General features: G+C 43.2%; 1 protein-coding gene across 2 annotated transcripts; it reads right to left on the bottom strand.

Annotated features, from left to right (window-relative positions):
* Positions 1-23569: 23569 nt before the first annotated feature.
* XPO6 (exportin 6) lies at positions 23570-120543 on the bottom strand. Of its 2 annotated transcripts, XM_073636559.1 has the most exons (25): positions 120295-120541; positions 119485-119662; positions 111457-111547; positions 104830-104942; positions 88819-89016; positions 88512-88671; positions 83764-83841; positions 59170-59668; positions 54482-54608; positions 52998-53107; positions 51135-51243; positions 50433-50525; positions 48762-48831; positions 46974-47133; positions 46782-46874; positions 44929-45073; positions 43514-43660; positions 40929-41115; positions 38987-39142; positions 37671-37785; positions 33892-34063; positions 31740-31901; positions 30620-30718; positions 29640-29870; positions 23570-24170 (listed from the first exon to the last, which is right to left on the bottom strand). In XM_073636559.1, the coding sequence occupies exons 2-25, from the start codon at positions 119485-119487 to the stop codon at positions 24069-24071; spliced, it is 3420 nt and encodes a 1139-aa protein (XP_073492660.1). In that variant the 5' UTR covers positions 119488-119662; positions 120295-120541; the 3' UTR covers positions 23570-24068. The 2 variants fall into 2 exon arrangements, with proteins under 2 accessions (XP_073492660.1, XP_073492661.1); XM_073636560.1 differs by having other exon boundaries at positions 50433-50522; positions 119485-120543.
* Between the last annotated feature and the right edge of the window lie 1353 nt (positions 120544-121896).

The raw sequence follows: 121896 nt of genomic DNA on the forward strand, positions 1-121896 counted from the left end.
TAGCCTAAACTGATGAAATGTGTTGTTTTTTTTGTTTTTTTTGGATATTTATTAAGGCAAAAAGTAAAAAATATTGTTTTTTTTTTCAAAATTTTCACTATTTTTTTATTTATAGATCAAAACATAAAAACCACAGAGGCGATCAAATACCACTAAAAGAAAGCTCTATTTGTGGGGAAAAAAGAACATCAATTTTGTTTGGGTACAGCGCAATTGACAATTAAAGCAACACAGTGCCGCATCACAAAAAATGGCCTGGTCATTAAGGAGGAAAATCTTCCGGTCCTTAAGTGGTTAATGGAGTGGTGGCCAGTGTGACCCGGAGGAGAGGGGGGTCGGGCTGATTCTGGTGCGGCTCGGGACTCACAGTCTCTGTCCTACACCAACAGCATCCACTCTTAAAGTGGAGTTTCAACCACATAGCGAAATTTTTTTTTCAATTCATATATTTACATAATAAGATACAATAATGGCAACCATTATTCCTAAGCATTACGCTGCTAAAATTAATATTTTATAAGAAAAAACACCTCATAATTTTTGTTCTTGGCATTTCCCATTTTGCTTGTGGGCATGTGAAGCATGTGGTGTGACATCCAGACTGATATATCTGAGAGTAAATTAGTGATACGTGAGGAGACAGAGGGAGTGAGCTGAGGGGTAGAGAAATAGATTTGGGTGTCTTCAGCGTAGAGGTGGTATTGGAAGCCATGGGATGCTATCAGCTGACCCAGGGAGGAGGTGTAGATTGAAAATAGGAGAGGTCCAAGAACAGAACCTTGGGGGACCCCAAATGAGAAAGGAAGAAGAGAAGAGGTAGTAGAGTTGTAGGAAACACTAAGACCCCATTCACACAGGGGCAACACGACTTGCCGGTCGCCTCAGCGAGGCGACCTGCAAACGAATGGCCGGGCGACTTGCAAAACGACTTCTGCATAGAAGTCTATGCAAGTCGCCCGAAGTCGCCCCCGAAGTCGTACAGGAACCTTTTTCTAAGTCGGAGCGACTTGCGTCGCTCCCCTTGGAACGGCTCCATAGTACAGAACGGGAGGCGACTTGTCAGGCGACTAGGTCGCCTGACAAGTCGTCCCTGTGTGAATGGGGTCTAAAGGTGCGGTTGGATAAGTAGGAAGAGAACCAGCGAAGAGTACAGTCACGGAGACCAAAGTTGTGGAGTTATTTGAGGAGTAGGGGGTGGTCAACCGTATCAAAGGCAGCAGAGAGGTCCAGGAGTAGGAGTAGAGAATAGTGTCGATTGGCTTTGGCCATTAGTAGATCGTTTGTTATTTTTAGGAGAGCAGTTTCTGTGGAGTGTTGAGGACGAAATCCAAACTGAAGGTGATCAAGAAGGCTATTATCAGCGAGGTGGACGCTCAGTTGGTTGTAGAACAGACGTTCGAGGAGTTTGGATAAGAAGGGGAGCAAGGAGATGGGGCATAGGTTGTTAAGATTGGATGGGTCCAGTGAGGGATTTTTAAGTATGGGTCTGACAAGTGCATGTTTTAGAGAGTTAGGGAAGATGCCAGAAGAGAGGGAGAGATTGAAGATGTGGGTTAGAGAGTGTAGCACAGAGCCAGAGGGTGAACGTAGCATTTGTGAGGGAACAGGATCCAGAGGGCAGGTAGTAAGGTGGACATTAGCAAGTAGTTTAACAACCTTGTCTATAGTGGTGGGGTTGAAAGAGGGAAGTAATTATTGTGCCTGTGGGCATGAAGTGTGAAGCGTGGAGGGTATCGGAACAGTAGATCTCCTCAAGTCAGAAGTTATTCAACCACTATGCCTTGTGAGTAGGCACTGCTGTGTCACACATTTCACAGAGCCTACCATCTGAACTACAGAGGTGCTGAGAGGAGGAGTTTCAGGAGGCGGAGTCAGTACAGGAATCACAGGTTGCCGTTAGCAAGGTACCATGGGATATGTAGTCCTTAGAAATTAGAGAATAAACAGCAGAGGAGACGTTGGAAAGCATTCAGGGAATCCAAAAAGTTGTGGAAATAGACAGTCAGCAGACAGGGAGAACTCACAATATAAAAGGAGGTGAGCTTACATTGGATTGTCAAATGAAAGTGTCTGCTGTGACCATGGATTTCTTTTATAAGAGAAGTATGGCCAAAGCTTATTCGGTCATTCTTCTCTTGTGGGTCAAGAGCAAGCTGCTCCTCCTCCCTTCTTTTGTTTGGTGCTCCAGTGAGCGCTGAAGGGGCAGAGCAGAGAGCTGGTGACTGACTGTCACCAGCTCTCTGCGCAGATTTGACAGGGCTTAGAGCTAGTAGGGGACAGCTGCTGCATCAGACCGATGCTGCAGCATGGAGGTGAGTACGTATGTTTGTTTTTTTGCATTGCCACTCTTCTTCTACCTTAGTCCCCATTGCCACAGCCTGTTTTGACTATTACAAAAATACCCCTAAATGTGCTGCCAAATACCCCTGGGGGTACTTGTACCCCAGGTTGGGAACTGATTTACCCTATCCTCCACTCCCTTAGAAGTCGGCGCTCCATTTTACTGGGGCTGTGGACTGACCTGTTGCTGTCCACAGGCCCTTCAACAATCTTGAAGTTATTCAACCACCAGAGCGAAGGGGAGAGGGGGCTGCAGGGACTGGGCTAAAAGCATAGAGGAGCCTGCGAGTGGATTCGCACACTAAGGCCGGGTTCACATATGCTATGGCTGTGGCTCACAGCATGGGGTCCGGCGCGTCCCTGTTTACCGATTCAGGTGCGAATCAGGTCCCAATTTTTGCCTGAATTTGCTCGTGAACCGGAACCAACAATGCACAGGACCCTTTTTAAATGTGGGCCGCGGCCACCCCGGAGCTGTGTAAACTGGCCCCATTGATAGCCAGTCACAATCTCCTGTCATGCAAATTTCCCTGCATCTAATTCGCATATGTGTGAAATCGGTCTTAGGTGCTTTGCGCTTAGCACAGGCCATTAATTTCACACGTTTGGCACTTTAACAGGGAATTCCACAAATGATCTATAGAAAATACTGTTGGAGGTAAGTCTACAGTAATTTTTGCCTCCATGCTGTCCTTTCCCAGACACAGATCTCCAAAAACTGTGCAGAGTGCGGCAGTGCTGTTTGCTCAATGCTTTCTTGCCATGATTTAAATTAATTTTGTCTCCGCAATGGTGGCCCCATAGGCTTCGACTGACTAGTTCAGTGGTTGTAAACCCCATGACACCTTTGCCTTATTTAGTGGCACTGTCTGCCCCTCCTTCTGCCCTGAGGACACTTTCTCCTGTCAGGTGGCAAAGCAGTGCCCTTTAGGCCTTGTTAAGATGAATTTTATTCCTTGCTGCCCCTCTGGAAAGCGATTCATGGTGGATTACACTGGTACTGAGTCTGACCACTCAACATGACAAGAAATTTTTGCACAATCGCAAAGCAAAGGATTGTGTTCGCAGCACGTGTACAGCTCTAAACTGCTGCATACCCTACCTTAGGTAGGCGGTTGGGTGGTGGTAAAACTGCAGCTCAATCATTTGTACAGCCCTTGGCTGCCCATACGAATGAGCCCATATTATCATGGCTCTGGCTGAGCACTGGGCCTTATGCAAGCATGCTGCTGGGCATCATCACTATTGCAACCAGAAAGCAGCTTTAGGGGTGTGGAAGTGCAGAGCAGAAAAGAGAGGAGTGTTTTTGGTGCAGGGGGAGCACTGTGATGATACAGAGGATACAGGCAGGTGTTAGTGATGTCCCTCATTTATCCAATCTGAGATAGAATAATTATTATATCACAGTACAAAATTATCATTATATTCTCTATAGAGCTGCTTATAGCAGCCAACCAGATTGTAGATGTCATTATCCTAAGACAGGGATGAGATCAAATGTCTGGTTGCCATTGTCCAACATTCCACATCTCACCTGATGTGTGGGAAGGAAATACCTACCACTGGTCCCTTTTTAAAAATAATATTAGTAGATGTAATGTGTAGATGTGCTTCTTGGCTCCTGAAAATATATACATTGACAGTTCACTAGGCTGTCAGTTACAAAGGCCCCACCCAATGACTCCCTGATGTCATTGGAGGTGATTTCCAAATGGTGGCTAAGGGCATTAGTGTGAGGGGGAAGACATTCTTCCTCATCTTGTTTAAAATTAAACCCTGCATCAGGCATGTAAAACCCCTGTGTTTCTGAGGGTGCAGGCCTGGGGCTGATCTAAGGTATGATGGTGCAGAAATTGGGGCTAAATCGAGGAGTGAAGGTGCAGGGTTGGGGGCTGATCCGAGGTGTGAAGGTACAGGAATTGGGGCTGATCTGAGAGCCCTTGCACACTGGGGCGGGGGCGGCGTCGGCGGTAAAACGCCGCTATTATTAGCGGCGTTTTACCGTCGGTATGCGGCCGCTAGCGGGGCGGTTTTACCCCCCACTAGCGGCCGAGAAAGGGTTAAATACCACCGCAAAGCGCCTCTGCAGAGGCGCATTGCCGGCGGTATAGCCGCGCCGTCCCATTGATTTCAATGGGCAGGAGCGGTATACACACCGCTCCTTCACCGCTCCGAAGATGCTGCTGGCAGGACTTTTTTTACCGTCCTGCCAGCGCATTGCTCCAGTGTGCAAGCCCTCGGGGCTTGCACACTGGGATGACAGCAGCGGCACTTTTGGGGCGGTTTGCAGGCGCTATTATTAGCGCAATAGCGCCTGCAAACCGCCCCAGTGTGCAAGGGCTCTGAGGTATTATAAAACAGGAATTGTGGCTGATCTGAGGTCTCATGAAGCAGGAATTGGGCTGATCTGAGGTCTGAAATTGCCTGCACTGGGGATGATCTGAGGTCTGAAGGTGCAGGAATTGGGGCTTTTCTGAGGTCTGAAGGTGCAGGAATTGGGGCTTTTCTGAGGTCTGAAGGTGCAGGAATTGGGGCTGATCCGAGATATCATGAAGCAGAAATAGGGTTGATCTGAGGTCTGAAGATACAGGGTTTTGGGCTGACCTGTGGTCTTAAAGCAAAACTACACTGTATCTGAGCACACAAACCAACAAATGCTATTTAATTAATTTTTAACATTCAAAGCAAACTCCTCATCCATGTCTAAATGCTTTATTATGCTGAGAAATCACTTTGAAAAACACCCCCTAGCAATTCTGGCAGTGGCCATCTTATATAAGGGCAGATGATCCATGTAGCATTTACTTCCTGGAATCCATCTACCCTTAGCTTGTGTAAGCAGGCTGGAGGGTGTTCATAGCTGAGACAACGCCTCCTAAGGATGGACCTTGTTTTCAGATCAAGGATGATGTTTTCTTTCCTATTTTTTTATGAAAAAACAAAAATCTTCAGAAAAACTAAAACTAAAATCCAGTGTGGAGTAGTTTTACAAATTGAAAGTCATTTTGTTACACTGGGAAGTTGAAATGCAGTGTAATAAGAGTATATACGAGAATTTTGCTAAATTTCAGCTTATTCAATGAATAAACTAAACTTGCTTTTTAATTTTTTTTTATCACAAATGGATTAACAAGGACTGTATATGTTAAGAAAATTTCAACTATACATGAGAACAGGTAGTCCCGCCCCCCTTTTCCTTGTAATATTTTTAAAGCTTCCTGTCAATATTTCAGTTATTGACAATGCTGATCCAGAAGCATATACAGTCATGGCCGAAATTTTTGGCACCCCAGAAATTTTTCCAGAAAATCAAGTATTTCTCACAGAAAAGTATTGCAGTAACACATGTTTTGCTATACACATGTTTACTCCCTTTGTGTGTATTGGAACAAAACAAAAAAAGGGAGGAAAAAAGCAAATTGGACATAATGTCACACAAAATTCCAAAAACGGGCTGGTCAAAATTCTTGGCACCCTTTCAAAATTGTGGATAAATAAGATTGTTTCAAGCATGTAATACTCCTTTAAACTCACCTGGGGCAAGTAACAGGTGTGGGCAATATAAAAATCACACCTGAAAGCAGATAAAAAGGAGAGAAGAGGAGAAGAGAACTGTCTGAGGACTTGAGAACCAAAATTGTGGAAAAATATCAACAATCTCAAGGTTACAAGTCCATCTCCAGAGATCTAGATTTGCCTTTGTCCACAGTGCGCAACATTATCAAGAAGTATACAACCCATGGCACTGTAGCTAATCTCTCTGGGTGTGGACGGAAGAGAAAAATTGATGAAAGGTTGCAATGCAGAATAGTCCAGATGGTGGGTAAGCAGCCCCAAACAAGTTCCAAAGAAATTCAAGCTGTCCTGCAGGCTCAGGGAGCATCAGTGTCAGCACAATTTATCCGTCGACATTTAAATGAAATGAAACGCTAAGGCAGGAGACCCAGGAAGACCCCACTGCTGACACAGAGACATAAAAAAACAAGACTACAGTTTGCCAAAATGTACTTGAGTAAGCCGAAATCCTTCTGGGAAAACGTCTTGTGGACAGATGAGACCAAGATAGAGCTTTTTGGTAAAGCACATCATTCTACTGTTTACCAAAAACGGAATGAGGCCTACAAAGAAAAGAACACAGTAACTACAGTGAAATATGGTGGAGGTTCAATGATGTTTTGGGGTTGTTTTGCTGCCTCTGGCACTGGGTGCCTTGAATGTGTGCAAGGCATCATGAAATCAAAGGATTACCAAAGGATTTTGGGTCGCACTGTAGAGCCCAGTGTCAGAAATCTGGGTTTGTGTCCAAGATCTTATGTCTTCCAGCAGGACAGTGACCCCAAACATACGTCAAAAAGCACCAAGAAATGTATGGCAACAAAGCGCTGGAGAGTTCTAAAGTGGCCAGCAATGTGTCCAGATCTAAATCCCATTGAACACCTGTGGAGAGATCTTAAAATTGCTGTTGGGAAAAGGCGCCCTTCCAATAAGAGAGACCTGGAGCAGTTTGCAAAGGAAGAGTGGTCCAAAATTCCGGGTGAGAGGTGTAAGAAGCTTATTGATGGTTATAGGAAGCGACTGATTTCATTTATTTTTTCCAAAGGGTGTGCAACCAAATATTAAGTTAAGGGTGCCAAGAATTTTGACCAGCTCATTTTTGGAGTTTTGTGTGACGTTACGTCAAATTTGCTTTTTTTCCTCCCTTTTTTGTTTTGTTCCAATACACACAAAGGGAATAAACATGTGTATAGCAAAACATGTGCTACTGCAATACTTTTCAGTTGACATTTTCTCTGTAAATAAAGGGATTGTGTATATTTTGGGAGGCCATGGAACACGGTCACCCTCTTATTCTATCTTATGCTCCCTCACACACATCTTCGATCACTCCCTCTCTAGTGGCACCTTCCCCTCCCCTCTAAAACATGCGCAGGTCACTCCCATACTTAAAAAGCCCTCACTGGATCCCACCAACCTGAACAACTTAAGACCCATCTCATTATTCCCATTCACCTCTAAACTTGTAGAACGCTTGGTCTATAACTGTCTTAGCTCCTACCTCAGTGAAAATAACCTTCTTGACCCGTTACAGTCTGGCTTTCGCTCGCAGCACTCCACAGAAACTGCCTTACTAAAACTCACTAACGATTTACTAACTGCGAAAAGCAATGGCCACTACTCCATACTCCTCCTACTTGACCTCTCTGCGGCCTTTGATACTGTTGACCACCAGCTCCTTCTCAATAAACTCCATTCCCTTGGCCTCCAAAATTCTGCTCTATCCTGGTTCTCTGCCTACTATCACAGCGCTCCTTCAATGTCACCTACAACTCTGTCTCCTCCTCTCCATTGCCCCTTTCTGTGGGGGCCCCCCAGGGCTCTGTTCTTGGACCCCTTCTCTTCTCTATCTACACCTCCTCCCTTGGTCATTTGATAACCACACACAGCTTCCAATACCACTTATACGCCAATGATTCCCAAATCTATCTGTCGACTCCTCAACTCACTCCTTCAGTCTCCTCTTGCATTACTAACTTACTAACTGACATATCAGCATGGATGTCGGACCACTTCCTTAAACTAAATCTCTCTAAAACTGAGTTATCAATATTCCCCCCTGGCCGTGCCCCCCTCCATGACTTTTCCATCAAAATCAACAATGCAACTATCAGTCCCTCCCCCCACGCCAGGGTACTAAGTGTAATCCTAGACTCTGACTTGTCATTTCAGCCCCAAATCCAATCGTTGTCAAAGAATTCACCTCTGTAACATTTCTAAAATTCGCCCCTTTTTAACAACTGAAACCACCAAGCTCCTCATTCACTCCCTTGTTATCTCTCACCTTGACTATTGGAATACTTCTCATTGGCCTGCCTCTCCATAGGCTATCCCCTCTTCAGTCTATCATGAATGCTGCTGCCAGGCTTATTATACACCTTACCAACCGCTCAGTGTCTGCCAACCCTCTCCTCCAATCCCTACACTGGCTCCCAATCACCCAGCGAATTACATTCAAAATACTAACCACAACATACAAAGCCATTCACAACTCTGCCCCGAGCTACATCACTAATCTTGTCTCCAAATATCACCCAAATCGTCCTCTCCGCTCTTCTCAAGACCTCCTACTCTCAAGCTCCCTTGTCTCCTCCTCCCATGCTCATCTCCAGGATTTCTCCAGAGCATCTCCCATCCTCTGGAACTCGCTACCTCAACCTGTCCGGCTATCCCCTACTCTTGCTACCTTGAGGCGATCTCTGAAAACTCATCTCTTCAGGGAAGCCTATCACGCATCCAACTAATCTTTTACCACTTCCATCAGCTCATTCCCCACAGTTACAACCTTTCGTACCACCTGCCCCACCCTATTAGATTGCAAGCCCTTCTGAGCAGGGCCCTCTTAATCTTATTGTATTTTATTGTATTATAACTGTATTGTCTCCCTTTTATATTGTAAAGCGCTGCGTAAACTGTTGGCACTATATAAATCCTGTATAATAATAATAATATTTGGGAATCAAGGTCCCAGAGTCTGGAGGAAGAGTGGAAAGGCACAGAATCCAAGTTGCATGAGGTCCAGTATGAACTTTCCACAGTCAGTGCTGATTTGGGGAGCCATGTCATCTGCTGGTGTTGGTCCACTGTGTTTTATCAAGTCCAAAGTCATGCTTCCCTCTGCTGACCAGCTTTATGGAGATGCCGATTTCATTTTCCAACTTGGCACCAGCTCACACTGCCAAAAGTAAAAACAGGCAGCTGAGCCTGACAGGGCTGTACACATGTTGCAGCTGCAATGCTTTGAAATCAATGGAGCTGCACCACAACCCAAATGCTTGCCTCACAGTTGTTGTGTGGTTCTCATAGGTGTGTGCAGCCTATTGCACTAGGGTGTGCACCCAAAAGTTTACATACATAAACACGCAGACACACGATATTATAAATAACTGCAAACAAACATTTTAAAATGTATTAAAACATGGACAATGTCAGTAGAGCAGTAGATGGTATCCGTAGGGCAGTGGATAGTGTCAGTAGTTTTTTATTATTATTTTTTACAATTTTTTCAATATTTTTTATAATAATATTATTATTATTGTATTTTTTTATTTTGTTAGGAGCCCTGTTGGGGGAATTTAATGAAACAGAGAAATCTACTGAGGACAGAAATTCCCCAGTCCCTTTCTCTGCTGGTGCTGTGTGCTAAGCAGCTTCCTGTGCCTTTACAAACACAGTTTACTATGCTTCAGTTATGAATGAACAAACGAGCGATCGGAACCAATCACTCGCTGTATTCATTGAGAAAATGAAGGGGCTGCCCGGGCAGCAGTAGGAATTGGCGCTGCACAAGGTGATTAGGGTGTGCCCAGGTAAACCCAGCACGCCACCTGAGCATGCCTATGGTGGTTCTGCATTATAAAATTGCCATTTGGCAATTAAAAAAAATGAATAAAAAATGGCTTTAGGAGGAAGAAGTAGCACCTCCTGAATGCCTGCTTGCCATTGGTATACCGTCATCTGAAAAGCAATCCACCGCAGACCGCGTTTCACAAACATCACAATTGAGTCCCTCTAACCACACTCTTCTCCTTGATTTAGTAATCCATTCCAATAGTTCTTAATCTGGCTACAGAGCAGAGCATTCGATAGCACCACGATGGACACAACAAATTTCCTATGACAACCTTGAACATTTTCATTCGACTGCCATGCCAATGTTTTGAAGTCTACATTTAATTTTGGGATGCACATGTGCGTTACAATAAGTACGATTTTCCCCAAATGAACACCACATTCACAGAGTTTTGTTCCTTCGAGAAAAAATTTCAATCCTGCAATTTTCTTCATTTTCATTCTACTGATCACTGTTTTATACAACCAACACACCAATATAGGTGAAAGCTCACTTCATACACTGGATGCAAGTGACCCACTGCCACTTTGTCTACCCTTCACTTAGTCACTACCATACAGGTACACAGACTGACGTGTTTCAAGGGCAACTCCTCTTGCTGCCAGTATGCTCTTTTAATTTTATTGATGGTAAAACTCCACACTGACCACTACCAGTGCTGCGCTCTAGGTGCCAGAATGTGCCACCTTGGAACTTTTCACAATGTGGGTATCTATGACAGGGCATTCAGTTAGATTTCAACAATCATGAAATCCTGAACACAATTTCCTGTGTTTTCACTTCCCAGCAAGAGCCTGTACTCATTTAACTTCATTATAGGAATATAAAGGAATTTTAACTACAAAGCAGTCATTGTGAAAAATTTGGAATGGTGTAACGTGATCATTGTACTGTCACTCATTATTAGTGGGTCATTGGCTATTTGCTGGCATGGTTCTTGATTTTGTTGTGCAGTGCCATAAAAAGTACATAGTATGGAGAAACCCGAGTGATCTGCACAGAGACTCGACCTCAACCCCACTGCAAGCCAGGTCTTCTCATCCAATATCAGCACCTGACCTCAGATGCTTTTTTTGGCTGAAAAACCTTGTGGCTGTATCGAAAAAAGGGGGGGGGGGGTGTTCAGTAACTCATTGTTAATGCCCATGGTTTTTGAACCAGATGTTCACCAAGCTCATGTAGACGTAATAGTCAGATCTGTACAAACATTTGACTGTATAGTTTGTTTTTGGCTTCTTTGATAAAACTCTTAATGGTCTGTGGGGTGTTTAAAGTGGACATAAAATCAAAATCTACTCTTGGATGGAAGTAGAAGCCCAGGGTCTCCAAGGATGTCTTCAAACAACCTCATGGATCTCGACCAAACTGGAAAAGCAACTAATCCAAAAGGAACACCACAACAGCTCTCATTCAGGTACAATATGTATGAAGACATCCTTGGAGACCCTGAGCTTCTACTTCCATCCGGGAGAGCCACTGACTTGATTGTCCAAGCTTTTATGATTTGGTGTCGCTGACATCTGGGTCCATCTGCTCCGGTAAGAGTATCCAATCTCATTCACCTTTAGGATTCACCATTGTTGATGTTTCACATTGCATCTTGCACGGTAGAAGATCAACACTTCATTGTTTGCAGACTTTCATATATTTTTTCATTTTTTGGGATTTGTGTCATGAGACTCACATAAATATTTTTTCACCTTTTTACACCCATTAATTTCACTATGCTGGACTTGGAATATTCATTCATATGATCTGATCATTGCACTTTTCATTTGTGCATATACCTTGTTAGTGCTACATTTTTTTGAACCTCTTGATCACCAAGTGGCTCGGGGAACAAAACATCAACATTTTGGGTCCATGGCCAGGAAACTCCTCAAGACCTTAATCCCATTGAGAACTTGTGGTCAATCTACAAGAGGCAGGTGAACAACCCCCCCCCCCCCACCCCCCACAAATTCTGATAAACTCCTAGTATTGATTATGCAAGAATGGGCTGCCATCAATCAGGATGTGGCCCAGAAGTGGACTGACAGCATGCCAGGGCAAATTGCAGAGGTCTTGAAATGAAGGCTCAACACTGCAAATATTGACTTGTTGCATAAACTTAATGTAATTGTCAAGAAAAGCCTTTGACACTTATGGAATGCTTGTAATTTTATTGTAATTTTACTTCAGTATACCATAGTAACATCTGACAAAATATCTAAAAACACTGAAGCAGCAGACTTTGTGAAAATTAATATTTGTGTCATTCTAAAAACTTTTGGACACTGCTGTACACTAAACATAAAATGATCAAAGGGAAATTACAATTTACAGTGTGTCACCTACCTGTAAGCAGTTTGCCCCGATCTTTCACCCTGGCCCATTACCTCTGCGTATGTGTCCTTAACATTTCTAGCATTTATAAATGGCTGGAGTGAAGTTTTGTTGTGGTGGTGTTATGGTGCGTGTGCTGTGCTCAGTAGAGTCCTGGAATGGTAAATCATAGGTTTACATGGAATCTGGCTCTAGGTGATTTCAAACCATCCCAAAAATAGGACATCCCAGCATCCCAGCTATAAGACTTTGTACAACTGGACCTCAGCTTGTATATGTGCATTGTGTACATCAAGCTTTGCAAAACTTCAAGTAGCTTTGATGAAGCATACAGATACAGATTGTATGGCTGAATTTGCATTGCATTCGGACCAAACTCGTACCGGACCCTTTTTTTGGTCCGCACCAGAATCGGATCGCATAGGTGTTCACACCCATGTGATTTGATTCATTTCCGAACTGTCAGTTTGCAGTGCGACATGCGAGCTGAAATGGGGGTGTCATTAACATTGTATTGACACTCCCAGCAGTTCGCATAGCAGTGCGAACTGCCCTGCGAGTCGTGTGCGATGCAGAAACCCGCAGTGGACTTGCAGTGTTTTGGCATCGCATCTATGTGAACCAGCACTTAAAGCTGTTCTTAAGCCTGCCATAGAGAGTTACCTGCTGAACCGGCTGAGATGCAAACCATCTACAGTATGGGCAGGCTGATTGTACCCAAGTCGATCCATCGACCATAGCCGCTAGCAATAATCACTGTGTTCTCCTGGCAGGGATGGCTCCCGCAAACACAAAAGCTCAGCGGGAGGGATTCTTGTGGTTGCAGGAAAGAAAATCGCTCCATCTAGGTCTGGCTTAAGGGTGACTCTACTAATGGAAAACGTTATATTTGGTTGGAATTTTCAGGTGATAGCCTATTGTTCACCCAGTGTCATTCTACAGGAAATATATTGCTGTGAGTCCTTGTGTAATCACTTCTAAGACATGATTGTGCAGATCTGTGAGCCCATTTACACCACCGTGTTGCAGTAACGTGTTACCACAATGCATCCCAACACACCAAGCGCACTGCAGTTTGTTGCAGTGCCATTCTTTGTGAATGGATGGAACCCCAACGTGTCAACAATGCACCCGTGCTGCAGCAGTGTGCTGCAATTAAATAAAAGTTGCTTCCCCTGTGGTGGGGCAATGCAATGCACTACCTAAACAAATTTGGGTGTAAATGGACCCTGAGAAGGTAAAACATTTGTTGTCCGACACGTCTGCAGCCAGCCTTATATGGTAAATTAATTATTTTATTTTCCTTTGATATGATTAGCATCATGTTCTTTCCTAAGACAGGAAGCTGCATAGACTGATACATGTGACTTCTAATGAGGATATGGATAAATGGAAAGCAGCTCTGGGCAAACTGGACCATTTAGACCACAACAAGGCAGGTCATCCATCCATATGGCTTTGTTTATGTCGAAACTAATCAAGATCTGCTGGCTAGAGGGCTTTCCCATACTTTGCCAGCTTATGAATGATTCTGCTAACATTACTGATTATTAATACAACTTAAATAAAAAAAAATTCCAATTTTTTATTTATAATCTTCAATACAACTTTTAGCATCAAAATACTTAAAACGTATTAACGTAGACTAGTGCTAGCTGTGTAGCCCTATAGCATCCACATTCAGGCATATTTATGGAGTATACTAGACCATGACAAATTGTAAGTGGAACATCACTATTTCCTTGTACTTAGGACAATTTTCTGTGTGTACACTAAATATTCAAGAGCATTTACAGTATAAACACTTTTGGAAGCAGCCTACCTTTACAGATCTGTACATATGATATTAAAGTGGGCAATTAAGGGAAGAAAAGGTGAGAAATGATTTGGGTCTACAAGAGGGACAGACTGGAGGTTTGATTTAAAAAGTCCTTACCAATCAATCACATTTGTTCTCCATTGAGGAACTGCACTAACAATCCAAGTTATATCAAAATTGGCCCAACCACCAGTGAGAATATATATAAAGGTTTTTAAACATTTTATAGACACATCTGCATCTTCAGTTTATATTCACAAAATCTGGACATTTCCAGAGAGAACCTGAGCCAGCGTCATAAAACTACACAGGGATCCAATCCAACTACAAGACTCAGGATATCAATGCTCTGTCCTACAATACGGAATAAGTTGGTAGAGGGCTTTATATGTCTATGGGGAAACATTTGAAGTTATTTTAGACTGCACTGACTTGTGTTACCTGTGTGCAGACAATTGTAGAGCAGAATTCATTCATGTCTTGTTTGCATTCCGGTGTCAAACTGGATGATGAAGACATTCCAACGCACGATATTGAACTTCTGACACAACAACAACCCCCCACACATCTTTTTTTTTAACTGAACCTTTGTGAAAAATCCAGACATTTCAATTGACACCTTTAGTAGGCAACAGAATTTATCAGTTCACGTTTTATTTTCTGGTCTGGCCTTTCAGTATAGTCCTCCAAAAATGGCCATTAATTTCTTCATATTGAAGAATAGGCACCCACCTCCTACAATGCAAATCTTAAAAAGTGTATGTTACCCCAAAACACAATATTGAAAATAGACATCTATGTTTTTATATACATTTAGGTCCATACATATTTGGACACTGGCACAATTTTAGGATTTCTTTTAAGGTATTTACCAAAACTTTCTCAAGCTATAGTTATATAATGGATATAAGCTGAAAGTGCACACTCTCAGGTTTAATTTGAGGGTATATAGATCCAAATTGGAGGAAGGGTTTAGAAATTACAGCTCTTAAGAATAGCCACTCCCCCCCCCCTTTATTAAGGGACCAAAAGTAATTGGACAATTGAATCAAAAGCTGTTTCATGGCCAGGTGTGGGCTACTCCTTCGTTATGTCTTCATCAATTAAGCAGGTAAAAGGTCTGGAGATGATTCTAAGTGTGGTATTTGCATTTGCAATCTATTGCCGTGAACCTACATCATGCATTCAAAGGAGCTGTCCATGCAAGTGAAACAAGCCATTGTATGGCTTCAAAAACAAAACAAATCCATTAGAGAGATAGCAGCAACATAAGGCGTGGCCAAATCAACAGTTTGGTACATTCTGAGAAAAGAAGATGGCACTGGTGAGCTCAGCAACAAAAAAAGTCCTGGACGTCCATGGAAGACAACAGTGGTGGATGATCGCAGGATCCTCTCTATGGTAAAGAAAAACCTATTCACAACATCCAGATAAGTGGACACTCTACAGGAGGTGGGCGTATCATTGTCAAAGTCTACAATCAAGAGAAGACTTCACGGGAGCAATTAGAGAGTTCACCACAAGGTGCAAACCATTCATAAGCCTGAAGAATAGAAAAGCCAGATTAGACTTTGCCAAAAAAAAATCTAAAAAAGCCAGACCAGTTCTGGAAAAACATTCCTTGGACAGATGAAACTAAGATGAATCTGTACCAGAATGATGGGAAGAAAAAAAGTGTGGAGAAGGCTTGGAACAGCTCATATTCCAAAGCACACGTCATCTGTAAAACATGGTGGAGGCAGTGTGATGGCATGGGCATGCATGGCTTTCAGTGGCACTGGGTCATTGGTGTTTACTGATGATGTGACAAAAGACATAAGCAGCCGGGTGAATTCTGCAGTGTTTAGAGATATACTGTCAGCCCAGATTCAGCCAAAAGCAGCAAAGTTGATTGGCCGGCGCTTCACAGTACAGATGGACAATGATCCAAAACATACTGCAAAAGCACCCCAGGAGCTTTTGAAGGAAAAGAAGTGGAATATTCTGCAATGGCTGAGTCAATCACCTGATCTCAACCCAATTGAGCATGCATTTCGCTTGCTGATGGCAAAACTAAAGGCAGAAAGAGACACAAACAAAAAACAACTGAAGACAGCTGCAGGAAGAGCCTGGCAAAGCATCAGAAAAGAGGAAACCCAGTCTTTGGTAATGTCCATGGGTACCAGACTTCAGGCAGTCATTGCCAGTAAAGGATTCTCAAAAAAAATAAAAGATTAACATTTATGATTATATTCATTCGCCCAATTACATTTGAGCCCCTGAAAAGGGTGGGACTGTGTATAAAAATGGTTGTAGTTCCTACAATTTGTACTTGATATTTATGTTCAATCCCTTAAAGTGTAAGTTCACCTTTACAGAAAAATCTTACACAGGTCCCCCTCCTCGCTCCCCCCAGTCCCGCTGACCTGGACTGCAGCAATCTCCGGTTCTAAGCACCGGTATATTTGCGCCAGGTGCCCGGGGCTTAGAAATCCTCTCTGCAGCCACGCATTTTCTCCAAAGCTGACAGGACGGGCTATGTGGCTGCTGATTGGTCGGTGCCGCCCATGTGATGGCGCTGACCAATTAGAAAGCTTCAAGCATCATTCCTGGCGAGGGACGTTTTGGACATTCAGCTCAGGGGATTTCTAACCCACAGACTCCTGGCACGGATATACCAGGACTTAGAACCGGAGATTGCCGCAGTCAAGGTCAGCGGGACTGGGGGGGGGGGGGCCCTGTTCACCTTACAGAGTTTTCTGTAAAGGGAAACTTACCCTTTGAATTAAAGCTGAAAGTTGACACTTCAAATTCATTTGGATTGTTTTGTTTTAATTTTATTCTGGTGGCATACAAAGCCAAAAGTATGAAAATTGTGCCTATGTCTAAATATATAAGGATCTAACTGTATGTGCAGGTAAATCCAGTCTTTTCCATTTTTATTTTACCTTTGATGGAGAAACACCGGGTGATCCTGCCAGTCCCACTTTTATCCTTATTCAATTTGACCATGCCAAGGGCAGAAGCAGATCTGTGCTGGCGCGGTCAGTTTACATAGTCGCGCACCCTGCTGGTCATGTTTGTACTTCTGCAATCAGTTTGGCTGACGCGCTATCCGTCCAACCATTTTGTGCTGATTGACATTAGCTTCCTTTTTTTTTATTATCTTTTTATTAACAGATGCACAAAAGATGACAGGTCGATAATTGGGCATGCTATATCACAGTTAGGGTAATAACAGTCAGCGTAAATACCACAATCTAACATTATCTGTTTATAGGATTGGAAAAAGCAATTTTGTGCAATCAATAAAGATTTCGAAACCTTTGAGAAAGTAGTAGCTAGTAATGAAGGACTATATCTTAACCACTTCAATACCAGGCACTTATACACCTTCCTGCCCAAGCCAATTTTCAGCTTTCAGGGCTGTCGCACTATGAATGACAATTGCGCGGTCATGCTACACTTTACCCAAACACATTTTTTATCAGTCTGTTCCCACAAATAGAGCTTTCTTTTGGTGGTATTTGATCACCTCTGCGATTTTTATTTTTTGCACAACGAATAAAAAAAAGACAGAAAATTAAAAAAAAGTTTTTCTTTGTTTCTGTTAAAATTTTTTGTAAATAAGTATGTTTTCTTCTTTAATGACGGGCACTGATATGGCTGAACTGATGTTTACCGATGAGTTGGCACTGATAGGCAGCACTGATGGGTGGCATTGCTGGGCATCACTAATTTTTATTGTGCCATAGAGGTGCCAGTCAGTGCCCATTTGTGGGCACTGATTGGCATTGATTTTCACATGTGGATGGCCATGGGGGGATGTACCTGGCCACCCATGTTAGGAGCTTCCCTGGTGGTCCTGGCGGCTTCCCTGGTGGTCCAGTGTGTTTATCAGCGCAGCCCCCCCTTTGGATGCCCAATCAGCACAGACCTCCCCTGTCAGGAGAGCCGCCGATTGGCTCTCCTCTACTCGCATCTTGCAGACGCGATTGAGGAAAAGCCGATCACCGGCTCTTCCTGTTTGAATCACCATCAGCTGTGATTTGACACGGCTGATCATGTGGTAAAGAGCCTCCGCCAGAGGCTCTTTACCGAGATCGGTGTAGCGGTGTGTCAGACTGAGTCAGACTTCACAGGCGTGCGGCGGCTGTTATCCTGCAGGGCGTCATATAACGCCCAGTCAGGATAACAGAATCACCGCCTGGCCGTCATTTTGCTATAGGCCGGGCGGGAAGTGGTTAAACAGTGTTTGGCCGTGACAAAGTGCATCAATTTTTGAGCTTAAGAAAAAAATAAAGGGAAAAAAAAAAAAAAACGGAAGAAAAGGATGAATTGGAGGAAGGTAGAGGAGAGGATGCAGACAGTGCCCTGAACACCATTCAGGTCATGATAGGCAAAAAATTGGTTTTACAAGTGTTGAGAATATTCATCAGAAAAATGGAACTGATCCCAGTAGAACCATCTGGTTTTATGTTCTTCCGATTTGTCCTGAAGAGCGGAGGTCAGATGCTCCACGCTTTCCATATCATTCACTCTGGCGAACCATTGGGCGAGGGTAGGAGGCGATTGTTGTTTCCACATGGCTAGAATGCATGCTCTAGCTGCATTAAGTAAATATTTAAGCAATGATTTATTGTATTTTTTCCGGGAAAGAGGGGTTAGGTTAAGAAGAACTGCTGCTGGTCTTCGGACACTGGGATATCCGTAAATTTGTGGATCAATTGGAGGACTTGCAGCCAGAATGGCTGGATGCCCAGGCATTCCCAGAAGATGTGTAAAAGTATGCCCCTGTGGGAATCACATCTCCAGCATCAATCGCTCAATTGTGGGAATAGTTTGGCTAGTACAGATGGGGTTCTATACAACTGTGTCATGATTTTGTAAGTGCTTTCCTGGTACTACATATCGATAATTTATAAACGAAGAAGAGAATCCTAACTTTTTGTTGTTTCGTAAAAGTGACCTGAAGGTCTTTTTCCCATTTGGAAAGAAATGGAGGTTCCGATTGCGCATGGAGATCTAGTAGAGCTTCATAGGAAAGGGACAAGGATTTCTTTATCGGACCATCCCACAGACAGAGCTCCTCAAACGTGCTGAGAGGCCTCTGAAAGAGGTGTGGCTTGGGTAGTGAGTTCAGGAAATGTGATACTTGGTGAGCTCGCCAGTGGTTCAGGAACTGTCATCCTGAGCCAATAAACAGGATTCTGCATGGAATCCAGCCATTTGTGCAGAGGAAATAGGACGCCCATAAGACCTTCTGTGGCGAGTGTCCGGTAAATGCTGGATCTCGCAATCCAGGACCGAACTTGGGATGTCCTATTATTGTTGTCATTGGGGATGGGAAACTGTTGAGCGAAGAAAGTTTAAAGAACCTGTCGGTTGACATTAACTTCTCAAAAGCACAACAGGGCTGGGTGGGGAGTGTGGCAGCCAAAAAGACTATGGGAGATACAGACATACTGTTCATAGACCCAGCATCCTGTAACTCCAAGCAGGAAGGAGGAGATGCGGATTGTGACATTAGACTGACATAGTAAGCCCTTAGGCACATTGAGCTTAAAAAAAACGCCACTGTCACAGGCATTTGGCATTTTTTTTTCAGCCTATAAAAAGAACCTCTATGCTAGCCTATGTTAGAAGAGGAGTGTTTACGAGCAGGAAAAAACAAATGCTGAATGCGCCCAAACATGTGTAAAACATGTCTAAACACCAGACATGTTTAGGCGTGTTTGAGCAATCCATTGGCCAGAATAAATGAATATTCTGGCCAATGGAATCCATGAATGCTCAAATGCTTGAGGCACCTAAACACATGTACAATACACAGCTTTGGACAAGTCTTTAACCACTTCAGCCCTGGAAGGATTTGCCCCCTTAAACGGAGTAGTAAACCCTCATGTTTTTTCACCTTAATGCATCAAGGTGAAAAAAACTTCTGTCATGACCGTGATCGTGCGATGCTGTGCCCAAACAAAATTGACATCCTTTTTTCCCCACAAATAGAGCTTTCTTTTGGTGGTATTTGATCACCTCTGCTTTTATTTTTTGCGCTATAAACAAACAAAAAGCGACAATTTTGAAAAAAGAAAAAAAACTTTTTTTTTTTTAACTTTTTGCTATAATACATATCCAAAAAAGTATATAAAAAACAATTTATTCATCAGTTTTGGTCAATATATATTCTATATACTTTTGGTAAAAAAAAATTAAAAAATTAATTGCAATAGGCGCATATTTATTGGTTTGCATAAAAGTTTTCGCATCTACAAACCACGGGATAGATTTAGGAAATGTTATTGTTTTTACTAGTAATGGCGGCAATCTGCAATTTTTTGCAGGACCGCGACATTGCAGTGGACAAATCTATTCTACCCATCCAAGAAAGCTCATGTATCTGCCAGATCTTTAATTCTTGTTCAGTGGAGTTATAAAGGGGGGTATAGTCAACCTGAAACAGTGTGGAAATGTCCTGAGTGAGTTTAACTCCAAAATAAGGGAGTGCTTGTGTGCACCATTTATAGGGAAAGGACTTACCGCATCCCATACCGAGTCAGGAAGATTTAAGTCCAACGCTTCTTTAGGATTGATCGACTCTCAGTCCTGAGACAGTTTCAAACCTAGAAAGTGTTGCAAATAAATTGGGCAGGGTTGTGATAGGATCTGTTATAAATAATAACATATCGTCAGCAAAGTAAGCGCATTTATGAGTCTTGCCACCACTAGAGACACCGGGAATGTTGGGGTTAGCTCGTATGGCCACAGCCAATGATTCTATCGCCAAAATAAAAGAAGGAGAGGCAAGAGAGGACATCCCTGCCTAGTTCCTCTCCTTATCGGTAAAATGTCCAATTTGCGCCCATATGCTAGAATAGCCGAAGGGTTTGAATATAGCGTACTGATAAGACTTAAAAATTTTGGTCCGCAAATCCATCGTCTCAATATGTAGAAGAGGAAGGGCCAGGAAATGGAGTCAAAGGCCTTGTGAAGGTCCAAAGACAGCAACATTCCTCGCCTAGCGCCAGTGGCGTATCCAAGGTATGGCAGATATGGCAAGTGCCATGGGCACCATATGAAGGGGGCGCTCGTGAGTGGCTGGGCAGCAAGGCACTTGCCAGGATTCTTCTTCCCCCCCTGGACTCTCCAGCTCCTTGCGCTCCTCCACGCGCAGCTTTTTCTCCCCACCTCAATGGTTGGAGGAGCAGCAGCTGTAGCTCAACTCCAGTGACCCAATGAGAGCAACTTTCTGATCCCCGGGGAGGAACTTCCCTCTCCACCCCCCCCATGGCTGATTTCCTTCTGTGGAAGACGCACGGGGTTGCCAGGGGCGGCGGGAGGGGGTGAGCGCCGATTAGTGGGGGCGCAGCTAGTGATTAATCAGATTGGATGTCGGCGGTCACTCACGTGTAGGTAGAATTCGGTGCTTGAAGTAACTGAAGGAGGAAGCACGGCTGAGGAGGGTGGAGGGAGAGTGGTCTGTGAGAAGGGGGGACCATGAGAGATTGCGGCGCAATGTCCTTCCCATTCAGAAGGAGAGAAGCCAATCAGTTTGTGAGTGTGACTCCCCTGACATGGCAGGCCATAGGAGACTGAGAGGGCATGCTGGGAGTTATAGTCCCCCCTCTACCAGAGACTGACAGGGCATGCTGGGAGTTATGGTTTTCCCTCCCACAGACTGGCAGGATGTGTTTGGAGTTATGGTTCTCCCTCCCACAGACTGGCAGGACATGCCGGGGTTATAGTTCTTCCCCAGAGACTGGCAGGACATGCTGGGGGTTATAGTTCTCCCCCAGAGACCGAAAGGACATGCTGGCAGTTATGTTATGTTAAAGAGCTTGACTTGTAGTTTTGTTAGTTTTTTTTTTTTTTGTCAAGGTTATCTGAAAGATGGGTTTCAAATGTTTTGACAGGGGCGCACTTTCAGTGCTTGCCATAGGCACCATTTTCACTAGATATGCCCCTGCCTAGCGCCCACCCCATCCCAGTTAGAGCGCAAGACAGAGACCAGGTCTATGGCCGTTGGATCTGGTCAGCAGCCTGTCACACCATTACAAATCCCACCTGTTTTTTTTTAGCACTTTTGATATAATGTTTGCACATTTACATGCTGAGATATGACGTATACGAGTTATACTTTGTTGGTTATACAAGTTCTTAAAGGAACAGACATCTTATTTAACCACTTGCCGACCACACGCAGAAATTATACTGCGGCAAGGTGGCTCAGCTGTGGGAAACAACGTACTGGTACATTGTTTCGTGCACTAGCCTGTGTTGGTGCGCGCGGGGGGAGCCAATCAGAGGGTCCGGCGGACGCTATGTTCGCTTGCCATCCGCGATCGTTCTCCAGAGGCAGAACGGGGATCTGCCTATGTAAACAAGGCAGATCTCCATTCTGACAGGGGATGACACAGAGATCTTGTCTTCCTGCTTTGCTCTGTGTTGTCCCAGTCAGACCGCCCCCCCATACAGTTAGTAAACACTCCCAAGGAACACACTTAACCCCTTGATTGCCCATTGATAACCCCTTCTCTGCCAGTGTCATTTATACAGTGATCAGTGCATATTTTTTTTTATCACTGATCACTGTAATAATATCAGTGGTTCAAAAAAAAAACAAAAAAAAGTGCCAAAAGTGTCTGATTTGTCCAATGCAAAGTCACAGTCCCGCAAAAAAAAATAAAAATCGCTGACCACCACCATTACTAGTAAAAAAATAAAATAAAAATGCCATAAATCTATCCCCTATTTTGTACACACTATAACTTTTGCACAAACCAATAAATATACGCTTATTGTGACTTTTATTTAATCAAAAATATGAAGCAGAATACAAATTTACCTAAATTTATGAAGAAATTTGATTTTCTATCTCTGATTGGTTATGTTTTATAGCAGAACGTAAAAAATAGTGTTTTTCAAAAGTGGTCGGTCTTTTTTTTTTTTTTATAGCACAAAAAAATAAAACCACAGAGGTGATCAAATACCACCAAAAGAAAGCTCTATTTGTGGGAAAAAAGGACATCAATTTTGTTTGGGTACAGCATCACACGACCGCGCAATTGTCAGTTAAAGTAACGCAGTGCCATATCGCAAAAAATGGCCTGGTCATTAAAGGGGGCAAATCCTTCCATCCATAACTGGTTAAAAAGAGGATAAGCGCACCTGTTTTTTCCTTTTTGATTTATTGGTTACGTTTGTGTGCAGCTGTCAATATTGATCTGAGCACAGGTTTTATACAAATCTTAGTTGTATATACAGGACAGAAAATAAAGGAAAACTTCCCCAACCGGACACGGATGACAAAGAAAGAAAGAAAAAAAAATCTGACATGGGTTAACCATTTCCTACTCTATCCAAAATAAAAAGTCTTTAGACATACTTATTGCATATATTTTTAAATACCCAACTGCATCCATTGTCGTTGTCTAACCCTAGCTTGTCCATAGTTCGATGCTGCTAAATTTGGTATGAGCATCTAAGCTTAGTTACCTTGACAATAACTATGACCTATTAGTTTGACATTGGTCTTGAGAACTAGGAACACGCACAGTTGCACATTCCTCGTTCCATCGTGTAAGGTTAATTAGCGTTCCCATGGCAAGAGACAAATTTTATGCGGACTTGGGGTCATGAAGACTCAGCTTTACAGAGCAATGAACATCAGTATCCCATAAATAAAGACACTAAAGATCTAAACAAGGCATTCTTTTTATTTGCCAGAAGCAATGTTGCAATTTCACAATGGAATGATAACAAAAAGACACAAAAAAAATATATAAAAACAATACATAATAAAGTGTGTGTACTTCAACTGACTTGTGCAGATAAGTGGCCTAAATGTTTTTTTTTTCTTAAATCCAGAATTCAGTCTGTCGAGCCCGACTGGCCCAACGCATTCTCTGTAGCAGGGAATGATATTGAAGGTTTGTGAAATTGAACATTAGTACAGTTAAAATACAGGGACTTTGCCCGAACCCCCTGAACACAGGGATCAATAACACCCCTTTACACAAAGGGATTAAATGGAGTCAACAGGGGGAGGAGGCACTGAAATCTCTTGGAGAGAAAGTGCTAAAAACCATTCAAGGTTTAAAAACATAACGAGAGGATGAGTGGAGTAGCGGGTTCACATCTGTAGCAGTTAAGACCATCATTGCAGACAGGTGCGGGAAGGGGGGGAGCTCATGTCTGTCACAGCTTCACAGTTCCCGGGGGCAGGCTGTCGTTGCACAGTCTGTAATATCGCAAGTCATTGACCAAGCGATGGACGCTCTGAGTAAACGATGGCAGGTCCTGTGTGGGGAGATAAAATGAAGGTGGAAGTCAAGGGTTACAACCAGTTTTCCCATAAAGAGACCCTGTCACTAGAAGAAGTGAGGAAACTTACAGGCACCTACAGCCACAAGACACCTTTAGCAGCCTTCCACACCTTGCTATCATGGCGAAATGCTGGGCTGTTCTGACTGGCAAAGCTCCGCCACTGATGGGCTGAGATGAGTTGGAGCATTTTTCAAAGTGTAAGTGAGTGATCACTAATCTTTGGTTGCAGCTTTTCTAATACAACACACAATATTATAGTCCACCAGCACTTGAGTATATTTATAATCATGAGTTGGAGCATGCTGCTAAGCCCCCAACACACACACACACACACTCTTATGGCAAGTCACTAGGAAGGGCAGCATATCTTGCCAACAGAAATATGCAGGAGGTAGAAAGGGGCGGGAAGGCTTACGTAAGATGTGCGGAGCTTTACCTATCACAGCCGGAGATTCAGTAGTGAAAGGAAGGCGTGGGAGATTGCTGCGTGTATGTAAACCCATTAGGTACCTGTCCCCCTCCAATTAATTAAATATATTTAATTGGCTTGTGAAAAGCTGAATACACAACATATAAATCAGTGAAATGGCAGTAAATAGGGAATGTAAGGGTTTATTCCTATTTCTGTATTTGTGCTATGACCCATACTTTTTACTAATGGTAACAGTCAATGAGGTTTGTATAGATGGTTCAGACCACAATGCTGCATTGCTAACAAAAAAATAAAAATACAAATTCTTGCACAATTTCCTTAGCAGTACACGTGTTTTAAAGCGGAGTTCCACCCAAAAGTGGACCTTCCCCCTGATTTGTCTCCTCTCCCCCTCCGGTGCCACAATTGGCCCCTTTCGGGGGGGAGGGGGGACAGGATCCCTGACTAACAGGTATGTCACGGGCCGTGGCCTGTGACATCACCGCAGGGCTCCCTTCTCCTCTCCCTGTCGCCGGGCCAGTAGGAGAGAGCAGCGGGGCTTCGCGCATGCGCAGTATGGTTGCCAGCGTGAAGCCGTAAGGCTACACTGCCCAGTTCCCTTACCCGCAATGGTGGCGGCAGCACCCAACAGCTGATGGAAACATCAGCTGAGGTGCCGACATCGCTGGACTCCAGGACAGGTAAGTGCCCTATTATTAAAAGCCAGCAGCTGCATTATGTGTAGCTGCTGGCTTTTAATTTAATTTTTTTTGGGGGGGCGGAACACCGCTTTAAAGGTGGAACTTCCATCAAATTGTGAAGAGCAAGGACTGATCCTCCCTCCCTGGCTGAGTGGGCATATAAAGCTGGAGAATATCAGTAATCTGAAACGTATGATTACTTGGGACGAGGATAAAATGGAGGCATATGGGATCATGTGGACTGCATGGTCATATTGTTTGATACTCCGCTGAGTTTAAAAAGTTTGTGTCCTGAATCTCTGGGTTGCATAACCTGCAATGGAAAGGGGCTCTCTCCCATTCCCTATAACCCCCCTTTTTTCTCCAATATTTTCCTTCTCTTTCTTTTTCTTCTCGGCAACTTTGGTAGTGCTATGTGGGATTATACTCTTCTACCTAATTCAGGTCACTACCATATCCTGCTTCTAAAAATTACTTTGGATATGCAGTCATGGCCAAAAATATTGGCATCCCTGCATTTCTGTTAGACAATGCACCACTTCACCCAGAAAATTGTTGCAATTACAAATGTTTAGGCATTCTCAGGTTTATTTCTTTTGTTTGTATTGGAAGGACATGAAAAAGTGGAGAAACAAAAAGCCAAATCGGACACATTCAACACAAAACTCCAGAAATGGACTGGACAAAATTATTGGCACCTTCTCAAAATTGTAAGAATTGCATTCAAAGTTTGTGATGCTACCGTAATTTGCAATTATACTCACCTGTATCGATTACCAGGTGCTGACAATATAGAAATCACACCGGCAACCAGTTAAAATGGTGAAAGATTGACTCAATCTTTGTTTGTGTGTCTGTGTGCCACATGGAGAAGTGAAAGAGCAGCAAATAACTGTCTGAGGAGTTAAGAACAAAAATTGTGGAAAAGCATAGACAGACAATCTCAAGGTTACAAGTCCATCTCCAGAGATCTTAATGTTCCTGTGTCCACTGTGTGCAACATTGTCAAGAAATTTACAGCCCATGGCACTGTAGCTAATCTCCCTGGATGTGGACGAAAGAGAAAGATTGATCCAAGCGTTTGCCAAAACTTACCTAAGGAAGCCAAAATCTTTGTGGAAGAATGTTCTGCGAATTACAGCTTTTTGGTAAAGCCCATCATTCTGTTTTCAGAAAAAGAAATGAGGCCTTTAAAGAAAAGAATACAGTCCTTACAGTCATACTGGTGGAAGTTCACTGATGTTTTGGGGTTGCTTTGCTGCTTCAGGCGCTGGATGTCTTGAATGTGTGCATGGCATTATGAAATCTGAAAACTACCAAAAGAATTCTGGGGTGCAATGTAGAACCCAGTGTCAGACAATTGGGTCTCCATCAGAGGTCATGGGTCTTACAGCAGAACAATGACCCAAAGCACACATCAAAAAGCACCCAGAAATGGTTTAGGACAAAGCACTGGAGAGTACTGAACTGGCCAGCAATGAGTCCAGATCTAAACCCCATAGAGCACCTGTAAAGAGATCTCAAAACAGCAGTTGGGAAAAGGAACCCTTCCAATATGAGACCTGGAGCAGTTGGCGAAAGAAAAATGGTCCAATATTTCAGTAGAGAGAGAGGTGCAAGAAACTCATTGATGGTTACAGGAAGCGATTGATTTCAGTTATTTTTTCCAAGGGGTGGGGGTGTGCTACCAAATATTAAATTAAGGGTGCCAATAATTTTGTCCAGTCCATCTTTGGAGTCTTGCATGGAATGTGGCAGATTTGGCTTGTTTCTTCACTTTTGTGTCATACAAATACAAAGAAAATGAAATAAACATGAGAATGCCTAAACATTTGTAATTGCGACACATTTCTGGGCGAAGTGGTGCATTACAGTGCCTTGAAAAAGTATTCATACCCCTTGACATTTTCCACATTTTGTCATGTTTCAACCAAAAACGTAAATGTATTTTTAATGGGAATTTATGTGATAGACCAACACAAAGTGGCACATAATTGTGAAGTGGAAGGAAAATGATAGTTTTCAATTTTTTTTTACAAATAAGTATCTGAAAAGTGTGGCGTGTACATTGTCCTAAAAATTCCAATGTAAAAATAGATAATTTACTGTTAAATGCAGACCACATTTTTATGGAGCTTTCACATTCCCTCATCATATCCTGGCAGCCATATGTAGCAAGGGCAAAGATTCCAAAAGGGTGGACATTTGTTGCAGTAACGGTACAGCGCTCCAAAGTATTGACCAAAAAAAGCTCTGCCAAAGTAAAGGCGCCTTAAGAAAGACTCTCTCCATACCTTACCAAATACTGTGGGGGGGGGGAACGATACTCTCAGGAAGATCCCCCCCACCATATCTGGCCAAATGGGAAAGGGGACCTATATATCACATTTTCCTATAGTTAAAAGTAGTGTAGCACCAATACAGTTTTTTTTTTTTTACCAGCGAGTACAAGTACCAATACTTTAGGTCGAGTACTCACCGATACGGAGTAAGATACCTTTGCAGGGTGATTTGAGCCTATACAAAATGAATAGGCTCAAATCTCACTGCAAAAGAATTGCATGCAATTTGAACAGGAATGAGGTGCGGTTTCTGTCTGAATCGCATGCGGTTTCCCACACCGCTCCTGTGTGAATCCAGGCCTGTCAGTGATTTCAGCCTGCATTCACACAGGAGCGGTGGGAGGAATTGCACCGCATTCCTGTTCAAATTGTATGCTATTCTTTGAGTGGCAATTTGAGCCCATTTATTTTATATGGGCTCAAATTGCACCACAAAGGTATCGGGTACCGGAGCATTTTCACTAGTATGAACACTTGTGAAAATACTTGGTATCGGTAAAACCCCAGTCGAAAGGATAGCATTCTTTTTGTTCACCCATAAAGCCCCAATCAGTTATAACTACCAAGATATTACCTATAAGCTCATATTGCATTGGTACAGGACTCCGGTCACCCTTGGTAAACTATTCTTAAGACAAAGTGACCTTTGCTGGTGCAGCACAACACATAGAGGGACACCACTGTCCTTTTATCCGATCGTTCTGGCAACAGGTTCTACATAGAATACAACTTACAAACATTACCCTTCTTTGATGACCCTGCCCCCCCCCCCCCCCCCCCCAATCACGATTTCTGTTAAACCCAACACCTTTCTCAAAAGCATTATCTCGAGTCTTTACACCTTTTAAACACCATGAAGGCTTGCATACCAAGTCTGTGGAAACAGCAAACCTCTCCCACAGTACCACATGGTGAGTGATATACAACGGATGGAACAATCAACTTCCACCATGAAAGACCAAACTGAAGCTCGTACGGCAAGATAGTCAGAACTGTTCCCAGTAGAACTATCTACTGAATACTTACAATATTTCTTGGAAAAAAACCCTGTGGACATCTCACCCCTACCTCTTACCATAGTTACTTCCTTCTCCTTACTTTTACCCTTAACCCATTTATAAAAACAAGAATTGGCTCTCATTGGATGTCTTTGTCCTTGCAATTCTAGTGCTTTATAGCAATTAAACTATGGCACTTGATATTCAATACAATTTTCTATACCAAGTGATATTTGTCTATTGTTGTCACTATTAACATATACCATGTCTGCTTACATTTGAACGCAACTTAATGCTATGTAGAATTCTGATGTGAACCTCTAAAAAGAGGATTTGAAAAAACTAAATTTTAATAAAAAAACAGCAGCCTGCATTCAACAATAAATACCGATTTCTACATTAGCATTTTACAACAATTTTAATGGTGCATTTACCAGGAAGAAAAAAGGACAAATAATCTGTGCCTTAACATCCTGGTATTCTTTGCTACCCTTCACGATGACATGTGCACTCAACACTCCAGCCCAAGGATTTATATTGTTTACATGGTGCCATAGCCTGCAAGCCCAGTGCTTTTAGAATTGCCTGAAATCTTCTGGAATGTACAACTTTGAGATCCAAGAGTCTGCAGGCAGTAAGGGCTGCATTGTTCTCACTAAGGCGAGGAAGATGGAAGTGCAGGGACAAGAACAGCAGAAAAAAAGGGTTTTATATATAAAAAGAAAAATGAATAATGTAATCATGTTTAAGGAGGGGGCAAGAAGTAGGATTAAAGAGGGTACAAAATGAGGGTGAAGGTCCGCATTGTACTGCATGATAAAAAGGGTATGCGTGACCAAAAACACCATGCCTTCCCTTCCTAGGACTTTACTGCCATTACCCATCATCAAGCATGTTCTAACCTGACAACTTATTACACAGTGTGCATGATGGGTACGGAACCATCCACCTAAGTGCCAAGTGAAGGAAGTGCTGTGTGGGGATCTTACCCGTTCCATCTTGAAGTTTCGGCCTAGGACATTCTTCTGGTTGGTGTCCAGGCCCTGGCAGCCAGTTAGAAATTCCGGTAAGAAGGCAGAGAAGAAAGTACTGAAGTCCACAGATGCCATGTTATAGACAGCTATGCCAATCTCCTCCTGCAGGAGGTCATGGGACTTGTGAATAAGAACCTGGAGCAGAACACTGACAAACTGTGGCAGCATCATGGCCCGGAAGAGCTTCTACAAAGAGAAAAGAGAGAGTGTTAGATGACAAAGGGCTACAGCTGCTCTAGCACTAGGTGCTGTATGGAGTCTGGCAGTGTGGCTTGGTAGAGCTCAAGAAACATGGATACAAGAAAGTAAATATGCACAAGCCAAATGATCCAGCATCCAAAATAACCTAGCGCAGCACCCTGGAACTCTACCACAATGCTATGGACCACACCAATCTGCAGAAATGGATTAGTGCTTACTTTTTGAGTGAAGGGGAATATTGTTTTTTTGTTTTTTTATCTACAAAGGGACAAATTTCATAGAGTAATTTACCTTATTAAAGTTGAACTATGTCCTCCAATCAGAAAAAGTATGTGCAGCAGTTTTCTCCGGTTTTTCTCCCACCGGGAGAAGACCGTGATTATTGCTAGCAGCCTCTAGCAAAAATTGCAGGTAAAACCCGGCATGCTGGTTGTACCCAAGTTGATTGATCGGTACATTCAGCCTGCCCATACACGGTTCAAATCTCGGCTGGTTCCTGCTGAACCGGCCGGGATTCGAACTGTGTATAACCTGCCTAAGGGAAGAAAAAGCTAGAAATGAGACTAACCACAAAGACAGACAATGGGGTTGTTCCATGAAAACTGGGGAACAGAAAAATTACCAAAATAAAGTGGTCATCAGCAAACTTTTTGCGATAGGTAAAATAACACAGAAAACAAAAATACTGATATTGGTGCCAATCACATCATGGAAACTACTACACCACATCTCACCTTGTGGTACAGTTTGTGTTTGCTGTTTAGGGTCTCCAGATACCCGAGATTTTGTTTGAATAAATGTATGTCAGGCTGCAGGAAAGACTGTCCAAATGCCTAAAGAAAAAAAAAAAAGATAAAATTATGCTTCATTACATCTCACATTGTAGATCTGCAGCCTTCTACAACTAGAACAGGGGTCTCAAACTGGTGGCCCTCCAGCTGCTGCAAAACTACATGTCCCATGAGGCATTGCAAGGCTGACAGTTACAAACATGACTCCCACAGGCAGAGGCATGATGGGATTTGTAGTTTCGCAACAGCTGGAGGGCCGCCAGTTTGAGGCCCCTGAACTAGAAGCACAACTGACAGCAGGCCAGGTTTATTCAAATAGAAGGAAGACAAGTCTGGGGTGGCCACAGCTACTGATTTTACAGTGTAAGCCCAGAGATTCAATTCCCTTCCTCCAAAGCTACGTGCAGTGCTCGGAGCCAAAATAAAGTACTTTCAGAGCAGGTGAGAGCTCTGGGCCAATCAGTTACGACTCTACTCTAGTGATATGTAACTTATACTTACATTTGCTTTGCTCCAAGTGGATGAATGGAGCGGTGGAGGAGAAAAATAAAGCAGGCATGTGTTGCTGGGGATGAGCAAGCTAAAACGAACCTGTGCTTTGCCCGTGCTAGGCAAGAGCAGGTCACTTTAAGGATAACCCAAAAGAAATAGCAAGGTTTTTGATCCAAATTGATAGGGGAATAAAAGTCTTATATAAAAATCTTTATAGAGTAGTAGACAATGGGGCTTCAAGTGTCTGACCTCACAGAACGAATATCAGAAGCCTAGCCCCAAAGGGAGTGGGGAAGGTATTAAACCTCCAAGGTCTGCTCTGTCCCCCCAGTGAATAATAAAAAATATCAACCCCATGCTCCGTGACTGGGCAGAAAAACGCACACATCTGGAAAGGATAACCAACTAATTACCATGCTGCTTGCCCTAAACACAGGATTCATCATTTTATTTGGGTTAGACAATAATATAGCACCAACAATTTCTGCTTTACTGAGAACACATCATTTCACATTAGTTCTTGTCTGAAGAAGCTCACCATCTAATGTAATGATTCTAGCTTTGTTCTCACCTGCATCACTGCAACAAACTGAGCCTGATTCTCCATTGGCTCGTCAGCGCCATCACGTTGCACGCTGGCCAGGACAGAAGAGCGATAGAAATACCTCCAGTTGTGATGTAAAAGCTGGAATAATAGTTCGAACAGTTCGGCCTTCACATCTGGGGAGGGGCGCTGAAGGAAGAACCAGGTAATTACCACCCAGATGTGAGACAGGAATACATAGCAATAACGTGACTTTACAGTGTTGCATTTTAAGAGGTGAGAAACAGATATTTCCATGTGATGTACCAGATATGCTCATCTGTTTTAGGTTCATTCATACCACTGCAAACTAGAGACTTCAGTGTGGCCTGGCTAAAATCCAGAATTCCTTCTCTTTATAATTAATAAAAGTTTTTCTGATGTAGATCTATAATGTTAAATCCCCCCCACCCTATCCTGATCCTCCTGACACCGAGTACTCAGAGGGTAAAAAGGCAAAAAAAAAAAATAGGAAAATTGCAAAAAAATAAAATAAAAATAAAAAACTTCCGATACCGTCCACTGCACTGCTGATATACATGCATGTGTGTTTGTGCTCTGAGGTGCACACTCTAATGCAGTAGGCTGCGTACACTAATGTAAAGGGCCCATTTTAAAGTGGGGCCCCTAAATCCTCCCACTCTGGGAGAATGGTTGGTTTGCAAACTTCAGCAGAAGTCGCACAATTTCAAACCGTCATTTCAGTCCGGCTTTGGGGGTGATTTGATAGACATCTGTGCAGGTTTCAGGCACATATGTCTATTGAAATCGCCAAAAGTAGTGCAGAAACTACTTTTGGGAATCAGTGCAGCTCCGTAAAGTCAGTGTTGCACCGATTCGGACGGTGCCATTGCCGGCAATAGGCATGTCAAATCTACCCAATGTGAACGTAGGCTTATTATCAAAGCTTGATTGAACAAGCTGCAGTTAGAAGCCGATTGGTCATTATGCACAGCAGCACCAGACACTGTGTGCACCAGGTTTAGTAAATCAACCCTATAGTGTAATATCTTACAATATCCATTCCTCCAAGGCTGATCCTCCTGCCACAGTAATTCAATGCTCCACATGACCAGTCTGGAAAGCATTGGCCATGACACCAAAATGAGGCTTAAAGCTCCATGAATACTATGACTATAAATAGACAAACTATTAAAAATTGATGCAGTGGCTGTTAGTGTTATAATAACTGTACGCAGCATCACTGTGACCCATAAGTAATCCTTAAGGGTCCCCGCTCAGGCTATCAAGGTCTGATGAGTTGGATGCCGCTGACTGGTGAGGGTGCAGGCTGAGGAGAGGTCCGTCCAGACACAAAGCACTCTGCAGAAATAGGAAGGAGATAGCCCGGCCGCCGCACACCTCACCCGGCCTGAGTGGTTAGCAGGTAAAAGCAGCCTCAGCTCGATTGATCCAGGCCACATCCACAAAATGTTCCTTTTTTGTTTTCTTCGTATTTCTGTGTATATCACGCAGTTGAACTGCTGCTTTTCTGGGGGGTTCTTTGTGGTAGCACGGTATTTTTCTGTTTTTCTCACATCCCCAAAATGTTTTGCCCCACCCTGGGGCTTAATTATGGAGATCCACTCGGGCCGTGTGAGGTGTGCAGTGGCTGGCTATCTCTTCCTATTTCTGTATGCAGCATCAGCTACTTACAGTATACAGGCACTGTGTTCCGGCAGCGGTACAGGGACTTCCTATTCCCGGAACAAAATCAAGTTGGGCTGAGTGCTGCTCAGCCATCCATAGGAATCCTTGTATTTTTATGAATGAAGAGGGGGAGAGGTGTGTGGATGACTTCACTGCATGGATTAGTAAGGGAAATCGTTCACTTGGGTCAGCTTGGTAAAAAGGAACTATTTGAAGTCATAGTATTTCTGGAGTTAGGCTTTAAAGGACTGATTGTCCAAGAAGAGCCAGCCAATTGGCTTAAAACACTGATCCTCCCCTTTGAGTGAGATCACCTGACCAATGCCTTGTTTTGAGCATCATTAGTCTTTAAACGTTTGTGAGCTGGTAGGTAAACTACATAAAGGCTTATATCAAAGTAAGTTCAGCAACAGAACCCAGGTAACCATATAAACTGAGCAAGGGGGACAAATAAAAGACAAGTGAGAAGTTACACATGAAACACACATACCTCAGCGATAATGGGGTACAGCTGCTCCATGCACAGGGACAGTATACTGGGCAGGAACGGCTTAAAGGCCTGGCCGGGTTCCTGCACTACAACTTGCAGGATCTTAAGAAACTTCTCCACCACGTGGCACCCCGCGCTGCCCTCCTGCAGGATACTTTCTGCCAGCTGTTGCCTGCCAGGAGAGATAATGTGCGTTTCAGTCAGTAATTTTTTCAGCTGCTTTTCACAAGAGTACAAGACTATAGGAGAGGAAAGAAGGAACACACCCTGGATAATGTATGGAAATAACCTCTCCATATACAAAATTACTTTCGTCCCTAACCCTAATAAAAGTGTAAAAAATTTAACCTCTTTACATCCGCGCTATAGCCGAATGCCACAGTGCGAACCTGAATTTCCAGGAGGCCGTCATATGCAGGGCCCTGCAGGGCGCGCTGTGATCACCGAGTCACTGAGACTGGGGTGATCACAGATCCGAGTAAGGGGCCGGTCCCGGCTTGGTGATTGTTTTTTTTTTTCTCCTCACGCTGACAGCGTGAGAAAAAAAAAAGCCAATCACCGGCTTATCTGCAAGGGACATCGGTCCCGAAGAGGAAGAGGCAATTATGCCTCATCTGTGCCACCTGCCATTACCACCTGACAGTACCCACAGTGCCCACCAGTGCCACCTATCAATGCCCATGAGTGCCACCTATCAATGCCCACCAGTGGTGCCAATCAGTGCCACCTAGCAGTGCTGCCTATTAGTGTAACCGATCAGTGCCCATTATTGCCACCCATCAGTGCCCATTATTGCCACCCATCAGTGCCGCCTCATCAGCGTAAATCAATGAAGGAGAAAAATTACCCATTTTAAAATTTTATAACAAAATCTAAAAAAAAAAAAAAAAATTTTTTAAATTCGGTCTTTTTAAATTTTTTTTAACAAAAAATAAAAACCGCAGAGGTGATCAAATACCACCAAAAGAAAGCTCTATTTGTGGGAAAAAAAAGATAAAAATTTCATTTGGGTACAGTGTTGTATGACCGCGCAATTGTCATTCAAATTGCATCAGCGCTGAAAATTGGTCTGGACTGGAGGGGGGTTTACGTGCCCAGTAAGCAAGTGGTTAAAAAGAAACAGTGTAAACATAAAAAATAAAATCAACAACATACGCAAGTTGTGCACACATACAGTGGGTATAAAAAGTCTAAACAACCCTGTTAAAATGTCAGGTTTCTGTGATGTAAAAAAATAAATAAATTAATGAGACAATGATAAATCATTTCAGAACTTTTGTCCACCTTTAATGTGACCTATAAACAACTGTACAACTGAAATCTTTTAGGTGGAGGGAAGTAAAAAAAAAAAAAAAAAAAAAAAAAAATAATATATATATATATATATATATATATATATATATATATATATATATATATATATATATATATATATATATATATATATATATATATATTAAGGTTGCATAAGTGTGCACACCCTTACACTAATACTTTGTTGAAGCACCTTTTGATTTTATTACAGTACTCGCTCTTTTTGGGTATGAGTCTATCAGCATGGCACATCTTGACTTGGCAATATTTGCCCACTCTTCTTTGCAAAAGCATTCCAAATCTGTCAGATTGCGAGAGGGAATCTCCTGTGCACAGCCCTCTTCAGATCACCCCACAGATTTTCAATCAGATTCAGGTCTGGGCTCTGGCTGGGCCATTCCAAAATTTGAATCTTCTTCTGGTGAAGCCATTCCTTTTGTTTATTTGGATGTATGTTTGGAGTCGATCAAATGCTGAAAGGTGAAGTTCCCCCCCCCCCTTCATGTTCATCTTTCTAATTGAAGCCTGAAGGTTTTGTGCCAATATTGACTGGTATTTGGAGCTGTTCATAATTCCCTTTGCCTTGACTAAGGCCCATGTTCCAGCTGAAGAAAAACAGCCCCAAAGCATGATGCTGCCACCACCATGCTTCACGGTGGGTATGGTGTTCTTTTGGTGATGGAGTGTTTTTGCTTCAAACATATCTTTTGGAATTATGGCCAAAAAAGCTCAACCTTGGTTTCATCAGACCATAACACATTTTCCCCGCATGTTTTGGGAGACTTCAGATGTGTTTTTGCTAAATTTAGCCAGGCTTGAATGGTTTTCTTCTTAAGAAAAGGCTTCCATCTTGCCACTCTACCCCATAGCCCAGACATATGAAGAATACGGGAGATTGTTGTCACATGTACCACACAGCCAGTACTTGCCAGATATTCCCGCAGTGCCTAATGTTTCTGTAGGCCTCTTGGCAGCCTTCCTGACCTCGTCTTTCCATCAATTTTGGAGGGATGTCCAGTTCTTGGTAATGTCACTGTTGTGCCATATTTTCTCCACTGATGATGACTGTCTTCACTGTGTTCCATGGTATATCTAATGCCTTGGAAAATCTTTTGTACCCTTCTCCTGACTAATACCTTTTAACAATGAGATCCCTCTGATGCTTTGGACGCTCTCTGCAGACCATGGCTTTTGCTGTAGGATACGACTAAGAAAATGTCAAGAAAGACCTACTAGAACAGCTGAACTTTATTTGGGGTTAATCAGAGGCACTCTATATCATGGCAGGTGTGTACTGACTCCTATTTAACATAAATTGAATGCAATTGCTTAATTCTGAACACAGCTACATCCCCAGTAATAAGAGTGTGCACAGTTATGCAACCACATTATTAACATTTTTTTATTCTTACTTCCCCTCCCGAAAAGATTTTAGTTTGTTTTTCAATTGAGTTCTACAGTTTATAGGTCACATTAAAAAGGTGGAAAAAGTTCTAAAATGATTTCTGTGTCTCATTTTTTTTTACATCACAAAAACCTGAAATTTTAACAGGGGTGTGTAGACTTTTTATATCCACTGTATGTACACGGTGCTTGTACCCCACAGGAAGCATCGCTGCGAATGTCAGACAGACCGAGAAAAAAAAAAATTTAACATGTGGTCTATGGAGATTTTTTTAAGTATCATAGTTTGTCACCATTCCACGAGCGTGTGCAATTCTAAAGCAGGACTCGTTCGGTACCTATTTACTTGGCGTAACATTATCTTTTATATTACACCAAAAAATTGGATTATAGGATGGTTTCCTTTTTTTTTTTTTTTTTTTTTTGCATCAAAATTCATTTTCAAATTTCAAATTCAAGAAAAAAAAAAAATTGACATGCCAAATGTGGCATGTCAGGGGCTCACCTTCCCTTAAAGCGGAAGTTACATTTTGGGGTGGAACTCTGCTTAAAAAAGTGTTTTCTTTTTCAAAACTGCGCTTGAAAAACCGCTGTGCAAATACCACATGACATAAAAATTGCAATAATTGCCATTTTATTCTCCGGGGTCTCTGCTAAAAGAAAAATATAGAATGTTTGGGGGGTTCTAAGTAATTTTCTAGTAAAAAAAATACTGATTTAAACTTGTAAACAAAAAAGTGTCAGAAAAGGCCTGGAGCTGAAGTGGTTACATTGTCCTACCTACACATTGGCAGTGAAAACTGCATCAAACATTCCCACGTAAAATAAAATCTTGATATCTGACAGGGTTTCTGAGTCACAAGGGCTTTACCGACCCTGAATCCTGGATCAATAGACCCGAAAAGGTCCACTGGACCAGATCAGCAGTAGGCTTGTAATTTGGCATTAAATGTGAAACATGAAGTGACTTCACTAAAGCTTACAGGACTGCTAAAAAGAGCTTTCGGATAAGCACCATTCTCGCTTAGAACTGTGCTGGATAGACAGAGCTGTGTAATTACCTGGTGAACATGTTGAGGAAGGTTTGTATAATTTGCTCAGTGAATGGAACTCCCATTTGTACCCGAAGTCCTTGAAACAAGGCCAAGAAGAAGCTCAGCATTTCCTCTGTCACATCTATAAAGAGGGAGACAGTGGCGTGTTATCTGTGAATTTACATCAAATTCTATATTACTATATAGAGAGTTTATTTAGTATGACAGTTGACAATGAGCACTGCACCGCAGCAACCAATCATTCTTTAATGCGGTTAGGCGTTTTACAGGGAAGAAACACTTAAGTGATCGTTGTGGGTTAAGTGTACATCACTATATAACTGATGTGAATCTGGCCTGGTTAAATAGCCTATAAATATTATAATTGCTGTTGGCTTACTGTCAACACCATCTAGCGCTAAATCTTATTAAAAAAGGAACACATCACAGTAAAGATATCAGAGTGGCCACAGCAAGCTTGTTTTAATAGGTGCCTTATTTGATGCTCATCATCATTGGAAAGCCTTCAATAAGGTCCTGTAATCGGGGCCATACCAAAAGCAGGTTATGGTAGGGAGTGCAGCAGGGGTGAGAGCCTCTTCCACTCATTGCAAGACTGGGCTTTGAAATTGACAGTGCAGCCTTGCCGATTACCCCGGGAGAGCGGTGGTACACTTCAGAATCTTTACCTTGGGTGCCAAAGGACCCAACATGGTATGACTGACCCAGAACAAGCATGTAGCGAGGAAGGAGGACAGTTCAGGAGCATGCCGGCAAAAAAAAGTCTGCACATGCTAGTCTCCCATTTATACCTCCATATATTATTTATAGAAAGAAACTTATTTAAAACATGACTTCTAGATTTACAGTAACTATTATGTCGGGAGACATTGGCCAGTTCAATAAAAAACAGTCCAGTATGTCAGCCAGTCTAACAGAAGCCAGCAATTTGGCCAGTTTCTGTCAAGCCAGCATGCCAATGGCTAAGAGTCCTGACCGGAGGTGTCCTGGAGGAGGGGGCATCCCCCTGTCAGAACAACAGCTCAACAGGGGAAATCGCTGTACTAACATCTGGGTTGGGTGGGAAAAAAAAACTATTAGTGTGTACCAGGCTTAAGTCTGCATTTTACCTCTTCCCCCAGTCCAGATAAAACAAGAACCTAATTTAGCTGCTCAGAGGACTTCAGCCTGCTATGCACTCGCTGTATGCAACAGGGTGCAGGATCTGCAGTACCAGATTCCACCAGCAGGTGACATTACAAGCTGTGGTTCCAAAACTCAGTGACACCTGGGTACAACAAGAAGGGGATATTTGGTATATGAAAGTAGAGATTGCTACATACCAGACTGGTGGATGTACGCTGGGAAGAGGGTAAGTGAAAGCTGGGCTGCCTCCTGCATGGACTGGTAACAGATCTGCCGGGACTTGGTGCCCTCACTGGAGATATTCTCCACGATGTCCCTCAGCACACCCAATGTCTGACAGATCACACGCTTAGCTAGGAGAAGAACAAGACATACATGTGTAAGATCAGGACACAAAACACTTGTATGAACAGTCTAGCCAGATCTGTCAAGTTTTTATTGCTGTCTGATGCCAACTGGAGAGAGCTTCTCACTTCCTGTCCCTGTGACACCAGGACAAGGAACAAGCTGAACAGTTATAACTGGGTCAGGAAAACACAGACAGTAATAAATGACCTGAGAAAGGTGCTAACCCTTCCACATTTTACTTAAAAAAAAAAAAAAAAAAAAAAAAGGGAAAATATATCCAATGGGAAGGCTGCAAACCCTTCACAAACAAAAGAAAAAAAAAAAAAAAAGTCTGGGTTTAAACTTCAAATCTTCTTTCCTGGAAAAATGATAGATTATAAAGTGAAATAATAAACTGAGTATATGGCATTTAACAGCCATATGGCTTTCTAATCCCTATGTGAAGTAGACAGTAGACATTAGGGGTGATTTACTAAAGGCAAACAGACGGTGCACTTTGCAAGTGCAGTTGCTCCAGAGCTTTGTAAATGAGGTAAAGCTCAACTCTACAAAAGAATACCCGATCACCTACAAGGGAAAATAAATATAAATAAAATTTAATTAATAAAAAAAAAAAAAAAAAAAAAAAAGCATTTTGGCTTGCGCATGATTGGATGATGGAAATCAGCAGAGCTCCCTCTCATTGACGGAGCCCTGGAGCAACTGTACTTGTGGTGTGCAGTCTGTTTGCCTTTAGTAAATAGTCTCCAATGGAAAATATTTATGTTTTCGTGTTCCCACAAAGGAATTACAGACATATATGGCCTCATTCACATAACACAGCTGTAAACGTGTTACTGGTCATTAGGTAAGGAACCAAAAATTTCGGTGTAAATGATCGGTAAAAAGATTCAATTTTTTTAATGTGTAAAAATTGCCCTGTTTTTGTTCTCAATATATATGTGTACACATGTCCTCAGAGCAGATTTTTGGGTTTTGTGTTACAGATCTGAATGCATTACATGTTTACGCAGATGTGCGAATGTTCCCTTTGAGAACCATGCTGCTGCATTCAGATCTTAATAACTGCAAGATGTTATAACAGAACATATATAGTTCTATGCTGAGGATATTCATAGGAATGTACACGGGTTTCCCCTTGACTGGTTTCTTCACCCCCATATCTTTTCCCATAGCCAATACCAGTACCACATATCAAAATGGCTCGATGGGATAACGCCCAATAAGCCCCTAGTGGATTGTACATGCATTCCTTGACCCTATTGGTAATAACTTGTATTTTAATATACGGTTTCATTAGCTCTACTGGTATTTCCACCTAGAATGTTTAATGTTGAGATCTCCCTGTTTAACATTAGGAGGTCTTCTGTCTATGAATGTTTTAAGGGGAAAAGCATTCCTGTATATGTGTTCGGTTTAACATCCGTTTGCACTATTGTTCAAAGATTGTGCCTTGTAGGTCTTATTACTTAATAAGAATACTGAAATATAAAAGAGGAAATTCACTGAAGTGCAATGTAGGGTATTCCAGGCTTTGATCCTTGCGAAATAACCCCCCTCCAAACAGGATTAGCACACCTACAGTTTTACATGGAAGGAAATGTATTTGGACTTGAATTGGTCTTGCTGTACATGCCAAGCGATCATACTTACTTATTCTCCTATACTTTACTGGAAGACTATGCTTATAGCAACAAAGACAGCTCTTCATCAATATGTGGATAAACGAGGCCTAAGGTACTCTAGTACAGAGTAAAAAGCACATTCTGCAGTATGAATTGTGCTACTCACTGGCTTCTAGCTGGCCCTTCCTCTGAGGAGGGGCAGAACCCTTCAGCTCACGGTAGTCTTTGGTCAGAGAGCTCAGTAGGGTGGTGTGGTGATTTGAGCGCTCTCCCCACTGTTGTTCAGGCTCGCTGACGTTTGGCCACGGGAGGAGGAGGACATTAGACAGAGCACGACAGAGCAGCACCTGGGCCTGTGCATGGGACAGAGGTAAAAGAAAGAAAAATTATTCATTCTGGGTCACTTACATCCAATGTGATCCAAAAAAATAAAATATATATATATATATATATATATATATATATATATATATATATATATATATATATATACACACACACACACACACATACATACATATATATATATATATATATATATATATATATATATATATATATATATATATATATACACACACACACACACACACACACACACACACACACATTTCAGTAATTCAATTCAAAAAGTGAAACTCATATTATATAGATTCATTACACACAGAGCGATATATGTCAAGCATTTCTTTTTAATTTTGAGCATTATGGCTTACAGTTACTGAAAACCCAAAATTCTGTATCTCAGAAAATGTGAATATTATAGAAGACCAATTGAAAAAAAAAAAAAAAAAAAAAAAAAGGAATTTTAATACAGAAATGTTGACTTACTAAAAGTATGTCCAAGTACAATATAGTACGCACTCAATACTTGGTCGGGGCTCCCTTTGCATGAATTACTGCATCAATGCGGCGTGGAGGAGATCAGCCTGTGGCACTGCTGAGGCGTTATGAAAGCCCAGGTTTCTTTAAGAGCAGCCTTCAGCTCATCTGCATGGTTGGGTCTGGTGTCGCTCATCTTCCTCTTAAAAATACCCCACGGATTTTCTATGGGGTTTAGGTAAGGCGAGTTTGCTGGCCAATCAAGCACAGTGATACAATGATCATTAAACCAGGTTTTGGTACTTTTGGCAGTGTGAACAGGTGCCATGTGCTGCTGGAAAATAAAATCAGCATCTCCATAAAGCTGGTCAGCAGAGGGAAGCATGACGGGCTCTAGAATTTCCTGCTAGAGAGCTGCGTTGACTTTGGACTTGATAAAACACAGTGGACCAACACCAGCCGATGACATGGCTCCCCAAATCATCAGTGACTGTGGAAACTTCACACTGGACCTCATGCAATGTGGATTCTGTGACTCTCCACTCTTCCTCCAGACTCTGGGACCTTGATTTCCAAATGAAATGCTCAGTGGTGCAAAGTCCTCTTTTTGGATGAAAGTCAATTTTGCAACAGTCCAGTCCTTGTTCTCCTTAGTCCAGGCATGACCCTTTGTCTTTGGTTCAGGAGTGGCTTGACACAAGGAATGCGAAAGTTGTAGCCCATGTCCTGGATATGTCTGTGTGTGGTGACCGTAATCCACTGCTTGTGAATCTCCCCCAAATTATTGAATGGCCTTTACTTCACAATCCTCTCAAGGCTGTGGTTATTCCTATTGCTTGTACACCTTTTTCTTCAAAACTTTATTACTGTGCTTGAATACATACAGCACTCTGAAAAGCTTCTTAGGCAATGACCTTTTGCGACTGTCACCCTCCACAAGGAGGGTAACAATGACTGTCTTTCTGGACAACTGTCAAGTCAGCAGTCTTCCCCATGATTATGTAACCTACTGAACCAGACTGAGAGACCATTTAAAGGCTCAGGAAATGTTTACAGGTGTTTTTAATCAATTTGCCAATTAGAGTGTGACACCACAAGTGTATAATTTTGAACTTTCACAATATTCTATTTTTCTGAGATACTGAATTTCGGGTTTTTACTAGCTATAAGCTATAATTATCAAAAAGAAAAGAAAAAATGCTTGAAATATATATCACTCTGTGTATAATGAATCTATATAATATAGGAGTTTCACTTTTTGAATTGGATTACAGAAATAAATTAAAGGGGTTGTAAATCTTCATTTTTTTTCACCTTAGCGCATCCCAAGAAGAAAAAACTTCTGCCAGTCACCGGCCCCCCAGCCCCCCCGTTTAACTTACCTGAGCCCCGTAATTCCCATGCCAGAGACACGCTGTCCCGGCTCTTAACTGGATAGATTGAGAGCAGCGCAGCCATTGGCTCCCGATGCAGTCAATCAAATCCAATGACACAGGCGCCGGGGGGGCGGGGCCAGCATTCGTGTCTATGAACGCCGAATGCCGGACTCGGGAGTGCGCCCACAAGGTAACCCGGGAGAGCGCTTCTCCTAGGGGGTTATCTCATAAGAGGAGGAGCCACCGAGGAACCCCAGAAGTCGAGGATCGGGGCCACTCTGTGCAAAACAAGCTGCACAGTGGAGGTAAGTATGACTTTTTTTTTTTTTTTAAATAACAAGAAGAATGAGAGCCTTTACAATCACTTTAACCTTTTGATATTACATTTTTTTGAGATGCATGCATACACTTTTAAAAAATTTTTTATTCCAGGTTTTAAACAAAGTGGGACATTTTGGTAGGTTGTTACTGCTGCTCATCACATCTTTTCTTCACTTCCTAGAAAAAGAAATGATGGTTACAATGCCAGTGCTACACAAAGAGGACAGCTCACCTCCTCCGGCAGTCTCTGGGCAGCGTTGTCTGTCACACGGCTGAACACTTTCTGGACGGCGGGAATGTTGAGAAGGAACACAGGCCGCACGGTGGTGGCCACAGAGACCAGAAGATGACATGCGGACAGCAGCAACTTCTCTTGTACCTGAGAAAAATTACATGTTAGTCAAGAAGAAACGAATGTGGCAGGGCGCATCCACGGCTGCTAAATCAGGTTCTTTGTATTTAGAAGTAAGCCACACTATCAGTATGGATGTTCTGTGCTCCTGAATGACAGCTGCGCCTGTAACAGTGTACTCATCCATGTCCTAACCTGCTAGCTCTGGTATGCTAACAGCATAGAGTTGCTCCAAGCTAGAGTACACCATAAAATGTCACTTCTACAATATAACAAAACCATTATTGAAAACTCATGTACAGATGTATGTGTGTCTTGGCTGTTATATGTTTACATGTGTGGATTTTTTGTTTTTATAGAATTTAATTAGAATTTGCACTGCAATGACAAAGTATTTATCTTTTTTTAGAGCTGAAGTTACACTCTGCAGAGCTAAGTGAGGAGAGCTCTGAATGCTGATAGGAGGGAAGGTAAACACCCCTCTTCACGCAGCACACAAAAACAGAGCTGAGGCTGTCAATCAACTGGAGATCCCTCCCCTGTCACCAATTTTCTTTTGGTGTCAGGACAACTTGTCAGAAGTGATTCATGCTGACAGAGGAACGAAGCAGCGGACAGAAATGACACTTGGGGTTGATTTACTAAAGGCAAATCCACTTTGCACTACAAGTGCACTTGGAGGTGCAGTCAATGTAGATCTGAGGGGAAGCTCTGCTGATTTTATCATCCAATCATGTGCAAGCTAAAATGCTGTTTTTTTATTTTCCTTGCATGTCCCCCTCAGATCTACAGCGACTGCACTTCCAAGTGCACTTGTAGTGCAAAGTGGATTTGCCTTTAGTAAATAACCCCCTTATTGCTCTGGATTGAGACAAGACAAGTACAAAATTATAAAGGGATAAGCGTTGTTCATATCAGAGGTTTACAACACTTTAAAGTATTATCCAGAGAAAACCCAGTATTTTCAGAAGGAAGTCAGCAATGGCAGCCTACAATTAAAGTGCTCTTTTCACAAGAAGGTTGTGAATATTTCCTACATGCACTGCTTCCTTCCTGAGACTGCTGGAAGCTGCACTGTGCATGGCCATCATCTACAATCATGTTAGCGGGATGTCAGTGGTTATTAGGATCTGTATGTATGGGGGCTTCCTATGAGTGCAGATCACCAGTGACAAGCAGTAACATTTGAAAAATTAGTAAAAGGAAAATGGAATAATCCTAAAAAGTGAACACACACACTTGAAGAACCCCAGCAATTTAAAAAGGGTGTGACCCTGGTGTGCACAGCCATTCACCTTTGAGCTGATTAGAGGGGGCAGGGCTTCCATTGCTGTGGAGATGATGGACATGAATTGCTCCTGGTTTTGACGCTGGACCTCGCCGTAGAAACGAGCAAGCCAGTGCGAATAAGCTTGCAACGCAGCCAACGACTGGGCATGTCTGCAGAAAAAGAATACATTTTTACCACAAGAAATGATCGGTGGATCGGAGATTACATTATCTACAGACTTTAAACTTCACTGTAAACACAGAGGAGTACATTACCAGTACAAATGGTTAAAAAGAGTAACTAAACTTTTGTTATAAAAAAACATTCCCCTCTGGGTGATCTGTGTACATTGCAGGGATTATAACAAACGTCATTGCAACGTTGATTCCTACCTTTTGTTATTCTGAAGAAAGCACTGTGTGTTCCTCTGTGCTAAGCGAGTCTAATGGGAGTGGTTTCAGAATTATCAAACAGCTGCTGCAGCTGTAGGGCTCTAATGAGAAAAGATGCTCCCTTTAGACATGATTTCCTATTGGGAGTGTCTCACCAAAAAAGAATTTTTGTTGCAGGGGATGCCGGAAATCTTACTTTATCTCAGTGCAAACTTCTGGGAAAATCAGTGCACCAATCACACAAGCAGGAAATTAGGTTTCTGGGGGGTGTTCTGTATACATTCTGTGTACAGAACACCCTCAGGCAGCCATATTGCATTTTCAGAAAATTTCAGCGGCTGCAGATTGGAAAGGAAAGGTCATTTTTAATAACATTCAATTACAATGACTTGATCACAATTGTACACGCTATATTAAATTTTTTCCTTTATTTGCTATTTTTTTTTACCCACAAAAGTGGAGTTACTCTTTCACAGAACCCTGTATTAGACAGAAAAAAAAGGATGCTGCCATTGCCAATTAATTTTTAGACACAGGACTGGGCATATTATCCTTGCATGCAGTTCTTTTATGAAACTCAATTTCATTACTGGCCGCATCAGCATTATAGTTGCCCTCAAAGGGCCAGTTGCATCTGTAAGACTGAGTGTCCAGAGCCCCCCTACCATCAGAAGTAAAGAGTTCCCCACCCTCCCTTACATCACAGTGCACCCCCTTACCTTGTACTGCTGAGAACAGAGCCGGGAAGAATAAAGTGGAGGGTCTGAAGGGCCAGAGGCAGGCTGGAATCAGCTGCCGGTGTCTGCTGAATGCTGAGACTAGATGAGGTGGAGACAAAGGGGTGCTGTGGCTGCACAGAGAGGTTCTCCACTGCTGTCTCTTCAGATTTGGGGGGGGGGGGGTGCTACTGCTGGAGAGGTGCAGGGGCCACATGAAATGGCCTGGTGTATGTACATGTGTGCACAGACAGCAACACAAACTTATTAGACATTTTTCACCCTTGCCCTAGGATTATTTATTGCTTTCTGTTGGAGAGGTTCTCCATTCATACTGTTCTGCACACGGAAGTGAAATCTCAAAGCATCATGAGAATTGTAAAAATGGTATCAGCTTTCCAAGCTATCTTCTGTGTTTTGTAGTGCCAAGGAGGCACTACAAAAATTGTCACCCTAGGGTTGAAGGGTGTTATTTGAAGGATCATCAGGCAAAAATTAAAGAAAAATACCTGAAAGAAAAAAAAAAAAAAAAAAACAAAAAAAAAAAATGCAGCCACTATGTCTAAGTAAGCTGCAACATTTGACAATTTGGTTTTTGAGTTTAGATATCTTTTCAAAAAGTTTGGACTGGATTGGGCTTCAATTCACCTGTGCATGCTACAGAATCAATATTGGCTCTCAGACACCAATCATCACGTTGTTTTTGGACAGAAAGGCCCCTAACAGAACCATACAAGAAAACAGTAACCTAAGAGTGGAGTGGTACGTACACATCTACAAGGTCTGGCTTTAGCACAGATGGCACTGCAGTCTCCATGTTGTACAGTTTAATCTGGGAACCATATAAAGTAACCTTGACCAACCTATAAGAAAGCATTAGAGAGTTAAATGTCAGCGTTGACTTTGATTGGTGGCTAAAAAAAGTTACAGATCATACAGGAGCCATGAAGATGGCACATTACCTTTCCACTACAGTGAGAGCATCATTGAAGCGTGCCTCAAACACATCCCCGATAAAATACTCTGCAAGTCTCCCCACTGCCTGCAGGAGCGAGCTGAGGTCCCGCAATGAGCAGTGTAACCTCCGGCAGTCGTTCTCTGCAGTCACATTAAGACGCTGTCCTGTGGGGAGAAAACAGACAACAGTTTGATCACCCGAAAAAGGTCACCGTTCTTGTAAAGCAAGTTCCTCAAAAACAAAGTCAGAGCATAGATTTGTGAAAACCTTCAAAATTGGGTATGATATATCAAGAAAACACAGAAGTCAAAATACCTAAAAAGAAGAGCCAGAGCCAGCTGCGCCCATCCCCTCTCCTGCCCAGTGCTCAAGTCACTGCTCTCAGCTGACTGAAAACTGAGTGATCATCAGATACGTGATCGCTCAGTTCTTGGTCTTGGAGCAGACATTGTAGAGAGTGTATGGATGTTTTTTTTTTTTTTTTTAAACTCATACTTCTCCTTTAAATCTGAGTGTAGGAAATCAACAGCCTTCTTAGGGGGGGTTATTTTCTAAAGGCAAATCCACTGTGCGCTACAGGTGCACTTGGAAGTCCAGTCACTGTAGATCTGAGGGGGACATGCAAGGAAAATAAAAAAACAAGCATTTTTTTCTTACACGATTGGATGATATAAATCAGCAGCGCTTCCCCACATTTAAGAGCTTCCCCTCAGACCTACAGCAACTGCACAGTGGATTTTGCCTTTAGTAAATCAACCCCAAAGAGTTGCATCTTCCTCCCAGACTTCCAATATTGCTAATACTAAAAGGCGCAAAGTCATAAATGAAGCGCCCCAAGACACATTCACTGGAGCATGGCTGTTATCCAGCAGTACGCACTGCTTCAGTAAAGCCGGCCATAGATGGTCCCAATCTCAGCCGGTTCAGCAGGGACCGGCCGAGATGCGAACCATCTATGGGTAGGCTGATTGTAATAAAATCGATTGACTTGGGTACAAACAGCATGTAAGATTTTTACATGCGATTATTGCCTACAGCTATAGCCAATACAACAATAACTGTGTTCTCCTAGCAGGGACAGTCCCCCCAGAGATCACAATGGCTCCGCGGAAGGGATTCCCCATCAGCACTGACCGCTTGTTAGTTTACATCCAACTGTTATCCGATCCACCAGACGGATGGGGAACATCCTCATCCGTCTGTTGTTTGTGGATAGGATCAGACGCCAGCGGGTGTAAACGGACACATGTCCGGTTACACCTGCCGCTCCATAGAAAGCAATGGATGGTTCCATTGGGTCTGCCTAAAAAACTGACAGGTAGACCCGATTAGTCTGCCTGTGTGAAAGGGGCCTTATGGTTTACACAACTCAACCACACTGCATAGTAGATTGAATACATACAGCCTTGTCTCCTAACTCCAGCCTGCTGACTGGACAATGAAGGAGCAGCAGCACACTGATAAGTTTCATCTCCTTCATTTTTTCCTCCTCTAATATTCTGGCAGCACTGTGATATCAATAAGCTGACTGGCTAACACTGCAGGTTCTCCCTCTCTGTGTCTTAATGGTGCTGTGATTGGGATTACAGGATTCTAATATAGTGACAAATTCAGGCATTATGCCAGCTTCATTTAAAAACAAAAGTCTGTTTTTAAAGACATATCCGCAATAATGATTTTGTCATAAAATGCTAGTTATTTTTATTGGGTGTAATATCCAAGGTTGTTTTTTCTTAAAATCAGCAGCGGAGTTTGTTTTAAATATAATGCAGTATGTGTCATTAGCACTTACCTGGTCCAGTGTTCACTATACATTGCTGAAGACCAAGATAAACATTGAGGTTCTCCTGCAGAGCAGCAAACTAAGAAAAACACAAAAAACAGTAATTGATCGAAATGCTTTCCTGATGGAAGAAGGAATACATACCATTTAGCAAGTAAGAGAGCAGATGTAAAAGTTCAGAATCATGCAAAATGGACATGTATCCTAAGTGATGTGTAAGGGCACTTTCACACTGCCAGCGCCCGGGTGTCAGCGGTAAAGCGCCGCTAGCGGAAAAAGGGTTAAAACCGCTGGCAAAGCTCCGTGCCCATTGATTTTAATGGGAAGGGGTGCTTTAGGAGCAGTGTAGTCACCGCTCCTTCAGCGCTGCAAAGAAGCTGCTTGCAGGACTTTTTTTGACGTCCTGCCAGCGCAGCGCCCCAATGTGAAAGCACTCGGGCTTTCACACTGGGATTGCAGCTTAGGCTTTTTTCAGGTGCTTTACAGACGCTATTTTTAGCACTAAAGTGCCTGAAAAATGCCTCCAATGTGAAAGGGGTCCATGACTTCCAGGTATTTATTAACCCTTACAGAGATAACAGTACTCCCCCTGACAAGGCCATCTGCTTTTCTCTCTAGAAGGATGGAGCCATAGTTGTTCAGGCATTTTGGGTGCATTACCACTGAACTTCACATCACGTGTTTTGATTAAAGCGCATTTAAGCCAGTCATAGACAGTTCAAATCTCGGTTGATTTAGCAGGAACTGGCCGACATTCGAGCCATGTATGGGCAGGCTGAAGAAAAATCACTCTGCTGTTGAATTCTGACAGGTGGGGGGGGGGGGGGGGGGGGGGGCAACACTTTGTTTTGAACTGACAAATGTCTCCTGACATTCGGCCCGTGTGTACATGGCTTAAAGATGCAGCAAGCAGGAGATTTTTTTTTTTTGACACAATGATACTAATGCTGTATATAAAGCCCCATCAGGTTATCAAAATTCCCTAGATAAAGGGAGATCCAGACAAGGTCAAATGACAACCATAGACAGGTAACGAAGCTGGGTGGCCTTAGTGTTTAAATGGAAATCAAAGTGCTAGGCAGAGAGGCAGGGGGTGCCCTACAGTCATGCTCTTCTAATGGGTACCTTAAACAAAAACAATACAAATCTGCAGCACAAAGATCACTGTATAAATGTATATTAAAGTGGTTGTAAACCCTTACATAAACCCAGTGAAGGGACTATCCTCATAATACACAGATGAAACAAATCTTCCTACATAAGTTGTATCTACCAAAGTGCTGCATTTATAAGCTTGTCTGAGAGTTCACAAAGCAGGGGGCGGAGAGCCTGAAATTACACTTTGCAGAGCTCAGTGAGCAGAGCTCTGAGAGCTGATTGGAAAGAAGGGACACACCCCCCTTCACACAGCACACAGGAATAGAGCCGAGGCTGTCAATCAGCTGGAGCTCCCTCCCATCACCTTTTTTGTCTCTTGGTGTCAGGAAAACTTGTCAGAAGTGATTCTTGCTGATAGTAGAGGAAAAAAGCAGCAGACAGAAATGACACTTGGCGCTTTTGAGACAAGTGCACACTATAAAGGGATATGCTTTGTTCACGTTTAATGTTTGAGGTTTACAATCACTAAGTCACATTTTAAAAGGAACACAGTACACCAATTTCACTATGGAATTCCCTTACCAGTGTGGAGTAGGCATGTGTAGGGAGCAGCTCCATGATTTTGGCTACAACTTCCAGGCTGTGTCGCAGATACCTTTGCCACTCTGTCTGCTGCTGTAAACAGAAAGGAAATGTCAGTATAAGGAGCTCTCATACAGATCGGTTTCCTACTGATCACCTAAAAGTTATCCACCAGGGATCAAAGCACAGCCTGCAAGGGATGTCCCATTAAAGAAAGCTCATTAAATAGGTTCCAATCTCCTTTCGATCTACCAGCAACTATGTAGTGCAAGGGTCTGCCTGATGGGATACAAACTCATTGTATTGTCTGGTAAATCTAATAAATTCCCACCACATACACACTTTACCAACTGACTGTGCAGTCCCCTTTAGCTTTACCAAAACACATTCAAATTTAAATTCAACCAGGCAAGTCTTGGCACTACACAGTCCTTGGTAGATCTTTACGAGTACAGTACAGATTGTAATGCATGTGCCAAGTTTTAAACAGCCTACATATCTTGGACATATTGTACAATTTAATCTCCTTTAGTTCCTACACCACCTATATAGTGTGAGGGTCTGACTAAACAATTCTTTCAATTTATAGGCAAATCAGGTAGTCTTCATACTACATAGTTGTTGGTAAACCTGAAGGAGATTACACATCAAATGACCAGCCTGACCCTTTACTATCTATCCAATCCCAGAGCATGCCCTTACATCATCATCCAGGGTCTCGTCATCTAGCTCCTCCAGTTGTGTCTGGTTGTAGCGGAATTGGATTCGGTTCAGGACCTCCGTGAGTAGCAGCACCAGAGCGTCTTCGTACCTGTAATTGTAAGAGCACTTAGCAAAGAGCTTAAGATTCAAACACTAACTCTAGGGAACAAATAAAACCAGACAGTCGCTGAACTGCTAAGGCTGGCCATAGATTGTTAAATTTTCTTTCCTTCAACCACAGGTTGAAAGAAAAAAAAAAAAGAGTTAGATTTCCCCCATCCCTCCCACTGCGCTACTGTATTCTGACAGCGGGAGGTTTCCCCATTATCAGAATACTTATCAGAATACCTATAGCCGCCAGCAGTGATCGCACAAAAAATAAAAATCCAGACAGGCTGGTGGTACTGAAGTCGATCAATAGATCGACTTCAGTACCACCAGCTTGCCCATTGATGCTGAACCGTCCGAAATTTGATCCATCTATGGCCAGCTTGAGGCTATCCACACAACACAAAAAATGGATAGTGTCAGGAATTTAGGACTTGTTCACACCAGGTGCACTGAGCTGTGTTGATCAGCTGAATGAAGGCCTAGCACAAGGACACTAAAAAAAAAAAACAAAAAAAAAAAAAAAAAAACACTGGTGTTCTTTATCTTCCCTATTCATTCCATACAAGTATGTTGCACTAAAATGCAATTAAAGCATTTGTTACCCCAGCATTTCATATTCCTGATATACGCCTGTTGTACCATGTACTTCTATGAGAAAGTATCCTGTTCTCTTTGTATTGCTTCCTTTGTGTGAAATCCCCTGGGGTTCCTGCCAGACCCTCTGCTTTCCTATTTTAACCACACTAGGCAGTAGAGCACAGCATGGTCAGTTCTCTAGCTATACTGGGAACTCAGCCTGCTCTCCTACAATGATCAGACTTGTCTTGACATGCCCCCCCCCCCTCCCCCACCCCGCACAGCCATTCACTGAGAAGCTCAGAGTACTGCTGCTGCTTCTCCCCGCAGCCTTTATGCAGCTGACAGCAGAGCAAACAGAGTGAATGTGATTATAAAAAGGGGGATAAAAAAGGTATTCAAAATATTTTTATTGATACACAAACGTTTGGCCTTTTTTTTTTCAATTTTAAACTGAATGGGCTGTTTTACAAGGTGATCGTTTACAAATCACTTTTTAAGTCTGTAATGCACAACAACAGCATACAATGCACTGCAGCACATTGTAAAGTGCTCTTGTAAAGTTTCAATAAAGTTAAGAAAAACACTGCAATGCATTTTTTTTTTTTTTTTTTTTACAAGGCATCACTGTGTGGTTACATCATGTACTTATGCTTTCTGTCCCTTTGCCCTGACCTAAACAATTCCACCCTCCCCCCTACATAAATGCGTGTTTACCTCAATCTGACAGCTGCAACCTCTGGTGATTGTTTACAACCTGGCCCCACCTGTGCTTTACAGACCTACAGAGTTCCATGACCATCTCTGGCCTTGAAACACGGATGTACTGTGCAGGCATGGGATGTAGGCAATCACTAGAGGCCATGGCCATCAGATCTAGGCAACTAGGGGGGGTTAGGAGGTGAGTCGGTATAGAGCAGGACAAGAAGCAAAAAAGAATAAAATGAGCGGCGTCTGAAACGTGCACTTTTTTTTAGGTATATTTAAACTCAACAACAAAAACGTAATATACTGCAGCATACCAGCCGTTACATATACGGCTGCATTAGTATGCTTGGAACATTTTCTGCAAGTACACACAAATGCCTGTCTATCCTGTAAATCAAAAAAAACAGATGTGGTTTTGTTTGGCTAAGTGTTGATGTATTATAGGACAGAACTTCCCATTACACTCACCTGTTTATCATGGCCTCTCTGTCTTCTAATCGGTTTCGTATTTTGTTGGTCAGATAGTCCAGAAAAAGAGCCCAGATATCAAGACATGAGAGGTAACCTTCATGGGTGGGCTGTAGAGAAAAAGCAAAACGGATGAGTCTATCCAAAGACTGCAGCTTAAGTCCCCAAATCATTTGGTGAAGGGGGATTATGGTGTGAGGTGTTTTTTCAGGGATTGGGCTTGGCCCCTTAGTTCCAGTGAAGAGAACTCTTAGGACATCAGCATACCAAGACATTTTGGACAATTTCATGCTCCCAACTTTGTGGGAACAATTTGGGGATGGCCCCTTCCTGTTCCAACATGACTGCGCGCCAGTGCACAAAGCAAAGTCCATAAAGACATGGATGACCGAGTTTGGGGTTCAGGAACTTGACCTCAACCCGATAGAACACCTTTGGGATGAATTAGAGCGGAGACTGTGAGCCAGGCTTTCTTGTCCACATCAGCGCCTGACCTCACAAATGCTCTTCTGGAAAAATGGTCAAACATTCCCATAGACACACTCCTAAACCTTGTGGACAGCCTTCCCAGAAGAGTTGAAGCTGTTCTAGCTGCAAAGAGTGGGCCAACTCAATATTGAACCCTACGGACTAAGACTGGTATGCCATTAAAGGTCATGTGCGTGTAAAGGCAGGTGTCCCAATACTTTTGGTAATATAGTGTATCAACATAGGGGTTCTAACCAGTAATTAAAAAAAAAAAAAAAATTCGGTCCCTCTGGCTACTGTCTTTGTTGGCCTGCCCTTTCACTTTTCTCTAGACTTGTTTAACTGAATAACCTTTTACGGGTTAAATCAGCTGCGGGTGAGAACTGCTTATGTCCATTGGCAAGCCTGTATTGCCGTACTCTTTGGGGTTGATTTACTAAAACTGGAGAGTGCAACATCTGGTGCAGCTCTGCATTGAAACCAATCCGCTTCCAGGTTTTATTGTCAAAGCCTAATTGAACAAGCTGACGTTAGAAGCTGATTGGCTACCATGCACAGCTGCACCAGATTTTGCACTCTCCAATTTTAGTAAAACAACCTTGGGTGACCTACCAACCTTACATCACAATCCAATCTCAACTTTCTGCACATTTTATCGCACACTTTGTTATGCAGGTTTTCCTTTGATATCTCTGAACATTGCTGTGCTACGAGGAAAGAAATTTAAGCTGTTATTCTGTATGCCTTTTCTAAATATTATTTGGTTTACAGAGTACAAAAATAGACAAACTTAAATATGTGATGAAAAAAAAAAAAAGCCTGCTTGAGTTATTGAGCTCTGTAAACAGAGGAATTAAGGGAAGCCTGGAAAAGTGTGAAACTGGATATTAAAATATAAAATATTTATAAACATATCATATTTCTGACTATAATACAGAAAACAAACAAAAATTTAAAAAAGTATACATTTCCTTTTGACAATAATGGAGACTGAAGAAAGAGTATGATGAGAATACCTGGTGAAAGGTGTATTTGAACAGTAGTGCCAGGAACTCCACCACTGGAAACTGAGCATTAGATTCTATCCTTCGCAGGTGGACACTGACAAAAAGCCGAAGGAAGTCTGTAAACTTTTCAACGTAACTGTAATCAGACAGAGGAGACAAGTTCACTTACTATAGCATAGATTTCCACCTGCTGTTTGCAAATGGCAGTTATATGCTTGTATGTAATATTTTATATATTCCTGATTAAATAAAGAAATTAAAGAATGCAAGCGCCGAACACTAAAAGAAAAATTATCATCATTATTATTATTTCTTCCTGTCCAGAGATATCATAGAGTAATATCCACCTATCCAGTGGGGTCCTCGCTTTACTCAACCATGGACAATCCTCCTTACCCTAAACCCAACACTCCCCCCTTTCCAATCCCCTTACCCTTCCCTACTAGTGAACATTCCACACTCCTCATTCCATCAATTTATATTTATATGATTGAAGATTACCTGGTTCTCGTCTTGTGAACTTCAACTTGTGTTGGTACTTCATTGTATGCCTGCATCATCATGGAATGAGATTTGGTTTGTTTAGGGCTTGAAATTAATATGTATATAATAGTGCCTTGTATTTATTTTCACTTTAACATTAAAGCTGAACTCCAGGAAATCAGCCACTTTGTACAATGTGGGGTTAAGTCCAATGGGGTGCATGCAACCTCATGGACTTAGCCCTTTCATTTACAAATTAGTATTTTTACTGAGCACAGGAGCACAGCTATAGATTCAGTTCTGGCTCTATAATGCTGGACCTTCTGATCTCAGCTACTGTAGCTGCAGAGTTGCATGTAGGTGCTGTGTTCGCCACCTCCCCTCCTCCTGTCCAATCACACAGCGATTTGCATTTTGTGAACTCATTGACAAAATTCAAAGTCTTCTGTGAATGGACTAAAGGAGGAAGGGACGGGCAGGTTTTCTGCTTTATGAGAGAACAGCGTCTCTCCTGTCAGAGCTTCGAGTGTAGTGATAGCTGTACTCCCGGAGTGCTGTAAAAGTGTCAGATGTAAATAAAAGAAGGTCCATGGGGTGGTATGCACCTCAGGCTTAAACTCATAGTATGACCACAGATATTATGAAGTGGCTAAATTCCTGGAGTTCAGCTTCCTAAAATGTGGTGTCTTGAGCAGTCACAATAAGATTTCCATTGCATGAAAGAAGAAATCTCAGACACCTATCTATAGCTGGCTACATCAGGAAGGTATAGCCTGCAGGGGCAGGGAAAGACCTTAAAGAATCCCAACCTCTTGCATACATGTCAAATAGGAAACCTATACCAAGAGGCACATAGACTATCATTACTGAACCCCCCCAAAAAAAGGAATCTCCCGGTTGTCCCTGGTGGTGCAATGAACAAGTATGCAGATCAGAAAGTCAGATTTAGGTTAGAACTCGCCTGTACACTTGTTCCAGAAAAAACAGACAACTAGTATTTTTAAGAAGGAGGGGACAGCAATGGCAGCCCCCTATTACTTTACTAGAGGGTCCTTATAGATATCTTAGGTGTCTGCCTTGTTCCCCAATACACAATCATATTTAGCCCACTGAACAAACAATGATCTGATCAGAACCCTTCTCTATACAGATGCCACTCTGTAACTCTGAAATGCAACCTTAACCACTTACCGACCGGCTCCTGTACATATACGTTGGTAGTTTAAAGATGGATGTCTTGGTAATGGCAGCAGCTGCTGCCACAACCGAGGTATCAATCTTTAGAGCCGGCGGACTTGTTTACGATAATGGTGGTCTCTGCGGGGGATTCACCGTTATCAGCTGCGGGAGAGGTGCCACCCCCTCTCCGCTTACCGGAGCGGTCGGCACGGTGAGGCGATCGGGACCTGTCCGTGGTTGGGTATGGAGATGAGAGAGGGGAAGATGGCCCCCACCCGTCTCCATATTATAGCAGGGCGGAAGCGATGTCAAAACGTTACTTCAGCCCATACGTCTTAAAGGCACATTTTTCTGTTGTCATTTTTTCAAATGACAAATTTTTTTTTTTTTTTTTTATTGCATTTAAGTCCAAATATGAGATCTGAGGTCTTTTTGACCCCAGATCTCATATTTAAGAGGACCTGTCATGTTTTTTTTCTATTACAAGGAATGTTTACATTCCTTGTAATAGGAATAAAAGTGACCCAATTTTTTTTTTAAACAGTGAAAAAATAAATAAAATCAAGTAAAATAAATAAGAAAAAAAAAAAAAAGTTTTTTAAAGCACCCCGTCCCGACGAGCTCGCGAGCAGAAGTGAACGCATACGTGAGTAGCGCCCGCATATGAAAACGGTGGTCAAACCACACATGTGAGGTATCGCCGTGATCGTTAGAGTGAGAGCAATAATTCTAGCCCTAGACCTCCTCTAACTCAAAACATGCAACCTGGGTGCAATTTTGAAGCGCGACATGCTGGGTATCAATTTACTCGGCGTAACATTATCTTTCACAATAAAAAAAAAAAAAATTGGGCTAACTTTACTGTTGTCTTATTTTTTTACTCAAAAAAGTGAATTTTTTCCCAAAAAAGTGCGCTTGTAAGACTGCTGCGCAAATACGGTGTGAAAAAAAGTATTGGGATTACCGCCATTTTATTCTCTAGGGTGTTAGAAAAAAAACAATATATAATGTTTGGGGGTTCTAAGTAATTTTCTAGCAAAAAAATAACGGTTTTAAACTTGTAAACACCAAAATCTCAAAACGAGGCTGGTCCTTAAGTGATTAATTACGCACAGGCTTGTTTAATGAAAAAATGCTGATCTCAGGAATGATTTCTATTCGTTTCTGATGAAAGGGTTGTTTGGATTCCCAAATAGGACCCATTAACACCCTTTTTTTCTGTAGCTGGGGGCACTGCTGGCATGCAGATTAGTTGGATCTCCTAAATCAGACAGCCAAAATATGTGTCTGCACCAGCCCAGCATTCTAGTGAGTCTGTACTCTGTCCATTGAGGGGAAGAGTAATAGGTTCCTCTGCAGATACAGAAAATTATACTTACCCAGGGCTTGTTTTCAGGGCTATTGCAGATGAATGCAGAAATAGAAGGCTCAGCAGGAGAGCTGAATATTCAAGTGTATATTCTTAAAGTGTTACTAAACCCAGGACCCTGCATTCACTAATCTGGTCTCCCACAGTACACAGAACATGGAAATGCCATTATTTTAGCAAATATAAAACTGCTAAATACCTTTTCTCATCAGCAGTAAATAGCAGTCTTATGACTTCTCCAACAAGCTTTAAGCAGTGCTCAGCTGGACACCGATAGGAGTTTTCATTCTCCTCTGACTGTCCTATGAGGCTGCAGGACCCCTTACCCTCTGTCTGTACAGTTCTGATTGGACCTGTGCGCTGATCACATGCACCCTCCCAAGAAATGGGGGAAATAAAGCAAAACAAAAAAAAAAAAAAACACACAAACAAAAAAAAACAAAAAAAAACACCTCTCTACACATCAAACTGAGCATGTGCAGAGTGCCCCCAAGGCGCTGTACCATCAGTAGATAGATTGGGGACAGTGGAAGAAGGGGAGGATCACAGAAGACAGGATCAAACAGCCTTTTTACACAATGCAGAGGATTAACCCCTTAGGTTCCATAGTGAGTATAGCAAGCATGCTTTACTGCATATACAGACTGAGTTTACTGTTGTGGATTTAGTAACACCAACTCAAAAAAGTACATTTTATTGCTCCCAGTTTCCTCCAGGCATCTTGTTAGAGGGTGGGTACATTCATTCTCCATGGTCCCACTGTATGAACATAGCCATCCTGCTAACTCCGGAGATGGACCATGGGATGTGCATTGTAACATGCGCTGCTGGTTCCAAATAAACAGAAGTGAGAGTGAAAATGAGAGATTCGGAAGCTCATGGAAGATGTTACAAGGCGGCAGAAATTTTGTGAAAGATAGGTTACAGGGCCACCGAGTAGTGGATGTGTATGGATATTTCGAAAATAGTGATATTGTTTAGTATCATTAAATAGAAGCCTTGTAAATACACCATGGTTTTTTTTTCAGTACCATTGAAGCAGGTGAGGCTCCAGTTTCTAATACAGGCCTATAAACTGGGGAGCATTACTTTTCCTCCAAATAAGGTGACCCACTTAAGGCGGGGGTCCACCTATCTATCGTTTTTTTTTTTTTGAGTTCATTCACAAACTTTTCTTCTCAGCATTACATACTCACATATTGTGTGTAATATGTCCGCCTGTGTCAGATTTTGTCGGAAAGAATAACTTATATTATTCGCTGCAGGCGGTTTCCATCTTCATTGTGGGCATTTGAAGCCCACAATCATTTATTTCCTGGATGCGGTGAATGCTGTGCTCCCAGCATTCACCGCTCGTTACTGCACATGCTCAGTGGCATCCTGGGAACCTGAGACTAGCTCCCAGGAGAGTGTGCGGAGTCTGGGAGAGGCTAAAACACGCCTACTCCCACGGGAGGAGAACCAGGAAGTGCAAAGAAGAATAGAAAAATAAAAGGTAATTACTGCGATTTAAATTTTTTTAAATGGCATGTCAGCATCTAGGCAAGGAAGAGAATACATACAGATATTGTTCAAAATTTGGGTGGAACCCCGCTTTAACGCGATTAGTGGATTTTGCACTCTGCCTCGGAGACCTCTCAAGTATACATCTAAACCCGCTGCCTACCTCTCATCCAGCTCCTCCAGACGGTTGCGCACACTGTGAGCGTTCGTCTCCCGTGTAATCCTCTGCAGGAGATAGAAGGTCTGCTGGCACACTCGTAACAGGTATTCCTGGAACTCCAGGGGAACACAGTTCTTGCACATGAGTTCATTAATACAAGACATCGCCAACACCCCCAGCCGGTCACGGTCAGTCTGTGAGCTGGGCAGTGTAAAGGGAAGAGGAGGGCTGCTGCTCCCACCATTTAGAGTGGCAGAAGAGGTGGTGGTAGCAGCAGGAGTCCTTCGTGAACGGGCGTCACAACCCAGGCGGGCAAAGTGAAAGATGGTGGTGAGGAGAGAAGGGGTGATGCTGGCGGAAAGAGGGATCCAGCTGAAGAGGTGAGAGAGGCACTCCAGGGCCAGGGCACAGATACGCTCGCTCTCTGCCTCCAGGCTCGGTGGGGGTTGGCTCAGTTGCTTAGCCAAGGCAGGGGTGTGCACGAGGTTACTGAGGAGGTCATCTGCAAGAAAAAGAAATATATATTTAAAAAAAAAAAAAAAAAAAAGGAAATTGATGTGAAGGAGGAAAATGAGAATCACAGCATAGCATTTTTAACAGTGCAACATATTAAACCTTTGAAATTCCTCTGCCCCCTTTTTCAAAGTCAGAAGTGCTTCTATAGCAAGTGCCAACTCTGCCCCCCAAGCAAGGGAGATTTTTACAAGATAATTCTGAATCAGTGTCAATTCCCTTTCACAAGGTCTCCTCTCAGTGGATAGCAACCTCAGCTCCATTTCACATCTCCTCCCCCCCCCCCGTGTGGACAATGATGACGGATTAACTTGATTGTTATTTTTTAAAAATTAAAACCTTTTACAAACATGTTATACTTACTAGATCTGTGCAGTGGTTTTGAACAAAGCAGCCCCGATCCTCCTCTTCTCGGGGACCCCCGCTGGCGCTCCTGGCTCCTCCCTCCTGCCCCCATAGCAAGCTGCTTGCTATGGGGGTACTTATGCGTGCTCAATCCCGCGCCTTGCTGTGTGTGTCCATAAGCCCCGCCCCCTGCTCCCTCCTCACTGGCTGCGATTTACCATTGGCTCCTGCTGCTGTGTCTGAGCCAATGAGGAGAGCCACGAGAGCCCCTGCTCTCATTTACATCCCTGGATCGACATCAGGCTCAGGTAAGTATAGGGGAAGGGGGCTGGGGGAACTGCATGCAGAAAGTTTTTACCTTAATGCATAGAATTAGTATCACTTTAATATATAGAGGATTAAAGATAGACATGGCCCATCATAAGATAGAAAAAGCAAAACCTAACTGCAGAAAAACAAATACACACAGGTAGGTATACTACAGCGTACACCCGTGTGAGAGCCATGTTTTCCCACATAAGAATGCACAGTTTGTTCTATGCACCCCTGTGCAGGCTGTCCCATTCAGGTCAATCGCTTCCCCCAATTTGACAGCCATGCAGCTATACTGCGCCAAAAGCACACTGTCCACAGCCACACCGCTGTCAAGTTGGGAGCAGCGGCTGTGTCCATGCAGTCCCTGCGTCCAAATTGACTTGAATGGGACTGACTGCACAGAACACCTGTATATCCCTGTGCAGGCAAACACGGCCCTCCCACAGGTCTACAGCATCATGTAGTACGCTTGTGTGAGTGAAGCTTTAAAGTGTATGTAAACCCAAACAATAAACTTATCTTGCTTGCTCCTTTTTGGTCTGTTTAAGGGAGCATTTCATTAGATCCATCTGACAGGCAACTGACAAAAATGTGCTCAGTTGATAACTTCCTGCACTGTCTGCGCTGAACCCTTATCATTTACAATAGTGTTTACTGCTATCACGAAGGATAATAGGATCCCTTTACATTTTAAAGGAGAGGGGGGAGGCGTTTGTAGTTCTGTCCTAAGGTGATACCACTTCAGTGATCGAGTGTTGACACTCTAGGTCAAGGGTCTCCAAACTGAGGCCTGGAGGGGCCCAGATGTGGCCCTCAATTTGCCTTTATTCGCCCCTTGGGGCACTATTCCTCACACACTGGCCACAGTATGGCCCTCTCAAAGTCTGAAGGACAGTAAACTGGGCCTTTGTTTAGAAAGTTTGGAGACCTCTATTCTAGGTCATTAAGTTTGTTACGGTCAGGATTATCAGGAAAAGGGCTAAAAAAAAAAAAAAAGTGAAAACGAATGCAGCCACCAAATCTTATGACTAGTAAGCTGCAAAATATGACATTTTTTGTCCTAGGTTTACCCTTTACATTTTGGAGACTTCTTTTACTGCCCACCTTTAACATTCTCCACCACTGGGACTATAGGCTGCTTTAAAGTGGAATTTTACCATAACATCTTGATAAAAAAAAAAAAAAAATATATATATATATATATTTTTTTTTATCAAGATGTTATGGTTAAAATTCCATTCATATATATATATATATTTTGCAAGGAACATACATTCCACATTAACAATTATGCTATCAAAATTAGTGTGTGCTGTAAATTGCTTCCAGCACTGTTCCGGTTTCTTCTTGCCGGAGGCTGCCATGTTGCTGAAGTCCAGAGCAGCAGTAAATCTTTAGGCTGTCATCAGACAGTGCCTAAAACAGAGAGCAACGGAGCATGTGCAAAACAGGGTAAGACAGTGTATTATTGAATTTTAAACCATATAGGCACTTATTTTTGATGTTTTTCACAGCTATACCTGCAAAATGGGCCGGCCTGAAGTGAGCTAGCAGGACTTAATTTTCTGATCAAGTTCCACTTTAAAGTGTTACTAAACCCAGTAATATGAAAAATTGTTCATCCGCGAACCCCCACCACCCCCGCAGTGCCCACAGCTTATAAATCATCTTTTTACATTAAAATACTGCCAATATATAAAACTTTTTGGCTGATCCATATACCACGTTCACATGATAAACTGCAGGGTTTGCCCGAGTGCTGAGTGTTCAGGTAGGAGGAGATTTCCACTACAGCCCATGTCCTCATGCTGTTATGGGAGGCGGATCATCCAATCAAGATGTGACATCCCACCCACTGTGCTCTTTTTTAGTTACTGGGCATGGAGGAGGAGGAGGGAGGGACTGGGCTGTCATTTAGGATCTGTATACACACCCACATGTGTGATGTCAATACCATGCGACCTGAAAAACTCAGCCTAACAAGGAAAATGTTCCCTCCGGCAATAGAGACCAAACTAAGCATGTGCAGGGGGACCACTCTGTCTTATCTGGCCTTGCCCAGAGAGACCCTGGGGGGGTCTGCGCATATAGGATCAAAGAGCCTTTTTACACAATGCAAAGGGGATTAACCCCTTAAGTTCCACAGTGAGTATAACAAGCATGCTATTCTGCATTGCAGACAGATATCACTGTTGTGGATTTATTAACACTAAGTAAGACTCTCTCCTCTTAAAGGACAACTTGACCTTTAGCTGTTCTTTATTTTGCCAGGTAGGTTGAACTCAAAAGTTGGGGAGGGGGCAAATTACCTACACCACCTTCGTCCCTGTTCCAACGATCTACGTTTTGCAAAATCTAGTGATGAGCGTCACTCATCATCACTCCCCAGGGTAGCACTACATTTCCTTCCGCTCACCTACGCATCACACTCAGCCAATCAAAATGATTGGTGCATGTACAGCTTATCATATTATGGTCTGGGGGAGCCATAATATACTCCTCATATTACTGAATTACACTTTACTATTTCAACCCATTTTATCATGCACCAGCACATGCCAACAAACGATCACTATAAAATTGTTCTTTTAGTACTCTGTATTTTCCAAAGGAGACCCCTTCAAGAAATTTTAGATCCTTGTTCTGACCCAGCAGCAAATCCACAAATGCCTCCTCTTAGGGGCTGGCTTCTAAGATATACACTTGAGGGAATACAAACCAAGCCTCACACACACACACAAAAAGCCAGTAGTCACAGACCTCTATCGCATGCAGGAGAAATATGTAAGCCAGAATCGCCACCTTCTACCTGACTTCCTTCAATTACCGAACTGACTTGACACTCTCTGGTGCTGCAGGGGAGGATAAACATGTCGGGCCGTGCAAGCATCTCTACTGCAAGAGCAGCACTGAGTGCCTCCCGCTACTGCACACAAGCAACAGAGGGGAGAAAAGCAACACTTTAGCTGCGCCCCAGAATGTGAAATATGCACAGAGAGGTGACAGAGCGCCGATGCACTTTGGAACCCCTCCTATGGAATTTGCTTGTTCTGAAAGGTAAATCTGGTATTAGATATGAGGCAGCTGATAATGTCACATTAACATGATCGCTAGGGGCACAATTTAGGTTGGTGGGGGCCAAGAATCTGACGCCCCGATGTATGAAGCTCCAACTCCCAAAGGGATCAAGGAGTTGGCAAAGACTGTGCAAGAAGGGAGATACACCCTGGGGTCACAAACAGCAGAGAAACAAAAGTCAAACCCTCTCTCATTACTCGCAAAAATGGTTTCTGCGAATCTCACTTTAAAACATAAAAAACTGCTGTTCCAAAAATCTGCACCCTCCAACCTCCTTAGCATGATGAGGATTATGTGGCCCGAAGCATTTTGAAGCTCGTCACCGACTATCCTTGGCGCCAGTCCTATAAAGCTGCATGGAGCTCCTGTGCATTTCATTATCACCCACCATCCCAAGAGTAACGAGTCATTAGTGCACAGCGAACATCGCCCCACAGCCGCCACTGACCCATCTAAACCCAGCCAGAGCTCTCCCAGGCTTTCACACACAGAACTACTAAGACTTTGCAGGGTTTTATAGGTTTGTGTGAAGTTTTTTCCATTAAGTGAAGATGGACTAGGTGCAGCTTTAAAAAAAAAAAAAAAAAAAAAAAAGGGAGGGGAACCAAGGACTGGTTTAACCACTTCAGCTCCGGAAGGTTTTACCCACTTCCTGACCAGGCCATTTTTTGCGATATGGCACAGCGGCGCTTTAACTGACAACTGCGCGGTCGTGCGACGTTGTACCCGATTAAAATTTTTCCCCACAAATAGAGCTTTCTTTTGGTGGTATTTGATCGTCGCTGCGCTTTTTATTTTTTGCGCTTTAAACAAATAAAGAGTGACAATTTTGAAAAACAAAAAAAACAAAGACAAAACCCCACCACACACACACACACACACACACACACACGCACACCACTATTTTTTTACTTTCTACTATAAGGGCCCTTTCACACTGGGACGGGGGCAAAGCACCACAATTGTAAGCGGCGCTTTACCGTCGGTATGCAGCCGCTAGCAGGGCAGTTTTACCCCCCGCTAGTGGGCGAGAAAGGGTTAAAAACCACCGCAAAGCGCCTCTGCAGAGGCACTTTGCCGGCGGTATAGCCGTGCTGTCCCATTGATTTCAATGGGCAGGAGCGGTGAAGGAGCGGTATACACTCCGCTCCTTCACCGCTCCGAAGATGCTGCTAGCAGGACTTTTTTTCCCGTCCTGCCAGCGCACCTCTCCAGTGTGAAAGCCCTCAGGGCTTTCATACTAGGGACAAACAGTGGCACTTTCGGGTCAGTTTGCAGGCGCTATTATTAGCGCAATAGCGCCTGCAAACCGCCCCAGTGTGAAAGGGCCCTAAAAGATATATATACACAACAAAAAAAAAAACCACACACACATTTCTTTATCAATTTAGCCCAATATGTTTTCTACATATTTTTGGTAAAAAAAAAAAAAAAAATCCCAATAAGCGTATATTGATTGGTTTGCAGTAAAGTTATAGTCTACAAACTGGTACACTAGTAATGGCAGCGATCTGCTTATTTTAGCGGGATGGCAACATTGCGGCGGACAAATCTGACACCGAGTGACACTTTTTGGGGACCAGCACTATAAAAATGCACTGATTACTGTATAAATGGCACTGGCAAGGAAGGGGTTAACACCAGGGGAGATCAAAGGGTTAAATGCTCCCTAGGGAGGTGCTTACTGTGTGGGGCAGTGTCACACTGAAGGAAAAGAGATCCGCGACTCAGCTTAGCTGAATCACAAGATCTTTTCCCCTTCATGACAGATCCGCCATTTGCCTTGTTTACAGGCTGATCCGTCTCTCCTGTGAACAAATCGGCGGGTCAGGGGGCCATCGCAGCCGCCGGACCCGCTGATTGGCTCCCGCTGTGTCCAATCACAGCAGGAGTGGCGCAGCCCTAAACCACATGCACAAAATTACCTGCAGGCATGCGATTTTGCGCAGCCGGGACGCTCTGCTGCAATAAATGTACGTGGTGCGGTCTAGAAGCGGTTAAAGTGTCATTAAACCCGCATCATAAAAAAAAAAAAAAAAAATCGATCAATAAAAAGGTGTATTACATGCTGTTCAACTGTTACTGTGAGATCTGTGTTCTGTAAAAAAAAAAAAAAAAAAAAAAAACTTGGTTGATCCTGTTGCTTTCTATCCCCACCTTCTGCCCATGTCCTCAATTCAGCTAGGGATTTTGCAGCTGTGGTGGCAACTCTGCACTTGCTCAATTTACAATGAGTTTCTATGCAGCCCATGTGACTATAGAGTCACACATGGAGAGTATACACAGCGGTAAATGACAGCCCACTCCTTCCCTCCTCCTCCTCCATACTCACTAACCAGCTAAACACAATGGGGCTTCACCTCCCTTCTTATTCTAAGACACAGGCTGGAGGGACATGACAGAGCCTATGACTGGCAGAAATCTGCCCACACCAGGTTATTGCCAAAAAATAGTAAAATATATATAGTCAGGTCCACACACACACACACACACACTTAGATTTTTCAGGTATTTACCAAAACCTATTTCAGCTATAGTTATATAATGGATATGGGCTGAAAGTGCACACTCTCAGTGTTAATTTGAGGGTATGTACTTATGATCGACCGATCTTGTTTCTTTCTCGAACATCACGGGACACAGAGCCTCAGTAATTACTGATGGGTTATATAGGTATCACTGATGATTGGACACTGGCACACCCCATCAGGAAGTTCAACCCCCTATATAATCCCTCACCCTTGCAGGGATACCTCAGCTTTTACGCCAGTGTCTTAGGTGATGGACGTGTAAAGATGTCCTGTGCTGAGCTCCAAAGGGAATATCCTAAGATCCTATACTGGGGTAAGCCAGGCGAACCGGATCCATTCAAAGTGTCTTTTCATGGCCGAATTGAATGGTACCCGGGCCTCGTGTCCGAAGAAACGAGGTTTTACCCGTAACGCTTCTCTTTTTAGAGAGCTGGACCCCGCAGATCAGAAAATGGCTTTAAACTTCCTAATTTCTGGCGAGGTGCTTTACGGTCCCAGAACTGTTGGATCCCCCTATTCGTAGGGGGCCCCAGTCTCTGACGTTTTTTTCAAACGGAGCCCACCGTGAGAGGTGAAGTTAGGGTCTGTGTAAACAGCACCCTGCAGCTGGATAAGGTAAGAGGAGATTCCACAGAATTTTTGAGTTCTAGTGGCTTTTCTCCTTTAAGGTAAATGCATGCTATGCCTATTGTGACCACCGGGGGCTGCCAAGAGCACAAACCTGCACATGCTGACTGTCTGTCTCAGTGTTTTCATCGCTGCACATGTTTTTTCTCAGCGTCTCAAGCAGGCTGCAAAAAGGTAAGATGGAAGGGGGGATTTCTCATGTTTGAATGTTCCCCCCAGGCTAGAGAGGGGCCACAGGGGTCTAAAAAGTGGTTATACCACCCGGGCTCTGCGGCCTAATGGCCACCATCTCTGAAGATAGCTGCTCAGGCAGATCGTTACCAGCCTCTCTCCCTCCCCCCCCCATCCCCAGCCTTTCTCCAGAAGCATGACAGGAGAGTCGGCCAGCGCAGGAAGCGCTCGTTTTTTCAAAACTCGAGGGGGGGGGCGGTAGAGGAGGGGGCGGGACGTCAGCACAGGTGCTTAGACTCCCACTCAGGCCAGCTGCAGGCTATTAAAGGCACTCTGTACAGGTGCACACAGCTTTCTGAGAGACACAGAGCTGACGGTCGCATGTAAGGTTGGACACAGGCATTCTCCTAGGCAGCATTTACTGAAGTAACACCAGACTGAGCATTGGGTAGCAAGGCTTTTAGCCAGACTACATCGCTCAGCGGGCAGTGTTCATTTGTATACCTCACACCTTGTTGCTTTGTACTATGGGTAGAAGAGGTTCAAGCACCCCAGGAACCAGAGACACTAGGGGATCTCGTTCAGGTTCTGAGGGCCCCCTGTCGGCAGCATCCTCCCCCCCTAAAGATGGGCCAGGGACGGCTAGCCAGGGAGAGCCATCGGGGTCAGGGGCTACACCTGCTTCTGGCACTTCAGCCCCTGTATATATTACACAAGAGGTTTTTTCCTCAACCATTAATGGTCTAGAGGAAAGATTAATGGCCGTGATTACGTCTTCACTCAGTGGAAGAAAACACACTAGGCTTTCCTCTGTTCCCCAAGACCCTCAGACAGAGGAGCTCTGGGATAAAGGAGATGAATCCCTTTCAGAGGATCGGGATGGGACAGATGATTCCTCTTCGGAGGATTCAGGTGGAGAGGGACCCTCTGCGACTTCCCAAGAGGAGAAAGTCTTAGTGCAGATCCTCACTGGATTGGTCCGCTCCACATTTAAGTTGCCCATACCTGAAACTGCTAAAGAATCCTCTTCTGCTTTGGGGTCACTGAAACCTTTCCAAGCAGCACATGCTTTTCCTGTTCATACTTTACTTGAAAAGCTCATTAATTCTGAGTGGGATCACCCAGACAAACGTTTTTTTCCACCGAGAAAGTTTTCAACACTTTATCCGATGGAAGAAAAGTTTATCAAAATGTGGGGAATACCGGCTATTGATGCCGCCATTTCCTCCGTAAATAATAGCCTGACTTGTCCTGTAGACAATGCTCAGATGCTCAGGGATCCTGTAGATAAAAGGATGGAATCCCTATTGAAGGATGTTTTCTCCTTAGCAGGATCAGTGGCCCAACCTGCAGTAGCAGCGATTGGAGTCTGTCAATACTTAAGAGACCATGTTAAGCAGGTCATCAAAGTATTACCTGAACAGCAGGCCCAGGGGTTTGCTAACCTTCCAGCGGCCTTATGTTTTGTGGTTGACGCCATTAGAGATTCTATCGTGCAAACCTCCCGTCTTTCACTGGGGTTGGTGCACATACGTAGAATCCTATGGTTGAAAAATTGGTCAGCCGAAGCACCATGTAAGAAGCTACTGGCTGGGTTTCCATTTCGTGGTGCAAGGTTGTTTGGAGAGGACTTGGATAACTATATCAAGAGAATCTCTTGTGGGAAAAGCACTCTCTTACCTGTCAAGAAGAAGAGTAAGCGTCCCTCTTTCAAACGGACTCTTTCCCCAGCGCCGGAGGCTTCAGCCTCCAGGCAGTCTCGACGGCCGCCTCCATCGGGGTCCAGAGACAAGAGTCAACCCCAGGGACAAAAGAAGTCCTGGGGAAAGAAGCCTACTAGGCAAAACACTAAGACCTCTGCATGAGGGGGCGCCCCCGCTCACTCGAGTGGGGGGAAGACTGCGACAGTTCTCAGAGCTCTGGCAGGAGGACTTCCAGAACAGATGGGTAATCTCCACGGTAACCTTAGGGTACAAGCTGGAGTTTCAGGTATTCCCTTCTCCTCGGTTCCTCAGATCAAGTGTTCCCAGAGACCCAGAGAAGAATCAGTCGCTCCTTCTAGCGTTAGAGCGACTTTTGTCGCAGGAGGTCATTATGATAGTTCCCGCAAAGGACCAGGGATTGGGCTTCTATTCCAACCTTTTTACGGTCCAAAAGCCAAATGGGGATGTCAGGCCCATTCTGGACTTAAGGGATCTGAACCGATTCCTAATGATTCAATCCTTCCGCATGGAATCAATTCGAACAGTAGTTCCCACCCTGCAGGGAGGAGAATTTCTGGCATCAATAGACATCAGAGATGCATATCTGCATGTGCCCATTTTTCCTGCTCATCAGAAGTTTCTGCGCTTCGAGGTAGGAGGGCGCCATTTCCAGTTTGTGGCTCTGCCTTTCGGGATAGCCACTGCACCTCGAATGTTCACAAAGATCTTGGCTCCTCCTCTGGCCAGATTAAGGGCTCAGGGTATAGCTGTCATAGCATACCTAGACGACCTGCTCTTGATAGACCGGTCGGTAGCCTCTTTGAATGGAAACTTGAGGACCACAGTCAGGTATCTAGAACACCTGGGTTGGATCCTCAACTTAGAAAAGTCTTTCCTAAAACCAGTAAGAAGACTGGAGTATTTAGGTCTGATTATAGATACAAGCCAGGAGAAAATATTTCTACCCCAGGCAAAGATCGCTGCTTTAAGAGAGCTGATTCTGGCAGTAAGGACCAAGAAGGGTCCCTCAGTCCGCCTTTGTATGAGGCTACTAGGGAAGATGGTGTCTTCATTCGAAGCAGTTCCCTATGCTCAGTTTCACTCAAGAATGCTGCAACACAGTATTCTGTCGACCTGGAACAAGAAAGTTCAGGCATTAGACTTTCCGATGCACCTGTCGCATGCGGTGCGTCAGAGCCTCAAATGGTGGCTCATACCCGAAAACCTGCAGAAGGGGAAATCCTTTCTACCGGTTACCTGGACGGTGGTAACAACAGATGCCAGCCTGTCAGGTTGGGGAGCAGTTCTGGAACAGGCTGCGGTCCAAGGGGTATGGTCCAAGACAGAGAGGACCTTACCCATCAACATTCTGGTGATCCGGGCGATACATCTAGCTCTAAAGGCCTGGACTATCAGGCTACAGGGTTGTCTGGTCAGGATCCAGTCCGACAATGCCACAGCAGTGGCTTATGTCAATCATCAGGGAGGCACCCGGAGCCGAGCTGCTCAAAAAGAGGTGAACCAGATCTTAGTCTGGGCAGAGATGCATGTGCCATGCATATCGGCAGTTTTCATCCCGGGAATAGAGAATTGGCAGGCGGACTATCTAAGTCGCCAGCAGTTACTTCCAGGGGAATGGTCTCTGCATCCCGACGTCTTTTGGGCCATATGCCAAAGATGGGGGGTTCCAGATGTAGATCTCTTTGCATCCCGATTCAACAAAAAGATAGACAGATTTGTGGCAAGGACAAAAGATCCTCTTGCATGCGGGACGGATGCGTTGGTGATTCCGTGGCATCGGTTCTCACTGATTTACGCATTCCCGCCTATTCTGCTATTACCATGACTCCTTCGCAAAATCAGGCAGGAAAGGAAGTCGGTACTTCTGGTGGCCCCCGCTTGGCCCAGAAGGACTTGGTATGCAGAAATAGTAAGGATGACGGTAGGTCCCCTGTGGACCCTACCAGTACGCTCAGACCTGTTATCTCAAGGTCCAGTGTTCCATCCTGCCTTACAAACGCTAAATTTGACGGTTTGGCTATTGAGACCCACGTTCTGAAGAGTCGTGGGCTCTCAGGTCCTGTCATATCTACCTTGATTAATGCAAGGAAGCCAGCTTCCAGGATGATTTATCATAGAGTCTGGAAAGCTTATATAACCTGGTGTGAATCCAGAGGTTGGCATCCCAGGAAATATGTCATAGGTAGAATTCTTGATTTTCTACAATTAGGATTAGAGATGAAGCTGGCCTTGAGTACCATCAAGGGCCAGGTCTCTGCTTTATCAGTATTATTTCAGCGGCCACTTGCTTCGCATTCTTTGGTCCGAAACTTTATGCAGGGGGTGATGCGTCTTAATCCTCCGGTTAAAGCGCCCCTAAACCCCTGGGACTTGAACTTGGTCCTGGCTGTGTTACAGAAACAGCCTTTTGAACCAATAAGTCAGATTCCTTTGGTCTTGTTGACAAGGAAGTTAATTTTTCTGGTGGCCATCTCTTCTGCTAGAAGAGTATCAGAATTAGCAGCTCTTTCCTGTAAGGAGCCTTATTTGATTATACACAAGGATAGAGTGGTACTACGCCCTCATCCTAGTTTTTTACCGAAGGTGGTTTCTGATTTTCATTTAAACCAAGACATTGTTCTACCTTCCTTTTTTCCAGATCCCTGTTCTCCGGAAGAGAGATCTCTACATTCGTTGGATGTAGTAAGAGCAGTTAAGGCCTATCTAGGGGCAACTGTTCAGATCCGCAAGACGGATGTTTTGTTTGTGCTGCCAGAGGGTCCCAATAGAGGACAGGCAGCGTCAAAAGCTACCATTTCTAAATGGATTCGACAGTTGATCATTCAAGCTTACGGTTTGAAACAGAAGGTTCCCCCGTTTCAGATCAAGGCACATTCCACAAGGGCTATTGGTGCTTCTTGGGCAGTGCATCACCAGGCCTCTATGGCTCAAATCTGCAAGGCCGCAACCTGGTCTTCAGTTCATACATTCACCAGATTCTATCAGGTGGATGTGAGAAGGCATGAGGATATCGCCTTTGGGCGTAGTGTGCTGCAGGCAGCGGTACAGGGTCCTCAGGTCTGATTGCACCCTACTTGGTCGTGGTTCCCCCCCCTCAGGTAGCATTGCTCTGGGACATCCCATCAGTAATTACTGAGGCTCTGTGTCCCGTGATGTTCGAGAAAGAAAATAGGATTTTTTAGAACAGCTTACCTGTAAAATCCTTTTCTTTCGAAGGACATCACGGGACACAGAGGTCCCGCCCCTCTTTTAATACACTATATTGCTTGGCTACAAAACTGAGGTATCCCTGCAAGGGGGAGGGATTATATAGGGGGTTGAACTTCCTGATAGGGTGTGCCAGTGTCCAATCACCAGTGATACCTATATAACCCATCAGTAATTACTGAGGCTCTGTGTCCCGTGATGTCCTTCGAAAGAAAAGGATTTTACAGGTAAGCTGTTTTAAAAAATCCTATTTTTTCCGGTGTCGATACGATACCAATATTTCGGCAACCTCTCAGGCCAATATTGTCTGCCGATATTCTGTACATATAAAAAAAAAAAAAAAAAAAAGTTTCCACTTTTTTTTTTTCCATATCACCGTTAATGCTGTCACAAGGAATGTAAACATCCCTTGTGACAGTAACAGTCAGTGACAGGTACTCTTTATGGAGGGATCGGGGGTCTATAAGACCCAAAACCTCTCCACTGCACTTGAAAGTATTCAAAACAACAAGATCTGTGTTTTTGAATAATTTCTCTTTTTTTAAATTGGCGCCTTTAAGATGTCAGTAGTATAACCCCTTGAAGCAATATCATAATAGTGGTCTAGTTTGCGACTGATACCGATTTTTCAGAAAATGCCGATATCGGCCTGCAATAATCAGCCTTATCGATAATCAGTTAATCCCTAGTATGTACATCCAAATTGGAGGAAGGGTTTAGGAATTATAGCTCTTAAGAATAGCCACCCGCCCTTTTTCAAGGGACCAAAAGTAATTAGACAATTGAATCAAAAGCGGTTTCATGGCCAGGTGTGGGCTACTCCATTATTTCTTCATCAATTAAGCAGGTAAAAGGTCTGGAGTTGATTCTAAATGTGGAATTTGCATTTGGAATCTATTGCTGTGAACCTACATCATGCATTCAAAAGGAGCTGTCCATGCAAGTGAAACAGGCCATTGTATGGCTTCAAAAACTAAACCAATCCATCAGAGAGATAGCAGCAACATTAGGAGTGGCCAAATCAATAGTTTGGTACATTCTGAGGAAATAAGACACACAGAAGACAACAGTGGTGGATGATCGCAGGATCCTCTCTATGGTAAAGAAAAACCCATTCACAACATCCAGACAAGTGAAGCACAATCTCCAGGAGGTGGGCGTATCATTGTCAAAGTCTACAATCAAGAGAAGACTTCAAGAGAGCAAATACAGGGGGTTCACCACAAGGTGCAAACCATTCATAAGCCTGAAGAATGGAAAAGCCAGATTAGACTTTGCCAACAAACATCTAAAAAAAGTCAGACCAGTTCTGGAAAAGCATTCTTTGGACGGATGAAATAAGATTAATCTGTATCAGAATGATGGGAAGCAAAAAAGTGTGGAGAAGGCTTGGAACAGCTCATAATCCAAAGCATACAACGTCATCTGTAAAACATGGTGGAGGCAGTGTGATGGCATGGGCATGCATGGCTTCCAGTGGTACTGGATCATTGGTGTTTATTGATGATGTGACAGAAGACAGAAGCAGCGGGATGAATTCTGCAGTGTTTAAAAATATACTGTTAGCCCAGATTCAGCCAAATGCAGCAAAGTTGATTGGATGGTGCTTCAAAATACAGATGGACAATGATCCAAAACACACTGCAAAAGCACCCAGGAGCTTTTGAGGGAAAAGAAGTGGAATATTCTGTAATGGCCGAGTCAACTGATCTCAATCCAATTGAGCATGCATTTCACTTGCTAAAGGCAGAAAGACCCACAAAGAATTACTGAAGACGGCTGCAGTTAGAGCCTGGCAAAGCATCAGAAAGGAGGAAACCCAGTCTTTGGTAATGTCCATGGGTTCCAGACTTCAGGCATTCATTGCCAGTAAAGGGATTCTCAACAAAATAATAAAAAAATAACATTTTATTTATAATTATATTCATTTGTCCAATTACATTTGAGCCCCTGAAAATGGGGGGACTGTGTATAAAAATGGTTACAGTTCTTAAAATTTGTACTTGATATTTATGTTCAACCCCTTGAATTAAAGCTGAAAGTTTGCACTTCAAATTCATTTGGATTGTTTCATTTTAAATTTTATTCTGGTGGCATACAGAGCCAAAAAGTATTGAAAACTCTGCCGGTGTCCAACTATATTTGGACCTAACTGTATGTGTATGACAATTTAAAACTGTTTATTGATTTTTATTGATTATTATTTATTTTTACTCTGTATACCAGAGTTTTTTTTTTTTTTTTTTTAACATGTGACCAGCAGAAGAGGACTAGAGGCTCCTCCTGCTTATGTTTCCCTGCAGACAGGCTGGGAAATAGCTGGGTCATGCGACATCTGTATATTGATTAGGAAAAAAGGTACTTTGATGTTTTTGTTTTTTTTAATTAAAATAAATTACAGTGCCATCACCTACATACACAAATAGAAGTGATAATGTAAATTAACCGCTTGTGGACCGCCCCCACTGTGCAGTGATTGGCTTCAGCACCAACAAACCAATCAGCGGCTGCCGGCCGCTGTTTGGTTGCTGGAACCTGACATTACCGTAAAGAGACCTGTGTAGGTAAACAAACACAGGGCTCTCTTCTGACAGCAACAATGTTCCGATTTTTTTCTTCCTGCAAAGCACAGCACATTGCTTAGTAAAAACAGCACACACACACACACACACACACACACACACACACACACACACACACACACAGTACACAGAAACACATGTTGGCACCACATTTAACTCCTCAATTGTCCTAGTAAACCCTTTCCCTCCCTAGCAGAATAAATATTGGTCTAAACCAGGCATGTCCAAAGTCCGGCCCGCGGGCCATTTGCGGCCTGCGGTCCGGTTTTATATGGCCCCCACATGCCTCCAGCTTTTGTCACCCTTGTGGCCCCCCTTGCTCCACACTCTGTAATGTCTGTAATGTTCCGTAATCCCCGAGTGCCTCTCACTGACAAGCAGGGGTGTGTTCCAAAACCCTCCGGGAAGCTGACAGCACGCGGCGCCAATAGCAGACACTGAGTCATTTCCCTGCGGCAGCTGCAGAGCTCTCAGTGCCTGTGATTGGCGGCGGTGATTGGCTGTGGCGCCTCGTGCTGTCAGCGTCCCAGCGGGCTCATGCATGATCCCTGAAGTGAGCGGCGCTTGGGGACTAATATAACTCAGGAGTGCACAGAGATTATAATATTATTATATATCTACAATTCGAAAAACAACTCATCCTTGCCCTGATCTGAGCCTGGGGGCAGATTACAAGTGGGGGCCAGAAAGAATATAAAATATATATATATATATATATATATATATATATATATATATATATATATATATATATATATATATATATATATATATATATATATATATATATATATATATATATATATATTAATATATTAAAAAAAAAAAGCTCATCCTTGCCCTGATCAGAGCTTGGGGGCCAAAGAAGTGATAAAGGTCAGATTTCTCAGGAGAGAAAATAAATAATTTGTACAAAACTGAGCCCATGGGATTTGTTTGGGGGCCAAAGAGGATATATATATATCCAAATAACAGCTCATCTTCACCACACACAGCCACAAAGGTAGGAGAATACTTGTTGGGCAGTGTATTAGTGTATCGGACGAACACGCTTAGACCAAAACCTCTGACACTGCGCTCACAAGATCCCTTTCCCTTCTGGTCAATTTCTAAAATGGCGACTGTAAACAAGAGAAGGAAAGTTGACAGTGAGGGCCGCCGCTTCCAGGACAGGTGGAAAGTGGAACATTTCTTCACTGAAATACGGAATCACTGTGTTTGATTGATATGCCAAGAGACTGTGGCTGTCTATAAAGAATTTTATGTCAAGAGACACTACCAGTCGCGACATAGCACATACGACAAGCTAACAGGGCACGACCGCAGTGAAAAGTTGAAGCAACTTGAAGCTCTTTTAATGTCACAACAGCGATTTTTCAGAAGAGCCCGTGAGTCAAATGAAAATGCCACAAAGGCAAGCTATGAGGTGGCAACGTTAATTGCTAAAAATTGCAAATCTTTTTCTGAGGGTGACTTTATCAAAGAATGTGTTATGAAAATGGTTGAGAATACCTGTCCCGAGAAGAAGCAAGAGTTTGCCAACATTTGCCTGGCTCGTAACACTGTAGCACGGAGAGTTGAAGAGATTTCATCAGATATTAAGAGACAATTGACATCCAAAGGAGTGGATTTTGACTTCTTTTCAATAGCCTGTGATGAAAGCACGGACCTATCTGACACGGCTCAGTTGCTGATTTTTATGAGAGGGGTGGACGATGAAATGAATGTGACTGAAGAGCTACTTGACCTCCAGAGCCTTACGGACCAAACAAGAGGAAAAGATTTATTTGTTTCTGTTAGTTCTGCCATAGATGACATGAAACTGCCTTGGAACAAACTTACTGGGATTATTACTGATGGGGCACCTGCCATGGCTGGAGAACGAAGTGGATTAGCAACCCTAATCTGTAACAAGGTGATCAAAGAAGGAGGCAAAGCTATTAAACTCCATGGTATCATTCATCAACAAGTTCTCTGTGCTAAACATCCCAAATATGACCATGTTATGAAACCGGTGGTAAAGACTATTAATTTTCCAAAGCTCCAAAGCTCTGTGCCACCACCAGTTTAAACAGTTTCTACTGGACATCCAGGCTGAATACGAAGATGTTGTATATCACAACGATGTAAGATGGCTCAGTCGGGGGTCTGCACTGCAGCGTTTCTACTCTCTCAAAAAGGAAATCGGAGAATTCTTAGAAACAAAGGGACAACCAATGCGAGAACTATCTGATCCAATTTGGCTGGCTGATTTGGGGTTTCTAGTTGACATAACAAAGCATCTGAATGTACTGAACACCAGTCTTCAGGGGAAAGATGCAGCGGTGAACCAGCTTTACTCACACATCAAAGCCTTTGGAACCAAGCTGCAACTTTTCATAAGGCAGTTATCACAAACACAGCCCAATCTCATACATTTTTCAGCGTTGCAGGAAATAATGAACAGTTTTCCACAGGACAATATCAGTGCACAAATGAGCAGATATGCAGCAGACATCAGATCTCTGGCTGGGGAATTTAAACGGGGCTTTCAGGATTTTGCAGCTATTGAAAAGGAGATCAGCCTTTTCTCCTCTCCATTCTCTGTTGACCCGGATGATGCTCCAGATCAGCCGCAGCTCGAGCTCATTGAGCTGCATTGTGACAGCGAGTTACGCAGTCGTCACCAACAGCTCTCTCTTGTGAACTTTTACCGCCAACTGGATAAGAGCCGGCCCGGTTTCAAGAGATTCGAACATTGGCTAAGAAAATGCAGAGCTTGTTTGGCTCAACATACATGTGTGAGAAGACATTCTCTGCAATGAACTTTAACAAGAACCGCATGAGGACAAGACTAAGTGACTCTCAATAGCGGGACATTTTGCGCATCAAAACCACTGCCTTTGACCCAGACCTAGCCTATGTGCTGCAGTCCAGATCTCAGTTTCACCCTTCACATTAGTGCAGACAAGTTTTCTTTTTCAATTGAGATGAATATATTATAAAATCTCAGTTAATGTCAGTTGGTCTAAATCAGTTATGAATATATTTGGACACAAGATGTATACTCGATGTTATGTTCCTGTGTATATTTTTTGAACTTAAAAGTTGACAGGCAACCTTTATTATAATATGTAATGTACTTTACAATTTTCCTGACATATATTTCAGCTTCCTGGATTTTTTTTTTCATCCGGCCTTCAGATATGAAAGGCAGAGTGATTTAACACCTGTTTAGATTTGTCATCCATGTGACAAAATTAAAAGTATGCCGTTTGCAATAAACTTTGCATAAAAATGTAATTTGCATTTAATTTTAATGGTTCAAAAAAAGTCAGGCAAAATGGTCGACCCTCATGCATGTTCACTTCATGAAATTTGTCCCTCTTTGAAAAAAGTTTGGACACCTCTGGTCTAAACTGATGAAGAAATTAGATTTTTTACATAATTTTTATTGTATATGTTTTATAGCAGAAAGTAAAAAAAAGTTTTTTGTTTTTTTTTTTTAAATTGGGCTTTTTTGTTTATAGCACAAAAAATAAAAGCCACAGCAGTGTCAAATACCAATAAATTTATTTGGGTACAGCGTCACACGACCGCACAATTGTCAGTTAAAGTAATGCAGTGCCATATCGCAAAAAAATAAACCTTCCGAAGCTGAAGTGGTTAAACTGTGCGTTTAGTATTACTTTAAGAAAAGTTGGATGGTACCCCAAGTTCCCTTTAGGCCGTGTTCACACTGGAACCGGCTGTGGATCGCACAGGAGCACTGTGCGTCCCTGTTCCCCGTTTCAGGGACGAATCAAGGTAGAATCTATGCTTAATTTCGGCCCTGAAACAGAGCCAAAGCCGCAACGGAGATATGTGAACCGGCTTCATAGGGAAACCCGCATCTAATTCGCATAGGTGTGAACCCGGCCTTCAAAGATTATAGGCTGAAATGTTCTTACACAGAGCAAGGTTTCTTATCTGCTCCATGTTGTAAAGGTTGCGGCTGCTTTCTAATGAGAAAAAAATATGACTTAAGCTGGCCATACACTAGGGAAAAAAAAAAAAAAAAAAATTGTCTGAAATTCGGTCATTTAGACAGTTATTTCGTTTTTCGGCCAGATAATGGGCACAAAATTGATAATCGTTGGGACGCTTTTGAGCCGAAAAAACGAAGGACAAGTTTGGAAATTTTCTGCCGAACGAATGATAAATTAGTTAATGTGTTTCCCGTCTGAACTGTCTGCACTAGGTATATGTACAAAAACGAAAAAAATGCATTTATGTCCAACGATTTATCGGTCATTACATTATGGTGCCATCGTTTGCGCTCACAGCCGAATGTTCGTTTTTCGAAAATGGGTTTGGATGATTTTTTGTATAGTGTATGGCCAGCATAAGACTTTGTACACCTTTTATTTTTATGCACCTCAAATGCATTTAACCGATGTGAGCAGGCATTAAAATGCTCCTATAGCACAGAGAACGTTCCTTACCGTTGTTACCCTGCCCTACCTACCACTTATGCATTTGTTTCCTAATTTTTCCTGTTGTTTCTAGAAAGAACACCCTCCATAGGAACACACGCCAGAGCATATACAATGCACCATACATGGGATGATATAGTGCATTTACTGTGAGCATACATCTTGAGGTTTTTCTAACATTAGCCCTAAGGTTACATTTCACATGACACATTTTTTACAAGTTTCCTTGTCTTTATTTTTGTGGTTCACATCTTTCTGAGGAGTTTACACAAAGCATGTTGACATTGTTGCTTCCCCCAGTAATGTGTGTTCATTCATTTGAAAAGGACTCCCTTGCGCACTAAAAACACACCAAAGAAGAAGTGCTTGCTTTTTTTTCGCTCTAAAGGGAGCACACCACAATTCATAGTAGTGCGTTACAGTATGTTAAAAAGCGCATGTGAATTTGCAAAGCATGTTGAGTTGCCATAAGAAATGAATGGTACTACAACACACAGCGCATGTATTCCTGCAGTGCACTAGTGTGAACCCAGCCTAAGACTTTGCACACTTTCAACTAATCGATTATGAAACTAATCGATTACTATTTTCATAATCGATTAATCGGCCAGGTGATTAGTTGGCCTGCATACAGAATGCATTATTTGTTTACATATCAGGAAATACAGTGCAGCACACAGCTCAGTACACCGTCCATACATGTCAATAAGTGCCTGAGAACTTGTGAATGTGTGAGGAGCAATGCCTCATGGGACGCGTAGTCCTGGGCAGGAAGTGAGTGGTTCTAAAGTCAAAAGTTTGCTTTACCTTGCTATTGGGGCTCTCTATACTGTACATAATACACAGCAAAAAGCACTGTGGAAACAGATCAAAAGCAAACGGCATAGGTGTGTACCGAGCCTTATGCTGGCCACACGGATCAATTTTCAGATGAGAATATTCATATGAAAAATCTTGTTTTGAATCTTGAATGTTGTTTGCAATTTTCACTTGTTTTTAACATTCTGTTTTAAAATGAATGTAATTTCTGAATGAAAACCACATACACTGTCTGAAAATGCCTTTGACCAAGAAGTTTTTTATGATTTCTAAATTTTCCTATCACTGTGGTTGAAAACGAACGTCGATTTGACCCCACTAACGATTTGAAAATCGAATGAACATTCTTAAAATGACATTTTTTTTTTTTAGTAACTAAATTATATACCACACCTTTTAAGGTTATTAACCAATTCATCGAAACAATAAAAATCGGCCAACTAATCGATTATGAAAGCAGCCCTACACTTTTCTTCTGATGCACTTCAAATGAATTTGGCCGACTGGCATTTAGAAGACCACCAGTGTAAGCAAGCCTGTAGCTTTTGCACCATGTCAGGTTAAATCTGAATTATGATGGTAAAAATGTAATCAGTTGCTCTTATATTTCTTAGGCGTCATTCAAATGGGCATACCAATCCATACACTTGTGTTAAGGGGCCATCTTCACCCGTGTAGGATGCAGAGGCATTAGGGGCCTTACACATGGGGCAGACTCCGTTGGAGTCTGCTGGCTCAGCAGGGGAATCTGTCCGCTGATCCCCGCTAAGCAGGCAGATGGCTGGTCTGTGTCCGCTTCGCTTATGCAGAGCGGACACAGACACCGACCGCTCTCCTCTATGGGCAGTCGGAGGTAAACAGACCACCTGTCCGGTTACACCCGACTGCCATCCGATCCACAAAACGGATGCAGAAAGGATCCCCATTCATCTGTTTTTTAGTGTATAGGATCTGATTGGATGTTGGCAGATGTGACCGGACACATGTCCGTTGACACCCGCCGCTCCATTAGAAAAGACTGACAGGTGGACCCGATCAGTCTGCTAGTGTGAATGGGGCCTTACATGCACACTCGTGTAGGCAGTTTCTGTGAATCAACAACAGGTGGCTAGCTGCATTGACCTCCACACGCATTCTAGTGTGTGCATCCGTGTGGGTCCAATGCATGGATCACAACGGAATCAGTCCTGAAGGCGCATGGCGATCATTGCATCCGGCCACCTATCAAGGATTTGAACAGGCTGCCTACATGGGTCTCCATGGAACATCTGTGCATCCTGCATAGGTGAAGTTGGCTCCTTCAAATGTGTGTACTGATCCAAACAACCATGCGAATGCGGTCTAATGCCGTGTACACATGGTCGGAATTTTCCGACAACAAATGTTCGATGTGAGCTTGTTGTCGGAAATTCCGACCATGTGTAGGCTCCATCGGACATTTGCTGTCGGAATTTCCGACAACAATAGTTTGAGAGTAGGTTCTCAAATTTTTCCGACAACAAACTTTGTTGTCGGAAATTCCGAGTGTGTGTACCCAGATCCGACGCACAAAATTCCTAGCATGCTCGGAATCAGAAGAGCCGCACTGGCTATTGAACTTCATTTTTCTCAGCTCGTCGTACATGTTGTACGTCACCGCGTTCTTGGCGATCGGAATTTCCGACAACATTCGTGTGACCGTGCGTATGCAAGACAAGTTTGAGCCGACATCCGTCAGAAAAAAAATCCACGGTTTTGTTGTCGGACCGTCTGTACGCGGCATTACAGTCTAATCTGCTGCACTGCTATCAAAACTGTGTGAATACAAATATTACAGGTATCCCTTCTAATAATGAGCCTCTTACAAAATCCACAAAGTAGGGGGTGGCAAAGCACACCGCTTTCCATTCACAATCTCATTAAGCAGCTTGTTTCAGTTTTCTTCCAAATGCACCAAGCCTTGGCATCAAATATATAAAACCTAGACACGGCCATGCCAAGTCTGAAGGAACCCAAGTTTTCCTGCTCTGTAGAAAGACCCCTCTGATGATGTAAAGATCAGGCCTGCATTACACAAGGAACCACAGACACTTTAGTATACAGGAAGGAAATAAGCAACACACAGACATTAATGATCTCAAGGGGAAATGTCACATGCCGGAAGAGACCATGGAGAAAAGAAAAACTCAAAACCAAATTTAAAGCGGCGTGAGAAATTAATGACATATCACACAAGCAAACAAGACAACATATCTAACTGCCACCCGACTGCTAAATGCACAGCTGAAAGATCTATATACAATTTGTTTTACCACTTAAAGAATTTGTAAGAAAAGACACTAAAGCTGGCCCATACATTATTCAATTTTCTTATTCATTTTCCTTTAGATTTACCTTCAACTATGTAGTGCAAGGGTCTGTCTGATTGCATGCAAATTGAAAGTGTTTAGATTTGACTTTAAATTATATAGTTTTGGTTAATATAAAGAAACATTGTACAAGAATATTGTATGGCCAGCCTTATTCCTGCTGTGCTGTATAGCAGGGGCAAGGGGGACAACACTTTTTACACTGTATTGCTCCGGGTTCTGAGTCACTGCTCCGCATCCCACAAGTTTTCGAATAAGCAGTGAATATGGCCACACTGGTGACACCTACCCTGAACTTACCTTGCTTTATACCCACTAAAAAAGTATATGATAAGCCCAAACTTTTTTTTGTAGTTTTGGATAGAGTAGGAAAGGGTTAAAACCCTGCCAGTTTCTCTGCTGTTTGTACTCGTTAGGGAGATTTTCCTGTCCTTGAGATGCAATAGTGACAGTAAATTACAAAAAAGCGAGGGGACATGGCTCAACAGTATAGATTACCAGATTACCTCTTGCTCTGGTGACAACTGAAACTTTTGTATTTCCCAGCAGGACTGCCTGTCCCAGCAACAGTGGTCACCAGCACAATTAGCAGGGCAAATCTACGAAGAAGGGGGGCGCACACACACACACAGCAATAAAAATCCGACAGGAGCGCCAAATCCTTCACCATCTAAAACTAGGGGGGAGAGAGGGGGGGTAGGATCCACATACATCAAGTACCTCCCAATGGGAAAATGATGGGGGGGGGGTGTATAGGTCAGGCTGCTTGTCTGTCTCCTCCGCTTCCACATTTAGCACCTTTTGGGGGGGGGGGGGTACCTGGTTTTGGCAGGTACCCGCTTCCACTTCCAGCTTAGTTTTCCGTGATGAACTGAGCCGGAAGTTCAGCCCCCCCCTCCTTCCGACACTTCACAGGTCCCAGAAGACTGTGACCCATTGAGCAGTAGGAAACCGGCTGTGAAGGCACAAGGCTTTACTGCCGGTTTCCCTTAGTCAAGATGGCGGTGTCAGCAGCTGACAGCGGTGTCAGCAATTGAAGAATCGGCTCGGGTGAGCACAACGCTGGATGCCTGGACAGGTAAGTGCCCCCCTAATATTAAAAGTCAGCAGCTACAGTAATTGTAGCTGCGGGTTAAAAAAAAAAAAATGTTTTTTTGGGGGGGCTGGAGCTCCTCTAAGTGAATTCACTTTAAAGAGAAGCTCCAAGCCCTTTCAGAAAAAATTAAAAGCAAGCAGCCACAAATACTGGCGGCAGAAGCGAGGGGGGGGGGAAGCAAACTTCTGGCTCAGGTTGCCGCAGTGATCTGAGCCAGAAGTGGGAGCAGGCACCTGTGAAAACCAGGCACCCCCCCCCCCCCAAAAAAAGTGCCAAATGTGGCAGTGAAGGGGAGGGTGCAAACAACAGCAGCTTCCCCTTTTGCGGGGAGCTCGGCTTTAAGGTTAATACCCATCTTCTGGAAGCTGCCATCAATGTAAATAGAGGCAAACTAGTTCTGTAGCTCATCCAGGACACTACCTGCATGTTCTTCCTGTTCCTCTGCCAGCATGGGTTTCCCCCGGGTATACCAGTTTCCTCCCACAAGCCAAAGACATGCCGGTAGGTTAACTGGCTCCTGTCCAAAACTGAACCTAGTATGTGTGTGCATATTTGGTAAAAACGCAAGATAGGGACCTCAAATTGTAAGCTCCTTCAGGGCAGGAACTGATGTCAATGTACAACATGTAAAACGCTGCGCAAATTTGAGTTATAAAAAATTCTATTCTGCTACTCTGGACTATGCATAAAGATTGTGAAGCCAATCTGTTACAAATGACATGCTGGTCCTTGCATGGAAAAACAAACTAAAAAGCAGGAGGACTGAAAAATTGGTAACCATATTTACCGGCATCTGAAGCGGTGGGCGAAGGTGGAGGCGTGGCTGCGGTAACACTGTGCTTATCCCAGATACTCTCCAGCACACCTACGAGTGAAAACCAGCCAAGAATAATACAATTATTTTTAATAATCTACAATTACAGAACTAAATCTCAGTCATTACATAAGGAAAAATAATAAACGTAGACATTCCTACAGAGTCTTCCTTTTGGGAAATTACATGAAAACCTTAACAAGGTGCAGTCTTGAGAGAGGAAAGAGATCAGAAGACTCACAGCATAAGCGCAGGATTCCTAATATAAACCTGTCGCCTCTTTAAATTGGATCAACTGATCTAAACATAAGAATCTGCAGACACCTCGAGGCTCCAGATTTTATCTTTAACGGTCAGTGTAATGCTTTTCCACATGTATGTTTTCTACACATTTTTGATGCGTTCCAGTGCATTTTTCCAACCTCTTTTTTCTTAACTTAAAATGAGGACGTGTGTGTGTGTTCCAGTGCGTTTTCATGTGATTTACCGTACAGTTCAGTGCAGAAATAAATAAAAAAAAAAAAAAAAAAAAAAAAAAAAAAAAAGGGATGCAGCATGTTCTACTTTTTTTTCTGGAGCTGGAACGCAATAGAACTGACTGCACTGGTGTGAACTATGCCATTGAAAACCATAGAACCCACTGTCCATGTGTTTTTGCTGCAGAAAATAAAAAATAAAAATTGCACTGGACTGCATGTGGTATGAACTGGCCCTAATAGTTTCCCAGAAAATGTCTGAACCTGTAGTGCTTGATAAGCAAATTGGAACTTCCAGCATAATGTTAGGCAAGTCATACATGTATGGAATCTCTGCTGTCAGCTATCAGTTGGACAGTCACGAGGCTCTGAATAACCAAGCAGTGCATCCAATAGGATGCAGCCACAGTTCAGCTGACAATTTTCCCACCTGGCAGCTTAAATTTTTCAAATCTGGAGTTTGAGGAGTCAGATGGCACCGACAAATTTTGGCTGATTCAGCAGGAATCCGCTCAAATTCGTGCCACGTATGTCCAGCAACCTTCCTGCTGTCTCCAAACATTCCTGAATGCTATGCGCTATGACCATCTGTCCTTTACAAAGAAATGTGCACATGTCACATCTCCCTCCTTCCCTCTGCTATGCACCATGACATGGTCTCAAAGAGAAGTGAGCACTGCAAAGACCGTACTACATCTCCCTCCCTCAATGCTATAGGCTGATTCTATGTCCTATAAATTAAATTAAAAGGGTGTACCGCAGATGAACAGGTCATCGCTACCTCCCTCTGTATGCATTCCTCAATACTATGCACTATGGCCGTCTATTCTATACTAAGAATTGTGCACACCGGAGGAACATGTCACATATCTGCCCCCCCCCCTACTCAAGGCATCCTTTAAAGTGATTGTAAACGATCACCATATAAACCAACCCATTCAGTTTAAAATAGAAATGAATGGCAAAACATTTTTGTATACAAAAAAAAAAAACCACATTATAAATACCTTTTTTCCCTTTATGCGATCACATTTCCTCTGTTCTCAGCTGCATAAGAGCTGGGGGAGGAGAAATAGCAGCACACTGAGCTTCCTAGTGAATTGGGGTGGGGGGTGTTTAGACATGTCTGCTTATTGGAGGAGAGCAGAGTTCCCAGCATAGCTAGAATGACCACGGTGTGCTCTTGTGCTTAGTTTGGTCAGTTGTTGATAGGAAAGCAGAGGGACTGGCAGGAACATCACACAAAGAGAGCAATACAAAGAGAACAGGATACTTTCTCATACAAGTGATTGGTACAGCAGCCACATGTCAGGAATATGAAAGGTTGGGGTAATATATGCTTTAAAGTGAGTATAAAGGTTGAAGGTTTTTTACCTTCATGGATACTATCCATGAAGCTAAAAAAAACCCTGTGTGCAGCTCCTTCTCCAGGCATCTCTCAATGCTAAGTGCAATGGCTCCCTGTCTTATAGACAGGCATACACTTCATTAGGACTAGGCTCAACTCTTTCCCCAGATATATCTCAAAACTATCTGTGAGGACTCTTTGACCTATACATAGGAGTATGCACTGCAAAGAGACATCATATTGCCTTCCTTTCATGCTTACCTTGATACAATGTGCTAGGTCTTACTGACCTATACAGAGGAGCCTGCATAGAATACCTCAATGCTATGTGCTATAACTCCATATTGTGTCCTACGTGAGCACTACAGATTGGCATACCATTTCCTATGCCATGCATCCATCATGGCTATGCGTTATGACAAGCATATACCACAGATGAATATGCCAACACTTCATTCCTAAGTGGTTAGCGCAACCACTCTGTTCTATGCAGATGCAAAGGGACATGCCGGAGCTCCAATCTGCAGAGCTGGAAGTCAAATTTGCTTACAGAGCACCCTGTGGCCAGAGACTCCCAGAACTGCACACCAAACATGTTCAACCAGAAGCCTTAAAGTGTTACTAAACACAGGGCCCTGCATTAACTACATCTGGTCTCCCATAGTACAGCGAACATGGAAGTGCAATTATTTTAGTAAATATAAACTGCTAAATACCTTTACTCACCAGCAGTATAAGGCTCGGTACCATCAGGAGATGGATTGGGGACAGTGGAAGAAGAGGAGGATCAGAGAAGCCATGATCAAACAAATAGTCTTTTTACACAATGTGGACGATTATCCCCTTAGGATCCACAGTGAGTATAACAAGCATTCTTTACTGCATATATAGACTGATTTTACTGTTGTGGGTTTAGTAACACTTTAAAGTAGAACTGAAGGCAACCCCCCCCCCCCCCCCCCCAGCCCCCAATTGTGGACAGAGTAAAGGAAAAATATAACCAGTCAGGTTATTCGCCTTCTTTGTCCCACTGGTGATGTCTCCCTTCATTTTCTGTCCTAAAACCACAACAGGAAGAGATGAAATCCCTCTTAAGTAAGAAAACCCCTGGTAGTCAACAGAACTATTGATCCTATTGTAAGACTTTTCTATTCTTTTTCTGTTAACCATTAACAAAATATGTAACGCAGCGCTACCCTCATGAAAAGGGCAAGTTCAACTTTACAGAAAAATCTGTAAGGTGAACTTACACAGGACCTCCTCCTCACCCCCCAGTCCCGCTGACCTGGAGCATGGCACAGAAATATTGTATACAAATGTTCATGTGCGCTGTCAGCTCAAATAGAGAGAAATGGGCGATTAATCTACTCTCTATAGTGGGGAGTCCATGCATGAGAGTTTAAATGCAGCAAGAGGTGTGTAGATGGTCACAGATGGGCTGACTCTGGATGGCTGCCGGCTCATAACAAGCTAGAAGGGGCTCTGTAGGCAGTAAAAAAAAAAAAAAAAAAAAAGGAAGAAGGAAGAAAGCATAAGTGCAGCGTGATAAAAATATTTTTAATATAGGACAGACAATTTTAAACTCACAAGATTGTAGAGATTACAGCACATGTGAAATGGTATAGGAGGTTCATCCACTCCTGGGGGAAGGCGGTCGGCTCGCAGGTGGAGAGGCAGCTGATGTTCCCAGCTGCGCTGGTTGCTCCCAACGCTTCCTGGTTCTCAGATTCGGCTCAGGGGTGGCTGGACACATCAATCATTGCCTGATGAAGGCGCATGCATGCTCTGAACGCGTGCTCCTCCCCACTCTCTCACTATCCGGAAGTGACGTGTCCAACTGCCCCCGACCCGAATCTGAGAACCAGGAAGCGTTGGGAGCCACCAGCACAGCCGGGAACATCAGTTGCCTCCCCACCTGCAAGCCGACCGCCTTCCCCCAGGAGTGGATGAACTTCCTATACCATTTCACATGCGCTGTAATCTCTTCAATCTTGTGAGTTTAAAATAGTCTGTCCTATATTAAAATGTTTTTTTTTATCATGTTGCACTTAGATGGCCCTGGAGCATGGCAATCTCTGGTCCATAGCCACCTTACCGGTCCGGGGCTTAGAAATCCCCTCAGCGGGGATGTTTTTAATTTCCAAAACATACTCTGTCAGAGGTACACTTAGGAGCATTCTAATTGGTTGGCGCCGTCGCATAGGCGGCGCCAACCAATCAGAAGCCACATAGCCCACCCTGTTGGCAGGGGAAGAAGAAGAACGAAAGCCAAGGGGGATTTCTAAGCCCCGGACTGGTGAGGCGGCTATAGCAGGGCTTATAATGGGAGATTGCCGCGCTCCAAGTCAGCGAGACTGGGGGTGGGGGGAGTCCTGTGTAAGTTCACCTTACAGTTTTTTCTGTAAAAGGTGAACTTACACATTAAACTCCAGTCACAGAAAAATCTTCATCCATGTTCCTTCGGAAACTTTCATATTAACAGTGATGATTATCTGTCCGAAGCGGTGTGCTAACAGAGCGATCATTTGATAATCTGACCGTGGCCATTTTCGTCTGATTTTCTCATAAAAAATGTTAATGTGTAAAACACATCTCAAAAGTATGAAGTGTTGAGTAACCAAAATACGGTGTACAATCCACAAATATAAGTGCACAACAAAATAATAAAGCCCCAAACCAGGTAAATCCATAAGGTGTGCGTACTTAAAATTTTTCATTGCTTTTCTCGTGACCACTTAAAATAGAGGGACACAAATAAAAACATGACAGGTGTGATAATCCCTGTGCATATAAGAAAAGGACCTCAGAAGCATAAACTCCTTGAGGGACTGATGTGAATGACCAGTATTGTAAAGCTATCGACATCATCAATCTGAGCAGATTTCAATAAGACTTACCCGTTAGCAGCCCCAACACTGTTGGCACTTGTTCCAGCAGCAGTTTGCGAAGTTCCTCTTTCCTGGCCACACTAAGGTCCTCCCGAGGACACGCTAACTCCTCAGACGCAGTCTTTAACATTATGAGCCCCAGTGGTGTGGTGCTGGGGGTCTGGATTAGCTAGGTTAGGGGAGAGGGAAATGTCATTACATGAAGAGCACTAAAAGCAGGCATCTAAAATTTTCAGGAGATGGTTTGTTTGCTCGGAGGGTTTGCTTTATCTAGAGGTGTTTTATTAAGGACCTAGCGTAGTGTTTTTCTTCTCACCTGTAAGATGTTCGTAAAAAAGTCATGGTAGAACATTGGCCAGTCCTGTCTACCCATATCCACGATGACCTTGCACAGCTTGTTGCAGATGAATCCTGGGAGGTTCTTGTGTTGGGTTAAAAGAAGTTTGGGCAAGGAGCTACGGATCTCCATCTTCTCCTGTGAAGGGACACCCAGCCACATCTTGTTGATCAAGTTCTATTGGACCAAGAAACAAATTAAAAGTAAATGGTTCCATTCACCAAGCAAATACGCTGCGTTATCGCCATAATCTTCTTCATCAGTCATTTCAAATGTCCTTATTTTCCTAAAAACTTCAACCTTGCCAGACAAAAACAGAACTTTTATGGCTATGAAAAATGCATGCTTTTTGTCTAAAGTCAACAGCTACGGTAAGCCCTTATTATGCAGATAGAGACGAAACATGACTGTCATTAGAAGGTCAAGGGTGAGTTTTAAATTGACAGCCTAACTTTACTATCTCTATGCTAAATGGAAGGCAACATGGTGACACTCAATGGGTGCAACAACTGGGTCTCAAAGACTGGGTACAGATTAGGGGAGAGAATCTATTCATCACTTAAGTAGTTTGTGGACTATAACTTATATTTGGCAGCAGTTTCTGTAACCATCAACAAGTGAAGCTGCTGCTTTATTGGGGTAATTGGGTTAGGAAATGTGCAACAGGTTTTGGGTTTTCTTGCTGGCACGAATTTGACCTCCATTTCAGATGCTTCAGAGATAATTTGGAATGTAATAACTTGCAATAGTATACGGTGCTATAAACCTATTGGTTAAACAGCAGCAAACACCACAATTTGACAAATATTGTGCATAATTACAGAAAGTTAAAAAGTGCTGTGCTATACAGTGACTTTCAGAACCCAACATATATTGAAACAAAATAAATTCAGACAAATGGTGTTACATACAATCCCATCCAGATTGAACCATTCACTTATGTATATAAATTATAGTCCATGCGTGACATCAAAAAGAAAGCATGTTCATAAATATAAAAAGCCCAAAGTGTGCCAAACTTCCATATTGATAGAAGAAAGCCTTTATTTTCCAAAGATCACCATAGTGTGTAAGCCGTCACCAGTATATAGGTTCAAATGTGCTTAACGGATATTGTGGACTCAAATGTTATTAGAGTTATTATTTTATCATTTGGAATGTGACAAGTGCAGTTGAGTACCTTCTAAACTGCATTTGACCTGGTTTTGTATGCCCGTAGGACATGTATGGGTCCACAAAACCAAACCTGAAAAGAATATACAGTATCTCACAAAAGTGAGTACACCCCTCACATTTTTGTACAGATATTATATCTTTTCATGTGACAACACTGAAGAAATTACACTTTGCTACAATGTAAAGTAGTGATTGTACAGCTTGTATAACAGTGTAAATTTGCTGTCTCCTCAAAATAACAAACACACAGCCCTTAATGTCTAAACCGCTGGCAACAAAAGTGAGTACACCCCTAAGTGAAAATGTCCAAATTGGGTCCAAAGTGTCAATATTTTGTGTGGCCACCATTATTTTCTAGCACTGCCTTAATCCTCTTGGGCATGGAGTTCACCAGAGCTTTACAGGTTGCCCCTGGAGTCCTCTTACACTCCTCCATGATGACATCACGGAGCTGGTGGATGTTAGAGACCTTGCGCTCCTCCACCTTCCATTTATGGATGCCTCACAGAAGCTCAATAGGGTTTATGTCTGGAGACATGCTTGGCCAGTCCATCACCTTTACCCTCAACTTCTTTAGCAAGGCAGTGGTCGTCTTGGGAGATGTGTTTGGGGTCGTTATGTTGGAATACTGCCCTGCAGCCCAGTCTTCGAAGGAAGGGGATCATGCTCTGCTTCAGTATGTCACAGTACATGTTGGCATTCATGATTCCCTCAATGAACTGTAGCTCCCCAGTCCCGGCAGCGCTCATGCAGTCCCAGATCATGACAATTCCACCACCATGCTTGACTGTAGGCAAGACACACTTGTTTTTGTACTCCTCACCTGGTTGCCACCACACACGGTTGACACCATCTGAACCAAGTGAGTTTATCTTGGTCTCATCAGACCACAGGACATTGTTCCAGTAATCCATGTCCATAGTCTGCTTCTCTTCAGCAAACCGTTTGTGGGCTTTCTTGTGCATCATCTTTAGAAGAGGCTTCCTTCTTGGACGACAGCCACGCAGACTAATTTCATGCAGTGTGCGGCGTATGGTCTGAGCACCGACAGGCTGACCACCCCACCCCTTCAATCTCTGCAGCAATGCTGGCAGTACTCATACATCCATTTCCCAAAGACAACTTCTGGATATATGACGCTGAGCACATGCACTCAACTTCTTTGGTCGACCATGGCGAGGACTGTTCTGAGTGGAACCTGTCCTGTTAAACCGCTGAATGTTCTTGGCCACTGTGCTGCAGCTTATTTTCAGGGTCTTGGCAATCTTCTTATAGCTTAGGCCCATCTTTATTTAGAGCAACAATTCTTTTTTCAGATCCTCCGAGAGTTCTTTGCCATGAGGTGCCATGTTGAAGTGAGAGCGATAACACTAAATTTAAAAAGACACCTGCGATCTTGTAACACTAACGAGTCACATGACACCGGGGAGGGAAAATGGCTATTTGGGCCTAATTTGGACATTTTCACTTAGGGGTGTACTTACTTTTGTTGCCAGCAGTTTAGACATTAATGGCTGCGTGTTGAGTTATTTTGAGGGGACATCAAATTTACACTGTTATACAAGCTGTACACTCACTACTTGTGCCGACACATGAAAAGATAATAAAATCTGTACAAAAATGTGAGGGGTGTACTCACTTTTGTGAGATACCAATTAGAAATTTATTTTAATATTTTATATCCAGGATTGGACGGGTGATCTGTCTATCAAAGTGCCTGGATAAGGAGGAGGGGCTGTATGTGACGGCGCGCGGAATGCACATATTTGCTATTGAAATGAAGGCTGTTCTGTTCCTGGGCGCTCTGATCACCCGGCGGCGGCTCTCCTCCCTTCCCCTCCGATCACTGAGAGAACGGCTCCCATACAACCCTCCTGCTGGCTCCCCCCCACCCCCGGTCCCAGGCAGCCATAGCTCACTAACCCTCAAAATGCGAGCAGAATTTTTGAGGGCTATGTATAATTTATACAAACATACATGCATACAGTGTATGTATGTATACAGAAGTACAGAATGTTCTTTCTGGTCTTCCAAAAAAGTCCAACTGATGGGTGGAAAGCAAACAAAACCTAACAGGCCTAAGAAAACAGAGACCAGGGGACTGCAAGCAGTTTAAAAGAACCATCTGAAGGACCTTACATCAAAAGCTGGCATCAAACAAGTTCAATGTCCACCTGGAAAAACTTTGAAAACGTGTGACAAGTACAGTCTGACAAGGAAGGGTGGAAACTGATCCTTGAAACCATAAGCTTGAATAAAAGGTCTGCCTGAGACACCTAGAGATGATGGAATGAGAAGCGGAGGTACCCTTACAGGGATTGTCTTTTTTTTTTTTTCTTTTTTTAAACAGACACCACAGTGGCTGAGAGATAGACTCACAGACCAAACCACATCCGGACAATGAAGATAAAATTTTCTTTTGGGGAACTACAGTTGGACAGAGAATGCAACAACATTGCCCTGGTTGAAGCGAAAGACAAACTACCTTAGACAAGAAGGAAGTACTAGGCCTTGACACCACCTTGTCCCATTGTAAAACAAGAAAGGCTTCCTTACAGATATTTGCCTTGCAGAGGTAATGGCTACAAGGTATGCCATCTCGGGAGTGCAGACATGTCCCCAATGGGTTCAAACGGCAGTTTCTGAAATGAAAACAAGACTCATATTCCACTAAGTCACAGGGGTATAAACTGGGGGAGCTACACAGGAGAGCCCGTTCATAAGCCGAAGAATTTGGAGGGAAACAGCATCTGGACATAAAAGTTAATGGTCAGGATCTTAGTGACGAGAGACAAACACCGGTCCAGACTCATTTGAAGGAAGGAGAGGAGAAAGGCCCAGGGTGGAATCCCAGAGAGTCACACCAAGTTAGGTATTCCTGCTGTGTCTGAAGATTGACCTTGCGGGAAGTAGCCTTCATAGCCTTTAACATTGCAAAAATCGAAGATTCAGAGACCTTAAAACCTTAACTTCAAAAGCAGCCATGTTGTTAAAGCCAGCAACCATGAAGCAGAATGGCAAATCAGTTCTTGAGACAGAAGATCCCAATGACCAGGTAGAGACCTTGGAGCATCTGCTAGAAGTCTTACACATTGAACCACATCAACCTGGGCCAGTCCAGGGCAATAAGGATCACCAGAATGACCTCCACCTTGAACCTGCGAAGCGAACAGGGAAGGTTTTAGGAGAAGAAAGTCATAGATCAGGGTGGACTGATCCCACAGAGCCTCCAGAGAATTCACCATTTCTGCTATGGATCCCAGTACCAGGAGAAAGGTTTGTCCAGTTTGTTGTTGAATCTGAAGGCTAGGAGGTCCACATATGGCGCTCTCCATCAGTGACACAGGTCTTGGAACACCTTTGGATGTAGGGACCACTCCCCCAGGTCCAGACACTGTTAGTTGAGGTAATCTCCAATTGTCTACATCTAGGACGCACATGGCAAACAGGACAGGAATGTGAAGTTCTTTCCAGGACAGGATCTGACCTACCTTGCTGTAGTGAGAATTCTGGTTCCTCCCTAATGGTCGATGTATGCTTGCGGCGTTGTCCGACTAAACCTAGCTTGGATGACCTGCCAGCAGAATGGCAAGAAACCGGTGAAAGGTCTTTGAATATGCAACGTATAAGGGCCCTTTTACATGGTAATCCAATCAGGTCCGCCGGTCGGTTTTTCAGGCAGACATGATCGGAAGGTCTAAGCATTTCTACGGACCAGTGGATATAAATGTTGTGTTAATTTACACCAGTCTGCCTCCGAGCCCGATTATGCCAATTAAAAAAGAAGGGGAGAAGGACTGCGTCCTCTTGTTTGCTTAGGTGGACCGGATCAGAGGCAGCCGAGTGTCCGTTTACTCCCAGCTGCCCATAGAGCAAAGCTGGGTCTGTCAGGGCACAAACCTGTCAACCGCCTGCTTTGCGCCGATCAGGAGATCAGTGGATAAGAAGTAGTTTTACTTAAAAAGTGTTACTAAATAAACCCACAACAGTAAAATCAGTATCTATATGCAGTAAAGCATTCTTGTTATATTCACTGTGGAACCTAAGGGGTTAATCCTCTGCATTTGTATAAAGGCTGTGCGATCCGGTCTCTCTGATCCTCCTCTTTAACTGACTCCAACCCATCTCATGATAGAACAGAGCATTAGTAGTCAGGCTGCCCATGCTCAATTTGGTGTGTATTGCTAGAGAGTTTTTTTGGAGAGTGCATGTGATCGGCACAGGGCCAATCAGCACTGCCCAGACAGAGGGTCAGGAGAGAATGAAAACTGCTCCTACAAGCTTTAAAGCAGAGGCTGATGTAAGTCACAAAAGACTGCTATATACTGCAGATGAAAAAAAAAAAAAAATGTATGTGGCAGTTTGTTTACTAAAATAATTGGAATTCCATGTTCTGTGTACTGTGGGAGACCAGATATAGTGAATGCAGGGGCCTGGGTTTAGTAACACTAATAGTCTAATACTTACACATGGTAAAGACTTTTTTTCTCCCCCTTCAACCAATATTGTCACTAGATTACATTTTGTACACATTGCTACATTCTCATCCACGTAAGGCCCCTTTCACACAGGGCAGATCTGTTTTGACAAACTCTTCTTGCTCAGAGGGGATCGTTCTGTGATCCCCGCTGAGCAAGTGGATGACAGGTCTGTCTCCACTCACTATGCAAACACGGACCTGTCAGTGCCCTGCTCTCCTCCATTTGGGGATATGATGAAAACAGACAGCCTGTCTGTTTTCATCAAACCCGCTGGACAGATGGTGGACGTATCGCTATAGGTCTGTTTTCAGCGGACTTTGTCGGATCGGATGTCAGCGGACACATATCCGCTGACATCTGCCTCCCCATAGGAGGACAATGGGTGGCCCAATCGGGTCTGCCTGAAAAACAGACAGGCAGACCCAACCGTGTGAAAGGGGCCTAAGCAAATATCTTAACCTAATGTAACATTGTATCTATATAGATTACCTGTGCTTCTGGACATTGTCTGAGTTCAATCTTTTGATACTTTACAAATAACCGCTGACTATTAAGCAATGGTTAGGATTTGTGTATATAGAAAAAAAAATGGTTTATTTTTATTTTGGTGGTTAACAGTTAACTAATTATACTGGATAAAAAATAGTTTATTGAGTTAAGCATGCATTATTTGATATACCAAAAAATTTGCAGATCACGTATTATAACATGCGATTTGGACTATAGGAGATTTTAAGCAAGTTATGTAAATTTTAATTTTTCTTTTTTTTTTTTTAAACAGGCAAGTTTTATTAAGTTTACACAAAAAGAATGCATAAAGTGACGTTAAAACATTAGTGGCACGCAACTTAGACAATCAGAAAGATTGTACAGGTCACAATGACAGTGATCCATGAGAACATACAGTATACAATTCACTAGTTCGTATCCCAATTAAACTATCATAGTCACCATCTATGAAGGAATTTATGTGATTCTTAATTAACAGGATACATATGGATGTTATACTTTTTTTTTTTTTTTTTTTTTTTTTTTTACAGAATACAGATTTTCTCTACATCTGTATGTAATACAGTAAATGTAAAGTCATCAGCCATTTGTGCTTTTAAATAGTGCTGCAGATCAGACATTGATTGTATTCATAACCGCTCTAATATTTTATAGCCCTGAAGAAGGGCGACTTTTACAATCCCAGAAACGAGCTGGCTTTTCCGTGGCAATTTAAATTTTTTTTTTTTTTTTAATCAATCATTCTGGACTTTCAGACTTTATCCTCCTATATGAATGTTTTCCTAAGGCCCTGGTCATACAGGGTGGACTCCGTAATGTGCATCCACCTGCTCAGTGGGGGATCTCTGCTCTGGTCCCCGCTGAGCAGGCAGATGGAAGGTTTGTGTACGCACTGCATAGCCCCACTGTTCTCAAGGGGGCAGTCGGATGGAAATTAACTGGCTGTCTGTTTCTGACTGGCAGGTGGGATGACAGACGGATGGGGAATAGTTCCCTCATCCGTCTGTTTTTGGTGGACAGGATTGGATGCCAGCATGTTAACTGATGCGTCCGCTGATATCCGCCATAGAGAACAATGGATGGTCTGATCAGGTCTGCCTGGAAAACCTGACAAGCGGATCTGATCCGATTCGATCACCCTGAAAAACCTGACAAACAGATCTGAACGGATTGGATCGCCCCCGTGAAGCCAGACTAAAGACCATCTACGAATGTCTTAGAACAAAGAGATGCAGGTTGATTCCACTACAAAAACTTGCAAGCTTGTAAATAAAAAAATAAAAAAAAAACTCACCACATTGAATAATCCAGTGTTTTAGAGGTTACAAGACGGTCAAAATGTACAAGTACAATTCAACTGCACTCAGATGTCTGTTCCTCTCACATTGACAAGTCTCAGCGGACAGTGTCTGCTGGAGCCTCACAGATAATATATATTTTGTCAGTCTGGCTAAAAATGGCTGGATGGAAGACATCACCCTACACCCCTACAAGTAAACTTTGTCCTTAAAAAACAGAAACCAATAATCTCAAGGGAATATTTTCCTGCACTATTAAGGTCTGGGTCATGCAGTTCTTGTGTTCTGAATTTTTTCCCTTCCACTTTGGATTAGTTTATGCCAGCGCTGGGACAGGGAGCCAAGCACCGCTCACTTCTGCACGGGACCGATAACAGATGTCCATGCTGGTCAAGTTACACACTTCACCTGACATGAACCTCTGAGAGAAGGCCTCGGAGTGGAGCGTGCTGTCCAATTAAGCTGCTAGCTCAAAGTTATAGAAAAAAAAAAAAAAATCCCAGCACATGACATGATCCAGGTACTGGGAAGTCAAGCCCTGCTAAAGCACAATACATTTACACTTTCCATATAACAACAGGTCTAAAATCAAACAACTATTACACACGTAGAAGAATATAAATACATAGACTAGATATTGGTGGGGATATTTAATTGCTAGATTTGCAGAGAGATGTTGAAAGCTAGCATGCCATTCTATTTGACAGCAAGTGTACAAAATTAAACCCGATTTTGGAAATATTGTGTTTAACGTAAACTAAAGGCTTCCAGCTTAAAAGGAAATTGCACCCACAGCAGCCTTCCTGGGGAGATTTTGGCTTCAAACAATGCCATCTAAACGGCAGACATCCCCACAGCCTCAACAGACCTCCCGGAACCGGTCTGGATCCCTGGACATGTATTTCTCGGAGCCCCACCGCCAGGACTTCCAAGATGGCGCAGATCGGTAAACACCAGGCTGCATGTGCAGTCTCCCCTATCCCTTCTTCACAACTCCCATCACCCTCACTTCCTCCCCCCGCCTCACCCTTATGCGCAGCCAGCCCAGTGGCTCACTCAGTGGTGGGAGATGAAATGGGGGACAAGGACTTGCGGGCTCTTATTCTCTCCCCACTAAAGCTGACCTGGAGCTATTCAGCCACAGTGTTGAGAAGGCCTTTAGGCATGACATTGAGGCACTCCAGGCTGATACAGCACATATTGGTGGTAGAGTGGAGGACCTGGAGTCACAATGGGAAGTGATTACACCTACACTGCAAGCACTTAACGAAAGCTGCAAGACCCAAAAATTCATTGAAGGAACGCATAATGTTCCATGTCAGAGGGGTCCGTTACGTGGACTTTAATGGCGCAAAGCTGTCCTCCTTCCCGGATCTTTCCAGACACACCTTAATGCAACGTCGTGCCCTTAAGCCACTACTTGAGGCCCTTCAAGATGCAAAGCTGGTCTACAGATGGGACTTCCCTTTTAATTTGTCGGTGACCATGGATGGCCGCCAATTCACCTTGCAAAATAAAGATGAGTTGCCGCAGTTCCTAAAAACACCTGGGTTTTGGCCAGGGTGGAGGAAGCGGTCTTTCCTCCCCAGCAAAGATCCATGCACCTGGGAGACAGTACCATAGACATGTCATCCCAGCAGCCAGATGAGGGAATGGAACAGGAAGCAGCCGGCTCACCTCCCCAATGGCAGCTACACAGTTTGGGAGTGGAGGAATCCAGCCTCCTGCACCAGCGGTTAGCCGGAGCAGGGGGTGTGAAGTCCCCAGCAGAAGTGCTGGCAACAGGGCAGAGTGCTAGCAATCTCTGCCCAGCACCGGCAACAACTGTAGAGATCCAGGGAGCCAGGGCAGTCGGCCCCTCTCTCCAACGACAAGCTGATGTAGTGAAGCTGCTACTCCCAGCTGAATCGCTGGCAACAGGGCAGAGCGCTGCTGGCCTCTGCCTAGCACCTATAGTTTCTTCTCAGCTTCAGGGAACTGGGACCATGGGCCCCTCTGCCCAGCAACAGGCCAAGCGATGGAATGGTAAACACCACCCAGCTGAAGCGCTAACAGCTGGACAAAGTCAATGACCTTTGCCCCACACCTACTGAGGTCAACTATTCCTTGCAGCCAAGAAAGGAGATCATGCGGACAGACTTTGTGAGTTCACTCTGCCTGACTAACGCGTGTCCAGACCAGTTGAGGTCTGGGACCTTGTTAGTCAACCTTTAATGGGGGAGAAATGTGACAGACTCACCCGGGACAGAGGCTATTGGAGGGGACTGCATGTGAGCCTCTTGCCAACAGATTATGGGCCCTGGATTTTAAGGGAACAATACTCTGCAAAGTGAATTAGAAATTCAGTCTGATCTGTACTAATTAGACTCAATCGTGTATATATTGTATGTTGTCTCATTCTGTTGTGGACTCTGCTGTGGTCATTTGGGATGTGTGTCCCTGAAGAGGGAGGGGGGATTCCTCCAGCAGCCCCCCTGCTAAGACCGATTCATACTGTTGGGACACATACTGTGAGGAGATGCTGGTGTCATCAACTCCAACTACCGGTCTTGTTCTCTGCTATAATGTGTTTAATGTAAATGAGTTTAGTCTGGCTTACCACAGCTTCTAAGGGTATTCCACACATTGTTGTTTGTTCTAATTAACCCTGTGTTGATGTTTATGGTAATGTGTATTGAATAGTCACCTAGTCTGGGTAAATAATTTAGTAAACTAGCTCATGTTAATTAGGTTACAGTTGTATTGTTAGAGGAGGTTCCAACAGCATATAAAGTCTTGTAATTTTGATTCTAAATTAAAAAAATAGAATATGTTAGCAACTAAGCAAGTCTCGTCTTGTTTTATGCTTGGGAGCGGTTGGAATATCTGATATCTGTATCCAGACTACAAGGAAGTGGTATACTGACGGAAGCACTCAAGTGGAGTGTGGGACGTTCCGTTACATCTCCCCCCCCCCCCCCCCCCGTGCTATCTCGCAATCTACCCAACATCCCCCCCAGAGGAGGCCCTGAAGGACTCATGTGAACTAATTGTTTAACCTGCTAATGTTTTCATTTACAGGGACCCCCGGGGTTCTTCCTCGATTTTTACTACTGCTGTGGCAATTTGGTTTTGCACATATCTGATGCTGATGTGCTCTTTATGCCGAACGGGTTTTCTGGATAGCTCGCACCTGGTGCTGTGCCACTTTCCCTCAAATAGGCCCACTCCTTGGAGTTATGTCCCACATTTGGGACCCCACGCTACTCGCTGGCCTCCACTCTATTCTTGGCCTGAAGGCCGAGTGGAGATCCCCGACTAATAGTGGCTGGTTATGTTGGAATGCCCTTATGGCAAAGTTATTGTACGTTTTGATGGTTTTATGTTTTCTAGGTTTTTACTTTTGTTCTTTATTTTCTCACCACTCCTTGATTCTTGGATCAAGCACTTGCAGGTCTCTCCCCCATCCCGACGGGGACCTTGGACGTCTGCACAACTCCTGTACATCATGGCTTCCCTGAAAGTGGTGTCGTACAATGTCCGTGGCCTAGGATCACCTAATAAACATAGTAAGTTATGGCTCGAGACAAAACGCTTGGGGGCACAGGAGACACTTTTGCACTGACTCGGTCCCCCGCCTCCCCACCCGCTTGTATAATCAATGGTTTCTCAGTAACTCTTCGAGCTCTAAAATCAAGTGGGGTTGCCATAGCTATACATAAACAATGATGGATCAACTTGCTGACTCTAATGGCAGATACATTTAACTTAAAAAAGGTACCATTTTTAGGTCGTAAATTCACTTTTGCAACTGTGTACGCACCGAACACTCAACAGCTCACTTTCCTAGACTCCTTCCTAGATTCCCTCTCCACCTTTAGGGAGGGCCAACTGATCTTGGGGGGGATTTCAGCCCGGACCCGCAGATGGACACGTCTACGGGCCACTCTACCCACTCATTTTCTTTCCTTAAGCACTTCAGAAAATCTCTACACTCCCACCATCTTGTAGACTACTGGAGAGTACTCCATCCCACCGATAAAGCCTTAAGCTACTATTCGGCTACTCACACTGTGTATACCCGAATAGATATGCTGCTGATGGATCAGTTCTCTCTGGAGACCCTTTCTAGTGCATCGATCGGATCTATCACCATTTCGGATCACACCCCAGTATCCCTTTCTATACATCCCCTGTCCTCTGACACAAAGTCATGGATTTGGCGCCTGAATGAAATATCTTAGATGATGAGGTGATGAAAAGCGCATATCAGAGAGTCTATTTCCCTGTACTTTGTCTAGAATTTAACGAATGATGTGGGGCTGGCATCCATCTGGGAAGGGCATAAAGTGGTGGTCAGAGGAGAGTTCATATCTCACTGCTCAAGACTAAAAAAAGTATGTGAAGGGGACCCACAAACCCTCCTTACAAAAACCAACTCAAACAAACATTGTATGACCCCGGAGCTGACTGCAGAACTCCAATCTCTCCATTTGGAGCTTGCCAATCTACTCGATACCCGGATATGGGCATGCTTATGCTATATCTCTCACAAATTTTATGAGTTTGGGAACAAGTGCGGGTGACTGCTTGCCAGGGCTCTCAAGAGACAACAGGCCTCGGGCCATGTCCATAAACTCCATATCACGACAGGTTCCCAGATAGTCCACTCCTCTAAGATTGTGGCTACCTTTCGGGACTACTATGCCCAGCTCTGCCATCTCCCCGACACACTGCCTGGCTCAACGGTAGATCAGGGACAGTATAAATGCAATATCTGGCAGGAGCTCAAACTTCTCAACTCACTGCCCAAGTTAGCAAACAATTTGGGATGCCTATCACCCAGACAGAGTTGGAGACTAGTAAAAGAGCTCCCAAAGAGGAAAAGCCCAGTACCTGATGGATATACAAACGCTTATTACAGTGCCTTCCTCCCTTTGTCTAATCCATTGTGCGTCTACTTTAACGCATTAGCCTCGGTACTGCTATACTGAAAGAGTGATTACTGGCCCATATCACTGTGCTCCCTAAAGAAGGGAAAGACCATGCTGCCCCTAGCAGCTATAGACCAATCTCACTTCTCAACACCGATATCAAAATACTGGCAAAGATTTTAGCTAACAGTCTTAAACCCATAATGTCAAACTCATCTATAATACATCCAGACCAGACTTGCTTTATCACTGGGAGGTAACCTATGCATAATTCTAACCGTGCTGTCCTATTGATCCAATGGGCACAAGCACAGACTGACCATCCACCCTGTCTCCTGCTTTCTACTGACGCTGAAAAGGCGTTTGACAGGGTGGATTGGGTATACCTTCAAGCTGTTTTGACTAGACTGAGACTTGGCCCCAACATGCTCTCCTGGATAGCTTCGCTCTATGGCTCCCCTGAGGCCCGAGTTAAGGTGAACAGGGTCATTTCAGACACCTTCCCTATCCAGAACGTAACTAGACAGGGATGCCCATTGTCCCCCCTTATTTTCCCTCTCTCCCTGGAACCACTGCTCAATAAGATTCACTTGAATCCAAATGTTAAAAGGTTTTTGTGTCGGGCCAAGGGAGCATAAATTGTCCGCCTACACGGAGGATGTCCTGTTCTATGCGGCTGACCCATTGTTTTCTCTCCCCAACATAAATCGCCGAACTACAGAGTTTCAGCTTACTCTCAAAATCAATTATAATAAAATAGGAAAGTCTATCTTTAAATATCCCCTCGAGCTTGCGTACACGGTTGCAATCCTCATTCTTCTTCACCTGGTGCCACACTCAACTGAAATATCTGGGTGTACATCTTACCCTCCTCTTTGCTCCCAGCTTTATAACAGTAATTACGCCCCGCTACTCTCCACTATAAAGCTGGGCCCGAGAGACCTTCTCGTGGATGGGCCGAGTCAGTGTGTTAAAGATGAATGCGTTACCCCGAATCCTGTTCCATCTTCAAATGGTGCCTCTTTACCCAAGTCTTTTTCGATCCTTAACAGTATTTTCCTAAAATATATCTGGCATGACAGAAGCCCACGTTTGGCTCTTCATACCCTGCAGAGACCTAAGCAGCTGGGAGGCCTGGGCGTCCCAGATATACGCAAGTATTATGAGGCAATTGCTCCGCAACAGGTATTGGATTTGCATCATGGGGTGTCCACTAAGGTGTGGGTATCTTCAGAAAAATTCTTGGCTGGCCGCAACCCATCTCATGCACCATGGGTACCCTGGGAACATAGAGGATTGTCTGAATTTGGATGGCAGATAGCAAGGCGAGATGCAGTAGGTTCATCCAAGACCGGGGACTAATCCCACAGGATGCACTTAGAGCTCAACATGGTAGCTTCCCCTTAGAAGATTGGAGATATAGACAGCTTCAACATTTTACACGCAGTTTACCTCAAACTATACACTCCCCTACCTCCTCCACTCCCTTTGAGAAGCTTTGAAGGTCAGCCAATCCAATCACACATTCCAGATCTGTACTGTATGAGATTATGCAAGGGCTGGAACCCAAGGAGAAGCCAATATACACTTGAGAATGAGAAAGAGACCTGCAACATGAGTTTACTGAACAACTTGATCATATATACCGCCTTACTCATTCTAGCTCTGTTGACATGAAAATGCAAGACAATGAGTTCAAATTTTTGACTAGATGTTATAGAGTCCCCACCAAACTTGCTAGAATCTATACAGTTTCCTCGGATGCTTGTTGGCAGGACTGCATGCATAGGGGTACTTTTTACACATCTGGTGGGAATGCCCCAAGTTACAACCCTATTGGTAGGACATCAGAACCCAAATAAATATCATCTTGAATACAGATCTCCCTGACTCCCCAATGGGGTTCCTTCAGGTCCCCACCATCCCTTTACCGAAAATTGTTGCTGCCCCACCTTCTGAATGCGGCTAGGCAGTTGAACCTGTCTATTGGAAAAGGAGCCAAATTCCAAGCCGCTCAGAATGGATTCGTCTTGTGAACGATATTATGGCTGCAGAGGAATGGATGGCAACATGTAAGGACAGATACGACAAGTATTAAGGGGGTTGGGCCACTTGGATTCATTATGTTGATGAGGCCCAGACAGACAACCAATGGGTACCAGTTCCGTGGGAGAAGTTTAACAATCAGAAGTGCTTTAGACTTGCCTTGATCCTCTGAGATATTTGATATAGGACTGCTCATACGTCACAGTAGAGTGCTCTTTTTTTTTTTATTTTGGTTCAAATATTTTATGTTCCCTTTATCTATCTGCCCTTTGGGCTCTAGTTTTTCTGCCCAATTTTGTGGTGTTTGCTCATCATTGACGTTAAGTTTGGATGTAGGGCCAGAGACAAAATATTGTTGATATCGTTCATATGCTTCCACGACCACCAAGTAGACGGCTCCGTCTCTAGCACCCTCTATGTTGGATGGCAATTTGGCCCTTATGTTATGTACACTGACCAATGCCCACTTGGGTTGTTTTGCTTTTCCTTTTTTGTTGTCTGCTTTATTTTGTTGCCATCGTCTTTTTGATTGTTTTGTCAAAATTACAAAAAAAAAAAAAGGAAATTGGGGTAGGAATACATCTGAATATGTACAAAAGACATATTAATGCGGACCCCCACCCTCCCTGCACACGTTTTGTCTTTCCAAGCATTCCACCATCCTCTAACACATTTGGACCTTTTTTTTTTTTTTTTTTTTTTTTTATACCATTTTCCCACTGTACTTTCTAGATTCTTGCCTAGGACAGAATGGCATATTGGTTGCCCACAGCCTCTTGGGATACCCACATCACACATCCCAGAAGGCCTCAGGGTACTTTGCGGAACCGGCACTACAGTGTGTCATCATGGAGCTGGTTGACTCTTTCTGGTTCTTGCAGCCCACTCTCTGATGACGCACTGTGGACCAAATGGATCATCGGGGGCCAGCAAGAACCTGGAAGAAACAACTAGCTCTGCCAGATACCTACAGAGAACCACAATCACTTGGCACGCAAGTACGTTTTTGTAAACAACCCAGTGAAAACGTTAAGGCGATGGTGATGTTGGTAGTAAAAGAGCGGGAGGTGATTGCTCACAATTAACCTATAATTAATATTTCTAATTGGCCTTGTCATTTGACCAGAGTTCTGTAGGAGAAGGAGACACCAGCTACAGGAGTAAATAATGAGCACCTCTGTGTCAATTTCCCTGTGACACCTAAAAAAACCAGCTACCACTGCCAAAGATCGCAGCTGAGCCTAGGTGTGGTCAACTGTCGATTGACCCACCAAGTGATTGGTAATAGGAGGGTGGCTTTGCTAATAGCCATGGCCCCTATTACATCACAGTTTCCTTCTGTGGTCCAAATGCAAACACCAAGCCAAACCAAATGCAAGGGTTAACAGTTTGGCTGACCGGATTTACAGGTACTTTTTGCATGCCAATAATAAAAAAAAAAAAAAAAAAAAAAAAAAAAAAACACACTAAAAGCAAACAATTTCAATATTCTCGTGCAACTTTGGACACTGCAATACTTTTTTCTATAAAACAATTTAACTACACTTTATTATCCTATGACCTTACCTCAAAGACGCTGAGGCTGTACATCAACACATAATCATTGTGTGAGCTGGACAGGAAGTAGAAGCAGAACCTCCAGGCTCCAAGCTGCTGAGCAAAATTATTCAGCAAAGCCTCTGTAAAGAGAATTTGAAACGTCAACAATACAACTTTACTGCATTCTCTAAAACACAAAGTCTTAAAAAATAAAAATAATAATAATTCTCTTTTATTTTTCGTACATTATGTGGATCTACTGTGCCCCTATCGGAGCCTTCACAAAAAGTCTCAGGGGTCCTTACCGCAGAGTCCTTTAGTTTCAGAACACACCATGGGCCTCATTAAAATAGCGTAGAACTACACAAAAGGGTTTAAGCTGATTGCTACAACTTTTAATAAGGAATAATCCAAATGGATGGTTTTGGCAAAACAGACCAAGCCCATTTTTTCCTCATTAATACCCTGAGGATTTTAATTGCTGATAAAAAGGAAGTAAATTGAAACCACCAACCATGATAATATTTAGTTTAAAAAAAAAAAAAAAAAAAAAGACACAATCGCTCTCTCCTCAGCCCTGATGAAGAGGGATTGTTAACTCTGAAACATGGTAGACTTTGCTATATTGCAGGAAGACATTTGCTTTTGACTTCATGCTGTAATATGCATGAAGAGATTAGGGCTGCAACTAACGATTTTTTTCATAATCGATTAGTTGGCCGATTAATCGGTTAATAAACTTTAAAAATAAGTGTGGTGTATAATTTAGTTAATATGTAAAGTTTAAAAATTTGTATTATATTTATATTTATTCTTAAATATCTCTATGCAGTGGTAAATATAAATAACCAACTATATGGTTAGGGAGCAAAATCTCTAATCCACTCTGAGAATAAACAGACAGAAAAGAGATATACTGTATATACTATTAGAGGTGATATACTGTATATGCTATTAGAGGGTATATACTATTAAAGGGTGAATCTGGTAAATATCATCAGACTCAGATATCAAATTTTTTTATTTAAAAAACAATGTCTAACGTCAAAAAAAAAAAAAAAGTAATTTTAAAAACGGGAAAATTTGGAAATAATTGAAAATTCCTTTGACCAAGAAGTTTTCTGACAGTGTGTGTGGTTTTCGTTCAGAAAATACATTAATTTTAAAAACAGAATGTTAAAAACAAGTGAAAATTTCAAACATTCTTTCATTCAGCGAATGTACAAAGATTTTTAGTCTGAAAATTGATCCGTGTGGCCAGCATAAGGCTCGGTACACACCTATGCAGTTTGCTTTTGATCTGTTTCTGCAGTGCTTTTGGCTGTGCGTTTTGATTTTTGCGCATGTGATTTTGCTGCGATTTGTGTTTTTGCATTATTTTTTGGCCAATTTGTTGTTGGTCAATTAAAAAACACAAAATTGCTGCAAAATTGCATTACATGCTTTTCTGCAGCTTCTCCATTGAAGTATATTGAACCAAAAAGCACCGTTTTGCATTAAAAAAAAAAAAGTCCCTGACCCTTTCCAAATAAGCAGCGGCTGAAAAAAGCATAGATGTGAACGTGTCCCATAGGAAACCATGTAAATGAACTGAAGTGTGTTTCTGTAAAAAACACATAGATGTGAAACAGGTCTAAGACGTTTATTAACATAATGGGGTTTAAAAAAAAAAAAAAACTAAAATTAGCCCTTTATAGTACAAAAAAAAGCTAATAAATCACTACTGTAAGGGGGTTATTTTTTTTATTGTAGAACTGTGAAAGTAATATTTACAGTAGCAATTATTTGCTCTTTTTGTACTATAAAGGGCTAATTTTATTTTTTTTAACCCCATTATGTTACCTGGCCGATTAATCGATTATGAAAATAGTAAATCGATTAGTTGTTTCAGTATATATATATATATATATATATATATATATATATATATATATATATATATATATATATATATATATATATATATATATACACACACACACACACACACACGTCCATATATACTTGGACACAGGCAATTTTAGTTTTTTTCAGGTAATTACCAGAACATATTCAAGCTATAGTTCTATGGATATGGTCTGAAATTGCACACTCTCAGGTTTAATTTGAGGGTATGTACATTCAAAGCGGAGGAAGGGTTTAGGAATTACAGCTCTTAAGAATAGCCAACCCCCCCTTTTTTAAGGGACCAAAAGTAATCCCCCGTACACACGGTCGGACTTTGTTCGGACATTCCGACAACAAAATCCTAGGATTTTTTCCGACGGATGTTGGCTCAAACTTGTCTTGCATACACACGGTCACACAAAGTTGTCGAAAAATCCGATCGTTCTATACGCGATGACATAAAACACGTATGTCGGGACTATAAACAGGGCAGTAGCCAATAGCTTTCATCTCTTTATTTATTCTGAGCATGCCTGGCACTTTGTCCGTCGGATTTGTGTACACACGATCAGAATTTCCGACAACGGATTTTGTTGTCGGAAAATTTTATATCCTGCTCTCAAACTTTGTGTGTCGGAAAATCCGATGGAAAATGTGTGATGGAGCCTACACACGGTAGGAATTTCCGACAACAAGGTTCTATCACACATTTTCCGTCGGAAAATCCGACCGTGTGTACGAGACATAAGAGTACCCAACTTTTCATTTGAACAGTGTACGTTGGCATTCGATCGGTCTATCCAGATTTCATGTCAAAATTCCATCTGGAAGTTGCTCCTCTTCAATGCACTTGTTTTTGTTTGGACACTTATGTTCATTATTTGTCACAAACTTTTTGAACAATAGTACTTATCTCAATTTACAATTGTGTTTATTATTTGTTTTGATGTTATCATTTGAATATATCACTTATATGTTGCAGTGTGTTCACTATCTTTTTAGTTTTAACTTGCCATCAGTGATATATTGCCACTAGTCCTTGAATTGTGTTTCAATACAACCCATGTGATATAGTGGGTTTACACTCATCATATCTTCACATATCACTGTGTGCTGGTGACTCGTAGACATTTCTATATATTTAGTTACACCAAAAGTAATTGGACAATTGAACCAAAAGCCGTTTCATGGCCAGGTATGTGCTACTCCTTCGTTATTTCTTCAATTAAAGCAGAGTTCCACCCAAAAGTGGAACTTCCGCTTTAAGGAATCCTGAAAAAAGGGGGGAGGGGGGGTGTTGGAAGCGGGGGTACCTACCTTTTATTAAAAGTCAGCAGCTACACTTTTTGTTAATAAACACAAAAACAGCTGGAACTCCTCTTTAAGCAAGTAAAAGGTTTGGAGTCAATTCTAAGTGTGGTATTTGCATATGGAATCTATTGCTGTGAACCTACATTATGTGTTCAAAGGAGCCGTCCGTGCAAGTGAAACAGGCCATTTTAAGGCTTTAAAAACAAATTCAGATAGCAGCAACATTAGGAGTGGCCAAATCAACAGTTTGGTACATTCTGAGGAAATAAGAATGCACTGGTGAGCTCAGCAACATAAAAAAGGCCTGGACGTCCACAGAGGACAACAGTGGTGGATGATTGCAGGATTCTCTCTATGGTAAAGAAAAACCCATTCACAACATCCAGACAAGTGAAGGACACTCTCCAGGAGGTGGGCGTATCATTGTCAGTCTACAATCAAGAGAAAACTTCACGAGAGCAAATACAGAGGGTTCACCACAAGGTGCAATTTATTCATAAGCCTGAAGAATAGAAAAGCCAGATTAGACTTTGCCAAAACACATCTAAAAAAGCCAGACCAGTTCTGGAAAAGCATTCTTTGGATGGATGAAACTAAGATTAATCTGTACCAGAATGACGAGAAGAAAAAAAAAAAAAAAAAAAAAAAAAAAAAGTGTGGAGAAGGCTTGGAACAGCTCATGATCCAAAGCACACAACATCGTCTGTAAAACATGGTGGAGGCAGTGGGATGGCATGGGCGTGCATGGCTTCCAGTGGCACTGGGTCATTGATGATGTGACAGAAGACAAAAGCAACCGGATTACTTCTGCAGCATTTAGAGATACAGACATACGCCACTTTTAAGTACACAATGGGGTTTATTTACTAAAGCGGGAAAGTGCAAAATCAGGCTCACTTCTGCATAGAAACCAATGAGCTTCCAGGTTTTATTACCAAAGCTGGGGTTAGAAGCTCATTGGTTTCTATGCAGAAGTGAGCCTGATTTTGCACTTTCCAGCTTTAGTAAAGGAGGTCTTACGCCTTCACAGTATTTGCCACTGCGTAGCACACCGTAAAAAAATGTTTTGGTCCTATTTCAGCTGTTTACTTCCATGTTTGCGGTGTAAGGCCTAAAAGATAGTCTCCTTGCAGCTGGCCCTTTATTGCTCCCACAAGTAGAAAGGAAACATCATAGCGTATTACCATAAAAACTTTAACTGTTTATTAATACAGATATAAACGTGCTCACATTTAGTCTGTTAATACAGAGCTTATAATAAAAGATGGCTCCAGATGACGTCCCAGTAACGAAACGCGTAGGTCAGGGCAAACAGCATCATTGCATCACTTTCGGTTTCGAGCCGTGGAACGCAAACCGTCTCGGCTTCCTGTTTTTTTATCCAAAGCTCTGTATTACACACTAAATTTTAATACAAAGATGTAGACGTACAAACAGTTAACGTTTTTATGGTAATACACTATGGAGAGGCTTCCTTTCTGCATGCGGGAGCAATAAAGGGCCAGCTGCAAGGAGAATATCTTGGGCCCCACACCGCAAACACGGAAGTAAACAGCTGAAATCGGACCAAAAAGTTATTTTCCCGTGTACTACACAGTGGCAAATACTGTGAAGGCGTAATGACTCCTTGTGGGGTGAATGATTCCGGTGAGTGAATTTCTTATGGGGCATCTTTAAGAAGCACCGAATAGCGTTTCTGAAGAGCACCTGTCAATTTATTTTTATTTTTGCGATATTTGGACTTTTCAGTGCACCAGCACTTTCTCATCAGAGGACATTACACATGTTTTATGCTTGTTATACGAGTACTATCACAGCAGATAATCGGTTTGCACCAGCACTTTCTTATCAGAGGACATCATATATGTTTTATGTTTGGTGTTATATATGATCATTATCACAGCAGATAATTGGTTTTAGTATTGTGGTTTCTGCACAGGAGGAATAATAATCACTCAGATCATTTGCACATTTATTTTGCATTATTTGCACAGTTATTATATCAGGAATTCACTAGTAAAGGATTTAAAAATACCCCTACATCAGAACAGCGCCACGCCTACCCCCTGTTTTTCATTTTCTTCTATTTCCACTCCGGTGGATTTATTGGTAGAGGCTGTAGTTCTCCTCGTTTGAATCGCTCCATAAGCACGGGAGTTCATATATATATTTTTACTCCCATTCATGAATTAGCCTTTCAAGGACAGAGTAGATACATAAAAGCTTTTTGTAAAAGCAGAATCAGGCAGGACTTCGCTACAAAGTTTGTTAAAATCCACATTGATCACCCAGAGGAAGATGTTTTTTCCCCCTCAACAAAAGTGGCAGTTACTCTTTAAGCTGGTCAATAATAACATTTGGATTAGCTTTTTCAACAAAATAGAAAAGAAAAAGAAAAAAAATAAATAAGTATTAAAAAAAAAAAAAAAAAAAAAAAAAAAAAAAAAAAAAAAGGGGTGAATTGAATGGTCAAGCCACTATTTTGGGTCAACTACTAGGCAAATGAGAAGAAACTGTTCAAATCAGGTGGAATATCAAATCGCTTTCTATTACGCGACTTGACCACATCCCCCTGAACAGCCATTCACTGGGAAGGCCAGTGTGCTGCTGCTGCTTCTCCTTCCCCCAGCTCTTATGCAGCTGAGAACAAGAGGGAATGCGATCACTTATAAACAAAAGGGGGGAAAAAAAAAAGTACTTTAAAAATAAATAAATAATATTATATATACACACACACCTATACACAAATGTTTTGCCTTCCATTTCTAATTTAAACTGAATGGGTTGTTTTACAATCACTTTAAGATGCCCCCTTCTAACCGGGCAAAGCTTTGTGGTTTCTAATGTAGGACCTCCTTTAGGTAGAAAACATGCATAAAAACAGAACTCCATTTAAAAACAGATCAATACAGGCAATCCCCAAGTTATGAACAGGTTAGGGACGCAGAACGACAGAGACGTCGTTTTCCGATGTTCTGTCAAGTAGCCGCGCATGCGCAGATGTCGTTTTCAGACGTTTTCCGCTGTGCCCGCGCACGCACAGAACGTCACGCCGCCACCCGTTCGTAAGTAGGAGTCGTTCGCAAGTTGGAGGTTCGTAACTCAGGGACCTCCTGTATACACTTTTAGCACAAAATGAGTACCTGATATCTAAAGAATAGGACAGCTGGGCATTTCCAATTATCAGGTCTGATCAGGTCAGAGATAAATGGCAACTTGGCTAAGCTAAATCCTACAATTGACCAGGCCTGCTCTTCTCTTACACCCTGCCCTTGGGCAATGTCCACATTACAAAAAGACTAAAAGCGTTTTTGAGGCACATCGGCAGCCCTCCATCACCAAGCACAGCGGACACCCAAATCCTAACACATGGCCGCAACTTCACAATTAAATTTACACTGCAAAATACATCTGAATTGTATAACATGGCACATGCCTTCCAACTGATTCTCTTACCAATTTCTCTTTTCCGCTCATTGGAGGTGCTTGTGTGAAAGAATTCTGTCATAAGACTCTCCAGGGCTCTCAGCGAGGCCTCTTCTGACGCCTGCACACAGAAAAACAATGGGCAATTTGAACATGAATCATCTTATGAAAAGAAGGCAAGTTAAAAAATACATTAAAAAAACCCACACACTACGAAAAAACTAAAACGATAGTGGATATAAAAAAAGTCTACACACTCCTGTTAAAATGTCAGGTTTCTGTAAAAAAAAAAAAAAAAAAAAAAAATGTATATATGCAAGGGATCGTCATCGATCCGATCCGCGGAGGTTGATCCATACGGGACACCCGCGATCCACGGAGCGCTCTGTGGCCTTGGAGCGCTCTGTGGCCTCGGCCATAGGAAAGGCCGCGGCTTCGGCCTAGCTCCGGAGCGGCGGCCGTTTAGCACGTGATCGCTCTGTCAAATGACGGAGCGATCACTTGTAACAAACTGGCGTCATGTCATGACGCCAGTTTCTCTCTCCCCTCTGTGTACTGATCTGTACAGTGGAGGGGAGAGATCGGATGGTAGCAGTGCCAATACTCTGCAATGCTCTGCCAATACCCTGCCAATAGGGAGGTTGTGGATATTACAGTGGGGGAGATTTTTTTTTTGTTGATCCGAAAATGATCCGAACCGTGAGTTTTTTGATCCGTTGCACCCCTAATATAGAGAGATAGATATATAATTCAGAACTTTTTCCACCTTTAATGTGACCTATAAACTGTACAACTCAGTTGAAAAAATAAAGTGAAATATTTTAGGGGGGGGGGGGGGGGGGGGGATAGAAAACTAAAATAATGTGGTTGTGGTGCACATCCTCTTATACTGGGGATGTAGCTGTGTTCAGAATTAAGCAAAAACATTCAAACTCATGTTAAATAGGAGCCAGTACACACCTGTCATCATTTAAAGTGCCTCTGATTAACCCCAAATAAAGTTCTGCTGTTCTAGTAGGTCTTTCCTGACATTTTCTTAGTCACATCCTACAGCAAAAGCCATGGTCCGCAGAGATCTTCCAAAGCATCAAAGGGATCTCATTGTTAAAAGGTATCAGTCAGGAGAAGGGTACACAAGAATTTCAAAGGCATTACATATACCATGGAACACAGTGCAGACAGTCATCAAGTGGAGAAAATATGACACAACAGTGACATTACCAAGAACTGGAAGTCCCTCCAAAATTGATGAAAAAACGAGAAGAAAACTGGTCAGGGAGTCTGCCAAGAGGCCTACAGCAACATTAAAGGAGCTGCAGGAATATCTGGCAAGTACTGGCTGTGTGGTACATGTGACAACAATCTCTCGTATTCTTCATATATCTGATCTATGGTGTAGATTGGCAAGACTGAAGCCTTTTCTTACGAAGAAAAACATCCAAGCCGGGGTAAAGTTAACAAAAACTCATCTGAAGTCTCCCAAAAGCATGTGGGAAAATGTGTTATGGTCTGATGAAACCAAGATTAAACTTTTTGGCCATAATTCCAAAAGATATGTTCTGCGCAAAAACAACACTGCACATCACCAAAAGAACAGCATACCCACCGCGAAGCATGGTGGTGGCAGCATCATGCTTTGGGGCAGTTTTTCTTCAGCTGGCACAGGGGCCTTAGCCAAGGTAGAGGGAATTATGAACAGTTCCAAATACCAGTCAATATTGGCACAAAACCTTCAGGCTTCTGCTAGAAAGCTGAACCTGAAGAGGAACTTCATCTTTTAGCATGACAATGACCCAAAACATACATCCAAATCAACAAAGGAATGGCTTCACCAGAAGAAGATAAACGTTTTGGAATGGCCCAGCCAGAGCCCAGACCTGAATCCAATTGAAAACCTGTGGGGTGATCTGAAGAGGGCTGTGCACAGGAGATGTCCTCGCAATCTGACAGATTTGAAGTTTTTGCAAAGAAGAGTGGGCAAATATTGCCAAGACAAGATGTTCCATGCTGATAGACTCATACCCAAAAAGACTGAGTGCTGTAATAAAATCAAAAGGTGCTTCAATAAAGTATTAGTGTAAGGGTGCGCACACTTATGCAACCATATTAATTTATTTTTACTTCCCCTCCACCTAAAAGATTTCAGTTTGTTGTTCAACTGAGTTGTACAGTTTATAGGTAACATTAAAAAAGTGGAAAAAGTTCAGAAATTATTTATCTTTGTCTCTTTTTTTTTTTTTTTTTTTTTACATCACAAAAACCTGACATTTTAACAAGGGTTTGTAGAGAGAAATATATATCTTTAATTGGACCTGGCGGGGGTTACTTACCATAACTGAAGAGTGGAAAATCTGAAAAAAAGGTACCCATAACTCTCCTGTCAAACCACCCCTTCCCAAAGGTTACCATCACTTATCTCCTTGGAATGACAGCTAGCCGGCGGTCAAGCTGAATCACTGGCTCCAATGCTTTCTGAACAAATGACCCACAACATGCTTGCTGCAGGTAAGTGACTGCAAGTACAAGTCCAAAAATAGGCCACTAGCTTTTTTTTTTTTTTATATATAATAGTGGGAAGCGCAGCCCATGTATTTCTATCATGGTAAGATTCCCTCAATAATGAAATCTTGACTAAGCAAATTATTTGGATTCAGCAAAACTCTGGGCAATGGTAGGGACCAAAAAAAAAAAAAAACAAACAGTTGGTCTCATGTTCACATTCAATTGTCTTCAAAGGGCACCCGAGCCAAGCCACAGCTCCGTGTATCCATTCAGACAGGGAGCTGTGGTTTGGCCCCGCCCTCTCTCTCTACTCATTGGCTAACTGACTTTGATTGACACCAATGGTGCCGCTGCTGTGTCTTAGCTAATAAGGAGAGAGGCCCAGGCGGCTGAGACACTTGTGGATATCGCTGGATCAAGAGAGACCTCAGGTAGGTATTAAAGGGGCTGATGGACACAGAAGGCTTTTATCTTAATGCATTAAGATTAAAAACCTTCCGCCTTAAGGCTGGGTTCACACTGCTGCGGTGGCAGACATCGTATGTGATTCGCAGCGCACTGCTGTTCACATCACATGCGATGTCTGTGCTGTGCGATATCAGCCATACAGATAGTATGGCTGATATCGCACCGCATTCGGTCCAAACTCGCACAGGACCCTTTTTTTTGTTCGGACCAGAATCTGATCGCATGGGTGTTCACACCTGTGCGATCCTAAAATGTCCGAATTGTCAGTTCGCAGTGCGATATGCGGGCTGAACTGGGGGTGTCATTAACATTGTATGACACTCCCCAGCAGTTCGCATATGGCAGTGTGAACTGCCGTGCGAGTTGGTGCGATGCGGGAACCCGCAGTAAATTCGCTGCGTTCCCGCACCGCAGCAGTGTGAACCCAGCCTTACCACCACTTTAAATCAGTGGCCAGCTTGAAGCCCAACTCCAGTGACAATTTCCCCCCCTAAGTTAGAACATCATCGAAAAGTGTCCCAATTTGGGAGATTTCTCTTTGCTCACATAATGAGAAATTGGGAGAAATACCCCCTCCTCAATAAAGAAAGTGAAAGCTTTAAAAACAGTTGTTCTAAAGTTCCAACTTTTGGATGGAGTCGTGCCATTTCATATGGCATACCTAAATTCTGACCTTGGATCGGTTCTTTTTAGACCTTCTGCTCACAGGCTGTCTCAAATGAAGACTGCTCAATAAACAGTGTACAACATACACAAATTGCATGTGATTTTGGCAGCACACAGGTGTGTCTATATTTATACCAACTCATATAGACATCAAGGCTGATTTAATAAAGGATTCAAGAACGTTTACACAACTGTGACTATTCAATTTTTCCAATCATGTGCAGATGAAATAAGTACATTTTCATGTCACATGATTAGATAACTGAAAGGGGTTGTAATGGTTCGTGTTTTTTCACCTTAATGCATCCTATGCATTAAGGTGAAAAAACACCTGGCGTTCACCGGCCCCCCAGCCCCCCCATTTTACTTACCTGAACCCCTTCATTCAGTCAGTGGGGACGCGCTGTCTTTCTCTCTATGGGCTCCTGGCTCTTCATTGGCTTCCACTGACAGCCATCAGCTACCGGTGCTGTCAATCAAATCCAATGACGCGGGCTCGAGTCCTGCATTCGGCCTCTATAGACGTCGAATGCTGGACTCGGGAGCGCGATTCTCCCAGGGGGTTATCTGATGTGGGGAGGAGCCGCTGGAGTTGCCGAGGGACCCCAGAAGAGCAGGTTCGAGGCCACTCTGAAAAACGAGCTGCACTGTGGAGGCAAGTATGATGTTTGTTATAAAAAAAAAAAAAAAAAAAAAAAAAAAAAAAAAAAAAACGTACCCTTACAATCACTTGAAGTGAAACTTCACACCATTTATTCTGCAAACATTCTCAAGTCCTTTAGTAAATCAGCCCCATTATTTCTATCTAATGAATAAGTAGGCAGCTACATCCTCCTAAAATGTTCCTCCAATGGTCTATGTAGAGATTAGTCGTGCTTACAACAAGGTGTAGTATTTACTCATTTCCTGCATGAATCATCCATGCTGAAGGTTGTAACAACTCTTTCAACCATTCAGATAGCAAATATAAAGAGAACCTATCCCTCCCAGACCTATAACAGCACCATGGTGGATATTTTTTAAAGGTTTAACTATTTTTCAACACATTATCCAGAAAGGCATGAAAAATACTGTTGAAATGGTATACCCAGCAAAGGGGTACAATAAAAGTTATTGATCATAAATGGCATTAAAGAGGGTTTACACATACTAGTTCCTCCAAATAATGTGCACCAGGCAGTATGAGGGATGTAGCAAGGCTCCACTAGTAACTGAAAGGGCACAAGGTCCAATAATAATAATTTTTGCTAATAAAAAATAGTCTGTCAGAAAATTTTGTAAATAAGTAATTTTTCTTCTTCACTGATAGGCGGCACCAACTTGTATCACTGATGGGGCAGCACTGATAATTAGCGGCCCGATGATCAGTACAGGTCTCCCCTGTGAGAAGATGCCACTGATCGACTCTCCTCTCCACACACTCTGTCAGTCAGTGTGAGGAGAGGAGAGCCGATTAACGACACTTCTGTGTTTACATGTGATTGGGCAAAGCTGATCATATGGCTAAAGAGCCACGTCATCGGCTCTTTTTACCAAGATCGGCGGTAGCATGATCACGATGAGACTGGGCGACGTCATATGACGTTGTCCCAGAACGAGAGGGGATCCCGCCCGCTGCAATTTGTCTATACGGCGGGCGGAAGGCTGTTAAAGAGAACCTGTCACTATAGGCCCTTTTCACATGAGAGGTCTGGCTGCAAAATGGACAGTTGGACCCAATCTGACCCTCCATTATCCTCTATAGAGCACCATGTGTAAACAGACTTGTGTCCATTTACCTCCAGGTCCAATCCGGCAAAAAAAAAAAAAAAATATACGGAAGGGGATCCGTTACCCTCTGGCTCACTCGGAGGGCAGTCAGGTGTAACGGACACAAGTCCGTTTACATTTGGCTGCCCATGGAGCAGAGCAGGCTGTGTCCATGCCCACTGTGCATAAGCAGAGCGGACCTGTACTCCGGCCGATTCGCTAAGCTCAGCAGGGGATCAGTGGTCAAATCCCATGCTGAGCAAAACCGGATATGGCCTGTGTGAAAGGGGCTTTAAGCTCAGTGTTGGTCTCAGTATAATTTTTCACTGAAATAATGACCTTCTCCCCTACACAATGATTGGTTGCTTAGGCCCAAGCCCTGAGGCATGTAATTAAGGAAAGTTCACATGCTTCTCATATGAGAGCATACCTGAAATTTTCAAAGGCTTCAAAAGTAAGGAAAAAAAATTAAAAAATAAACGTTGTTCCAGGACAAGAGGCAAGGAGGAACCTTTCAATGGGGACATCTGTTCCAAAGATGACTGTCTAAGAGGGGACTTACTTTGGGGTTTATTTACTAAAGCTGCAAAATCCGGCTCACATCTGCATAGAAACCAATCTGCTTCTAAGCTCAGCTTGTTCAATTAAGTTTTGGCAATAAAACCGGGAAGCAGATTGGTTTTCTTTGCAGAAGTGAGCCCGATTTTGCACTCTGCAGCTTTAGTAAATAAACCCCTTTGTGTCTTATGAACAGGAAGTGAAGGGAAATTTGCCCAGTGATATAGAGCATAAAATTACCTGGCACGGGATTAACCCTTCCCTTCTCCAAAACCAAAAGTTTTTGATGAAGCAAGGAATGACTGCAACCCCTGTCAGGTTTGCATTGTTGCCCACGTCCCACCAGGGAAGAATCTCTTTACTTCCAAAGACACAAACTAAATCCAGAGTAAATTCCCTCTTGGATAGTTGTAACCAGGACAGGTTCCACCACATTGGAAGATTTCCACTATATTCTTGTTTTGGATTTCCACTTTTTGTTCCACTGACAATGGTCACCAGGTCAAAGAGAGGAGGGAAATCTCCCCATCGGGGGAACGGACACAAAAAAAAAAAAAAGTTCAGATACACTTTTAGGAGACCCTTTTATAAATCCTATTATACGTGCAGTGATGTATTTTATGCAAGTTGTTTACCTGTAAAAGCCACCCTGGTGTAGTTATCCAATTATCCAAGAACCTTAAGACCCCTTTCACACTGGGGCGTTTTTTAGGTGTTTTGGGGGTAAAAATAGCACCTAAAAAACGCCTCCCCTGCAGCCCCAGAGTGATAGCCAGAGGGCTTTCACACTAGAGCGGTGCGCTTGCAGGACGTTCGAAAAAGTCCTGCAAGCAGCATCTTTCGGGCGGTGTATACACCGCTCCTCCACCTCCCCTGCCATTGTAAATCAATGGGCACTGCTGCCAAAGCGCCTGCAAAGCACTTCGGCAGCAGCATTTTGTGGGCGCTTTTAACCCTTTACTCGGCTACTAGTGGGGGGTTAAAAGCGCCCCGTTAGCGGCTGAAAAGCGCTGCTATAACAGCGGTAAAATTAGCGGCGCTTTACCGCTAACGCTCCCCCCCCAGTGTGAAAGTAGCCTAAGACTGCTCTTGGATGCCGCTATCTTGAATGCAACATCAGCAGCCCCAGCAGACTCACCTAAGTCACACTCTAGACAGCCGCTTACAAGGTGTAGTGGGCCACAAATGTGCCCCCCGACAGCTGCAAAAGGGCAGCACATAATATTCTGTATACAACAGAAAACCGTCCAAGACTTCAGACATACTAGAGACGATGACTGGAGCCTGCAGACCTGTAACATGGGCGTTTGGAGACTAAAACGGAAAATTGTATTAAAGCGGAGTTCCGCTTAAAAAAAAAAAAAATTAAAAAAGCTGCTGACTTTCAATAATCGGGCACTTACCTGTCCCAGGGTCCAGCGACGCAGGGGAACAAAGCCCTGCTCGTCTCCCCCTCCTCTCTGCGGCGCCGGCATTGTCATTGTGGTCGCTTCACAGCCGGGCACGCGCCGCGCTATGACTGGCCTGGCAATCATCTGGGACCTGTGACATGTGCCAGATGATTGCTGAGAGTGGGGGGGGGGGGGGGGAGAGAGAGGTGAACTGACTTCCGGCTCCGCAGAACCCGCGGGAGGAAGTGGGAGCTGGAACCCTCTTTTTAGAGGGTTTCCGCTCCCCGCCAAAAAAAAAAAAAATGACACGCCAGGGGTCACCTTCCCTTAAAGCAGAAGTTCCATTTTTGGTTGGAACTCCGCTTTAAATACTTTCCGTAATTTTCCTTTCTGTGACAGTGCTGACCAATCAGAAACGATATGGTTTGTCCCGGAAAAGAGCAGGGATTTTAAATCCCCCAACCACTGGACCAGCTACGGGGGTGAGGATAGCTTGGCAACCCTGGAGGCAAACACAGCTGGGATAGGGAGTGGGGAGGGTGTAAAATGTTAGTTCACCTTTACATTTTACTTTTGTACAAGTGAACTAACCCTTTAAATAAGGAGATCCAGCTAGTTATTTGTAAGCAGCTTCTAAAATTCTGTTCCAGATCGCTCCCCATCCAATCACACAGACCCCCCTCCACCCTCTCCCCCAAAACACATTATCATTAAATAAACTTACCATGGTTTTGCTTCTCGTCTCTCCTCCCGGGTCACTTGATGCCACCGTCACTTCCGCTGTTCATTTCAGACCACCTGCCAGCTGTGACCCCCACACCCCTTTTTCTGGACCAGCAATAGATAAAAATGGCACAAATCGCACTGACAGTGGCGGATGGTAGTCTGATGACTTATCCCATCTGAATCAAAACAAAATCTGATAAAATGTTGGCATGAACACCACCCCCTCCCCAGGGGGGGGCCACCCGGTGTCAGCCCAGGCAGGGCATGGGGAGCTATAGAGGGGTGTGGGAGACTGGCATGGAGAATTGATTACGGTCTGATCTATTGAGGGGGACGGTGTGCTGGAGGGGAGATTGGCATGCAAGATTGATTATGAATGTCTGATCTATATATACAATGTATCTATATATAAAATAAAATGGGGGGGGGGGGGGGGTAATAGATGAGGAAGGCTGCCGGGGTTAAGAATAAAATGCAAACGGGGCCGATGTGCACAAAGGGCAGATTATTGGCCCCCTACAAGTCTTGGGGGCCCGTGTTACCCCCAATGGGGTGTTGATGTGAGGGGGATGTCAGATCTATAGATAGGAGTGAATGGGGGGGGGGGGGCACATCCACTGAGGAGGGGTAGACTTCAGAATAAAGCCATATACATGGAGGATATGGTCACTATAGAGCAGAGCAGTGAATGGGCAGAGCTTGTATGGAGGGGACGAATCAGAATGGGGCTCAGTGGGAGGCCACAGGCAGATAATTGGCACATGTGCCCCTTGGGGCCCCTGTCAGTCTCAAGAAGAGGGGGCCACACCCTTGCTGGAGATGGAGGTCAAAGGTCAGCCTTCACCACTCCTCCGGGGGGGGGCTCTTTTCATCCGGTTCCGGTCCCGTCTGTAAAGGTAAAACAGGGAGGTGGGGGAGGAGTGCTCGTTTCCTCCAGTCGCCTCTTCCTCGTTAAATGACAGCGCCGTACTCCACAGCTCCACCGGAAGTCATCCTGGCCGGCCTGGGCACGGAGCCAATCAGATAACGGCGAGGGGCCCGGTCCTCCAATCGGCGAGCAAGGAAGTGTGCCGCCGCCATGCTGGTTGGGGAAAAGTCGCGTCCGGGTAGCCAATAGGCGAGGGGGATAGCGGCCGTGGTTGACATGTCACGTGACTCGCCGCCATGTTGGTAGAGGAATCGCCTGGCTGGAACACCTGACTGCGTTCAGTCACCGAGTTCTGCTGCTGGAATGGTTATCATTCCTGGAAGTAGAAGCACACAACATGTGTGAGGGGTGTAAATCTTATCCCTGGCGTGTGCCTCGTTCATATTTATTATATGGTAGTAATAAAATGATCTAAAACAGCCCAGTCAGAATGATAACAAATACATAAAGCCAAGTTCCCTGCAAAAAGGGAGCTGTTACCTCCTACTTCCAGTACTGCAGCTTCCACCAGAATGGCCAGCATTCAACACTTCTGGAGGTGTCCAATATCCATCCCCCCTGTTACATGCTGTGGTTCTATCCCCTACATCTAGGGTTATCACCTGTCCAGGATTTACCCGGACAGTCCGGGTTTTCAAATCATGTGTCCGGGTTTCAGTCCGCCTGAAACACATTATTCAGGCAGGGCTGTGGCTCACTAAGTAACTTGGGTTGCCACCTCATCCTTTAACCGCTTGCCGACCAGCCGCCGTCATTTTACTGCGGCAGGTCAGCACAATCCCGCAAGCCGTCGTAGCTATGGTTCAGGAGTGAGGGTGCTGATGCTCGTGGCCGACAGTCGTGATGACCGCCGGCCACGAGCGATCGCTGGCACGAGAGGCAGAACAGGGACGTGTGTGTGTAAACACACAAATCCCCGTTCTGTTCTGTGAGGAGTGACAGATCCTGAGTTCCTATTAGCTAAGAACCACGATCCGTCACTTCCTCTAGTCAGTCCCCTCCCCCTTCAGTTAGAAACACACACTAGGGAACACAGTTAACACCTTGATCACCCCCTAATGTTAACCCCTTCCCTGCCAGTGACATTTTTACAGTAAGTGCATTTATATAGCACGGATCGCTGTATAAATGACAATTGTCCCAAAAATGTGTCAAAATTGTCCAATGTGTCCGCCATAATGTCGCAGCCCCGATAAAAATCGCAGATCGCCGCCATTACTAGTAAAAAAAAAAATAATAATAAAAATGCTATAAATCTATCCCCTATTTTGTAGACGCTATAACTTTTGTGCAGACCAATCAATATATGCTTATTGCAATTTTTATTGTAGAAGAATACATATCGACCTAAACTGAGAAAAAATTTGCTTTTTTAGAAAAAAATGGGGATATTTATTATAGCGAAAAGTACAAAATATTGTGTTTTTTTCAAAATTTGTCGCTCTTTTTTTGTTTATAGCGCAAAAAATAAAAACTGCAGAG

The sequence above is a fragment of the Aquarana catesbeiana genome, linkage group LG06, assembly GCF_042186555.1.
Source record: "Aquarana catesbeiana isolate 2022-GZ linkage group LG06, ASM4218655v1, whole genome shotgun sequence".
Taxonomy (NCBI): Eukaryota; Metazoa; Chordata; class Amphibia; order Anura; family Ranidae; genus Aquarana; species Aquarana catesbeiana.

Bases quoted from the DNA above. Each gene is read 5' to 3' on its own strand.
- XPO6 (XM_073636559.1), bottom strand. The intron at 45,074-46,781 runs GTACGTACCACT...CTTTTTCTGCAG, and splicing joins AAGCCAGACCTTGTAGATGT to ACATGCCCAGTCGTTGGCTG. The intron at 34,064-37,670 runs GTAATTACACAG...CTCTCCTGGCAG, and splicing joins TTCCTCAACATGTTCACCAG to GCAACAGCTGGCAGAAAGTA.